Consider the following 108672-nt stretch of genomic DNA (forward strand, 5'->3'; position numbering starts at 1 on the left):
CCTCTCCATCAAAATGCCGCTCTGAATATCGACTTCGCTGTACGCACACAGAAGTCCAATGTGATTCTCAAGAGAGGTGGAAGGCTATGCTCTGGTAAAAGATTGTCTGTCGAACACTTGAGCCCGGTCTGGATAGAAAATTGCTGTAAACAGCAGAGTGGCAGGTTGTGCGAGGGACTCTGAGCCAGCCAGAACTCACAGTAGCTCCTCTCGCTAGCCGAATGCTGCACACACCCTGCAGGTGTGGTCCACACATCATAAACACTTTATTAATGTACAGCAGCGTGTTCCAGGAATAACCTCAAAAACCAAGAGTGGATGAAACCACGGGCGTTTCTCCAGATTCATACATAATTGCAGCTTCAGTATTTTTTGTCCTTTTTCTCTGGCAACGAAAATAATCTCTGACCAAGAAGACTCGGAGGAAATCATACTTGGAGATGCCATCGGTTTGCAGAAATCCCAGTGACCGCTCTTCGTCTCTATGCATCTTCTCACATTATACATCTCCACTTGCATGTAAACAGACTGAGTACTTTAATGACTGAGTTTATTTTTTAATTATCGAAGGTTAATGGAGTCTGTGAAGGACAGTCTAGCATCTAGGATGGCGTAAGTGTGACAGGTTGGCCAATACTATTCCCTATTATTTGCCTATCGCGAGATATGTTAATATCATCCTATAATCCCAGCAAGCATTTCTTTTCTCCACATAACGTCAGGATGAAAAAGTAGTTCCAAAACGAAAGATGAACTAAAGCCGTAGACGTTATTACAATGTCAGATCGAGTCACGTCTTCAATGTTACGTCACCTAGAAATCCTTGTTGTCTTTATTGATTAGAATAAAATGAACAATCATACAAAAAAAGTTTAAGGGTGGCTTCAACTCAGCTTCATCTAAAGCTTTTGAGTTCATTACTTATGCTACTGAGCTAACTGGTTTCATATGTGAATGTTAGCATTCCTGAGTTTATGAGGCTGGTATGTTGGACAGAAAGGGGATGATTATAAGAGTCTGACATGTAGAGTTCACTATACAACAAATGAAATTGAATTTAGGTGCAGAAAACCATAAATAGACTCTGGTAATACTGGTCTGTGTACGCTGGGAAGATGTTAGGTGGACGTATGCAACTGTGTACTAAACTTGTTAGCTGTTCAAAAAGACAAACACATTATATTCCATCTTAGAAATTATATTTGTATTTTTCACTTTTGTAAGAACTAAGCACTATTCTATGTGGAAACAACGTAACGTCTGTCCAGCTAAAGTTCAGGTTTTGGTGTCCTACTGCGACCAGTTTTGACCAAGGCAATGATGTCAGGGTTTGCTGGGCTATGCTTCCTGCAGTACTTGGATATAAAAACGAACATAATGGTTAAATAACGATGATAGGGTGGAAATGGTGAACAGTTCTTTGTCCAGGAGAGCTCTTTTGATATCATTGTTTGCAATACTCTCAGGACCTGTCTGATTAGTTAAATTGCTGATTAATGTGTAAATATTAAATAAAAAAATTGCCGGGAAGTTATCGCAAATACCCCAGTCTTTGAAAATGATAAAAGTATTTTCATTAACTCTAAGATTTTTTGTTCTCCTGACTAAATCACAGCTGGCATTGGCCTGAAGTATTGTCCAGGCTCTAATCTTGCTGCTGGACCAGAGAATGGGCAGAATGACATTACGTCTGTTCAGGAGAATGCAAATAGCTCGCCCTCAGAAAGGGATAAAAGCGTTATTTGTATTTGTTGGTTTTCCAAGAAGGTTTTCTTAGTTAGAGTTGTTCCAGTGACTCCAGGCTGAATTCAACAAATGCATTCATCAGTGTGTAAAAGAAGCAGCTTCATAGTGACAGTCAGTAAGACACAATTTAAAGCCAATTCGGTAAGATTTTCAAGCAAAACAGACTCTTGCTTTGCCATTAATGCGAGCGCAAGATTGTAATTTCCCTGAAGTATCTGTCATCACTCACTCTGCGGGAGTGCAGAGCTAAACTCAGATGTGACCTAATCTGATTAAGGTAAACAGCTCGTCCACTGATACCTACCTCGCTGTGAAGTTATCGGAGCAAAGCCTGAGTGATTTTGCTTAGCGAGACTGAGCCTGGCAGGCCTTGTGGCTCCCCTCCTCGGCTGCAAGTCCAGCCATTGCATTTCATTGCATCAGAAAAATAAATAAATAAATAAAAATGATAATGGCTGCCAAATGAAAAGTGTAATTTGAGTTTGGAAAGATGACTCTGGTTGCTTCGAAACATCTAGACTTGAATCAGAACATTTTGCTTCTTTGTCAGATTAGAAAAAAGAAAAACGTGATGCAAAACAGCCCGAACGTGCTCCAAGCAATGTTTATTTTCCAAATGTATGATATGCATGACTTCATCCACCATCCCCATTATGATTAAATCCTTCATCTCATTCAACATCCTCCATTATGCATAGAGCTCTAATCAGCACCTGACCAAATGTTTTTAAAAAATGGCGCTAATGAGTTACTACGTCTTTACTTGGAATGAAACCGATAGGACTCTGAAAATAGCCTGCCTGTGCTCTGAAATATTCAGTGTGTGTGCGTGCGTGTGTGAGTGTAATGATTTGTGGCTTCAGTGGAGCCCAAGCAAGCCGCAGAGTAACTTTCCTGGACAACAAGTGCTGTTTGCTGTCTGCTTTGACAGGGACTGAAGTGAAGGGCCGGGGGCACTGTTCAAGAAGCTCCCTGCTGATACTTTTTTATGTACGACAGCAGCCATTTGAGGAGCCACAGTGCACGTTTGTGTGTGTAAGTGTGTGTGGGTGTGTGTTAGGCCTTCTTTGGTTAGTGACTGACCCTGGATTTTATCCTGCCAGATTAACTGTCAGATTCCACATGTCATCTGGGTTTTACTGTTCAAGAAGAGCAGGGCAGGAAAGTGTGGGAAACAAGTGCAAAAAAGCGCTCTGAAGGAAAGAAGCAATATTTTAATTTTTTTTCCCAACTAATTTCCTGGATGATCTTACTCCTTCTCACTGGGTGATGAATGTGTACGTTTAGTGGTAGTTTTGATGGATTTGTTTTTGGTGGGTTTTAATTATGAAGCTACAGTAAGCTGCTGGGGAGGGGGGTAAACATTGGGAAATAAATCACAATTGATGGAGTCAATTTCACATTAAAGCAAAGCCCATTTTAACAGTGCAGGCTGGGAAAGCAGTGACTCAGAGTGGCTCGTGTATGTCAGTGTTGCTCAGTGGTAGGTGATGCAGGAAGGTGACCTTTTCTCCAACAGAGCACTGGGTGTAGCAGGAAGCTGTGGTCCCTCTGGCCTCCAGGCACCCTGCGGCTCACTTGGATGGGTGCTGGTGGCTGGCGGGGGAAATGTCAGAGCCCTGAGCTCCGCGGACGCTCGTGTACCTCCCCAGTGTGTGCACACAGATTCCACACAGAGTCTCGTTACACAACAAGATGTCAGCTCAAATGAAAATGGAAATATGCATCAGTTTAAAGAGACTGGCAAAAACCTCTTTCAAAGTTAATGAAAACTCCTGACTGATGAGGGGGATTTGACAGTCATGTCGTCGCCACATGGTGAAGCGCAGTCTTTCGTAAAAAAAAAACAACAACAACAAAAAAGAAAATGTGTTTTCGCACAGCCTGCATAATCTGCAGAGCAGCTGTTGAGCTGTTGTTTTCAGCCACTTTTTGTTTTTTAACTCAGCAGCAAGGGGACATTTCCCAGCAGCGTGAATAGCCAAGACACTTTCAGTTACATGAGGATACTTGTTTTATGGAGGATGTACAGAAGAGAGATAATAATGCAAACTTCTGTTTGTTGTTGTTGCTTCAGTGCTATTTTATTGCTCAGATGGATAAATGTGTGCAAACCTATCACTAGTGACTTTGATGTTGATAGGCGCATAAAGACACCGTCTTCTGACCTTGCACAGACAATCACATGTTTAAATTCATGTGCATGCAGTTTGCAAATACCACAACCTCCTCTGATCACTTGTTATTGGTGGTGTGCTGTTTTCAATGCATTTTACAGTGTCTGTGGCAGATACAGGGATGTTGAGAGTGCAGAGGGGGGGAGAAGTAGTAGAGTACCCGCCCCCAGTAGTAAACCCTGCTCACTCAGACCTAAAGAAATGGCACATGTGTTAAGTAATAAAATGCTGGTGGGATATTTCTGGCTAAAATAAATAAAGCTATGAGTGACATAAAGTTAGAGCGGACTCCCAGCATCAGACTGTATATTTGCAGGCTGAGCTGGGGGCTCTGGCTCTTAATGTTTCCCTGCTTCAAGCTGAACAATGGAGGTTTTCCGTCGATACTCTTGTCTTGCTGTTGCACTCCGGAGCTCAGTATCCTCTCTGCACCGAGGGCTGCAGATCTGGCAGATGGGCACTGAGTCAATCTAAACAAGCAGCGGGCTCTCCGGAATACATGGAAACCGAAAATTCACGCTTTTTTAAAAATTATTATTTTTGTGTGAAAAAAAAGAGTCATGTGTGACATTTCTGTGCGCCTTACCTTTATCTTGACTTGAAGAAATGCTCTCCTCCTCTTTCGGATTTGCAACCTGTGTTATTATGGACGTGTTGTCCATGGAAACGAGATGTTACGCACCTTCGGCTACACCGTTTTATTCCTTGGCAAACATTACCAGGCGCACTACAGTCCCCCTGGCTGTGCGCAGGCTTTGGAGCGTCCGCTGTTTGCAACGTTAAAATCCCATTTTTGCACTTCCCATACCCCGGTGCTTACGAGCGAGACAAAATATCAGCGAGAAGAAGAAGAAACAGGAAGAAACGGTCACGACGGCTGGTCCAAAATGTGAGGTGACAGTCCGATGTGCAGGAGACAAACAAAGCGTCAGTCCCGCATCGAAGCCGTTCGTGTCCGATGTGGCTGTTGCAGGCAGCATAGCCCCCGCCTTCTGCTGCCGCTACTGTACGCTCCAGCTTCTATCCACACACTACAATATCAACTGCGTGATACGGTTACAGTGTTTACCCAGAGATGGCGACCGTCGTCCTACCGGCCCTGCAGGCTGACTACAACAGCAACACGCCTGCAACATTTCTATTATCCTCGTCAGTCCATGCTGAAAAACCCTCTCAGTCCGTCCACCACCCACCGATTGTTGCTATCTTGTCATATCCCTGCAGCTCAGGGAGGGGAAAGAAAAACTTCAGACTGCATGCAGACTCGGGACACGTTTTACGACCTGCTTTGTAATTTTTTATCTTATTTATTTTTCATTACGTTTGCTATATATATATATATATATATATATATATACCCTTTACACTAATTTAAATAAATCATCTCACAGTTCAAGGAAATTAATTTAAGTGGAGTAATACTAAATAGCCCATACTAATTAAGTAAAACTTAAAATCTCACACTGTAAAAATGTGACTGTGTATAATTTACCTTAAGTTGTTTAAGAAAAATTAACAACAACAAAAAAACGCATTAATCCCCGAAATTTAAAGAAAGGAGGGGCGGGGTGATGATATGGCTGTAAACATTTCCAGAAAAAAAGGGGGAAAAAAGCTCTCTTTTTTTTATAGCTTTGGCAACTCAAAGCCTGCCTAAAAAAAGATAAATATTAGCCCGTTTGTTTTTTTTAAAACAATTTCTCATTACAAATAAACCTTTTACACAAAAATCGCCTTTTGCGAAGTGCTACAATCTTGAGCTACAGCATTAGATATGTTCAGATCGCAGTATGATGATCCCAAACCTACACCCGAGGTCATCTGGAATCCTGCAACAGATGGTGTGGCCCCTGCAGAGCCATGATCTCCACATCATGCAGTCAGTCTGGGATTACATGAAAAGACAAAAGAAACCCAGACAGCTTAAATCCACAGAAGAAATATGTCAAGTACTGCTGTATGTTTGAAACAACCTTCCTGAAAGATAGTTTAAAAAATTAACTCATATATACTTCAAAAACATTCACTTTCCACTTTTTATGTTCAAGCCTTTTCAAAAAACCATTGCATATAACACAGAGTAGAGCAAACGCTGAGATATCGCCATAGTTTGTCCCTAAATGGGGTTAAACTCCAAGTATCCCATAATAGCTTGACTCTGACATGCCCTGTCCCTTAAATGTATTTGTTTTTAAATGCATTCTCCAATCCCAAGAAGAGATGACCCTGATGGCTGAATGCTCGTTGTTGTTTTGAAACCAAGAGATCAGCCTATAAATTACACGTAAAATCAATGAATTGCTTCTTGTTTACATCATGTAGCTCACAACCATCCCGCATACACCTGCGCGTGCACTGCAGATTCTCCACATGCTGTTTCAGCCTCAGTGGACCACAGAATGACAACAGGGGAGATAAAGTGGTTTTCTGGTCCGTTGCCAACGATGACGTCTCTTAGTGTTCGTCCCTCTTCACCTTAGCTGTCACTTTAATGGAGCCGAAGCCCACAAAGCCCTAAATGACCCCACCTGAGACATGTGTATGATTGCGCGCGGACAGCAGGAGAACCGATGCTTCTGATAATTAGTATGTAATCTCCCCGCTGAAACGATGCTTTCACTGCAGGTCAGCGCCTCGGCTGTGATGTTTACAATAATGTATGTGTAACAGCAACACAACCACTTTGCACAATTGTCTGTCCCCACCTGACAGTCTGTCTCAGGTTTCTGCATCTGTCAAGACTGCATGGCTTCTTGAAATCTGAGGGGATGGAGCATGTCTGTAACCATGCTGGGGCACTTTGCATAGATAACTCATCAAAGGCAAATACAAATGTTGCAGTAAATATATCTGTGTAAGAACCTGTTAGAAACAGGCTATCATAATCATAACCACACTGGATGGATTACAAGTTCATCATGCTAACAGACTGTAATACAAGGGTGCCAAACATAAGGCCCAGGGGCCAGAACCAGCTCAGCACAGACTGTCCCACTGGATAGCTTCTTTTATTTACTACAGCAGCATTTCTTTATCATGTAGGAAAACTACATGTGAGGCACTGTTTACAATAACAGAGAGGGGAATTTCACTGGTTTGGCCCACTTGAGATCAAAGTGGGCTGTATGTGGCCCACAAAGAAGAATGAAGAAAACCAAACCAATGTCTTCATTAAAAATGGTAAAAATGCTTTGATGTTGTCTAAAATCACTTTGCATCCTTTCTGTTTGGAAAAAAAAAGATACTCAACTGTTTTTAATCATGTTCATAACTATCCATTCTTCTATAAACTTTTTAGTGTGCAGTTATACCTGTTAATAAGCTGCCAGAAAACACATTTGCTCGATGGTCAATTAGGGGCTTTTTCTGATGAATGAAAAGCCTCTAGACTAGAACACTGTCTTTGAGTCACCCCTATTTTCTTTATATGGGAAAGTGGGAAATAAGGGCATTGATTTACATGTGCGAAAGCAAAAACAGAGTTTGTATAAGCTTGAAAGTGAATATTCTGTGCATCCACCTTTATTCTTCAACACAGCCAGAACTCTCTTTGGCAAACTTTCTTGTCATTTCTTTAAGTAGTCTTCAGGAATAGTTCTCCAGGCTTTTTGAAGGACAGTCAAAGCTCTTCTTTGGATGTCGGCTGCCTTTTCTTCTGTTTCCTTTCAGGATGATCCCACATTGTTTCAATAATGTTAAGGTCCGGGCTCTGTGGAGGCCAATCTATGACTGATAGTGTTGCATTTTGTATTTTTCTGTCCAGGTATGCTTTTACTGCATTGTCAGTCTGTTTGTGTCATTGTCGTGCTGAAAAATGAAGCCTAATCATAATCTAAAGGCACTTTTCCGTGTTCATAATTTCAGTTTTGAGAATATCCACAACACCACTGTCTGAAATATAGTCATAAACCATGACAGAGCCTCCACCGTCTTACAGATGCCTGTAAACTGTAGCGTCTCACCTTTTTCCTGAATTCCTCTGTGCATGCTGACGATGATTTGAACCAAAATTTTCAAATTAGGATTCAAGACTCCATCAGACGTGTTGTCATTGATTTTCAGTCCAGTTTACACTGGTTCAGCTCTTGAATTAGGTGCCTTTTGTATGTTTGGATGACTAACAGTTCAGTACAAAGTTTATGATTATCTGTTAAAATTCTGTAGAGTTGGTGGAGAACAAATTAGAGTGAAAAAAGTATATTTAGGACTTTGGTTTGGCCAAACAGAAACTTTACAGAAAATACAAGTCCCAGTTAAGCTTCAGTTAACTTATGCTTGAACTACTCAGATGTTACCATATTAAATTAAAAAGTAATAATATTGCAGTGTTTTGCTCATAGCTTGTAATCGCTGCCCCCAAGGTTCTCAAATGTAATTATTTCCAATTTCAGCAATGATGCTATGAGGGAAACGACACTGATTACTGAGTGAAGTTACTCTAATTAATGGCGTTCAACATCCCATGATATCAGTTCATAAACATAAATATATACAGGAAAAATTATAGGAACATGTATTTCCAAAGCAGATCAGTTCACGGGTGTAGCACTGCTTAGCATCTCATATCACATGAAACACTACAAATAAAACCACAACGATTAACTGTTACACTTGCTCGACTCATGCAATTATATACAGTTCTTCATCTGCAGGTAATCAGAGAGCTGTATCACATAAATATAATGTTCAGCACATAAATATTACACGTAAGTACCTCCTTGTTAATCTTCTGCATGTTCTATTAAAAAGAAATCAGTTTACTGTGGCCCTGAAGCAGCAGCCAAAGAAAGTCAGTCCAGAATAAATAGTGCATAAAGAACTTTAAAGCTTATTCAGGGCCACAGATTAGGCTCTGCAATAACAGCTGCAAGACACAAGTACTTGGAGAGTGGAGCGTGCCAGCAGGATAAAGATATATGCATGACTGACCAATACTACGGTGAAATATGAGAACAAACACTGGTGGAGTCACTTTTTGATCATGGACATCAAACGCTGTTAGCCTCTGACATTTCTCCGTCTGAGGCGGGGGGAAATGGCACCGCTATCCAGCACCAGATTTCTGTTGATGAATAATTAAAATAAATATCTTCTTGATATTAACTTTGATAGGACACAGATGATCTTTTTCAATGCCTTCAAATGCGCTGTCAGACTGCGGGGTGCTTGAATGTTTTATGAGTGTGGGTGTAGTTCAGTAAGGAGCTGGTATCACTGAATAATCTCTCTCGCTCTGCATGAGTCTCTCTGTGTCTGCACGTTCTTGAGCCGTTCAGGTTGCTCTTAAACCTGTATATACCTTTCAGCATTGTATAAACAGTGGCACAGTGAAGCGTGTAAAGGGACACACAGTAGCCTGAATCCTGCAATGTAAGGCAGCACATTTGTATTAAAGCTGCAACTGGACCAAAGACACTTTTGTATAAACTGGGACACTCAGAGTTGCAGGTGCTTTATACAGAAAATGTACAAGTCCAATTGCAAAAATATGGGACCCTATCTAAAATGTATGGCATAGACAAACAGAATTCAGTGATGTGCAAATCTCATAACATCAAATGTTTCAACTCAGACATTTTCCTGTTCCATGAAAAAAATATTAGATCATTTTGAATTCGATCATAGCAACATGTCTTAAAAAAGTTTAGACAAGGCCCCAAATCAATATATATATATGAATCGATAGTTCACCGTGCTATCCATACATGCAGGTTAAACCTCTATCATACAAGAAAAAGCCATGTGTGAACATGATCTTTCTCTCTCTCATTTAAAATGGTCTAAGGGAAGGAGGAATGGGACTATTCAGCTTGTTATCGGCTCTCAGTTTAAAAGCCTTCATCTCTGATGGTATGTGGGTACATAAGTGCCTATGGAGCTGGCAGATTGCACATCTGGAACTGCACCATCAATGCTGAGGTTTTAGAGCAATATTTGCTCCCATCCAGGCAACATTTTTCAGGGAAAGCCTTACATGTTTCAGCAAGAAATGTTAAACCACATACATGTTAAACAGCTAACTTCATATAGAAGAGTCCAGGTGCTGGACCTTTTAACAACTGAAAACATCACGAAACAAAAAATACAACAAAAAAGACCCGGGACTCCCCAAAGTCCAGCAGCTGGTTTGTTCAGTTCCCAAACATTTAGGATGCTACACAACAGTAAACATAACTCTGTTCCTTCCGTTTCCTGTGTTCTATGGTACCATTAATAATATATGTTTTTGTAAGATTTGTAAATCATTGCATTTTGTTTTTATTTACATTTTAAACAGCATCCCTGCTTTTTTGGTCATTGGTAATTGATATATAAATTATATATGCATATTCAGGTCTGGGCTCATATTAGATGAGAACTATAAGAAATTTCTTGTGTCCACATGTCAGGTGATGTTGCTTTATATCATCTGCAGAACGCACCGTAAAAATTTCAAAAATCAGCCAATATTTCCCACATATTTCATTTACATACAGTTTGTCTGTGAAGGTTCTCAGTCATCCAGGTCATCGTAGTCTATGGAGCTTGGAAAGAAAAACATTTGGACTTCTTTAAGTTGCTTGAAGACGTTTCACCTCTCATCCAAGAAGCTGAAGAAGAACTGAAGAAGTTGATGAGATGGATACTTCTCAGATGAGAGGTGAAACAAACTTAAAGAAGTCCACATGCTTTTCTTTCCAAGCTCCTTAGACTATATGTACAGTTAGGTCCATAATTTGTTGGACAAAGACACAAAGTTTGTAGTTTTGCCCCTGCACAGCACCACGGTGGATTTTAAATCAAACTATCAAGATGTGATCAAAGTGCAGACTTTCAGTTTTAATTAAAACAACAGCACTGCATTAACTGTTTAGGAATTGCATACATATTTATAGACAGTCCCCCCATTTTTAGACTAAAAAGTAATAAGCAGTAATAAGCAGTTTCATGACCAGGTGTGGCCCGTTCCTTTGTTATTTATGACAGATGAAGCAGAAGTGGTACCTGAAGTTGTCTCATTATATTTATTGATTTCACTGTAATTTTAATTATTTCCATTTTCTCACACCGATGGCCGAAACCCGTTAATCACATAGTACATGAAACTTTTCATGGCTTTTCGTGAATTTCATTTATGCTAAATTTTATGAGTTTTCAGCCTGTTCAGTCCCTCAAAGTGTATTTACAAAAGAGGAGAAGTCCTTAAGATATAAGAGACCTCAGTGTCCTGGAGATTTATTTTACCTGGGAGTAACCAGAGATTTTATGGGAAGACTTTGGTGTCACCGATCTGTAGTATGACTACTACAGAACTATAAAATGTAAGACTTCTACCCCAGTTTAGGGCCTTGGCTCTCTGAAGAAAAAGGAGGCATGAAGCTGACTTCCCTGGCTACTCTTGAATTTGGGTATTCTCACGTCTAGTTGGAAAGAAAAGGTCGCACAGATCACGCTTTGGACTGTATTGGCTCATTAGTTTACCTTTGCTGCCACCTAGTGGAATAGATATAAACTTGTGATAGACTGAACATAATCTTGAGAGAATATGCAACAAAAAGAATATTCTGTATATCTTATTTTGTAACTAATCTAATGAAATATTCCTTTATGGATTAAGTGTTATCACGGTTTTTCGGCATTAGGACTATTTGTTATGTTATTTTCATTCTAATATGTCATCTTTGGCCACTTGATCCTATACTTTGAATGTAACTGCAATATCCAAGCAGTAGCCGACTGTTTTAATAGTTTTACATACTGAAGACCATTGTTATTCCAGGAACCGATTCTACCGGCTTTAAATGGCTTTGAATATTTATTTGTAAAAAGACTGAATATTTTGCATATCACAGAGGGGAAAGCATGTAAAAAGTTAAATTTACATAGCCACATAGCCCAGCATGAAAACCTAAACTCCTATCTGTTTACAGTAAAGCAAGAAGCAGATGAAGCATGCAGGTTTAAAAAAAAAAAGAAGTAGGATCTGCACTGAAAAGACCTTGACAAGTCATCCAGTATCAATCAAATGCCAGTAACTTTTCTTATTGATGAGTGAGTGCTAAATGATGGAAACCCTGCAGGTCACATCTTGTCATTCCTCTGCAGAATAAGGGCACATTTTAGTGAGAATGAGATGATGAGATTTGAGCCCCAAGGGACACATGAAGTGTCTGGCATTTGTCTTATTGGAAGAGTGATCTGCTCCTCACCCTTGCAAAAAAAAAAAAAAAAAAAAAGCCAATTGTGCAAAAGACATCAAAAAAATCTTGTAAAAATATGGATTCACACAGATCTAAAAGAAGAAGAAGAAGAAGAAGAAAAAGAAAGAGGGATCTGAGGTCTGATAAGTTTGTTTTTCCTTCTTTTCTTGTGAGAAGAGTGGAAGATAGAAAGAGGGTCTTCATGGGCACAACTCCACAGTATCCACAGAGAGACACAAGGTTACTTCTGAATGACTGTAATGATTTAATCCTGGCCCATACCCTACAATAAACAGACTGAAATCGGCTAATAGCAGTTTTAGTTATTCTTTTCTCTCGGAAAATGTCATTATTTTTGTCAATAACTGAAATAAATGCTTGTAGATCTGTATGAGCTGATAATAGATTTGTTGATGAATGCCGGCCCATAGACAAATAAATTCACATTTACTGAATACAGTGGATATTTTTCTCCTTTTTTTGCTTCCTCGTAGGGGGCTTGTCTGATTGCTGGGGTCTGTAATGTTGTATGGTCTTTAGCTTGGAATAGAAAGTGTCTCGCGGGAACTGTTGTTGTGATTTGGCGCCAAATAAATAAAACTGGAGTGAATTGAATTGAATTTTGTGCACACATATTAATTAGCTAGATCAAAAGGGCAACGGATATAACTGGGTGATGGAACAGTAATCCAGAATATATACTTTAGAATTAAGTTGTTATCTTAGCTGACAAAAAATATCGATCTAAACTAATTTTTATTTCAGTTTATTTTATTCATTTTTAAAATTTTATTTATAATGTTTTTATTTATTTATTTATTACCCCTCAGCATGTGTGACGAATCTGCCGAGAGTGTACAATGGGCACACAGCGTACGTGTGGCGTAGAGAAAGTGCTTCCCGGCGGCGGAAGCAGTGTTTACTTGCTCTCAGAGATTTCATCATTCTCTTTCTCGCATTACTCCGGTCCATGCTTCTTCGCGGCACAGCATCAGCACTGCTGAGGACCACCACTGAGATTTTCCGCTCCTGCCCGGTGTCCACGGTCCGGTTTGTTCGGCAGTCGCTTCGCTACCCGCGTAAAAACCGGCCGTTTTCAACGTCGGTGTGCTTGTGTAAGAAGAAGAAAACAAGCCTGTGGCTGCAGCTGGCGGAAGGACAAACCATGGACGGCAACATTGAAGAGATTCTCGCCCCTTTGAGGCTTGCAGTGAAAGAACAGGTAATTGGGACTTATCGCCTTATCTTTATCGTTATAGATAAAGAGTGTTTGTTCTCAGTGTGATTAAATATATTTTAGTACCGCCCACTCTGTCACATTAGCCTTCTCGCTCGTAAGGCTAGCCGGCTAACACGACCCGGCTGCTCGCTGTCAATGAATCAGTTGCTTTCTAGCTAGCTGCTAACGTTAACTGTCAGTTATGTCTGCGCTCTCTGCCACGTTTCATTGAGCTGCTGCTGTTGCAGCTGCTTTTGCATACACTTGTGGAAAGGGCGTGGTTATGATTGGAAGCCAAATTTGTACTGCTAATAAAACAAAAAACAAAACAAAAAACCTACACAACACTGATCCTTCAGCATATTTTTTGTAAGCATGCCCATACTCGTGTAGTATGGTTTTGTTGGTTTATCTGTGTCTGAAGCCAGCTCACTCTCTGTTTAGGGGGACCTGGTTCGCCAAATGAAACAGGATGGAGCTCCAGATGTGGATATTACTAAAGCTGTAGCAGAACTAAAGGCGAGGAAGAGGACTCTGGAGGCCAAGGTAAGCAAATCAAGTCCACTTGAGCTCATGGTACTCTGGAGTAGTTAAACTTTAGATATATGATATGCTCTTCAAGTGCTTATACATCCCCAGACAGCCAGACCACTCTGAAAATACGATGCTTTTCATTAAAGCTGAGAAGTGTATCATCAGTCCACCTGGCTGGGATGCTGTGAAAACTATATCAAAATGACAAAGAATGATCAAATCTGGGTTTTTGAGATCACTCTGAGTATTTTTAAGCTTTTTTTCACAATCTCCTGTATAAGACGATCAGATACTGAGCTATAAAAGATCTTAACATGCCTCACAAAATGATACCTGATTCAGACCTGACGGGTAAACGAAAGCAAGTAAGAGGGTCCTGGAAGCAAAGCTATTATTATGGTTTTGTATTTTCTAATTATTTTTTTATTTTATTTTGACTTTTTGTTTTTAATTCAGTTTAGTGTCAGTTTGTTTCCAGAGTAGATTTGTGATTCAGTGTCGTTATTGTTTGGAAGTGTTTAATGTATTTTAGTGTAATATGTGGATGGCGTATGTCAGTGCCAAAATTGAGGAAAATCATCACAGATTTGACAATAATAACACACAACCCTCTGAAAGCATTTTCATCTAGTTTTAGTTAACTCTAATATCCATGCCAGGAAGGCTCTGTGTTTTAAGGCCAAGAACAGACTTTAATGCTCAGATGTTGTTGTGATTTTAATCTTGGCACTTTGTATAAAAATTGCAGGAGTTGGCACTGCAACCCAAAGATGACATCGTCGACAGAACCAAGATGGAGGATACCCTCAAGAGGCGATTCTTTTACGACCAGGCCTTCGCTATCTATGGAGGTAAGACCTGGATAGCCAGCAGTGGAAATTAAGCTTTCGGTTAGTGCTTAAGCCAGCGTATGATGGCGTCTTTAAGCGTTCTGTTACCATGCAGTAATGCTCCTCAGGTGTGAGCGGCCTGTATGACTTCGGCCCTGTGGGCTGCGCCCTGAAGAACAACATCCTGCAGGCGTGGAGGCAGCACTTCATCCAGGAGGAGCAGATACTGGAGATCGACTGCACCATGCTGACCCCCGAGTCCGTCCTCAAGTAGGTGCACTGAACCTGTTGTAGTCGTGGTCTCAACATTTGTATTAGGCTTTAATAGGCTGTTTATTTATATTTAATAAAGGGTCATTCAGAAACTGCTAAAAAAAAAAAAAGGCGCCTAGTGGTTCCTAGAGTCAGCTCCAAAGTGCTGAACTGTGGGTTTTTGTTAACGGGCGCACATTGATTTCTGCGATTTTATGCATGGAAGCTGCCACTAATAGCAGCTTTCCATAGCCCGGTTGCAGATACACTGTTGAATGTACGAGTTTCTTTGGGATGCATTTTAAATCCTTGGCATTAATACACTTATTACGTTATTTCTTCCACCAGGACTTCAGGACATGTGGACAAATTTGCAGACTACATGGTGAAAGATGTCAAGAATGGCGAATGCTTCAGGGCTGACCACCTCCTCAAAGGTGAGCATGGTTTGCTTCTAGTTTTCCAGCACCGTGTAAACTAAAGGTGGATCTGTATTCTTAATGGGACTCTGCAGACAGGAGGGGCAACTGCTGCTCGTCACCTATTCTGAGTATTGCTGTTGTGCCTGAGGGGGGGATGGAAGTGGCTGGACCAGCAGAAATCACGCAGGGCTTACAAAGTAATACAGCCGCTAGAATCCGAGACACTGGAACTGTACCAAGAGCTTGTGATGGACTGAGGACGTGTCCCAAAAGGCTTTTTATTTTCCCAGATAACACAAAAGTGTGTAATATTTATTAACAGCGGTACTTCAAATTGCATGAGGAACAAAAACAAAACAAGCATGTTTTCGTGAAGCTTTTTAGTTTGCAGCACATTTTCACATATGGTCAGTTTTTTGTATTTCACGTACTGTTTGTTATCGTTATTGCAGCTTACAAAAACCTCGCAACTGTCATGAGTACATATCCCATGAATGAATTTGCTGCCATTTTAACAGATTATACATTAGGAGATGACATAAATAGTGTGTGCAACCAATGTGGAGGACATATAAGGCCTCCTCTGGGTCTGTGGGGTGTGATTGGTTCAGGGGTTGTTGGGTGCCATAGCCCCGCGGTCTCCTACCAGGTGGAATTAGACTTCACTTGTTGTGCTTCTTTTAATGCACAGTGTTAGCTGAGCACACACGCATTCACTCATACTTTTTATAATGACTATATTTACGTTGAGCACTGTTGTAGGACTCGCTGTAGGTGCTGGGGGCAGGCTGGGATGTTGGTGGGAAGTCACAAAAAACAACAAAAACACCACTGTCTGGTTTTTCTGTGTGTTACAGCCCACCTTCAGAAGCTGATGTCTGATAAGAAGTGCACAGCAGAGAAGAAGGCTGAGATGGAGAGCGTCATCACCCAGGTCTGTGTTAATTGAGACAAAATGAGTCATGTTGAAAAACCTTTGTTTCTGACGTGGCTGTAAATCACTGATTTTGCATTTTTTGGGCTTACCGGTTTCCAGTTGGACAACTACACCCAAGAAGAGCTGTCTGACCTTTTCGTAAAATACAGCGTCAAGTCCCCTACCACAGGAAACGAGCTCACACCTCCCATCTCCTTCAACCTGATGTTTCAGACGTCCATTGGACCAGGGGGGAATATGGCAGGGTAAAATGACTCCTCAGCACTGTGCAGAAACGTTTCCTCACATTTGTGTCATTAATTTTGATTTTTAATCAATCTGCATTTGCAGCTATCTGAGGCCTGAAACAGCTCAGGGAATATTCCTCAACTTCAAGCGTCTTTTGGAATTCAACCAGGGAAAACTGCCATTCGCTGCTGCTCAGATAGGAAACTCCTTCAGGAACGAAATCTCTCCTCGCTCTGGACTCATTCGTGTCAGGTGAGGAGGGGGTGTGTCCTCTGGTTCAAATAATATTTTGTTTTTAAGCTGAGAGAGAAAACGGGAATGTGACTGTGTGATATATATTTTTGTGCAGAGAGTTCACCATGGCTGAGATTGAGCACTTTGTGGACCCGAATGAAAAGGATCATCCCAAATTCCCCAACGTAGCTGACCTGGACATCATGTTATACTCCTCCAAGGCTCAGACCAGCGGCCAGTCTGCACAGATCATGAAGCTGGGAGACGCTGTAGAGCAGGTGGCCATAACACTGGAACACCAATGATGATGTCAAATCCAAAATAGTCAGTTTAAGATGAAAAGCAACAAAAAATGTATCTTGTCTCACTTAGGGAGTGATCAACAACTCCGTCCTGGGATATTTCATCGGGAGGATCTACCTCTACCTTACTAAAGTTGGTATTGCCAAAGACAAGCTGCGTTTCCGACAGCACATGGACAACGAGATGGCTCACTACGCCTGTGACTGCTGGGATGCCGAAGCCAAAACCTCCTACGTACGTCCCACTGCAGCGTTTCCTCACAGCTTTATCAGCTTCTTTGTATGCTGATGCTCAAAGTAATGTTTGTCCCCTGCAGGGCTGGATCGAGATCATAGGCTGCGCTGACCGGTCCTGTTACGATCTGCAGTGCCACGCACGGGCCACCAAGGTCCCTCTGGTTGCTGAAAAGCCTCTAAAAGAACCCATATCCTTAAATCAAAGTAGAAACACAACTTCAGAGAAAGTCCCAAAACACGAAAGAGCCTTTTGATGTTGGTGATCGGTGTTTCTCCTTAACTTCTCCACACAAAACTGTAAATGTCGTCCAGTTTGAGCCCAATAAAGGAGCCATTGGGAAGGCCTATAAAAAGGATGCAAAGATAGTCATGGAGTACCTCTCTGTGTGTGACGAGTGCTTCATTACAGACCAGGAAAAGCTGCTCAGTGAGAGTGGGTGAGTGCTGTGGCTAATCATCATACTGATGGTTGTTTCAAGTACATTTTCAGGAAAGAGTTAGTTTTTCAAATTTGTGCTCCTCAGAGAGTTCACCATCGAGACAGAAGGCAAAGCGTTCAAACTCACAAAGGACATGGTCAGCGTGAAGCGATTCCAGAAGACTCTGCACGGTGAGTTTCACTCAAGAGAAACGTGAGGGGAAATGATACCGGAGCAAGTGGTTTTATAATGTCTCTGTCATCCACAGTCGAGGAAGTTGTTCCCAATGTGATCGAGCCCTCGTTTGGCATCGGTAGGATCATGTACACCATCTTTGAGCACACATTCCAGGTCAGAGAAGGCGACGAACAAAGAACGGTAAGTCTGACAACATCGATGTTTCTGCCCTTACAAAATGACACCATGTTCAGTGCTGCTGCACTCATCCTCTTCATCTATTTCTTTATGATTAGATTTTGATCTGGAACATTGAATCCTTGTGATTGATTTATGTGTATTTTACTAACAAGTTAAAGAGTAGCACTTAATTTCATTTGCCTGATTTTGTTATATTGTTGTAGCTCCTTACAGAGTTGAGTATTTTTGCATGCTTTGTTTTATTTTTGCTGGTTTTCTTTAATGATGCGTCTTCATTTTCACTGCAGTACTTTAGCTTCCCTGCTACTGTCGCTCCTTACAAGTGCTCCGTCCTGCCTCTGAGTCAAAACCAAGAGTTCATGCCTTTTGTGAGGGAATTATGTAAGTGATTCCAAAATCAAACATCCTATTTCAGTCAAAGAAGAAAAATGGCACTTTCTCCAACTGCTTTTTTCTTTTCTCCTTAGCGGAGGCGCTGACCAGAAACGGCGTATCTCACAAGGTGGACGACTCTTCAGGATCCATCGGGAGGCGCTACGCCAGGACGGATGAGATCGGAGTGGCGTTTGGAATCACCATTGACTTTGACAGTGTGAACAAAACGCCTCACACAGCCACTCTGAGAGACCGTGACTCTATGAGGCAAATCAGGGCCGAGGTACTGCTTCACTTCACTCCATTTTTACATGTGTTAGGGCTGCGTAGGTAAACTCTAGGGCGGTGCTTTTGTCACAGCACAGAAAAACATAAAAAACTGAGCAACCATGGTAGTGATTTTCATAACCTTTCAGCTCATTCATTCATTTTGTGTGGTTTGGTATGAAAAATGGTCTCCAACACATAGGCTGTACAGTAGAATTGGTGTTTAATGTATTCCATTTATATAGCGCCTTGCTGTTCATCCATGGGATAGTTGCAGGAAGTTGATTGTAAGTGATGACATCCAACAATGATGGCGACCGATAAAGAGAAAGCTCTCTGTGTGAGTCTGTGACAGCTGTGCAGCAGGATTTTTCATTAACAGTATGGCGTTAAACCTCCCACCTAAACCTTTCTGTTCAGCCACGTATTTTAAAATTTACCGTAAGCTTTTATGTCTGTTACTTTAAAAAAAGAATCAGATCAAATGATTCTATAAGTGACGACCAAAGAGAAATACATTTAAGGCCCAATGAGTTTCATCCTTTGCTTGTGCTTCACCTCTCCACAATTCATGAAATTCAGCTTGGTGCTGTTTGATTGTCATGTTGAAACAAATGAAGGGATAAACAAGCAAACAAAAACACTGAAAATGTGCCTCGACAGAAGAATAACAGAGTGGAAAGATGCGGGGACATGCATGGCTGCAACGAGGCTGAGCTTCTTAGTGTGGCAGCAGATGATGTATTTCAGTCTGTTTCACTCACATTTCATGGAACAGAGATTCCTCTTTTACTCATCAGTACAGCTGCATGCATAAACTGTGCAACAACAACAAAATCAATTGTGTTTTTAGGCTTTAAGTCCATTTTCTCTGGTTTACACTTGTGTTGGGCTCAGAGTGATGCCAAGACACGAGCCATACATATCTTTGGACTTGATTGATAATTCTTTCGACAGTAAAATTACCTGCAACATGACTTAACCCTACTCCAAGTGCATTTCACCTCGAGTTCCACACACACCATATAACACCATTAAGTAAAAACGCTCCTCTTTTTCTCTCCTCACAGGTCGGCGAGCTGCCCGTGATCGTTCGGGATTTGGCCAGCGGCACATTGACCTGGGCGGAAGTGGAGAGCAAGTACCCCATCTTCGAAGGACAGGAGACCAGCAAGAAGGACACGAGCGAAGAGTAGAGTTCTCCTGTCTGCCAGCCACTTCATAATAAATCCACAGACTCGTTGCTTATGCACCGCCGCGACGATTGCCGCGACTGGATTGTGACGAGCTGTAGTGGCGCACAGAGCCCTCTTTGTGATCCACACCACTGCAATCACTAAATTGTCATGTATTTATCATATCTTAACAGTTGTGGTAAAGCTTGCACAGGACTGTTGTTTCATTGACGAGCAGCATTTCATCCATGCACGACCATGCCAATACGATGTTAAAAGGGAGAAATGTAATCAGGGTGTTTTCAGTGGAAGGAAGCGTCCACCATTCCAGTTTCAGGCAGATCTGATTGAGATATTTAACAGTTTCAATAAAAAGAGTCGGCACTTACAGGACACGGACAAACAGCTGTGATATTTTCTTCTTGTTTTTGAGCCACTGCTGCTCAGCGATTGCTTTTAATCTCAAAAATGTCTTCTTAAGCTTACGGTAATTCAGGAGTTTTTAAGATGACCTCCAAAACTAAAATCTTAATGCTCGGAAATTAAAACCATGTTTTGAATGTTTGCTTTTTTCCCCTCCAGTGGAAAAAATGTGGACTAAAAATGTCCAACGCATCAGTTTTATTAGTTTGAACATAAACGGTGTATCAGAGCCAACATGAATGAAACAAGTAAATCCAGTATGATTTAAAAACAGAATAGTCAGCGAAATTGTTTTTAGCACGTGACAAGTTGATGTGTTTAACGCAGCGTACCGATTCATGTTTCATGTGTATGACAGATATTCTGCTTCCTACCATGATTATATTGTTTTTGTTAAAAGTGGGATTCTTTTATTTTTTTCCTCATAGCTCAACATCATATCTGAGAATTCAAAGCAAAGCAGCAGCCGGCACAGTGGCGTTGTGATTAGCAGGCCTAACAGTAAGTAGGTCCTGGGTTCAAATTCACTGGTTCCCTGGGATCTTTCTGTATGAGTACTCCGGTTTACTTCCAAAGATGCACTTAGAGTTGATTTTTAACCTATTCTAAATTGTTTGGGCGTACCCTGCCTTCTGCCCTGTGACAACTGGGATATGCTCCAGTGTTCCCTCCACCCCCATGATGCTTGGAGAATTGGAAGAAGATGGGTGGAAAATAAAGGACTGATAGTATTATTTTTCACCATTAGCTGGCACCACTGATTCACTGTTACTTCCACTACTAGCTCATTTTTATTTAATTTTTTTCTATTAAGGGTCTGTTAAATTCTCAAAGGTGGGTAAAGGTAAACAGGTTTTTGCGATCCTACATGCACAATAAGGCACCACTGTTAAGGTGAAGTTACAAAGGCTTTAAAGTGTGGGCTCTTCCTTTATTACTGCATTTATTTACTACATTTATTACTTAGAAAAAGCAAGGCCTAATGCACAAACATCCTAAATGGATATTTGTTTAGCTGGTTAGTCAGATTACTTTGCCTCTTTATTCCAAAAACTAATAATTCTGCCACATGTACAGATCAAGAGTTTGGAGCCTTTTTCACCTCAGTTAACCATGAGACTGTGCCTTCTACCAAAGCTTCTTTCAGCTGCTTCCTCGTTCACAAAGGGGGTCATCACAGTGCACTGACTGTCAGACTTGATCTGACATGTTCACACCAGATGTTACTTTGCTACTAAATAATTGTTAAGGATAAAGCGTCTCAGAGACACAGAGAGTGAGCAGGATGAGATTTCTGACTTCCAGGCATCACTGATGTTCCGTTATACTTGTTTAGGACAAATTTTCCAAAACACTTTCTTGCAGAGTTAAGCACACTGGCTTCAAGTTCACTGTGTACAATAATCAAATAGTTTCACGTTGTGCATTTATGCCCCATGCTATTTATTTATTAAATGTGTCATGTCAAATGAAAACATCTTTTAGTGTTGTAGTCAGAGCTCATACTTGGATGGAGGAACAAAAGAGCCACATCATGTTATTTCTATCCTGGGGCCATTGTTCTGCACAGTGTATGTATTACTAGGCTGTTAATGCTAATGACTAAACAATACTGTTGACAGAAAGTCAGGACCAGTGTGGTTTCGTTTTCAACCTGGAATGGAGAATTAATTTGAGCTTCCTGGATGATGCAACACAACAACCTCGTTGCCAGAGTCGGATTATAAAAGAGAAGAAAACATTTCCCTCTCTGTGTCTCAGACTGAAGGAAGCTTGAAGCAGACTTTAACAAGAGCAACCTGTTGAGTGTCAGCATGGAAGAATTACTGGCTCCTTTTAGGCAGGCTGTGCGGGAACAGGTAGGTTTTCCAGATTTCTTTTCTCAAACAAACAACAGCAGCTCTTCAACAAGCGTTATTCTTGTTACTTTTTAATCATAGTTGGTTTCGCTAAATAGATCATGATCATTTCAAGTATCTGCCATTTCTGTTTTCACATGTATCAGAGCATTGCTTAGCCCAGGGGTCTGCAACCTTTAACACCCAAAGAGCCATTTGGACCTGGTTTCCACGCAAAAGAAAACACTGGGAGCCGCAAATACTGTTTGACATCTAAAATGAAGATAACACTGTATATATTGTTTTTTACCTTTGTGCTTTGTGTGAACAACTAAGGTGTGTTTATGAAATCCTTTAAGTGCTAATGAGAAAATTACATTTTATTTATGTAATTAACACATTTTGAACTCTTAAAGAAATATAACAAAAGGAAAGACACCCAGCTGAACGAAAATGATCCATGTAGCAAACAAAAACCGTTGTGAGCCGCCGCCCTTATATCGCCTTTGGGCTTTTGGAGCGTTGACCTGGCTTTTAAAAAATAATTGGAAAAAAAGCACTATGCTGCTAAAAAATGAAAAATAGATATTTGCAATATTCTGCCTAAATGTGTATTTTACCTGGTCAATGTGTGTGGCGGGGCGTGGTCTGCATCACCGCTGCAGGGGAGACGGACGCACCTGAGCTGCACCCGCAGTCACGCCTCGCGGTCTGTGCTCTCTATGCTGTTGTGTTGGTGTGTGTTGGTGTGTGAGCTGAAAAGCAACCGTGTGTGAAAAGTGGTCAATAAAGAGATGCTGAAAAGCGTGTTCATACAAACATCGTCGGGTGTTGGCCGTGATGTGTTTACAATGGGACTTCTGCTCCTGAACTTCTGCAAATCAGGGCTGTACGAAGTCACTTTCATCTTTATGCAGGACTGTAAGCTGTCATCTGTGAGGCGTGAGCGGTGTTTCTTTTTAACATAGTTCACGGTGGAGAATAGTTGCTTACATAATGTGGATCCGAAGATCCATAATTGGCCTACCTGGGGTTGAAAGTCTCGATAAATGCACCGCGTTTCCGCGGGTGTGACGCTTATTTTGAGCGATGAAAAAAATAATGGAATATAATTTAATTTTTATATTTCAATATCACAATAATCTTCCAATTTAGAACTACAAGTTAAAAAAAGATCTAACATAAATAAAATATACTTCAGCTAAATACTTCTAATTTATTTTCCCAAACCTCGCGGAGCCGCACTATAAGGACTAAAGAGCCGCAGGTTGCCGACCCCTGGCTCAGCCTTTGTTACTGAAACTGAAAAACCACTTAATTCGAGTGTGGAGAGGAGGTAAAGTGTAGTTCTGTTCTGCAGGGTGACTTGGTCCGTGAGTTAAGGGAGAAAGGTGCTCCGGAGCAGGAGGTGAGCAAAGCTGCTGCAGAGCTGAAATCACGGAAAAAGACTCTTGAAGCAAAGGTGAGAGTCTCACAGCTCCTGATTGGCCTTTGCACTGATTCTGCTTTCAGTTTGACATGTTTTTCCTCGCGTGCCTCTCTGCTAACTTTTATGACCCCCACTCTGATTAAGAAATAGTGCCTCACACCATCATTTCCCATTACAGGAACTGGCTCTGCAGCCCAAAGAGGACACAGTGGATCGAGTGAAGATGGAAGATACATTGAAGAGGAGGTTCTTCTATGATCAGGCATTTGCCATATATGGAGGTAAGGTAGCAGAAAGGAAGGATAACAGAAGCTGATACAGGAAAAGCTGAAAAACCAAGAAAACACTTGTGGAAATGCTTCATTTTTAAATCAATATTTATTTTATTTAAAAAAAACTACTTGTCCCTCAGGTGTGAGCGGCCTGTACGACTTCGGGCCTGTGGGCTGTGCTCTGAAGAACAACATCCTGCAGGTGTGGAGGCAGCACTTCATCCAGGAGGAGCAGATCCTGGAGATCGACTGCACCATGCTGACCCCCGAGCCCGTCCTCAAGTAGGTAAGCACAAATTCAAGTTTGGCTTCTAATAGATTTGTCCTATAACCAGCTCCCCATTTGTTTCAGGACTTCTGGGCATGTGGATAAATTTGCTGACTACATGGTGAAAGATGCCAAGACAGGCGAATGCTACCGGGCAGATCATCTTCTCAAAGGTGGCTTTAAACTTTCTGACAAGGTGTCAGATTTCATGACATGGACAGAAAATGACAGAAAACTAAAGGAACTATGAGAAATACAGAGTAGCATCATAATCTTGCTGATGTTAGACATATTTTGGTGATATTTATTTCCCTGCAGAGCGAGTTCTGAACAGGTTTTTACCTGCCTTGCTGTTTAGTATCTCCTCTGAGGAATTGATTTCGAGCTGCACAGATAACTGATAAGTTTTTTCTTCCACCTGACATCGGTCAAGCAGCTCAACAGACCTTTTAAAAAAGAAAGAAAATGAGAATAATTATTTAACATTTAAACAGAGTGTGTAATAAATACCTATTTTAACCTTGTACTCTTAGTTAAAGGGATATTTCGAGCGATTTTGCACATGAAGATAGTTTTGTGTTGTCTATGGGTTTATTTGTGTGACATTTAACCTTTTTATATTGTACATTTTATATAAAGGACTTATTGACTGGCTGGTTTTCTTAGATCTCATTATTGGCTAAAACCAAACAGACAAACACATCAATGAAACAATAATCTAAAAATGTGCGTGTTAATCCTTGCATCTATCTTCTTTTTCGTTTTATTCCTCACAGCTCACTTAAAGAAACTGATGTGTGAGGAGAAGTGCTCAGCGGGGCAGGTGAATGAATTGGAGGATGTCATCACACAGGTGTGTGCCTCGCAAACACACATGCACCGGTGTGTTGGTGAAGAAATAATCCTGTGATGCATTTGTGGTCCCTCTGTTTCAGATGGATAACTACGCTCAGCAGGAGCTGGCCGATCTATTTGTGAAATACAACGTCAAGTCTCCTGCCACAGGAAATGACCTCACACCTCCTGTCTCCTTCAACCTCATGTTTCAGACGTCCATCGGGCCTGGAGGGAACATGCCTGGGTACTCATATCTGCACTTGCAACATTCCTTTCAAGGTTTATTATTTTGCTGTGTTGAAATTGTGCACGTTGGTATTTCTGCAGCTACCTGCGACCTGAAACAGCTCAGGGAATGTTCCTCAACTTCAAACGTCTGTTGGAGTTCAACCAGGGAAAGCTTCCCTTTGCTGCTGCTCAGATCGGAAACTCCTTCAGGAATGAAATATCTCCTCGCTCTGGACTCATTCGTGTTAGGTAATGCTTAGAATGAATTATTGCTGCCTTCCAAAAGGGATGTTGGGTGAAATATCAGCATTTCCTGCTTGCAGGGAGTTCACCATGGCTGAGATCGAGCACTTTGTGGACCCAAATGAGAAGGTCCACCCTAAATTCTCCAATGTGGCTGACCTGGAGATCATGCTGTTCTCCTCCCAGGCTCAGACAAGCGGACAGTCAGCACAAATGATGAGGCTGGGAGATGCTGTGGAGCAGGTAGGTGTCGTTTTACTGACATACCTTAGAGCACCAAAACTATAGCATAGATGAAAGATGAATGGTTAGAAGCAAGTTTGGTATTTAATTCAGTATTTGACGCACATCTTTACATTCACTGTCTCTCTGCTGCAGGGAGTCATCAACAACTCTGTGCTGGGCTACTTCATTGGAAGAATCTACCTGTATCTGATCAAAGTGGGACTATCCAAAGACAAAGTGCGCTTCCGTCAGCACATGGAAAACGAGATGGCTCATTACGCATGTGACTGCTGGGATGCTGAGTCCAAAACCTCCTATGTAAATATTTTTTCTTTCCACTAACAGACTTATAAAACCATTTAAAGCATTATAAAGACAGCGTCCAGTTTTATATTTTAGTTGCACCTTTGTGTTTTTTCTTCTTCAGGGTTGGATTGAAATTGTGGGCTGTGCGGATCGCTCCTGTTACGACCTTTCGTGTCACTCCAGAGCTACCAAAGTCCCTCTGGTGGCAGAAAAGATGCTAAAAGAGCCCATATCCTTCTGTGGTCCCAGTCCAACAACCTGACTATAATTACACTAAATGTGTCAGGTCAGACCTATAGCCTATTAATAAAATATTTTAAATATCCAACTTTATTTATTTACAATATAGGTTTTTGCCTTTGAACAATTTTCCTTCGTTTCAATTCAATTTTATTTAAAGAGCACCAATTCACACCAACAGCTTTATATTAAAAGGTAAAGACCCTACAGTTGGTAACCGTGGGAAGGAAAAACTCCCCTTTTATCAGCAGGAAACCTCCAGTACAACCAGCTCAAGCAGGGGGAGTCATTACTGCGACTGCGTGGGGGTGAGGAGGAGTGTTAGATTTCATGCTAAAATCACTCAGGCTGTGGATACAGGTTTGAAAAATGAAGCCTCTGTCTTCAACCTGCATTCTTTGTATTGGCCAGCAGGGGGCTCATGGTTACAAAAAGAGGCAATATAGTTTGAGAAAAGAACCCTACTACACTTTTATGATCTCAGTAAACACTTTTTTTTATGAGTTTATGATCTGAGTAGCCAGTTTTAAGCCCTGTTTGATATAGATGTAGTGTTTATATTGTAAATTAAAGTCCTATTTAGAGTAAAATAGACCTAAACCATGTATAGGATGTGGAGTGTTTCTCAGCCGGGTCTTCTTTCAAACACACAAGATGGCGATGGCCAAAATGCTTAAGCCAAGGCTTCACCAACCAGTGGCTGATGTCTCAGTGGCTTTATCCATCCTTTCTTCATTGTTATGTTTTTTTCCCCAAGTTTTATGCCTTAATTAGTTCATACAAAACAGTAAATGTCATCCAGTTTGAGCCCAACAAAAGTGCCATTGGAATGGCCTACAAAAAGGATGCCAAGCTGGCTCTGGAGTACCTGGCTGTCTGTGATGATTGCTACATCAGCGATCAGGAAAAGCTTCTCAGTGAAACAGGGTAATTAATGACGTTCATGCTCTTAACAACCATAAAGTTCATTTATGAAGCATTTTGTGACTTGATGTTGTGTTTCTGTCTGTAGGGAGTTCAGCTTTGAGACAGACGGCAAAACCTTCAAACTCACTAAAGACATGGTCAGTGTGAAGAGGTTCCAGAAAACCCTGCATGGTAAGAGGTGGCATCAATCCTGTTTTTTAATGCCAGAGTAGGCAAGTTATTGTGGAAGGGTGGCAAAAACAACAACAACAAAAAAAACCAACAACTCTCAAATGTCTCTGTTTTTCCCTGTCACAGTGGAGGAGATTATTCCCAATGTAATTGAACCCTCTTTTGGGATCGGCAGAATCATGTACTCGATCTACGAGCACTCATTCCACATCCGGGAGGGGGATGAACAGAGGACGGTAAGAATACTCCACAACAAGAAAACAGATCTGAGTAACAGTTACGTGTTTGTTTTGATTTAAGGTGCTTTATTCTGTGGTCAGTATTTCAGCTTTCCTACCATTGTGGCTCCATACAAATGCTCCATCCTGCCTTTGAGCCAGAACCAGAACTTTGTGCCATTCATCCACCAGTTAGGTGAGTATAGTCTTTCCATTTCAGTAGAGTGTTGGCTGTTACAGTTAAATACTCAAATGCTCTTTTCAATAGTATTTGGTGAATACTATTGAATACTAGAGCCAGGATATAGTTAGCTTAGCTTGGTTTAGCTTTAGTCTGACATTGTCTGCAGCCTGGCCAAATTAAATAGAGGATTTTCTTATTTCCCTTAGTTGATCACTGGGAACAGAGATACACCCCATCATGAATCATGGGGTGTATCTCTGTTCCCAGTGCTTTCTCCAGTAACTAGTTTAACTAATTGTTTTCTGTTTGGTTCTCATGCATTGTTTATGCACAGATCTCTGAATGTCCTGCCACACCAGTTCAATCAGGTTGAGGTGTGGACTTTGACTGGTCCATTGCAACACCTTTATTCTTTACCTTTTGAGCCATTCTGTTATAGATTTGCTGCTGGTTTGGGATCATCGTCCAGTTTCAGCAGAGCTTTAGTTGTCAGACAGATGTCCTCATATTTGATTTTCAGTGACTGCAAGGTGTCCGAGTTCGTTAGCTAAAAACAAGCCAAAATCATCACCCCTCTACCACCGTGCATGACAGTTGCTATGAGGTGCACACGCTGACATGCTGTGTTTTGTTTTCACCAAACATAGCATATGTTTGTCCTGGCAAACCTTCCAAACTAGTCATACTTGTTTAGTCTGTATTGTTATGAAGTTTAACATTTAACATGCTAAGGCTTGCAGAGTCTCAGCTATAGCTCCAGCGGCATTTGCAATTCCTGTGCATGTTGCACGGTCTGACCTTGGGCTGAATTTGCTGGGAATTGTGTTATTACACACCTGAGTGCTCCAGACCAACAAACTGCCAAAGCATCTGCTTTTACATTCTCTTTTTCAGATTACTGAGTGACTTTGCCAGGGTTATAAGTCATGGTAGGGCTTGGAATACTGAGTATACATGTAGTATTACTTAGCAAGTTTTAGAGGTTGGCAATAGTCTCTTCCTATTTATAGTCTTAATGTTACACCCAGCTAATAGCTATATATTCATACTTAAGCAAATGTAATGGTTTTGTCATCATCTTCCTCCTTGTAGCTGAGGCTATGACCAGAAACGGTGTGTCTTACAAAGTAGACGACTCTTCAGGGTCCATCGGGAGGCGCTACGCGCGGTCAGATGAGATCGGAGTGGCTTTTGGAATCACCATCGACTTTGACACAGTGAACAAGACGCCTCACACGGCCACTCTGAGAGACCGTGACTCGATGAGGCAAATCAGGGCCGAGGTAAACCAGTTAACTGTTTTGATTTTTGAAAGTGCCATATCTGTTTTTTTTCATTGGTTTTTTGGATACTAATTTACTAAAATATATCACAGATCACAGAGTTGCCAGACATTATACAACATCTGGCTAGTGACACCTTGAAGTGGGCTGAAGTGGAGAGCAAGTACCCCATCTTTGAAGGACAGGAGTCCAGCAAGAAGGAGTAACCATCCATCCACCCATTCATTTCACGAAGTGGGACACACTCTGTACAGGTCCCCAAAACCTATCTCCAATTGGAGATAACATTTGGAGAACAGTGTTGCTCAAGCAAATCACCAACTGACATGTTGAACTGTTCCTATGAAGGAGGAGAACGGTTTAATAATCTATAATTTTCTACATTGTCACGTTTGATTGTCAAATAAACAACAAAATATTTGTCCTACAGTTCGTTTCATTTGCCGCTTAAATGACAAACTGTATTGTATTTTGAGATATTGTCACTAGTTGGCACTGCGTGTTGTTTTATATCTCCCAGTGAGCTGTTGTTAGAATCTGAGACACGGAGCTTCAGGCTGCTCAAATTTGCAGGAGGCTTAGACCATCCCAAAACAGACCTGGCAACATGTAGAATGGAAAATTTTTTTACAGATAAAATATCTGGGTCTTTTTTCTTTTGACAGTAAAAATAGTTCCTCAAATCTTCAAAGTATGTTATGTTAAGCAGTGTGACGCAATGCAGACATGAGTACATGTAACTATGTAAATATAATGAGGGCTTCAACTTCAGACTTTTCAGTATTAAATGTGAAAATATCGACATATGGCTTGAGTGAGTTTTGCTAACTATTTGCTGCTTATTAGCAAATATAGGCGACCTGAATACATGTCCAATGTTGTGTGGCTCATAGTCTATTATACTGTTTTAGCAGTCCTCCCGTTCCGCCCCCCCTGTGTCAGTGGACAAAGTACAAATACACCATGTCACCTTTAACGGGTGGCAGCTCCCTCTCAGGGAGTCAGAGGGACCTGCAGCTTGACCTGCACTCTGTGGAAGCACAGCAGATGCAAAACTTTACCTTTCCTTCCATGTTCTTTTTTTATGTGACATTTTAAAGTGCCTTTGAAACAATCTGAATTTTCTTTAACAACTACTTTGGGCTTACTGCGATCAAGGTCAGTATCACAACAGGTGGTGTGGAGGACAAACTGAAGTGCATGACCGTGTGGCATTTCAACAGCATGCATCTCATTCAGACACCATGAAGAGAAAGCAGGAAGGGGTTTTACTGTAGTTCATTGTTGCTTCATTTAGCTGAGTTTGATTTTTCTCTTATAGCAACACGTAGCTGTTTCATTGTGTGCAAGCCTAAGCTGCAATTCATCAGAGAGAAATCGTTTAGTTAAAAATAGCAGCAGCTGCACTTTAAATTCTAATCGGTCAGTTTACCCTCCACCTTTTTATGAGAAATGAGAAATGTGTCAAACAAGTCAAAGAAACAATATTCTTAAATAATTGAAGCTTAAAATCAGGCATTATACAGCAAGGTTTTTGGAACAGAATATATTAAATAAGGAGGAGAAAGCAGGTTCTTATTGTACCAAAGAAGAGGCATCAGAATCCACAAAGCAAAAGATAAATAGTGAAAAGAACCACTCTTTGGCACAATAGGAGGGCATGCTTATAGTGAATTATGCAGTTTATTATGCAGATGCAAATCAAATCAAATCAAATATGATCTTGTAAGATACGTTTAACCGTCAAATATTAAACTATCCGACCAGGCCTACTAATACAGTTCATTTAGGTTTAACTGATTTTTTGCTATAGCTGACTCTGACTGTTCCTTAGTTGCTAGTTTCTAGTCTTACTAAAGCAAATTCTGGTACCTATTAGAGTCAAAATACTACTACTAATAATATTAACAATAATAAAAATAATAATGATACAATATGTTTTAGGGCAGGCCTCCCATGTAACAGAAAAGTCATGACTCCTATGGTATTTCAGTGTCTCTCAGTTCCTCTGTCAGCTCCACCCCTCTCAACATGGCGACTATGAAAAGTGTGATTAATTAATGCCAGTAAAACCAGCATGTCATGTGACTTAATTCTTCCCATGTTATCACTGGACTATTAGAAACTCTGATACAACAGCATCGTGACCAATCATGTCATGAAGTCATTCGTAGATCTCAGGGTGCAATCAGCCACTGCTGCTATACACAGCTTACCTTGTTAGCCAGCTAGCTAGCTTGTGAGCATAGAGAAATCCTTGAGTAAATCATCGGTTAAGTCAAAAACTGCAATCCTATAAGTGGTTCCTGGTCCCAAAAAGCTTAAGAATTGCTCAATTTAAACTACCTAAGTGTAAATAAACCAGAAAAAACAACATACCATTTTAAAAGTACTATTTAAAATCTGATGTGTTAGTAAGAGTGATCTAATAGCAACACTGATGGTTTTTTACTCTGAGGTGTTAAAAAATAAAAAATCCTACTGCTCTGCTTTCCTTTGAATAACGGATGTGGAAACTTCGTTGACAGCTGGACTAATAATCTTTAAAATTAGCAGTTATTAATCCATTTGATAAATGTACAAAGATAAGTACAATAAAAATGTGGAAAGTCCTCTGTGATAGTCACAGGTTAAGAGGAAGCAAATGGCTTTTGTTACTTTCCATCTCTGATAATGTGTCACAGAAAGTTCACGGATGACAGTTACCTAAATTTAGAATCAGCGATGGATTAGAGGTCTATTTTAGTTGGGTTATGCAAAATAATGTAATAAATGCCCTCATACAAATACTGCAGTAGGACTGTGACACTTTTTGTGAGGCTCAGTTTATTTTTAGGATTACAGCTGTTCATGAAGAATAATGTGCCACCCTTCCTGTAGTACAGCAGTGACTGGGATCCAAAGGATCCCCAAAATAAAAGATAACATCAGGGGAAAGGGGATGAACCTCTGGCATATGTGTCTTACTGTAGGCAGGATAACTCAGGAATGCTATTTGGCACCGCCTGTTTTAGGTGTGACAGACAGATTAAAGTACTCTGACTTCTCTGTGGTTTATATTCAGGAGCCTCCGGAGCTCCGTGCTGTCCTGACTGCATCGCCATGGGGCTCAAAGCTGCTCTTCCCAAGTATGAGATTTATTTCTACAACACTGTTTTGTGTCTGGCCATGTTCTGGGCCACTAGCTGGATCTTTGAGGTGTCCAGTTGTGAGTATGAGTTAACACACTGACACACATGCACACAGAAAAAGAGCATCCGAATATTAAGCCTACTGTATTTGGTCATTTATAATGAAAACTGTCCTAACTGGTGGTGCAGGTGGATTCAAACTTAGGACTCTGAGTTAAAAGTTCACAGGTTTATTTACAACAATGAAATACCAGGAATTGTATCTGAAAGCTTTAACACAACGAGGTCTGATGTCAGGTTAACAGGTAAGTCCACAGCTTAATTTTTCCCACAGGAATGTCTTTAAACAAATTTTGCAAATTTCTCTCAAGAGTTTCTGCACAGAAGCATCCAAAATGCTACTAACTGTGTAGGGAAGCTGTCCATCAATGACCCAGATGGTTGGAGGGGGGTTGGAAGGGGGTACAACAGACTGGACTAAGTGGGTTTCGACTGGAATATGTGCAACGTTCCACATGCTGTCAATTCTCATATTCTGGGGTAGCTTAAGACAGACACACACAGAGTTAATCAGAACCTCAACTTCAAAAGGACCAGTGTAGTGTTAGAGTTGGGTGAGTACTCTTCCCAGGTAAACTGGAAAGTCCAGGTGGACCTGTCGGTCGATGCCACACGCCAGAGATCTGCATCTAGCTCCTGGTTAGTTCCCTCTGCTTGCTTGTTGGTCACATGTGTTTCTTGAATGATGTTTGAGCCAGAGGTGACCAACAACTAAACGTGTACAGAATATGATGAACCAGCACAGGACTAGGTGACAGAAAACTACTAAGAAGACCATTTTGTTTAAAGGATATCTATTTATATTTATAGCATAGAAATACCTATGAAGTACTAGTTAATCATATATTAATTCCGTGACTCTATCCTAGACTATCTATACTTTATAAACAAATTATCTTGCAAATTAAATCATAAAAAGGACTAAAACAAAGCTTGACTAAATTATTTTCCTCTTTTTCCTGATCAGCATACATTAGATTCCTCGAATGCAAAGTTCATCTGAGACTGTAGCACAGTCACGTACAGACAATACACTGTGAAGTATACATATGGGGGAAGTGTCACAGTGTAAGGTTGAGGAGTCTGAGCTATGTAGACCACGCTGAGGAGAACAGGTGTCGGTATTAATACCACCGAGCACAAGAAGAAAATAGTCCCTCTGTTTGGCCTACATTTGTTTCACTGTCAATCTAGCAAAGGTTTGTCATTTGCACTCAAGGGCAAGAAAAGAAAACACGGTGCACAGAAACACTTGGCTTCTGTACCAAACTATAAAATGTTGTATTCCCCCCCCAATTGTCCCATTGTTAGCCAGTGCAAACAGAAAGACTTTCAAAACCAGCGTGAAGCCAGGATGGTACTACTTTGGGAGGAAAATGGTAAGAAAATGAATGCAGCTCATTTGTCATCATTTGTTTGCAGAAGTGTTCTCATATTTCTAATATTGTTGTGCTCGCTGGTCTACAGGAAACTGCAGATTTCGAGTGGCTGATGTGGTTTTCCACCTTTAGAGACCACATCATATTTGCGCTCTCTGGTCATGTGCTGTTTGCCAAGATCTGCTCCATGCTGGCTCCACAGGTGCTTCTCCTGACAGATTGATGGATTGTTTTCATTGAGCTTCTGTAGGCGGATTAATGTAGTATAGGACAGATCCAATATTTACTGCTAGTGTTAATAATCTGAGTGAAGCACTGAACTGCAATGAACCCAAGTTTATTTCTCACCATTATCTGGCAACCTCAAAATCTTCTTTGTCACAGCTGAGCTTTTATTTGTTTTTTTGTTTTTTTTAGCTGCTCTTTTCCCAGGGTGGTATGATCTAACACCATACATCTTTAATGACCTTAAAAACAAGAACTGGGTGCACAAGAGCTCATTTAAATCGTCTGATTTCCTTGCATGAACCTGCCTTTTAAGTGTGGTCTAAAAAATTTTCAGCAGGGTTGAGGTCAACCCCTTGGGAAGGCCAGTCCAGAAGCTTAATGTTAGCCTGCTTTAGCCATTATAAAACACAGTTGCTTCTAAGTTTTAACCGTTTGGTTGTTGAGGTGAAGGTTAAAAACTTGGAGGTTGTCCTCAGTCTTCATTGTTCCGTCCACTTTGTGCAATGTATCAGTACCAGTGGCACCAAAACATCCCCAGAGCATGATGCTGCCACCACCATGCTTGACACTTGGGACATTGTTCTTCGGTTTGAAAGCCTCAACTTTACTCGTCCTAACATACCTCTTGTATATGTGTTATAATTGCTCAATCTTTTTCTTATTTGAGCATAAAAACTATTCTCCATGAGCTATTTGGCTTGTCCATGTGGGCTGCTGTAAATTTCAGTTGAGCTAGAGGATGTTGATTTTGGAGCAAGTTTATATCTCTTGGGTTCATCAAGTTAAAAACCACTGTAGAACCTTCAAAGATTTAAGTGACCCTGTATGTATCATTCACTCATTAAAGATGATATTCATGCCCATGATGAATGTATGAAAACTTTTAAACCACAAGGGTGACACCATTTTTCTGTCCCACAGTATCGGTCCTTGGTATATATGGTGTATGGCCTGCTTGCTGTGTGGACCAGCATGGGCTGGACCTATGTCACCCTCATCCTCTCCCACTGTATCCTGCTCTACAGCATCTCTTTAGTGAAAATCCGCTGGCTTTGCTTCGTCACTGGTCTTTGTACGCTGGCTACATTCAAGTGTGAACCCTTCATTTCCTGGCAGGTAAGCTGCTGGCACCCAAACACCTCAGTGTATTGTCTATACATTTCTCATGGTCGATTCCCCATGTCTTCTCTAAACAGGCAGGTTTTGTGGAAGGGGACTTTGAGTTGCGTCCTGTTTTCTTCTATGGAGGATGTGGGTTTACAATCATGCGTTGTATGAGTTTTGCTCTGGAGAACTGTGAAAGAAAAGATGGCAACTACAACATCTTGGAGCTGCTCAAGTACAACTTCTACCTCCCTTTCTTCTATTTCGGGCCTATCATGACTTTTGATAAATTTTATGTTCAAGTAAGTTTAATTTGATTCTTTACAGGTTACAAAATTATTAAGTATGACGATCGTGTGACCTAAAATTGATGGTTTCTTTTACTTTTCTTTACTGCTCATGAAGATATTTAGAACACACAATGTAAAGTTTACATGCATTTATGTCGCCATCAGTAAAAAAAATCTGACGTTTAAAATATCCCTAAATAACAGGGCCTGTTGTCTGCAGAGGCTGAAAGTTTCTGGCTTTCTCCGTAGTTGTGATGTGTGTTTGCTGCCCTCTGCAGGTCAACAGGTGTGACCTTACCAGGAAAGAGCGGGAGATGTGGAATATCAACCTGCACGGTGTGATCCACCTTATCGTCATCATTGTAGTGGACATCCTTTTCCACTTCATGTACATCCTCACCATCCCCACTGACTTGAAGCTGATGAAGCACCTGTCTGACTGGGCTCTAGGTCTGTGCCACTTCACGAAAATTCCCGTTTTAATATTTTTAAACCCAACGGCATGCAAAAAAAAAAGCACAAATGAAGACTGAACATTAACATATAATTAAAAGCTTTGACTTTATGCAAACAAACATTAACATGAAAAATTTCCAGTTTTAATTTCAATTATTTGAGATGAAAGGAAACTTGCAGCAGAACTGATGTCACTGCATTGTTTCCAGTGGGGCTGGCTTACTTTAACCTGGTGTATGACTGGGTGAAAGCAGCTGTGATGTTTGGAGTCATCAACACGGTATCCAGACTGGATCACCTTGACCCTCCTAAACCACCAAAATGCATCACCATGCTCTATGTGTTTGCTGAAACGTGAGTGAGGCTTGAACACAAGTGAGTGGTTCCAGGCGTACATGTGGTATAATTCTATAGTACTAAAGCTGATTTTGTTTTGTAGTCACTTCGACAGAGGGATCAACGATTGGCTGTGCAAGTGAGTGTCTCCAAAAGGCCACCAATATTAAAGTCATGTTAATCATTTGAAAAGCAAAGGTTCTGATGAAGCCCTAATCCACAGGTATGTGTATAATTACCTGGGTGGAAAGCACGAGAACATGGTGGAGGAGCTTGTGGCTACACTGTGCACCTTCGGCATCACCATCCTCTGGTTGGGACCCTGTCAGGTGGTCCTGGTCTGGGCTTTCCTGAACTGTTTTGGTCTCAACTTTGAGCTGTGGACAGGCAAATTCTTCTCCGTGGAGCCATTTAGCTCTTTTGAGGTTGGTCAGATGAGTTTGTTTGTACACATCAATAAGCAGTTTATAAAGGATAAGGGATTTAACGTGCATGTTGTATATAAATATGATTTGCAGATGGCAATGTCAGAAGCGATGTCTCGGCGCATCAGAGCCATCTTCAACACTTTTAACTTCTGGAGCATTGTGTTGTACAACATTCTGGCCTTGAACAGTTTGGACTTTGCAAAGTTGGTTGCCAAACGGCTGCTTCTAAAAGGTGATTTTGGTTGTTAATTATGAGGCAACTTTGCCATTTCTTACCAGCTTATTAACAAGGAATTACCTTCCCAGGCTTCCCCATAACCACCATCATCGTCATGTTTGTGACCTACTGTCTGATTCAAGTGATCAAGGAGCAAGAGAGGAGACAGGCACTCATAGACGATCCCGATCCACTCCCACCGGCACCGCCTCCAAACGCTGCCACCAGTCCTACCACCTCTGCAACTGCACCCACTGCTGCTCAGCCAGTCGCAGATCCCAGCAAAGAAAAAGCAGAGTAGATATTTAATTTTTAACGAATGGTTACAATGATGAAAATTGTGAGTTCTGTCCAAATGCTAACAGTATTATGAGTTTGAATGGATGCAGACAAGCTCGCTGTAAATAAAATTTTAAGTATTTTTACCTAAGGGAGAATTTAAAACTTAATGAAAAAAAATTACAGTAAATGAATATTTACTGTAACATATTGTGAAGTTCACCTGTATACTAACCAGGACTAACAATAAAACTACATTGTCGGGACTGTGATTGGTCTAGAGCAAAAGTAAAGATTAGTGAAAACATTTGTACTTTGTGTGTTTATGCAGGTTTTTGTTCTCTCCGATGAAACTGCTTGCGCTTTTTACACTACATGAGTCAGTGTTGAGTCTTGTCATAGTACCGTGAGCCATTTCTGTTGCATTACAAAACACTTTGAATACTGTTGGGAGGGAGTGCTACAGACACCTGTGGTGAATCACTGCTCTGACCAGAACAAGGCAATAAAATGGATTTAATAACATCAAACGGCGGAGGTTCCCTTTTTTTGTTAGGGTAAATTTACCAGGTAATTTTGGCAAATCACTAAGAAAAAAAATATGTGTGACATTTAACTGTGTTTTCATGATTACCTGAAATGTTTTTAATATTTTTGTGTTAAACTGATGCAATTAAACATGAGTGTTTGAGCCTCTACAGCTTTTGAGACATTAGCTGTCCCATGTTTTTTGACACGAGCAGTGTTCAGGGTAAAATGGTTCAGCTGATCAGTGAAAATGTCCCACTGTACTCAGCCAAAGCCCCTCTCATCCTTTCCTCTACCCACTAGTTGTATTTTTAAAACACTTTTGATGTCTGTCACATTTATCACTTCTATATCAACATGTTTCTTTCATCCTTTTTTCAGGTAGTGTAATGTGAAAATGGAATGTAAGACATAGAATAAGAAATATATCAAAATATTTTTAAAATGGGGAACTTTAAAAATATCTAAAAAACTCAACTCAGAGGGTGGCCCACTTTACCTGAAATGAATCACCCATTTTATCTAATACATGAGGGTAAATTGGGCTGGTAATTAAAAATGTTTTTTCATACAAATTTGCTTAATTTAGAAAATTATCTGCATTTTTCTGGCAGAGGACAGCACAACATGGATTATGAATCAAAATGTCTAGATGTTCATTTGGTTCTTATTCACCTTATTATTGAAGAGTAAGTTTTAACAAGTCAGGTCACTCACCATGGAGTTTTCTGTGGCAAAATGAACCATCATCCTTGCAATCTCAGACGAATCACATCAAATGCTAAATGTTAAGTACTGTTTACTTTTAAAGACAGCTTTTAAAGAGCTAAGACAGTCAAACCTTAAATGGCCCATTTTACCTGGGTTATTACATGCCTTTCTTTTTCAATGAAAGTGTTTTGGTTCTGTTCAAATAAAATAAATTGCTTCTTAACAACACTTAAACTAATTCAGCTCTTTAGAAAACAATAATTTTCATAGTGGTAGTGGCAGCCTATCAGATCACCAATAAACTGAGAACTGTTAGCTTAGCAAAAAGACTGGTCTAAAAGAGCAGCTGAACAAATATATTGCTAAATCCTTATTTATAACTGTCTCTTTGAAATGAACAAGAACACTATGTTAAACATTCTGTGTATTAAAATAAATCTATTAGTCATTTCAGAGTTTCCTCTGTTTTCCACAGAGTCATCGTCACATGTATGTAATGCTACAAAATGCTAAGATGACCCCCTCAGAGAAGCCTACTAAACCATGTACTCCAGGGTCTGCCATGACTCATGCTGGACACAGTTCCCATTAAGCAGTGTGTCAGCTGTCTGGGAGTGGGTCGGTGTGGACTTCGAGGTGGGACAAGGGGAAGCATGGATATTACATTTCAAGTTCCAGAATAAAGCCCATTGCTCTACACCAAGCACCCAGTCTATAAATAAACCTCCAGTTGGAGTTCAGTTGAAGGGTCAGGACAGCTGAGGAAGTGGGCTGTCTCTGGTGTGTCTGAATACTCTTTTAAATCCTCTTTCCAGGCTAGAAACTAGAACAGCTTAGTTATAGAGGAGATACATTTTGTTTGATTTCTTTAGCCCCTGAAAGGCTCTTCATACTTCTTCTGCCAGGAACGATGGCTCTGCCTATAAACCCAGCGGATGAGCCCAGATTGTACCAGCAGACTCTACTCCAGGATGGCCTCTATGACCTGCTGGAGAATGATAAGCTGGTCGACTGTGTGCTGAAGATCAAAGACAAAGAGTTTCCCTGCCACCGGCTCGTTCTGTGTGCCTGCAGCTCATACTTCCGCTCCATCTTTCTTTCTGACCTGGACGAGAGCAAAAAGAGGGAAATTATCCTGGAGGATGTGGAGCCAGGTGTCATGGGGCTCATCGTGAAGTATCTGTACACCTCCAAGATCAATGTGACAGAGCAGAATGTCCAGGATATCTTTGCTGTCGCTAATATGTACCAGATCCCTTCAATTTTCACTGTATGTGTGTCTTTCTTACAAAAGCGCCTAAGCCTCAGCAACTGTCTGGCTATCTTCAGGCTCGGCTTGATGCTGGACTGTCCCAGATTGGCCATCTCTGCTCGAAACTATGCCTGCGAGCGCTTTCAGCTCATCTCCAGAGATGAAGAATTCCTCCAGCTGCTTCCCAGTGAGCTGGCAGCCATTTTATCAAATGACAATCTAAACGTAGAGACAGAAGAGGAGGTATTTGAAGCTTTGATGAACTGGGTGTCCCGGAACAAAGAGACCAGAGAGAAAGAGCTGCCGAATTTGTTGGACTGCATTCGTTTGCGTCTTGTCAATGAGGACTATCTGAGAGAAAAAGTGGAGAAACACAAACTTATCTCCTCTAACCCCGAGTTGCAGCAGAAACTCCAGCTGGTTAAGGATGCCCACGCTGGGAAAATGCCAGAAGTTAAAAAAAGAAAAAGCAAGGAGGAGGAGGATGGTGGAGCAGGGAATGATGGAGAGAGTGAAGATAAAGATGATGAAGAGGGCCTTCTCCCAAGCATCCTGAATGATAATCTTCGATTTGGGATGTTTGTCAGAGACTTGATCCTGATGGTTAATGATGCTGGCGCTGTGGCCTACGACCCAACGGGGAACGACTGCTTTCTGGCATCACTTTCCACACAGATTCCCAAAAACCACGCCAGCCTGGTGACCAAGGAGAACCAGATCTTTGTGGCCGGAGGATTATTCTTTGATGAACAGAACAAGGATGATCCACTGTGCTCATACTTCCTGCAGGTAGGAGAACGTCAAGACAAAGTTTGTAGAAAGAAAAGAGAAGATGAAAAACTTCCAATTACATGTGGTACACATACAAATATAGTTCAGTGCAAATATTTTTCTACACTGTAGTTCTGTACACTGTAAACATTTACAAATGTTTGACTCCTGTGACCACAGTACGACCCGGTCAGTGCCGACTGGCTCGGCATGCCTCCCCTGCCTTCTCCCCGTTTTCTGTTTGGAATGGGCGAGGCTGAGAACTCCATCTTTGTTTTGGGAGGAAAGGAGCTGAAGGAGCAGGAGCACATGCTGGATTCAGTCTTGGTATACGACAGACAGTGAGTACAGCCTTGAGTTCATGTATGAAATTTTAGGGAAAAAGCACTCAGTTTGTCATCCTTAATAATTAACTACATAATGTGTTTTGTCATTCACAGATCCTTTAAATGGGGCGAATCAGAGCCGATTCCATACCCAGTTTACGGCCATACAACATTATCTCATAATGACACTGTATACGTGATTGGAGGAAAGGGAGACAACAAGTGAGTACATGCTTCAAGCAAAATATTAATGTTCATATTAAAAGTGTGACCCTAAAAGGCTTCAGGATTTAAAGGAGGGTTTTCTTTATCTCAGAGGTCACTATTGTGAGTCTTTGTCCCTTTTGTAAAAAGGAGCTGTCTAAAGAAGATGTGTGCCTACGACGCCAAGCGTTTTGAATGGAAGGAGCTCGCGCCCATGAAGCACGCACGCTCCTTATGTGGAGCCACCGTTCATGAAAACAAAATATACGTGGCAGGAGGCGTCACTGACAACGGCCTGACAGACACTATGGAGGTGTATGATATCGCTACCAACAAGTGAGTTTCCTATATTTATATTTCTTTTCTTTTACTTTATTTTTTAGTTTAGTTTGTTTCTAATTATCTGTTGTAAAGCACACAGTCAGTGTAAAGTTACAACACATCATAATAAATGTAATAAAACTGTGGCTAAATGGTTTATCTAACTGAACATTTTTCTGTGTGTGTGTTAACGCGGTGCAGGTGGTCCGACTTTGTGCCGTTTCCTCAGGAACGTAGCTCCCTGAATCTCGTGTCGTTGGCTGGTTCCCTCTACGCCGTTGGAGGTTTTGCCATGATGCCTTTAGAGGACAGCGAAGAGGTTCTTCCTAAAGAGATGAACGACATCTGGAGGTAGATCGTAACAGACTTAAAAAAAAAAAAAAGTTATTTCAACTGTTAAATTGTCTTTGCACAACTGTAATCTTAATTATATTTAGTATTTACTCAATTGTGTTAGTATTTAAAATGTTACTCAGTGAACCCAACATAAGATGCCACCGTCCTGCTTCAGTTCATAGTGGATATTTAATTACTTAAATTTAAACGCAAATGAGGGAGATAGGAGCCCTGGGAAAAACAATGACGACTGTCTCTTAACCTCCTCAGGTATAATGAGATGGAGAAGAAGTGGAATGGGATCCTGAAAGAAATCAAGTACGCCTCAGGGGCTTCAGTTTTGGGGGTGCGACTGAATACCTTGCGTCTCACCAAGATGTAAAACCCCCTCCAGTCCCCGTTTATGAACATGAACCTGTTTAGTTCACAGTTGTTGTACCAGAGTCCAAAGAACGGTTCAGGGCCACAGACATCAATGTTCAGCTCAATGTGTTCATTGTTCTCTTCCGTTTTATTTTACGCATTAGATTTTTTGTTGTAGCTTTTCTAATTATAACAAATTAACACTGTGGATTTGTTTTTTTGTTTCTTTTTGATCTATAATAATTTTATATATGTCTTTCTACAAGTTTAAATCTGATTCAGACTAAAACTACAGAGTCAGTAACCTAAAGACACCTGTTGCACTGTGTGGAATAAATCAAAATATTAAAGTGTCTAAATCCGAGTGGAAAATATAAGCATTTCCCAACAGATGGCAGCAAAGTTGCCAAAAAAAAGCACTACTGTAATATAAAAAACAAAACACAAAGACACATCTGAATTTGCAATAATATATCTATACTGTTTAATATTGAAATGATTTCATTACGCTCTGTTGTGTTACAGACAGTAAACACTAGTCAATAATACAATAAAAGACAGAAAATACAGTCTAATGTTATTAGCACCTCTAGACACTACTGTCCTTGTACTGTTTTTAGTATTTTATCATAGCTGAACGTGACGACTACTGCCTACACATGGGCTTTGTACACCAGAGTTAACTAAGTTGTAGTGTTAACATTATAGAGAGTCAGCAAATAACAGTACACATTATGGTTTCTTTAACACCGCTGCAGTATGAGTAAGGGAAATGCAATGTGATGCGAATGTGAATAATACAGCTTTGAATAGACTATGGCATTGATGCTTATGGTTACCATCACATGTAGCTTCACTCAAAAACAGGGGAAAGCCACCATAAAACATATGTTAAAAAAAACAACAACAACAACTAAACTTTCTCATGCAAAAATTACACTTGTTTCCCACTTTTAGTTCATATGGAGCCCTCAAACTGCCAAAAGGTAGCAAAAGATTCATTTTAACCTGAATTGAGGAATATCACACACACACACACACACACACACACACACACACACACACACACACACACACACACACACACACACACACACACACACACAAAACATTCAGTAAAACAAACACAAAGTTATTTAATTCAGTCAGGTATTCTGTGGTTTTCTCATTTTACTATTGCAGTTACTATTTGCCAAATCACGTGCTCGTTTTTCTTCATTCAGGCTTTTTGACCTACTGATGTTTCATTTTCCTCACCATGTGTTAAATTCTCCTAATGCATACATAATAAATATGGATGAGTATTTGTTAATGGCAGTGACTAATTTGAAATTCATGTAATACTTGTGGAGTAACTTAGAGCGCTTTGTGGCTAGCTTAGCTGAAAACAGTGCCCACAAGGATTGTTGGCTAGCTAGGCAGCTATCATGAATCTATGCCAGCCAGCATTACATACAGTAGTGTTAATCAATCTATTCTTTTGCCAACAGGTATTCAAAAACAAAGTTTCTTAGTAATAGTCAATCTACAGTTTGCCATTTGACATCACAACAGACTGCAAAAGACTATTTTTGTGCTAGCATTTAGACTGTTATGTTAGCTTTTCAAAGTTTAACCAAATTGAAGTTTTATAAAAAGCTTTAGATCTTGTCATTTTTTCCCACAATAGATGAATCCTTTGTCTATAAATGTAATCAAATTTGACACAATTTCTTGTTCACAATTAGTGGAAATGTGTGCGGCATTAGTGAAAACCAGGAGGTAATTAGCTTCATCTCAATCAAAAAATTTAAGAACCCAACCAAATATAGACTGTTGGGACAGAAGTACTGGGCAACCTACACATTACACCTTGTGTGTGGTCAATTACTTTTGTCCATATTCGAGTGGTTTCGAACAAGTGAAACCTCTTAAAATCTCATTTGTATTGCACTAACAATGCTACTTTTTGGTATCATTAGATTTGTCAGTTTTGGGGCTCCATGTGTTTACCCAAACACTAACAGATTTAACAGAAAAAAAATCAACTCTTTACTCAAGAACAAAAAGAAATACAATACTTTCTCTCCAATATCCATCATGAGTTTCAGTTTCTAAAATAAGACAGCAATATTTCCAACACTTTTCTTGAAGGTGAAGGCCACAGAATAAAATTCTTTTGGATACACACTTCATCATTAGCAGCTTTCAAAAGAAAAAAAAGAGAGAGAGAGAGACCTAACTTAGTAATCCCATGAGCACTCTCCGAAGTGCCACTCTCACAGTTTGCTATGTGGCAACCTTGGGTGCACTGCAGAATGCACAGTCACCGTGGTGTCTAGGCACCCACTTAATCACTGACAAACCTTCATTTAAGGACAAGGACAGGTCCACCTTTGCCTAATCTAATACAAGCCTTTGGCTGCTAGCCTTAGTAAATTAGAATTTGGCTAATCAAAATACATAGAGTCAACCTGCCTGGAATACAGGACTCCTGCACACTGTGCAACATTTCCCTTTTCATGTCTAACAATCGTAGCTTTACTGCCGTTTCACTGTAAAACACTTAAAAAAAATAATAAAACAGCCTGTTTAATTCATTTTTCACAATTTAGGTAATATCTGGGATAATAAATGTCCATATCTGATACATTTCCTCTTTACAACTCATTGAAGTCTTGTTCTGATGTCACAGATGGCCTTTATCTTTGCAGCTGGATTGAAGGAAGACTAGTTCACAAAAACAAACAAAGGAGGATTAACAAGTCAATTTAGAGTTTTATACCCAAATTCCTCTGGTTACTGTGTCCTCCACTTTATACTATATTTGATACAATGTGCAAGTGTTATAAAAGAAATATATTCTTAGCACAAATACACTATTTTGAGCTTTAAATATCATCAAATCATTTCAAATATGAGCAGTATGATGAATTTTGATTTCCTATCCTATGCATGCTTGGAAGCCTTTATTTACAGCCGGTTTCTTGGTCTGATTCCACACAGGTACACTTTTGATGTCCCTTTTCTCTTTAAATTTCACTTCAGAGGACTGAACATTGCCAAGGACACATTTAGTCAATAACTGCATTTTGATAATTTCCCATTTTAAGGCAAGGAAGTATTTTAAGGAAAGGAAGGATCAAGGAAACTGCTACTATATCTGTATCTCCACTAGATTGAAGGATAAAGTGCACTAAAAGTTTTTCTCGTAATTGAATTTGGCAACTCCGTCCTTCCCTTATGTTTTCTCATGCAATGAAAAAGAATAGTCACATATTAAGTCCCTTCAACAGAGGCAAAGTGGAAACACCTAAGAGTAATTTCTCTTGATAATGGAAGTGAGCAAACCAGTCAGAAACCGCCTGCACTGATTGCACCCTCAAGGAAGAGTCACGGATACTTGTTAAACAGTGGGACAGTATTAAAGAGACTGACCAGAATGCAGAAACACCAGCGGATTGACGCATAACACAGAGTCATCCTCGGTGTGCCACATGCCACACCACAAGCAAGTAAAGTTATTCAGGGAAACAAAACTAAGGTGCAACTTACTAACCACAAACTCAGACCAACACTGAACAAAAAACCCTTAAAAAAAACCTAAAAGGAATTTAATGCTGGAATTTACTTCAATTTATACATGTCTGCTACCCATTTTCACCTTGTATCTGGAAACACAAAACAAAAGTGCATAAATCAGTAGTATAAACTACTATACTTCCTCCTTTACTGTCAGCTACTGTCACTATCCATAACGCAAAAACATTCAAATCCCTCCATATGTAAGGCAAACACACAACCTGTAACCACGGTATCTCAATGTTGTCTCTTGGGCTAGTGCTTCTTAAAACAGGGAAGTGGGAAAAATCTCAATTTTGAGCTTTTACATGCTTCTTCGATGATAACGAGACACATACTATGAACATTAATGTACATCTAAGGGTTGGAGTGCAGTTTACCGAGTTGCCACAAGAGAGCAACAGCACTAAACAATCAGCCTACCAGATTAAATCTTAACTGGCATGTTTCATATATGTCTATATGTCTTATTATGTCTTTAGATTCTTCTGCACATTAATCGAGGAGTTTTATTCACTGTATGGTCACGAATGACAATAAAGTTTCATTTGACTTTGACAGTGTTGGCCATTACCTCCTCACAGTGCTCCAAATGTCTCATTTTTAGCTCACTTCCAATCCTGGAGTTCACTGTAATCACAGCCAGAATATTGTTCAGTTACATTAAGTTCAAGAACTCTACACTTTTAAATCATTTAAAGGGCAGTCTCAAACAGGACTCTGTACAAAAGCAGCAAACCAAAATACAAAACAGGTATCGGACACATGAAGAAAAACACAAAGTGTACCATTATTAAATTACGTCTGACGTGGCCCTAACGGTTTAACCGTGGAAATTGAAGAAATACATAGGGGGTGAGCTTAGACATAAGACTACATGAAGGTGCTTTTTTTTTTTTTAAATATAAAACAGCTTATTACATTTACAAAAGCATGTCCACAAATTCCAACTTTCCGTAGTACCAGCCAGGACACATTTTGGGGCACATTCAACTGACTCTCCGAATGTAAACATGAGGAATAAATCACAAGGAAGAAGCACATCTTAACAATATTTACAGGTTAATGCCATACTACAGTTAGGCTATAAGTAGATAAAGTGAGCGGGAGCAGAATGATAGTGCGTATTCAGAGACCGATACGAATGCAAAATCGACTGAAGTGTCAAACAAGAGTTCTTATTTTAATTTTCAAATAGGAGTTACATGAAGTGATTGGCACCACTCTTAAATTGATTTGATATAAAACCGAGGATAGTGACACTCTCCCAGTCAGGAAAACCAAAAACTAGCCTGCTAACTTAACCTTTGGGGAAAACTGACAGTATTTTGACGCTTCCAGCACATCTAGGTGACGGCTTCCTAAAGGTTGACTAAATGATAAAAGACAAAGGTTCCGAAACTGCATTTTGGCATATGCTTTCTTTCTTGGGAATTGATGACTACTGGAAGAAAACCAGAATGATTCTGGTACCGAAAGCCTCGTCACTTGCCTACAGATTCTGCATTTTCTGTGCAAATACTTTAACGAGCCACTTCTTTAGTTACACCCTGCTAGTTGTTGTTGGACCCCATTTGCCTTCAGAACCGCCTTAGATCTTCATGGCACAGATTCAACGTTGACATGACAGCATCACACAGTTGCTGGAGATTTGTTCGCTCTACATCCATGATATGAGTCTCTTGTTGCACCACACCCCAAACGTGTTCTATTGGACCTCTGTTAAGATATGGTGACTGTGGATTTGACTACAGTAAACTCAATGTCACGTTAAAGAAACCAGTCTGAGATCATTCGAACCAGCATGTTATTCTGCTGGAAGCAATGGACATGCTTAGGAGCAATACTCAGGTAGGGTGTGGTGTTTAAATAATGCTCAGTTCCTACTAAGGAGCCTAAAGTGTGCCAAGAAAATATCCACCATCCCATTACATCACCAGCACCAAAGGTAGAATGGATCCATGCTTTCATGTTCCTTATCCCTAATTCTTCCCTGCTATCCAAATGGCAAAGGTGAGCCCGTGTATCCAGTTTCCTGTTCTTAGCTGACAGGAGTGCCGCCCAGTGTGGTCTTCTGCTGCTAATATGTTAAAGATGCTCTTCTGCACAACTTGTTAGGAGCAAGTGCTTATTTGAGTGCTATCTGCTTGAATTGCTGCTCACTTGATATTTTCATGTTATAGTCTTTTTCAGACTGAAATACTATGACCAGTCCGTCTGAATCCAACAACCATACCATGTTCAAAGTCACTCAAATCAGCTTTGTGATGCTCAGTTTGAACTTGAGCATGTTGTCTTGACCATGTCTACATGCCATGTGACGGGCTGATTAGCTCTTTGCATGAATGACCAATTTACGGGTGTAGCTAATGAAGTGGTCGGTGAAATTCGACGCAAAAATCACAAGTAAAATATCTTAAATTTGTACAAAAAAAATTACAATTTCTGGTCACTATGGTGTGCAGGTTAAGAAATAGTCAAGATATTTGAGTGGTACCAATTTTCTTGTTCAGCTCTCAACAAGAACGCAAATAAAGATAATTGCAACCTATTCCTTTAAGCAGTTTATACTCGGATCATAATTTTTTTTTTCCAGATCTACTATGGTTATGACACACAATAGCCAAAAGTGTACACAGAGCCAAAGCCTTTTTTCAGGGGTATTACGCTGTGCTTCCCCAGTTTTAATTAGCTGCTACACGTTACTGTTTTAACAAAAATAAATCACTCTGTTATAATATAATTCAACACTAAGGGCTCCTTTTAGTGGCCACATCTGATGTGCCAAAAATGTATCTCTGCCAGTACTCTTTAAGAATTTTAATTGTTAGATTATAATTTAGTATTTATCACTTCACAACACGGATTACATCAGATTGCAATGAAATGTGGCCATTTGATTCGGCTACGTAAGCACGTTTTTTGTGAACATTGCTCTCCCTACACTCATCTAACACACAGACAGTGTTTAGTTGGGAAAATAAGCAGTAAATAACAATAGCAGTAACACTCAATTTCATCCTACACGTATATTGTAGGTCAGAGTACATCAGGTTTTACTAACAAGTCACAGAAAAGTGCCATAACATCTCATAGCCAGATCTCGCAGGAGACGATGCACGCCTGCTTAATGTAAGCCAAAAAAAAGCAAAAAACAAAAAAAAGATTAGAGTCGACAAATTACTCCATCTCCTGACTCGGGAAAGCTCGCATGTTGATTAGCTAAACGTTGATCTGACGATTGTTATCTCAAGTCTCTGCCTCACATCTCAAACACGCACACACACCATCACGAACGCCACACGCTGCATTGCACGGCCGACTTCTCCTTAAGTCCTTAGAAAAAAATGAAAAGAAATGACGTAACGTGCCACGAATTACACACTATTCACAATAATAAAAACGAAGACGGTTAGGAGTACACTTTAAATATCACTGGAGTTAAATGTAAGGTGCAGGATCGATTATAAATGCTGAATTACATTACTTAACTATAGCAGGTGAGCTAACAGGATTTGGTTATTGGCAACGCCATATACATGTATACGCTCAAAGACAAATCAGCATTTGGTTATTGCTGGGTCTGACCAGAACCGCTCGCTACATCTTGGCCGAGAACAAAAAATAAATCATTTCTTCTCGTTACCACGTGGTTCTCCCTCTACTCATGATCCCAGTATGAGTGGAGATTTAGGAAGCGCTTCCTACCATTTCGTAAAAGATGCTACAATCAATACATTGTGCAAGGCTCAGGAGAGAGGCGAGTTGTCAGAAAAAAAATCCCAAATGAAAGCAGGACACATCTGTGAAATTTATGAGTCGAAAAGTAACGGTGAAACGTCCTACTGGACTCTGAGGTTATCTATTGTATTCAATAGAGTAAAAAATTATTATTTATTACTATGTGTGTGTGTTCTTTGTTCTTTTTTTTCTCCTTTTTTTTTCTTTTTTTGACGAGGCCTCCATGTAGCATTTTTTTCTGTTCTTCTCCTCTGTGTAAATGTCACTGAGGCGCATCACTCTCCCTCTGCAGGAGTCCTCTTAAAAGCTCAAAGAAAAACAATAAAACAAAAAGTAACAAAGTGCTTTCAATGCTACAGAGATTTGTTAGTTGTTGGAGTTCATCCTACCAGCAGAAAACAGTGGAGGCGGCGGGGGTAAATGCGGGGTAGGAGGCAGCCCCCCCATGGAGTGCAGCAGGGGGAGGGACAGCTGGGTGCTGTGGAGGGGGTGGGGGCTAGAGGCAGCAGCGGGTGTAGTCACGGACGTGGCAGGGAGTGCCGTGCCCAGCTGGGCCTGACCGGAAGAGTCCGCAGCGGGTGGCGCCAAGGGCCGGTCGAGGCCCAGGGGGTCACCATTGCCGTCGGGAACCATGGGGTTGGTGACGCGGAAGCACTTCTCCCTGTGGGCCTTCAGCATGTTTGAGAAGCGGAAACGCTGGCCGCACACCTCACACGGGTATGGCTTTTCTCCGGTGTGGGTGCGGCGGTGGCGCTTCATGTTGGGCCGGCTCGTGAAGCTCTTCCCACAGATTTCACAGATGTACGGCTTTTCTCCTGCAAAACGGGAGACACAAAAGACGCCTGCTCGATACGTTTTCAACATGCATCGTTAAGTTTAATGCCACAGAATCAGTGTTTTTATATTCGCCATACATCAAATGATTCTGACGTGGAGGGCGGCTGGTTGCAGTAACTCTGCAGTTCTCCTCTGACCTTTTCAGTATCTTTCAGAACAGAGTTTTGATTTGTGGCCTGTGACTTGACTGTTTTAATTCACTCTGAATGCTCTCCACCAGAATCTCTTCCAGCTGTGGCAGGCAGCTGTTTCCAGTAAAAGAACTCTAACAGTCCAATTGGTGTTACCTGCACGGCAACAAACGGATAAAAGATAAAAACAATCAAGCAGCTAAAGAGTCACGTGTTTCTTTCAGCAGTTTTGTTAAAGAGCAAAGCTGAGTTAAATCAAAAGAATACACGGAGGCCACAAAAACTCCAACATGAACGATAATAGTGCTTCACATCTGCTGGGTGTGCAAATAAGCTTTGCAAAGACACAAAGGTGTCAGTGTTTGCAGCTCTGCAATATTTTCTTTTTTAAATGCTCCTTTAAAATAAATGTTGCTCTGCCCTGAAGCAACATGAACACAACCAAAAGAAAGGGACTCACCAGTGTGTGTTTTCATGTGTTCATCGAAGTACTGTTTCATGTTGAAGTCCTTTCCGCACCACTGGCACATGAACTGCTTGTGTCCGATGTGGATGCTCATATGGGAGCGGAGCTGGTATTTGTACTGGAAGCGCTCGCTGCAGTTCTGAAAAGGCGCACAGGAAACAGTTTTACGCAAAGTCGTTTTACAGCTGGTTGTCAAAGATGGACTCGACAGGTTGTACTTCAGTCATTGTGGAGAAAAAGCAGAAGTCGTGTATGGTGTTTTCAACAAAGCACACTGGGACTGACTTGAGCAAGGCTGTAAAATGTACTACTAAATCAAAACTGCCCTTTTTTTTACCTTCCTGTGAACCTATTAGACATGGCGCTCAGTTTTCATTCATAAAAAAAGTGGATATTTTTTAAAAATAGGCTTTCTTGCAAAGGGTTAAACAAGTAGATTTTAATACCACTCTCATGCCTGTATGGTGAACCTTAGACATAATCAGCAGCCAGCTGGGACCTCTATCATCAAGGACTGATCTAATCGAGTAGCATTTTCCCCATTTTCTGTCTTTATGCTCAGCCAACCTAAACTAATTTATGATGTCACTATAAGCACCCAGCGAAACGCTTCAGTATTGAATAACTACCTGCTGGTGGTCTTTTGTCACAGTCTTGTTTAAAAAAAAAAACCTCCCAAATTGAACTTGAACAGACATTCTTTCACTGAAATAATTTCATCTATACTTCTCATTTCTTAAGAGAGGCTTTGACTAGATCTATGTGGGTTTTTTTTTAAACGATCAGTGTTTTTTAATCGAGACCGGCACATCTGGACATCTGACTCTGGTTTACTTGATCTCAACCTGTGAATTTCTCAGATTTAAATGACACTCCCAGCGCCAATAATTTTAAATATCTTTAAATCTACCTCATCACTCAAGTAAAGTGGAGAGCTGCAGTGTATAAAAGGAGCTCAAACCTCACACTTGAAGGGTTTCTCTCCTGAGTGCTGTAGAGAGTGAACCTTCAGGGACATGCTGCGCTTGAATGATTTCCCACACGTTTCACAGGTGAATGGCATGTCCTTCGTATGGGCTACACAAAGGCACAAACACAGAGCATGCTTAGTTTGTGTGATTCAATACTGAGCCACTCATGACTGAAATTAAACTAAGCATTTAAGGAACAACACTGAGGTTATTTTTCACTAAATAAATGCTGAGGGCAAAGGGTCCATTTCATCTTTTTCTTCCATCTTAAGTCTGAATATGACTATCCAATCTCTCCCATACTAGAAAGTGGCTAATTAGGACCATATTATTAATAGTCCTTCGATAATAGGAACTCCTTAAATTGCAGTAGCATAGAGTGAGGTAAGCCCATCTGGGAAGTAAGATGCTTATCTCTCCAGAAAATGGAAAAGGAAAGCAACACCCAAAACAAATCCTGCCAAACAATCAGTAGGATGTGGAAAAAGGAAGCCTAAAGAAACACACGGGAACAAAGTGATCAACCAGGATAGTTGATTTTACTGTCACTCACCGACCATGTGCTTCCTGACATGGGCCATCGTGTAAAACTTCTTCTCACAGATCTCGCAGGAGAACTTCTTCTCGGCGTAGCCATGGACGATCTTGTTGTGCTCGTGCAACGACCACAGCTTCTTGAAGGCTTTGCCACAGGTCACACACTTGAAGAAACAAGAGAGCGAGCATGGAATGATTACTGGGGATGAGATATTAAACAGATTGTGATCTGGAACAGTCTTTACAAATACAATCCAGGTGTGTGTGTGTTTATACAGACACTTGAGCATGCACTGTAGCAAAAAAGCAATTAGAGTCACTAGATTAAAGAAGCAAATGATCTTCAAAACCACAGCAGGAGTCCAGCTGCTCGGTGCCGAGGGGTAATAGTGGAGGTAGTGAGACATATCAGAACTGATTATTACTGACTGCCATTTGACTGAGTTACTGACTCCAACTGGTTTTAGTGATTGCAATTATGCATATATTAATTAGAAACAAAATAACAATTATGCATTAAAAAAACATTTTATTTTATTTTCTATAAAACAACTTCCTAAAATAAAACTGATGTCAGAACAGGTAGCACTGCTAGGACTTAAAGGAACAGTTCTGGTGTGTAGTGAGGGCTGTCTTACAAAAAAGACTGACAAAAATCAGGTATAATAACCACAAACAAAATTCCTGTTTAGTTTAACTGATTCAAACAACACATAGGTTTGGCTTCACACCTTTAGCTAAACCTTAATTTATCAAAAATAGTGTTTTTTAGGGTTTTGTTTTTTTACCCATGTAGTGTTTGCAAAACATATAACTTGACAACTGTAGCTAGCACTGCCAGGAAGTAACAAGTTTTAAGGTTAGTTATTGGTGTTACATCCTGCTTTATTTACGTGTTTAGTTTTCCAAGCTCCAATCTGATGGGCAAGCACCTTTGCTAGCTTGTTGGCTGAGCTTATATGGGTTCCTTCCTTGTTTATGTGTCCTTCCCTGCCTTTTTCTCAGTCCACTCTGCAGCACCTTTGAGGTCACTTGTACCACTTTTTCATTGTGGCGGGGCGTGGCCTGCGGTGCCATGCAGAGGAGGCGGACGCACCTGCACGGCGTCCGCAATCACGCCCCGCCGAATTAAATATTGTACTGGGTCCTGTGGTTGGGTTGTTGTGATAGTGTTGAGCGGGCAGCGGGAGAGCTGCATCTCTGTGAGTATTGTGGACAGCAACCGTCAAAGCTTTAATAAAAAGCATCAAAATGCCACTGGGTCTGCCGTGTATGTTTGCATTGGTGCCGAAACCCAGGAGGCGGCATGGCGGGTACTGACCAGAGCCAGGGAAGGGAAGAGCTGGCCGAGATGGTGGCCGAAATAGCGGCCACCCAGCGGAAGCAGGCGGCGGAGGTGCGTCGCCAGCAGGAAGAGCTGCAGGACCAGTCCAAGCGCCACCAGGAAAGGATTGGGGAGCTGGCGGCGCTGCTCTGGGCCTGGGCGCCACCCCCACAGGTGTGTCCCAAGGACAGTGAAGCGGTGGAGGAGCCGCGTGAGGCACCTCAGCAGCCGGAGGTGGTGGACGAGTCACGCGGGGGTCCGAGCCTGCCGGAAGAGGAGGAACAGCCGGGTAAAGGGCTGCTCCTGCCGGGAGCGGTGGAGGAGCCGTTCCAATCGGAGGCGGAGGACGAGGCGGGCGAGGGTCTACACCTGCCGGAGGAAGAGGAGCCGCTCCACCCAGAGGTGGACGAGGGGCAAAAGGGGCTGTGCCTGCTGGAGGCGGAGGAGCTGCGCGAGGGGCTGCTCGAGCCGGAAGCAGCAGCAGGAGCAGCAGCAGCAGGAGCAGCAGCAGCGGCAGAGGAGGAGCTGCGCGAGGGGCTGCTCGAGCCGGGAGAGACAGCAGCGGAGGCGGCGCCCGAGGAGCTGCTCCAGCCGGGAGAGGCAGCGGCGGAGGCGGCGCCCGAGGAGCTGCTCCAGCCGGGAGAGGCAGCGCCGGAGGCGCAGCGAGGGGAGCCGCTCCAGCCGGCAGCGGCAGAGGTGCAGCGTGAGCTGCTCCCACCGGGAGGGGCGGAGAAGCCGCGGGATAAGTCGGTGGTGCCTGTGCTAAGGGAGTCCACGCCACCGAAGCCAGAGGTTAGCGGGGTGAGCAGAGCGGCCTCACCTCCACCAGAGGCTGGTGCCTGCCGGACATCTGCCCAGCCGCCTGCGAGCTGGGACGCACGACCGTACCGACCGCGCCGCGTCCACCTGCCACGCGGCCGACCTCCGGACCAGCTTCGCCGACGCTGCTGGGTTCGTGGGCGGCCACCTGAACTCACAACTCCCCGTCGCTTGGCCAGGGCCCGGGGGCGTCGACGGTCCGGGCTGATCCCCTCTCCCGCTCGCGGTGGGGGGAGTACGTTTGGCCGGATGGTTCCCCGGCCTCAGTCGGGCGATGGGGGTATGTGGCGGGGCGTGGCCTGCGGTGCCGTGCAGAGGAGGCGGACGCACCTGCACGGTGTCCGCAATCACGCCCCGCCGAATTAAATATTGTACTGGGTCCTGTGGTTGGGTTGTTGTGATAGTGTTGAGCGGGCAGCGGGAGAGCTGCATCTCTGTGAGTATTGTGGACAGCAACCGTCAAAGCTTTAATAAAAAGCATCAAAATGCCACTGGGTCTGCCGTGTATGTTTGCATTGGTGCCGAAACCCAGGAGGCGGCATGGCGGGTACTGACCAGAGCCAGGGAAGGGAAGAGCTGGCCGAGATGGTGGCCGAAATAGCGGCCACCCAGCGGAAGCAGGCGGCGGAGGTGCGTCGCCAGCAGGAAGAGCTGCAGGACCAGTCCAAGCGCCACCAGGAAAGGATTGGGGAGCTGGCGGCGCTGCTCTGGGCCTGGGCGCCACCCCCACAGGTGTGTCCCGAGGACAGTGAAGCGGTGGAGGAGCCGCGTGAGGCACCTCAGCAGCCGGAAGTGGCAGACGAGGCGCGCGGGGATCTGCGCCTGCCGGAGAAGGGGGAACAGCCGGGTGAAGGGCTGCTCCTGCCGGGAGCGGTGGATGAGCTGCTCCAACCGGAGACGGCAGACGAGGCGCACAAGGGTCTGCGCCGGCTGGGGGAGGAGGAGCTGCGCGAGGGGCTGCTCGAGCCGGAAGCAGGAGCAGCAGCAGCAGCGGAGCTGTGCGAGGGGCTGCTCGAGCCGGGAGTGGCGGCGGGGGGAGTAGCAGTGATGGAGGAGTCGCGCGATGGGCTGCTCCGGCGGGGAGCGACGGCGGTGACGGAGGGGCCGCGCAAGGAGCTGGAGGTCCCCGTGCCAAGGGAGCCTGCTCAAGTGGAACGGGCGACCGAGGCGTGCGCCACGCTTGAGATCGCCGTGCTCGCCAGACCGGCCTCACCACCACCACAGGCCAGTACACGCCACACCTCTGCCCAGCCACCTGTGAGCTGGGGCTCACTACTGTGCCGGCCACGCCGGGTGCACCTGCCACGCGTCCGACCTCCGAACCAGCTTGGCCTGCGCCGCTGGATTCGCGGGCGGCCACCTGAACTCGCACCTCCCCGTCGCTTGGCCGGGGCCTGGGGGCGCCAGCTGTCCGGGCTGATTCCCTCTCCCGGTGGGGGAGTAGGTTCGACCGGATGGCTCCCCGGCCTCAATCGGGCGATGGGGGTATGTAGTGGGGCGTGGTCTGCGGTGCCGTGCAGGGAGGGCGGACGCACCTGCATGGCATCCTTAATCACGCCCGCCTAGTTAAAAACACGGGGACTCAGGGGTTTGGGTGTGTTGTGGTGTGACGTGAATTAAATAAAGATGGCTCTGAACGTTGCTCCGTGGTCCCGCCATGCCTTATTCACGCCACATTCATCCTATTGACTTATCTTTTCAATTAACTTTAATGTATTTGAGCTAGACCTAGCATAATAATGGGGGCTTGTCCGGGATCGGACATCTGGACTGCCCAAAACAATTCTCATAGATCTATATTATGTTAGCTGAAAGACATAGTCCCCAAGCATATAAGTTATACAATGATTATGGTTTAATCGTACCTGGATGCTTTTCTCACAGTCAGTCTGTTGATGCAGCAGCAGCTCGCTCTCTAGCAGGAAGCGTTTTCCACAGTTATTGCAGATTTGCATGCGGTTGTGAGTGACGTTCATGTGTTTTTCTAGATACCAGCGATTGTTGAAGATGCGAGGACACTTTTTACATGGGTAATGTTGCTTCTCCTCCAGCCTCACTTTTTGGCCCAGGCCCTCCAGGTCCAACGCCCTCTTCCCACCCTGCCGCTGGTTGGCCAGCGTGGCCTCTGCAAGCGTCTGCCGCAGAGAGGCAGTGGTACCAGCCATAGCCAAGGCTCTGGTGCCCCGACGAGGTCGATCCATCATAGCTGGCTGCTCCAAGCCTGGAATGTTGAGGGTGTTTTCCTCTTCTTCTTCATCCTCCTCCTCATCTTCCTCTTCACTACTTTGCCCCAATATGTCACCCCTCTTCAAATCTTCCACATCCTCTTCTCCATCTGTATCATCGTTCTCCACTTCATTATCCTCATCGCCCTCTGAATCTTGCTGGTTGTTACGGCAGCGGCCAAACATGGTGGAAGTCTCTGTAGAAGTGGCCGATTTGCCCTCTGATCCCTTTGAGACGTTAAGAGTCTGGTTATTAAGGTTGACTTCGACGATGATCTGATCTCTGTTGAAGGAGGCGTGGCCATCTGCTGTCTTTGACTCCTCTCCATTTCCTTCCACTTTACACAAACTAGCCACACCTGTGCTGGCCCCGCTTCCCGAGCCTTCTTCCTTCTGGTAGTACTGCTTTGCCTGAGAAGCCGTCTTGCCTGTCTCTTCTACTCTGACAGAAAAAGGGCTGTTTCCTTCTCTCGTGTACACCCTGCCGAGCTCTGACTCCTGTTTGATCTCACGGTACATCTGGCTAGGGGGCATCGCTACAGAAGCCGGCTCACTGCTGGCATGCCCTTCTTGATTGGCCATATCTGTGCAGGTGGTTCTCAGCGAGTGGCTGCTGATAAGGTCGTGACAGGAGGCTGCGATGTCGCTCATCTGAAGCAGGGTAGCGGCGTTGAGCACGTCGCGAACAGTGCGGCTGCTCACCAGCAGTTTGGAGGTGTAAATGAAGTTAAGGATTTGCTGAAGGCCCTGAGAGGTCAGGGCATCCAGCGACAGGTCCACCCGCCGCAGCTGTTTGCTTTGGGCAAAAAGCGAGTGGAAGAAAGGGCTGTAAGCTGCCAGCACACCCTTGTGGGCCGGAAAGGTGCTGTGCTGACGCACAAGAACAATGTCAACGTCACACAGGTCAGGCTGGAAGAGGCGCTGCTCATTCAGCCTGTCCATCAAACAGGTAAAGTGCAGAGCCACATCCTCCACTAGAGAGAACTCAGCAGAGGGGAAGTCTGTTGTTTTCTCCACTATGAGCTGTAAGAGAAAGTGAAAGGAAGAAGTGAGACAGAAAAATGTGTCATAATCATTCAAAAGCCAATAAATATTATAGTAAAGAAGCTCTTTAAACTTCACCATCAAAACTACCACGACAGTGTCCCCTTCAGTTACTGTTCTGGAGCTTTTCATCATAATACATTACCTTAATCTGAGTGAGTCTGCTCAGTTAACATACAATTGTGGATTTAAGCCAAGAAGGACAAGTCCTTTAAGTGCCCAGGTTTCCTTATGCAAATATGCTGAGTTGTGTTCACTAAGGTAACTTTAGAAAGGCTGCTGGATTGCTCAGTGGTGTGGAGAAACCCCGTGAGGCCTCTGTAACTTAGGCTGGCTCAATAGGGATTTGTGTTTTCATAAAACCTCCTTTGAAAGACGGTTTCTCCTTTTAGAGGATCAATACGAGCATCTCCTCACCCGCAGAACTCAAAGTCAATCATTAATGGGATCGTTTAAAACTCAAGGTTGAGACAGTTTTTGAAATGTAGCTATAGGTCACTTCATCAGTTCATTGGGTGTATTTTCTTATTGAGTTGTAAAAACATATACAAACACAGAGGGCAAATGATCTGAGCAGATAAATGCTCTTGTATTTGGTACTGGTAGATGTTTTAAATGTAGATAAACCATAATAAATGGACGTTTTTGGCCAAATGATCTCTCTCAAAATAAGAAGAAATGTAACAAGAGCTACAATTATGCTGAAATAAACTTTTATGTTTTTACTGTGACGTATGGCACAAATTCACCCGCCGCATCTAAGAAGCAAGACACAAGTCAGTGAAAAATCAAAAGGTGTAACACTCAGCGCTCTGTGCAAGGTCCTCAACTTCCCAAGGTGGGTTTATTTTAGCACAGGAAGGGCAGGGTTTCGATCCAGACGGGATGTGAGTGGGGACAGAACAGCAAACACCGCGCACACACTCTAACACACACGGATATGTGATGTGCATCCATGCAAAGACAGCAGAAATGCGTGCGCACACACAGCCGAACACAACAAACACAAACATAGTGTCTGGCCTCTTCTGCAAGGACTGACTGCTCTGTGCATTGGTATTCAATGCCATTTCCCCCCTATTAGCCGGCTCTCTCAGCACACCCACTCACAACACTGTCCCAGAGGAATGACGAATTATGCACACGACAAAACACGTCCGGAGAAATAATTAGGGAAACCATGCTGAATAAATACTAACTAACCCTCCAAACAATTAATGGAAATTATAATTCAGGGCACCTTTTGAAGGTAGAATAGGATAAGTATTGATACAAGCCTTGTTTTGGTTAACACACTGCCAGAGACGATACAGCAGCAAGCCCCAATTACACTTCTACACCTCTCATTTTTGAGTATTTTCAGCTGCATGTGCAGAGCGAAACATGTAACAAAGAAAAGAAGGAAATACATTTTATTCATAATGCATTTCATTGTCAGACAATAACAACTATGGTATTTAAGTAACAGACAGACTTTTAATGGGCATGAATCACACTTCATGTCTCCTACAATGTTTGTGCGTCTCCTTTATTGTAAAAGTACTTTGTTTTCCTTGCTTCACGACATATTTTATTCCTAAGATCATTGAAAATGACTTTTCATTGTGCAGCCTGAAAAATGGATTTGCATTGGGGCCTAACCTTGAAAATCTGCTCTGTTTGAAGAATTCAATTATGGAGTGTTAGATTTATTCATAGTTTTGAGCTGCTAAATTGGACTCTGAGCTAGAGGAGAGGAGATCGGGTTATCTCTCTCCATGCAAGGCTACAGACATCGCCCAAGGGCAAAACGCAGCAGCCTTAATCAGATCAAGTATAAGTTGCAGACTGGAAGTTATGTTCCTATGGTGATAACGATCGGCTTCTTCTTCTGGGATTCAAACAGGACAATGTGGTCAAAGATTAAATTCTAGAAGAGGAGCACCAATACATTCAAATACATCCACGACTGAAAATAAAAGAACCAACAGCATCTTTTAATTTAAAGATTGCGTTTATTCTCTATAACTATATTTTGAATTATAAGGCAGAACATACCGTTTTCCACATTGACTCACAAAAAGTGAGCGTACGACCGCTTAGGTTTGTTACCTAGGATGTGAACTTGCTTTAAAATGTTGAATGAGATATTATGGACTAATGTGTGGATTTTATTTATACTTACACTCATCTGGCTAAAAATGTGGCCGTCAGTATAGCAGAAGACCAAGCTACTCTTTTAAGGTCTGTGGTCCATCTTTAAGTAGCCTCCAAATGTACATTTAAGGTTTGATTGTACTGCCAGTGCAATAAAAAACACACAATGCAACATGATCAGGCATGGATTGACCTCCCCAGAGCTCTGATCTCAACATTATTGAAGCAGTGTAGGATCATTTTGACAGGAATCAGGAGAAAAGGCAGCCAACAGAAGAAGAAGAGCTTAGAAAGCTGTCAGTAAAAATCTGAGTTCATTCCTGGAACTCCTTAAAGAAATGACAACAAAGATTCCCTAACAGAGTTCAGGCTGTGTTGAAGAATAAAGGCGGTCTGACCAAATGTTGATTCACCATCTCTGTTTTCTTTAAGCACTGAGCCGCTCTACGTTTACAACACCTCCTTAACTTCCTATCATACTTCTATTAGTAATAAAAGGAAACCTTAACAGCAGTAATTATGGCAGCAGGTCAGCCCAGGTGGGAGGTAACAAAGCACCATGGAGATTTGTTTCACCGCTTTCATAACCGTTAATCCCAAAACAAAACACTAGAAAGTCAAAAAGAGATCCTAGCCAACTCAAGGAGTTGGTATAATTTACCTAGCTAGCTACTAGTGATAAAGTCTTTCATCTGTAGTAACTGGTTGTGCATAACTTCATCATTCTGCAGGTGGATGTCTACATGTTTTATTAAAAGTTCCTAGATGACAGAGAGGTTTAAATCAGCGAACAAATCCATTATTTTCATCTTGACAGATGCTTTTAAATTATTTAATCTATCTGCCAATAGCTGTAGTTACGACACGGCTGCCGTGGATGTCACACCGTGTGTCAAAAACAAAGTTATCTGTCACATTTCAACACACTGTATCCAAACAAATTCACTGAGTGCTTTGAATTGAAAGACTCATCTGACTCCCCTGATCCCTGTCTGCCATTAGCTCCCTCGCTCACCCCCCTTTTCTCTCCGTCTCACTCCTTTCCTTGGAAATGTCAGCGAGAGAGCTTGTTTGCTGTCATTAGAGAGAGAGCCACCTTTAACCAGCCTCTCAGTCAGATGTCTCCCAATACATTATTCATATGTGGCCTGACCTGCGAAAAACACACCGCCAGGGGGATTTACTGACGCGCCCAACACGAGGCGTCATTTAAACCGGCTTCAATCAAAGCTCTGCGCACCCTTTACACGCAGCTTATTTCATCTTCTGCCAAACACAACAATCTGAGAGGATCCTTTTGCACTGTAGAGGTCTTTGCACAGGGGTGGACTTTTCATGTTCCCCGGGGGCCACATGAGAAACTGGCACTGTTGTGGAGGGCCGCATCAATAAGCTTATAAAGATAGTATTAATAATGAGTTTAGCTCATTGATGCACACCTCCACAACATTCCTAGTTTCTCATGTGGCCCCTTGGAAAAATTATTATCCCACCCATGGCTTAGCAGGTCTGTCTTTTGCAAGGTTGCTCTCAGGGCTGATGCATTTTAGCCCCATAGAAGCAATAAAGCATGTTTTTTGTTGTTGGCATAGGTTAATAAGGTAACACTCCATCCACTGAAGACTTACTTGGGATATTTAACTCAACCACAGCTGTACTGTTATTGTACACCTATTATTTCACAGTACTTCCCATTTAAAGATTACACTAATTGACCTGATGGAGGATTTAGAATGACTGTAAATGTCAAAATCTGAAAGGCAACAGATTATACAAATCCACAGCCAGCTACTGTTTAATGGTCATAATGGGATGCTGTATTAAAGAAAACATAATTCACCCAGGTATGTGTGCATGTGTCAAACTGCCAGTAGCAATGCTTTAATAGAAACTGGTGGTTTTAAACGTCTTTATTATTAATTTTATTTTGATAAAGAGGTGATGGAATAGGAACTGGGTCACGTTGGACCAAAAGGTGCCTGCATCTTTCATGAGAGCATTGTTTTAAAAACCAATTATTGTTGTCAAATTAGTGTTGCTTTAATTATTTATCTTCATACAGAAGTCAAACTCTAAGGTGCAAGTCAAGCCCACAGTTAATATGTCAGTCAAAGTGATTAAAAAAAATCAGAAGTGTTGAATCCTCACCCGGCTCAGCCACGTCAGAGCCAAAGGTCTGCTCTTGGCAGCGCCTCGGCAGCTGGACCTGAGCCAGACAGAGCTGAGCGTGAGGATGAAACCCTTCTTTCTAATCTGACTTTCTCTGGTGAGAATGCTCCTTCTCTCCCACACCTTTTCACGGATAGTCTGGGTGGATTTACTGCTCTATAAAGTCTCGATCACTGCGCGGTCTGACTACAGGCTGCGACTGCTCCGTGACCTCTGCAGAGCTGCCATTTTAAAGGTTCCCCAGTCCGATTCAGGCAACGCAGATGATGTTTATCTGTTAAAAACGATCGCGAGGCCACTAGCAGGGGGAGCGCATGCATGTCTTAATCCGTATCCACAGTAAAACTCAGTGTTGTTCACCCCTTTTAACATTTTTGGTTTTGCTTGCTGACCGGTGAGCCATTAGCAGGGGCCAATGTCAGAGCATAGCACCGAGTCACGGATGCATCAATAGTGCGAGGGAGGGCAGGTTGTATTCAGGCAGGAGGGAGTCCCAGGGGGAAAACACTGCAGGGGGTTAAAGCTTTCTCTCAGTCTGCCCACAGACTGCTTCGACTGAACTCAGTGTCCTCTTACATCAGCTTCTTCATCGTTTCAAAAGGGACTAGTCTGGCTAGAGCAAAAATGACCACTACTGTGTATCTGTTATTGTACTATCTTACTGAATACCTGTTTCACCAGTTAAATCACAACCATGTCTGAGCGCTGTGGCTCACATTAGTAATAAGCATGTAAAGCTAGCTTTGCAAAATTACATACAATTCAATACATGTAGTCTCTGGACTCTTTATTAGGTACACCTTACTGGTACTGGTTTGGGCCGATCAATCACCAATTTTAGTGAAACCCTTGCAAATTCTAGTTTCCCGTTCTCAGCTGACAGGAGTGCTCCAGTGTGCTGCAGCTTCAAGGTTGTGTGTTCAGAGATGCTCTTCTGTGTACCTTGTTTGTAACAAGCGGTTATTTGAGTTACTGTTGCCTCCCTATCAGCTCGAAGGAGTCTCCTCTGACCTCTGTCTCAACAAGGCGTTTTCTCCAAGAGAGCCGCCGCTCCCAGAATGTTTCCTAATTTTTGGAATTTTTCTGTCCAAACTTCTTAGTTTAAAGCTCATGTTGTCCATGTCTGCATGCCTAAATATGCTGGGCTGCTGCCATGTGATTGGCTGATTAGATATTAGCAGTTAGCTGTGCCTCACTGGATATTTTGTCTTTTTTAGGCAATTCTCTGCAAACAATAGAGATGGCCGTGTGGGAAAATCCCAGCCAATTAGCAGTTTCTGAAATACTCAGACCAACAACAGCTGTGTCACATTCAGAGTCACTTTAATCACCTTTCCTCCTGATTCTCATGCTCAGTTTGAACGTCAGCAGGTCGTCCTGACCATGTCTGCACGCCTAAAGACACAAGGATGCTGCCATGTCCCTGGCAGATTAGATATTTGTGTTTACAAGGAGCTGAAGTGGCTGGTGACTGTATTAGCAAAGGATATTATTGAGCATTTATTTTCAATGGGAATATTACTGTTGCCTTAGACAATCTATTTGTAGATGGTCATTACTTTTTGTCAGTGTTTCAGACACGAATTGGAAGAAAAGAGATCAACAGAAAATTGATCAACAGCAAAGAAATAATAACTGACTGTTTGAGAATTTTCACAGCATAAAAAAGGGAAAAACTTGATGTTCCAGCATTTTAAATGTGATGATACTACATCATCTCATGTGCAGCTGGATGCTGGATCGCAATTTTTTGTGCAATTTGTCTCTTTTTAAGAACCATAATTGACACAATACATGATTACTTGCGGTTTTTGTCCCAGTACAGAAGGGATCTACAAATAAGTGCATGCTAAACTCTCCATATGCACGGTGAAGTCTCTCCATTTGTACATGAGCATCAGGGATGCAGGAGATCTGCCAGCCATCCGCGTGCATGACGACAGCAATCCCATGAGCTCATTCCCGGCTCCTTTGTCGCCCACTAGGACGATAGACGGCTGTGGGGTCTGACATGCCACTTCCACCCGCAGAGCACATCAACCTGCACTAAAAAGCACACTCAGCAGCCCTCTTCACAGCCAGGCTTCCTGCTGAGGGGTCCGGCGCACGACTCGACGTGACTGACACCCAGAGGAAGGAGAGTGGGCACAGTGTCAGGGCAGATCTCACTCACTGGCACGGAGATGGCAGGAGAGCAGTGCCCACCCCCTACACTCTTATCCCTGAGTCATCGTCAGTTGGGAGCATAGCATGACAGGCCTGATTATAAAGTCCCCACAGACGGATCACCCACTTTTTAGCAGCAAGTTCAGTCTCCCAGTAACGTCAGACGCTTGTACGTGGCGGGAAAATAATCAGCTCACGAGTAAACAAAACCAAACAGAACGGGACAAGGGCATGTCATTTCTGGCAGAGTCCAATCAGACAGCCATTAAAAAGTCATCAGGGTAATGACTGACACTGTGTCCTCTGTGTGCTCACCAGACCGGTCCCTGCTGCTGACGCCAAACAACAGGTTTAGTCCCAGAGATGCTGATCAGGAGAGGTGAATTCTGACTCTCTGGGCGAATATCCTGGCAGGGCTTAATCCTCTGGTGAAATCTGCTTGTGATACGTGGAAAGTACGGACAGAAAGTTGCCGCAAAACTGTCAGCTTGTGGATAGATTATTGAATAGGTCTACCAACACAAACTGTATAAAAAAGATGGAAGTAGCCACTGTATCACCCATTCATTTATGAGTTCCTGTTTCTGCACAAGCCTGGGGTCGATAAAACCGAGAGAAACCGCTCGCTCGTACAGTTGCTTTTTATTTATAAGTTGCCCCACCCTATAGCAAACCCTGCTTTATTGTCTTATGACTGCCACCAAGAACCACGATTTAACAAAAAAAATATCGCATTGTAATCAATAAGACTTAAAACAAGCAAGTGAGCCAATTTACTGGGAGACTTTTTAATGTGGATGTGTACCAACTTAGGTGAGAGTAATTTTCCCAGAGATTTCAATACAACGCTTATGTTTGTAATCAGATTTTTACAATCAAGTTAGCGCCTTTAACTCTATCAATCAGGAAACTCTGTGAAGTTACACATTTTGCTGTTACTCTGAAGCAGAAGGCAGAAGACTTTAGCAGTCCAATAGTTCGACATGACCACAATGATTTCACATCTTTTGTGAAGTTATCCTTTGCTAGAAGGCATTCAAAGCTGGAGAATCTGGCGCCAATTTGTTCATGTTTGCACTACACTGGTAGCTCACTGGTGCTGCCACTACCTGATTTTGAGTGTACCTGCATCTGCGCCTTCTGCTTCCAGCCAACAAGGAAATCCTAGTTGGCTGGAAGCTTTCCTGGAAGCTTTACTTGTTAGCAAGGATAATAAGCTCTGCCAATCAGGAAGCTCTGATTGGCAGAGCTTATTAACTCAAAAGTTTGAGATACCCAACTTGAAACTTCGAGTTATTGATTGCGCTTTCCTTATTTTGTCTCAGTGGCAGAAAACAAGCTTCAACAGAGAATGCCCCCTACTGACCACGAGAAAGAATTCAGGTTTACGGCATTTTAGTATTAGCTTTTTTTTTCAGACCCCAAGGCGCAGTCCACCGTTAGGCCCCCTAAGACCTGAAGTTGTGGACCTTATCTGAAGCCAAAAACTTTAAAGCTGTGTCTTTTTGTTAATAAATACACTTCAAACAACAACAAAGGGGCACAGAACAACTACTGATGCAAAATAACCATATGGGAAGCCAAATGATTAAAATGATCACCCAACAAAATAGCTGCAAACCACCAATGAATCACAAAGACGCACAAAAATGAATGTTATTCTCTGGTGTACGGCTCTTTGAGAGTGGTTTGGGCCTTTTACATGTCTGTGCCGTGGGCCTGCTGTCTTGCAATTCATCCTTGTGTCGAGTAGAAGATATCACGTCTGTCTGCAGTCTGCACTCCCTCCTCTGCTCTCTAAATCCAATCAGCACAGCGACCTGCCGCTGACCTTGAGACAGAAGAATATACAGTAGCGGATGCATGAGCACATCCAACCATGAGCCCGCAACTCTGCATGCATTCCTTCATTGTAAACATGCATTTGCTCCTACCTCAGTAAACAGGAAGTAAAGAAATTTGGCATAGGTGACGACACTGCAGAAATAAAGGTGAGGCTCGACTATAACCGGACTCCCGCTATCCCTTCATCAGACGTGTTGCTCTTGCACAAATGAGCCAGACTGATAATAGCACAAGTGACAAGGTCTTGCGTTTAACAAGCCCTGTGGTGATCGTTACAGTACTATGATAAAAAAATGCAAATAAAAATCAGTGTTCAATGACTAAAGGGGAAGCCACAGCAGCGGGTAGCTCATTGCTAAGGTCACACATACGGCACGGTCACATGCACAGCCACATTAAAGTGGAGTTTAATACTCTCCAGGCAGGCGCTGTTTATCGGATAATAATGGTATTAAGGCTGACAGTTACACCTTGTGATAGTAGACTAAGGGATTATGTATATAATGCAGAAAACTAGTTGTGAGTGTAGGCAGATTGGGAAAAAGTCTAAATCAGCCATCATAAACAATCAAACAGCTGTGTGGTCAGAAATATCAGAATATTAAAAACTACTCTCGGTACACAATATATAAAACAAAAACAAAAAATAATCTTTAGACAACATACTAATTAAGATGCAATGCAAACTTTTTTTTAAAGCTTTTTATGATACCTGCGCATGGAAACTACAGAAAATGTCAAATCTAAGGAAAGACTGGTAATGTTAGTAATCCACCTATAAGCTATTTTCCAACCACATTTAAAGAACAATAGAAGATGATGGTGTTAAATTGCGATTTTACAAACTGAAAGCCAAAAACGATTCCAACCATTCCACCAAACTGCAGGGCAATCCTTAAAAAATACAAATATAATTGTCCTCCAATGAAAACTCTGACAGTTAATGGTAACACTACAACTATGAACCACAGGCTGCTTATGAAACCTGGTTATGGAAGGGCCTTAAGAGAACTTACTGGAAACTAAAAATAGCTACAACTTTTCTAACTTAAGTAAAGCTTTCAAAAGAAGAAGAACAAACCACTATGCTACTGACTCACTGTGCAGCTAAAACAGAATAAGTGCAAAAGTATCTGCCCACATCTGTCCAGACTAGACGGGCAATAACACAAGAGTTTTATATATATAGTCCAGCAGGGGTGTAGGGTCTGGACAGAAGACTTGCTTGCCAGTGAATATCTGATTATATATGATTTGTTGGTATGGAGAAATTAAACAGTGTATTTGGTAATTAGACTCTGATGATCCATCATGGCAGAACCAAATTTCCAGAGTAATAACAAGAGTAATGATGTCAGCATTGAGGTATTGATGTAAAGAACAGAAGCTTAAAACCCAGGAAAGCAGGAAGATGAGTGATTACAGATCTCCTTATTGAACCTATGTATAAGCTTATTTTTTTCTATGGTTTATAAGGATCATAAATTAAGACATGCTTATTTTTTTGGAAGTGTTGCTTCTTGCTTTGATATGCAAGGCTGTACTGGCACTGATGGTTGGTGTTTCAAGGTAAGAAGCATCTGTGAACGTTGAACGAGAAGAGCTCCAATCAAAAACTCCTCATTTGCATACAGCTGGTAAAGGTCACACATGAACAGTTTAACTATTGACAGAACCACAGCCAAAGTGTCTAGAAATCCTTTCAGTTTAGTTCTAGGGTGAGCTTCCCTAAGAGCAGGCACTCCGCTGAGATGACTGACACATACTGCAGATTGCTCATTGAGGTGAATTAGAAGACCAGAGAAGCAGCTAACAACTTAAATGAACCACTGGAGGTAGTTAACACTGTTTGTAAATATGTCATGAGAAAATCACCGAACAGGCACGCTGTCCGTGGCAGGACACCACAGAGAAAGCTGCAGCTCTTTCCTAAACTCTGCTGAGAAAATGTTTTGAGGGCTAATGAAACGAGCTGTTCGTGAAGAACATCCAGCGCCGGATACAGCTTAATTACAAACATGAACACAGTCCCAGAGTGAACTACGATGGAGGGAGCATAGAGGTTTTCAGGGCTGCCAAGTCTATCAAGGTATCTTGCATAATAATATCAGGGTGGCTGCCTGCCCACTGAAGCTCAACAGAAGATGGATGAGGCGCACGAGTTAATATACCAAATTAAAAATCTACCTTTTGGAGAGGCCCAGTCAGAGCCAAGACTTTAACCTAATAGAGATGCTGTGGAATGACCCCAGGAGAGTTATTCACACCAGACATCCAAATAACACGTCTGAGCTGAGGCAGATGAATGGCTCAACATTCACCTGAACTGTGTGGTAGGTCTCATCAGCAGATCCTGCAGTGATTTGAGGTTATTAGAATATTCATCCATGGGTGGAGGAGTCAAACTAAATATCCGGGGATTGGACCGGCAGGGCCTACGCCGTTGGCTCGCCCACTTTTGTTTCCTTCACTTAAGAAATATTGCAAAAAAAAACAAACCTTTTCTGTCATTCAGTCATCTGGAACTTATACCTACTCCTGCATCCCTTCACTGACTTCCAGTGAAATTCAAAATCCACTTTAAAATCCTGTTACTAAAGATAAAGCTCTACATAGACAGGCCTTTAAGACCTTATCATTACAGACAGTCTCTCAGATCTAACCAGGGTCTCCTGACTTCCCCTCGCTCTGATTTTAAAACCACATGATCGTTCTCCTGAGGTTGTTGCGACCAACCTGTGGAACAGCCTTCCTCAGCCAGCTCCTCGGCTTACCTTTTATTAAATATTTGCTTGCATCTGTGCATGTTGTAATTCAGTTTAGTTTTTAGTTTAGTCTTTATTAGTCTCAGCGTTAGTTTTAGTCTTTTAATTGTTTTTGCATGTGTCTCAGCCACAGGTATTACAAGAAAAACTTGTTGAAAGCAGATGAATCACAGTCTTGGAGACTTCCAGTCTCAATAAACATGTTCATCAATGCCTCAACAGGCAAGCTGTAACAAAACTAAATGTATTTTTCTCTATATTTTAAATAATTAGTTTAGATAGTTTTACAAGTTCACAAAATCATTTCAGTTTTTATTCAAAAACCTGGTTTTAATTTTAGTTTATTTTAGGTTTTTCACATCTAGTTGTAGTTTTTCGTTTAGTTTTAGTTCACTTTAATAACCGTGGGTCTGACGAGGATGCCTTCTTGGTGAGGTGTGCTGGGCATGTTTTAGTATGAGAAAGGCGCCCAGGGGTAGGCCGGAGGGATTAAATTTTTCGGCAGGCCAAGGAACGCTTTGGTATTCCCCGGATGAGCTGGAGGAGGGAGAGGACTGGGCTTCTCTGCTTAGGCTGTTGCCCCCGTGACATGGCCCTGCATAAGCAACAGAAAGTGGATGGATGGATTATCCAGTGGTTCACTTACTTGTCATTAAAGACACAAATGATTGTATTTTTACATTTCTGGCTTTAGGATAATGTCTTCTGTCAAACTGATGCGGGAACAGCAGATCTTCTGTTGGAAAAGTCCAAGTGCAAAGCTCAGTAATTAGAATCACTGTTAGTTGCAGGCACGAAGCCTCAAATCCAAAGAGGAAAAAGTCAAATGAACTCTATACAACTTTCATCAACAACCTGAAAGCTAAATGAGGTTTCAGGTAAAATGTACAGCGAGACGATTCCAGATATAGGATGAGGTAAATTCCAAATTACTTTACAGTTTGCTGCTGGTTATTCAGTTTCTCTTTCCACCACTTTAGCTAATTATTTTATTCCCTTTAGCCTATTAAAACATTTAACTTTCTTAACCACAGCATTCACTGCTGGCTGCAATTAATAAAGACAATATTATCAGCATTAACGCTGCTCTAATCCTAGACATCCAATCTCCCCTTCACACTGTTGCCCCCCCCAACCCTCCCTCCCTCATCCTAATCTAGCAGTTTGGACTTGCCCCAGCTTTGCCCTGGTGGATCTCCACCAGCTTCCTTGATTGGATTTAAATACATTTCCATCTATATGTTAATGCAACCACAGGTGACAAGCCAATCTACAACTGATATGCGTTTACCCGAGCATGAAATTGGGGAGCACAAACAAAAATAAGGATGAGAACACGGCATGAGCAGCATCTTGGCGACGTACAGTACATTAAAATTTGACAGCGTGAGCGGGATTGCCTCGGCCGCACGATTTGCAAAGTCCTTTTAGCGTCCAGTCCTTTGAGAACTGGTCGATGACGGGTTTTATCGGTTTGGGGGAGGCTGGAGACAGTGCTTGCATTGCCCAATCAGAAGCGACGCTGAAAGAAGACATCAACCGCCGGTGGCTTGGAACTGAGATGACGAGCGGTTGGGATAATCAAAGGAGCTGGGTGAAAGGGGGGGGAGGTGGGGTGATGAGGTTAGAGTGTCCGCACTGAAGCTCTGCCAGGAAGTTTGTGTCTGGGCCAATGAGCTGGGAGAGGAAGCGCTGAGTCAGGAACCCCGGCCAAGAGAGGGGCCTGTGGTGCTGGCATCTCCTCCTCGCACACACGTTACAATGGTTCGCACACCACCGCCCCACTGGAGTCATAACATGTGCACGACACGGGTGCACATGCGTGTATACACGCAGGGATGTGACGCCAAATACCCGTGGCACCAAATAACCCCAAAAAACTGCAGAGATATTTTAATTTCTAAAAAAGAAAAAAAGAAAATCAGGTCCGAAGAGACTAAATTTAAATTTGTCCATGTGAATGATACACTGGCTGAAAGATGCACCTTTGAAGTGATCTATTAGAGACAACAGATAACTCTGATGTGCAGCAGAGAGCAGGTGCAGACATACCCGAGGGTTATTACACAGGCTGAGACTGATATCTTCATTATCCCTTTCATAGCATGACACAAAAAGAGAGGAGGCAAACACAAGCCTCTAAAGAGCTCCTTATCACAGGAATCTCTCTGCTGTGGCAAAATGCGCGTGCGTGCGTGTGCGTGTGTGTGTGTTCGCATTGGGCGTTGATGTGTTTGATGAGAAGGTCAGAGAGGACAGAGAAGGAGGGGGGAAAAAAGGTAGAGTAGGAGCATCAGCTTTCTATAGCTGCAACCAATAAGTGGACAGCAGGGAAATAATGAATGCAATCTTAAAGGAACACCAGCAGCAGTACAGTTAACGCATTTTGCAAATGTACACATTTGCTTTGTGAGATAAGAAAACATACGCTTGTTTTTATATAAAGCTACATCTAGCATGAAGTTAGTTCAGGGTCTCAAACATGGATTTGTGAGGCCACCGGTGAGAACAATGGTGCGATTCCCTGATGATGCCGGTAAAAGTTCATACTTTTGGCCCAGCTTCAGCTCACCATCTCATGGCTCATACTTTAATCAAGTTCTATCTTTTTCTAGATGCATTTATGCATCAAATTGTTCCTTTAAGGCTTAATCCTGAATAAGTAAATATTATATTAAGGCGGCACAAGGTTTTTAATTTAACTTGACCTTTTTCGTTTCAAATCAGTTCTGTGCATTATTTTCATTATTTATACTACTCTTAATACAGATAAGCAGCTAAAACGGATAATGATGTCATTCCCATTCAAAATCCAAACATTAATCTATGTCTATGACACATTTTTATGACTGCTAGATCAAGGATCCCTTCTTCTCTGCTTGGCAAGTGTCTGAAAACAGCACAAAAACTCATCTGCACTAAAGCTTCTCCTAAGTCTCTCTCGCTGACCTGAATTTTGCTAAAAGCTATAAGAACACTTTAGAAGCCCGCTCCGTTTTAAACTCTCTTAATATCTTTAAATGCCTGACAATGAAAGGCTAATAGAAATCCTCATATCGAGCATTAGGAAAATAAAAAGCTGTCTGGCTTCTTTGATAATGGAGTTCAATGTCTTTTTCTTTTTTTTTAATGCCATAGTGTTAAATTAGAGTAACTTTCCCCCCTTGGATACAAAGACAACAATACTGGGTGGCACTGCTGAGAATGAATAAATCCACGTCTTTATTTGAAAACGTAAAAAAATAAAACAACAACCTGAGTGTACTTCAAGCAAGCTGGTGCCACTTGAACCAACGAGAACAAAGGAAACCTTACATAAGCCCAGTGAGTTTGACCTTGCTGTCTGCACAGCCTTGTCCACTGTTCTTAATCTCAGGGGCATAAATTAGCAGCACCTACAGCATGCTCCGAGTTTCCAAGAGAGCGGAGAAGTCCGCGGGAGTTTGTTGCTGGGTCTCGGGGAATGACTGCACTTGTCACAAAGACTAAAGACAGCTCTCTCACTCAGCACCCAGAGACAGTGAAGCCTCAAAGTCAAGGGTGGGCAAGAATGCCCTGAATAGGCAGTTACGTAAAAACTCACAGCACCCTGGGAGGATAGAGAAGGAGCTGCTTAGGACCTCACAATGCTGACTGAGGCCAAACTGTATCACGGGGCCAGAAACGTACAGTATAAGTGTCTTTAGTGTGTGCGAAACTAAGGCAGATTTACATTTTCACAATAAATGAAGACAAAAAAGCCAAATAAAGTCTTTTCATTTGAATAGGAGGATCTCCATGCAAACGCCCTCTTCAGTGCAAAGTATATGGGGAAAAAAAAAAAGACTCCAGCCATTCATTTTCAACAGTAAACCTGTCGGGGTGGAGCTGAAGTCTAACTAGGCTGAGATGGGAAGAGAGCAAGAGTGCACGCTGGACACGCAAATTAACAATCAGCAGCTAGTCTGACATGCACACCTTTGAACTGTGGGAGAAAAAGAAGCAGAACCAAACTAAACTCAGCGCAGGCACAAGGAGAGCACGCAAGCTGCACTCAGAAGCATCGCAGCCAAGCCAAACGAGCAGGATAGTACCCAGAAGCCTCTTGCTGTGAGGTGACAGCACTAACCACTGCACCTCAACAGGTTAAAGATCACTTTGCGGTAGCTTTGCACCTCTTGCGCCCATTCATATTTGTATTTTGCATCTTTTTTTTAGGATGTTTTATGTCCCTCTGTGGTTGATTTCTGTCTCTTTTTTTCCCCTTTCAACTAATCTTTGTGGTCACTTTCAATCTTTTTATTTATTACTGTGTCTCTGTACTAATTTTGAAAGTCCCTGTTGATTGTTTCCATCTGTCGTGTGTCACCTTACACATTTTGTCCCATAGGTGTAGCTTTTGTTATTGTCGTTTTCACTTTTTGCCCCTTCCACTGAGTTATTTTTCTATTTCTGGTCATCTGAACGACTTTATAATAATGTTAAGAGACACTTGCATAGTGAGGATCTGGTGCATGGGCCCCATGATACCGTGGGCACCTGTTGTCTTTGCTGCTAAACCCTTTGTGTAATCCAGCCATTCGGTATTGATTAAAATCAACATAAGCCCAGATTAACCCACCTTGGATATATCAACAATCTAATTTATGAAATAATCACCAAAACAATTAAAAGATTCACTCTGTCTGATCTCTGGTGCATTGCATTCGCCATGCACACTGTGCACTTGACCTCAGTTTATTCTTCTGCACTTGCAAAGAAAAAAAACGAGAAAAAAATAAAATAAATAAGTAGAACATAAATACAACATCAATCAGACCTCCCTCACCCTCTTTGCTCCCACCAGAAGCCACCCAGCGAGCACCAGGGCTAACCCCGCTGACCTGACCCAGATATTAACCCAAGCCTCCAGATGTGAACGCGTACTGGGATTACTCCACCGCTGCATCAAGCTCCACATGCTTTCCTAATGAGGCATCCTAAAATGACCCTGGAGACAGAGCGGACTGTCTGCCTCTGTACTGTCGGCCTCTATTCCCACAACTCAGCCTCTCCGTCACAATCACCCTCCGATCTGCTAACGCGTGGAGGAAAACACAACTTATCCACGCTGACAAGAGGACGAGGAGAGCATTAGTCAGTACAAATACGAATTAGTCGTCTCCCTAAAGCGACTGACCTCATGCAGCAGCCTAGAAAACTCGTCACAAGCCAATAAAATATTGCACATTTTCTGCTTCAGCTGGACTTTGTTTGCGTTATTTATTTATTTATAACCAGGCAGCTTCTTCTATCAGATCTCACTGGTGATGTTTTCCATCTCCACCTCTTTTCACCTCTACTTGAGTGTCAGCCGCAATCAAAATAAAGTTATGGAGACGAGAAGAGCGGCATCTCTCATGAAAGCCTCGCTAACTTGTCCTGCACCGGCTGTCTGGCTCGCTTGGAGAAGGAAGGGAAAGGTGGCACTTTCACTCGCACCAGTCACGACCTGAGTGCTTTGCAGAAGCGTCCGATATGAAGGAATTTAACTCCTTCTCCGCATCAATGTGGCTATTGTAGCCATCGCATTCTTTCAGAGGGGGTCTGCTTCGATCCACCCCCCACACCGCCACCACCAGCCCCCTCAACTTGTGCCATGTCGGCAAGTTACAAACTTCACCGCAAACGATACAAAGCACGAAACACGCGTGTGACAGCCAGCTGTAGGGGATCGCGACGACGCGCAAGTGTGGCAAGTTTGATCGGCCTGCTAAGTAGCTCAAATTTGCAAGAGATCAAGAAGGGACAGAGAGAGAGGGAGAGGGAAAAAAATAAACAAAAATGCAGCTCTGCTCTGTAGCCTACCATTTTGATCCAGCGTTTCGAGGCTCAAAGGAGTCCCAGAATAACTCCTTTCGCACCAGTTTCCCCCTCGCCATGAAAATGACCGTTGGATTGTCACATTTCTCCAGTTTTTTTTTTGTTTTTTTGCCTTATCCTGAATCTTTTTTCCCCCCCGTGCTGCTGTAGCATTCAGACAGACAAAAATGCAGAGGCTGCTTTTGCAGAAGGAATTGGTGATTGGAGCTCAGGGATCATATGGGCTTTTTTGTCAGACGTTTTTAAAGGGACACGGTACTGTTTAACGCTGGAGTTGCGAGACAGGCGCTTCTCTCTCTCTCTCTCCTCCTTTTGTACTGCACGTGAGCGTTTTAAAGCTAGGAGGAGGAATACAGACGCAGGCGTAGATGGCGCAAAGCCCCGGGTGCGCTTTCTCTCACTGTGCGCTCCTGTAACGGTGTGACGTCAGGGCGGGCAGACAGATGCGGAGGTCAGCGAGTTCACCGGTTTCCCATATTACAGAAGTCATCCTAACTTCATTTGGCGCCACACATGTGCGCTATCGTAACTTTCTTTTTTTTGAGTGCGTGCTAAGAGCGCAGAAATATGGTTATGTTATGCACATTGTGCAAAATGGTAACTAAGAGATAATCCACAAAATGTGCAAAATTTCAAGTAAAAATCCGCACTGCAATTCCCTCTTTACATAAGGGCCCCATTACCTGCTACTGGGGGCCAAGAATGGCTTTGAAACACTTAACGGAACCACATCGCCCATCTTTTATATACAAGAAGAACCCAGTGGTCTGCTCCCTTCAAAGGAAATAAACAGTCTCTCATTTTCATGCTAGTTTCAATTCCATCCAGGCACGACTGTGGACCTGCACAAGGCTGGAATGGGCTCCAAACCCTCACTCTGGAGCTCCATGCAAGATCTTTCATGAGAAAGGTGGCGGATCGGACCAAAATGGACCAGACTGATTCTTATATAGCACTTTTCTAATCTCCCAGAGTACTCAAAGCGCTGTATACAACATGGATAAACTCAAGTGCAAACTAACCAACATTCACACTCCGATGAACACATCAGAGGCTAACTTGGGATTAGTATCCTTGCCCAAGGATATTTGACTAGAGAAGCCAAGGATCAAACCACCAACCTTCCAAGCAGTAGCTGATCTGCTTTACCACCTGAGCCACAGCCACCCACAAGCTCCTCCTGTGGTCCCAAGAACACCATTAGTAACAGACTATATATTGAAATCCTGCAGCTCCCCTTGCTCAAGAAGCCCCATCTGAAGTTTGCCAGTAAACATCTAAATGAATAAGAGAAGGTTTAGGAGAAAACGTTATGGTCAGATGAAACCAAAATTGAGCTCTTTGGCACAAACTCAACCTGATGTTTGGAGGAGGAGAAATGTTGAGTATGATCCAAAGAACACTATCCACACAGTCCAGCACGGAGGTGGAAACATGCTTTGGGCTGTGTTTTTGCTAAGGGTACAGGGCGACTTTACCACACTGAGTGGTCAGAAAGGAGTGACTAAACACATTTTCTTATACAAGACAAGATTTCACCTTTCATGTTTTGTCCAACAAAAGTTGTATTTTCTCATGTTCGACTCACTGGAACTTCCTGACATCCCTGGAGTCCTGGGCTGAGGCTAGGTTTCCTCTGGTAAATCATGCTTGTCTCGAGGCCCCCTGTGAGATTCCTGCACCACAGCACCTCCTTTGAATATCCTGTCTGTAGAATCATAGCAAGGTGGGAAGAATTACAACATGGAGAAAGTCCCATACCTGTATTAATTCATGTTCAGGAGGCATAAACAAACACATTATGCTGTTTAGGTTGCTCAGGTAAACCAGGAATTCAACGTTTTAGACAAACCAAGAGAAAAGAACAAGCGATATAGCTTAATATATTATTTTCCTTTTGTTCTTTAACGCCTTTTAATCTGGGAGATGTCTTAGCTTTTCTATAACATTGAAAAATGACCGTTTTTTATGTAAAGGCAAAGGCAACAGTGACTCAAATAACCCCTCATCGCAACCAAAGTATGCAGAAGAGCATCTCTGAAAATACACTGAACCTTGAAGCAGCAGAGGACCACGCCCAGCACCACTCAAAGAACAGGAAACTGAAGCTACAGTTGACACAGACTCACCAAAATTGGACAAGATTGATTTTATTTTATTTTTTAAATGATTGAGTCAGAATTTGTCATAAACAACATGGATCCATCCTGCATCATAATAACAGTTCAAGCTACTGGTGGTGGTGCTGTGATGTGTGATGGATATTTTTTTGGCACACTTTGAGCTCATTAGTACCAACCGACTGTACATAGTTTAAACGCCACATCCTTCCCTTTATGACCATAGTGTAGCTACATTCTCCAGGCTGTTTTGAGCACAATCTTGAACATGACAGTGGGTTCACTGTACTCAAATGACCTCCACAGTCTCAATCCAATAGAGCACCTTTGGGATGTGGTGAAACGGGAGATTCATCCCGGATGTGCAGCCGACAACTGTGTGATGATGTCATGTCAATATGGACAAATCTCTGAGGAATGTTTACAGGAATTTAGCAGTCCTAAAGGCAAACTGTAGCACTACCTAATACAGTGGTTATTGAGCATAACATGTAGCTCATGGACAGTTCTTAGAACAAGTAACACATGATTGGAATCATTGCTCTATTTGTAATGAAAGAAAACTGGAATCCACATCATCCGTTTGACTGAATATGGCACAGTTAGCACTTCATGGTGGGGCTTACTGTTTTGTTCTCTTAAGCACACATAGTTAAACACACTACAGATATAAACTGAAGGTAGATGGCACCATTGCTGAGGTACAAATAATTCAGAGATCCTGAGAAAGCAAAGAAAAACACAAAATACCAGACCAGAGTTCAAGATGTGTTGGTATTTATTAAATGTAAACATTTAGAACTGAATAAACCTACATCTGTGGTACCATACTTTGAGTTTAGTTTGAACATTCATGATACAATAAAATAAAAGCACTGAAAAAAAAAAAGTTATAAAAACAAATTATTCCATTCAGTGATGACTTTAGGAAAACTTTCAAAGCTTAATGCAAAACCTCAAAAACACATCAAGACTGAGACGATTGGACTCTTAAACTGTAACAACTTCAGTGTATAAAAGAAGTAGAAAACACAATCCATGAATATAAAATTATTTAATTATTTAGAGCATATTTGTCATAATATTAGTATTAAGTATAGAGTATATTTCACTTTCAAACTTTCTGTTTGATGGACTGTGTTGGCAGATTTTCAGCCACTTGTTGTGACAGCCCCAAAAAGGAGGCCTTTGTATCAGCTTGTAAAGTGGTTTATAAATTTACATTCATTTCCTCAGTAATTATAATGCCAGCTTGTGCCAGGTGGACATACACAACCATGTTAAACTGACCATAAGACTGGATTTAATTCTTCCTCTTAGAGCTTTAGGAGCTGATCTTTGAATATATGACATTGTCCAGACTTTGTGGTTCTGATCCTTTTCATCGGGTGTAAACCAGCAGGCTGCCTTAAGGCGCAGCTCAGCTGTACCGACTGCTGCGACTGTGGCTCCTGCGCCTAGAAGAACTGCGACTGGACGAGCCATACGACCTGCAGACAAAAGAAAACGTTTCACCTTTGAGGCACTGCAGAGGTGTTTACAATGCACAGACGTGTGGAGAACATTTAGTGGGGTGTTTTGGCTTCTTTTATCTTAAATACACCAAAACACATGTGAAAAAACAAGGATTTTCAACAGGACAGAAAGATTTGAGAGGGCGAAAAGGTTGAAGTGAGACCGGCCACATCGTTAGTGTCTGTCAGAGTTCACCTGGGAACTCAGTCTTACCGCGATCGGCGGTCTGAGCTCCTGTAGCTGTCACTTCGCCTGCGCCCTCGTCTCCTGCTCACACTCCGACTCCGACTGGAATAGCTGTCATAGGAGTCTGACCTGCATTAACATCCAGCCAGGTGACAACACAGATATTATTTTGGGAATAGCAACAGAATGACACCGAATTCAGTCATGACATGTAGAGCTTTAAGACCCATTTCTGACATGGTTACAAATACAGCTCAAAAGTAATTATCAGGGCTTCATAAGCTTAACTTTAACTATTTTTAAGCAGCAAAAAGTGGGTTACTTATCATTTTAAAAGGACATGCAGTCCAACAATAATAGATATGAGCAAACAAGAACAACATCACTGAGAATTTAAATATTTTAATAGTTGTAATCGGTGAAAAACAAGCTCAACAATGGTAAACAGATCACTGTATAAGGGAACACAATGTGTCAGGGAATCGGCTGTTAGAATGTACTGTTAGAAAGAGGGGATTGGTGAGTTTCATGTGGTTTCTGATACGTAACAACAGCTGTGGCTCCAGATGTGCTTGCAAAAGTACTGGACTAGTTTGACTATCGTATGGATGCCGTGTGTTAACATTGAGCACTTGTGGATATTTTCAATTTTGTGTGTAAAATTTTATATTAAGCCATTTACTTCAAGATTTTATGTCCATTACTATAAAATATAATATATTTTTAATTCTGATGATTCTCTTTGACACACTGTATTTTAAAAGGTGACATTTAGTGCCAACAGCAGACTTTTCAGTATTAATTTTACTACCCTGTAAAATATGGCTGTTCGATATAACGATATAGATCGGATGACGATATAAAAACGTCTATCGTTTCAGTTTACGCTATCGTTTGTTTCGTGGTGTCGCAAAATAAACTGTTTACAGCAATATTTTTTCATCGTTTTGATGGTCACTGTAGTGGCTATATTAATTTCTTAAAGTTCTCTCTTTCTCTTATATTTAATATAACCACACGACGAACGGACAAGCGCCTGTTTTTATGCGTTGTCGTTAGCAACAACAACAACGGTAACAGCATCGCGTGTCCGCTTGTTTATTTTCCACATAAACCTTTCACAATAAAGCTCAAGATCCTGTTGAGACTTTTCAAAATAAACTGAATCACGTGAAATAGTATGTAGAGTATTTAGGGATGAGAAGCAAAAAAGAGCCGCCAGGTGCTAAAAAATAAACCTTAGACTCAAACGTTAGAACAGGCTTTTCCCCGCAGCACGCCGTGTAATAAATACTCACAAAGAAACGGCGGCCGTTACAACTTATGTCTAAAATGTATCGTTTCATGCATCGGTTAAAACACTCGACTCCAGGTACACGACGCCCAGCTGGAAACACTTCACGCAAGTCGAGCTGCCCGAGATTCACAGAATTTACAGAAGATTTTGTGATTTTTATCGTTATCGGGACGATAGATGTCTTATATCGGGATATGAGATTTTGGTCATATCGCACAGCCCTACTGTAAAACCTTTCAAGCCCTGTTTAAAGACCTTCAGCTCAAAGTTTTGTGTCCATCTTAAGACATATGGATCCTGTTTTTGGTCTAAAGTCCGATCATTACAACAATCCCATCAATCTGACTGTACCGAGTTTTGTTTTTCCAGTTTCAAGCATTCATCTTCTGTGGTGCCACATTAAATGTTATTGAAAATACTGATGGATCTGCACATGCTTTTAGGTTTTGAAATATCTATACTATTTATCAAAAGTCTAAACGTTTCTTTGTCTGACCAACAGTCCTGCTGGTAAACCTGCTGCTTAATAAGACAAAGCAGAAAATATTCACAACCTCAGCGATATTTGGCCAAAATTATGAGGGCTGTAAAAAAATCAACTGATCTCTTACAAACTTATACGTGTTCTCAGTTACAATTATATTGCCATTTTTTAAGCTCAACATACTTCATTGCGTTTCTATGAACAATTCCACATTTCTAAATGTGACTTAAGTGTCCTCACACACCTGGATCTTCTCCGGCGAATATATGAGCGGCTTCTGGAATGACTTCTATTGTACGTCCGGCTGACGGGAACAACAGAAAACACCAAAAATCAGAGGTTTAACTTCAACATCATAGATTAGTAACTGTTAAAACATTGTGGGCACATTTATAAAGACATTTTTGAGTTTTCTTCTTAGGAATCAACACAGAAATCTAAAATGCCAACTACAGAATATTCCCTATCAGATCTTGCACTTGTCCCATGAGTGTTTCATAGTGTACCTGTGACTCCTGTAACTGCGGTACGTGGTGCTGCGAGAGCGAGATCGTCCTCTCCCACGTCTCCTCCAACTCCGGCTACGGCTCCTAAAACAGCAACGATGCTGTAACTTACATCTCACTCACATTCAGGGATGGAAATTGAAAAGAATTTAGCGATTCCATTATCAGCATCACTTATCCATTCGATTCTCTTATCAATTGTTATTGGGTTCTCACTGGCTCAGTTTTGAGAGTCAATGCCATTGTTAAACAGCAGTAAAGAAATTACATTCATCTAAATGAAATGCATGCTGTGGGTCAAATGTTTGTGCGTGTTGAGATTTCCCCTCTTTGTTGTGATCAGTGTTAGAGTCGTTACTCAAAAAGTCAATTGTTACACACAACACTTTTCTTAAAAGTCATGCAGCACGTTACTTAATTACTACTGGGACAAGTAATTTGTTATACTATGCTGTTTGCAAAGAACTGAAGTTGTGTTAGCATAATGCGGTTGTTTCTGTCCTGGATGCAGTTTTCCACTTTACCATTGATCTCGTACATAACCACGCTCTAGACTAAGTTGGTATTTTCCTCTGTCACGTGAATTAAAGTCAGCTGATTGTAGCGTGAGTGCAAGATTGATCGATAAGCAGCCAGACTAATAGTCCCAAGGAATTGGACTACTGGGAATCGGTTTTCTACAAAAAACGGTCCTTGATTACCATTCCTACTCACATCAAACAATTTATTAAGATTCAAAAGGTGGCGTCTGTAAATCATCGCAGTGCTTTATTCTCACTTACCTGGAGGAGGAGCTGGAGCTGCGGGATCTGCTCCTGGACCTGCTGTAGGAGTGGGACCACCCCCGGGAGCGTGACCGGTGACTGGAAACAGAGCGGGACTTTCTAGACAAGGACCTGGACGTCTTTGGAGACCGTGTGCGTGACGTTCCCTTTGCATTTCCCACAGAGGGGGATCTCTCTTCACTGGAGCTCTCCTGGTTTCTCGGCCTCTGGTTGAGCCGCGCGGTCTTACGGACCTCATCGAACAGAGATCCCGGTCGGACCCGGCTTTTGCTTTTTATCTCCATTCTCACTCCCTGCATGTTGCCGGTCTGGTTCTCTTGAGCCTGGACATTTTTCACAGTGACAGGGGGAGCATTCACAGTCTGTACAGCTGACGTTCCTTTCAGTGGCCTCCATTTTAAATTGATTACAGTGGCAGCAGGCTTGCCAGCGGTTCCTTTGTCTTGCGATCCGCCAGCTGTTGTTGTGGAACTAACGGCAAACTGTTCTTTGCTATGAGATAAAGCAGTGTCATTGTTTTCCATCTCAGAAGAGTTTGAGGTAGATTTTAGGGTTATTTTAGGAACGCTGTTGTGAGGATGACATGAGACTGAAGGTTCAACAATTTCAGCATCATGCTCTGGAGTACAAATGTCCATGTCATCTAATGTCTCCGGCTCCTGGACACTTGGCCAGTGAGAATCGCTGGCGCTATTCCTGTTGGATGACTCTAGATGAGGTTCAGTGTGTTTTGCATTTTTGTTGATACTTTCTTTTGTCCTCTGTTGCCCCCTTTCTTCTTCTTTAGTAGGATTACAGCTTGCAGTTTGGTCCTTTGCATTGAGGTTATTAACATCAGCACTTTTTTTAACAACTCTTCCAGGACTATGTCTTTCCCTTTTGGATTCGTCTTCTTCTTCCTCCTCTTCAAACTCTAAAGGTGGTTGCCAGTGAAAAGTCTCTTTCAGCTTCTGATGTTTTCGCTTAGTTTTCTTGGCCTTGTCCTTACTGTGGTGGGAACTGCCTTTATTCTCACTTCTCCTCTTATGTTTATGCTTACGTTTAGCTTTCTTCTTGCTCTTGTGCTTCTCTGGCTCTGCCGCTTTCTCTGGGCTTTCCTCTGACTGACCAGAAGCTGCCGGAGCATTCCCTCCATCAGATGTTTTTCTGGAAATCTCATAATCCGATTCTGAACTAGCTTCCCCTTCCTCTTTCTCAGAAATAGCTAATGTCCTGGCTGTTAAATTTTCAGAGTCACTTTCTGAATTCCATCCAGAGATCGAAGATAACTTCTTTTCCAGAGACTCGGCATACTGAGCCACCCTTATCTGCATTTTCAATGGGATAGCGCTGTTGCTCTGGCTCACCTTATCACTGTCACTGTCCCATTCAGACTTGTTATTAAAAGTCTCTGCTGGCACTGAACTGCAATGCTTCGTCTCCAGATCCTCTGAGCTTCCCTTGTCTTTTATTTGCTCCACAGAGCCAATGACACCAGGGCTGCGCTCACTGTCTGTCCTGTTCTCCGATCCTGAGTGACCATCTTGACTAAGGCTTACTGAAATTAACTTATCCAAATTCTTTACTCTGCTCAGAGAACTGTAGTACTCCTTCCACTCCTTGTCTAGTGACTCCTTCTTTGCGTTACTTGTTTTTGGGGACTTTTCAGACTCTGATCTGCTGTAGGACGATGACCTGCTCTTGTGCCGATGAGTGGACCTGGACCTGGACCTACTGTAACTCCGACTCCGTGAGCGACTATAAGAACGGCTGTAAGATCTACTCTTGGATGACCTGCTGCGTGAGCGCCGTGAAGGTTTTGGTGCTGTGTTGTCTTCAGAGTCACCTGGCAGAGACTTTGGCGTAGCTGAAGTCTGAGCTTTATCTGCTGCGCTATCGACTGCTTGCCCAGTGGAGGAAATGTTGCTGGGAGCTACTTTAGCTTTAATTTCCTGAATATGGATGTAGGAGGGTTTCCATGGTTTCTGACCCGGTTTCCAGCGAGAGGGAGGTGGACTGTCGCTCAATGGGATCACAGGGACACTTTCAGGAGCCGGGACAGCTGGCAGTCTGGGGACAGGTGCGACTTTGCTCTCTTGAAGCTTCTCACTCACAGGGATCATGGTGGCTGGTTTGCTTGTTTTTTTCTTTCTCGGAGATCTGGAAAAACTCCTTTTTCTGGGTGGCGTCAAAGATCTGGATCTGTACCTTGATTTAGACCGGGAGTGAGAATGGGACCAAGACCTAGATCTAGAGAAAGATCGCCCTCTAGATCCAGACCGGCTTCTAGATCTTGAGTAAGACAGGGACCTTCCTTGAGATCTGGATCGACTGGATGTGTATGACTTAGAGTAGGATCGGGAATCTCCGTATGACCCCGAGGATCGGCGTCTCCTTCTGTTTGAAGAGTGGTGTTGACTCGAAGAAGAACGAGTTAGCGAATGAGATTTTCTGCACCCTTTCTCTGAAGACACAGACCTTTCTCCATCTGACTGGTTTTGATGTTTGCTCTTGGAACTCTTCTTCTTGTTATGTTTCCGCTTTTTGGCCTTTTTCTTGTGTTTAGATTTCTTCTTCGCCTTCTTCTGTTGGCAGCGCTGGCTGGACCTCTCCGAGCTGTGGTCTGAGGAGTGCTCTGCAGACTGGGACCACGCAGAGTCGCTTCTGTTGTCCCATCTGCTTGAGGAATGGTCATTCAATCTGTTAAGCCAAAAGACGCATGAAAGCAAATAGAAGGAAAACTAGTGTTTAAAGTTAGGAAGGAAAACACTTGGTCATACTTGTCTCCTTTGCTCCACCGCTCGATGCTTGGGGGTTGATAAATTTTGGTTCTCTTCATTTCTTCTTTCCAGTGCGGTGGAGTTTCACTGCTTCCACGCTCCTCTACAGATGCAGAGCGTGATTTAGACCTCGTAGGAGTGTGATACCGCTGCGAAAGACAAAAAAAGTAAAAACTGTGCATTTGCAAACAATTCATTAAAACTAATTCTGCATAAGAGTTAGACTAGATAAACACGTTTTACAAAATTCACTCCTGTGACTCAAAAAGAAATCCAAAAATTTGAATATTTACATATACATTATGTTAGCAATCTCTGATCTTAGTTGAGGTGAGCTTACTATCGTTCCTCTGCCTCTGATCTTCCGTCCAGACTTGGACACAGCTGGTTTCGGGTCAGCTGGAAGAGTTGCTTCTTCTTTTTCAACTCTGAAAATTAATTTGAAATTGAAATCAAATTGCAGCACTTGCTGTGTTTACTTAGATTAGTGTTTTGGTTGCTCATTAATAAAAAAAAAAGTATATACATGAAGCACAACTTTGAACTGACATATCTGCTTTATCTTCCTGAGATGGCATGTCCCGTCGCAGCAGGAAGCGGTTTTCTGGCACAGGTGGTATTTCCTCTGGCCGAACAACGGGCTTCTCTCTCTTCCCACCCAGCTCCCTCTCTTCTTCCACCTCGTTCTCTCCCTCTCGTAGCTCTCTTCCCACAGGGCTGTGACAGCAGTTATATTTTTATTAAGAAAACAACAAAAAGCTCCTACAGATGTCAGTACTGAAGTCTATACAGTCAATTGGTGAAAACTGACAACACACAAGATATGTGTAAGTATTTATTAAAAAACTTTATAATGTGATCATAAACAAGAACTTACATAATAAAATAAATAAAAATCACCTTTGCTTGGAAGGCAGACTATCTGCATCTTTGTCCTTCCTTGACAGTCTCCTTTTCTTTTTAGGCCGTTTACTTTTCGAATGTCTCTTTTGCTTGTAACGCCTGTGCTTTTCATCAAGTTCACTTTCAGACTCCACTGAGGAGAACTGGGAGAACGAGTCATGGGAGCTCAGGGACGAGTCAGCAGAATGGGAAGTTCTTTTCCGCTTGCCTTCTAGCACTGCAGGAAGAAATACAACAGAACGTGTGGAAATAAATTAAAATGTGCTAATTCTGAAGAATACTTGACTCGTATAGTTAGTAAAAGAAGAGGGAAAGCTCAGACGCCAGGAGTCATTTTCATGATGGTACAAGTACAAGAAAAGCTTTGTCTGTTCTTTCCTGGTATGTTCAAGGCAATGAAAGCAGCCCTGGCAGAGTCAGGTGGGCTGAAGCCAACTGAACTCCACAGAGATCACCTCGCTGATCCTCATTAAACAGAAGATCCAGTTACACGCCCCGTGTTAATGCCAGTGGCGGGGGGAGACGCTGGCATCCAAACGCCAACAAAATGAACATGAGCATGAAATATGTAACTTTCACTACAGATATTCTATTAAAGCTTTTGTATTATAACAAAACTTACAGTCACACTACACTGGCTGAGTGGCAACACATCTAATCTAAACAAACCCAAAGATTTCATACAGTGGGTCTAAGGGTATTGTCTAATAGTATCTTCTAAAAGATCAAAGAAAAAATTTGGATACAATTCTCCAAAAACTACAGTACCCAGGATGCATGGGACCGTTTCATCAGATTTACTTATCAAAAATAAATGAATAAATACAACAAAGCTAATCCTTCCAATTAAGAAGGTTACTGAACGTACCATCGTTTGCAGACTTGGTGATCAGCTGACCACAGTCGATCACTCTCACGTCAGCGTACGGTCTGCTGGCAGAATCAGTCTTCAGCCCCTCAATCTTCTTTATCACTTCAAATCCGGAGATGACCAGACCAAAGACGACGTGGACTCTGCATAGACGCAAGACAGACTTGAAACTAAAAGCAACATTAAATGTACTATTATGTTAGTTTTAAGCCCTGGAGAGCATTTAGGTTTTGCCTCAATCAACTTCCTATGACAGAATATCCTACATTAGCACAGTACATTGAGCTAAAGTTTGAAAACTACCAAAAGGGTTCTAATCTATTAAAATCCCACTCACACAGGCCTGCTTAACAGCTAGCAACTGCGAGTGGTTGCTGGAGGTTGCTTCCTGATGCTCGGTAAAATTGTCCGTTTACGTTGTTTGCACAGCGTCTTCCATGCAAACTACGAGTGACCGAGGCAATCTGCTAAAGACCAAAGGAACCACCAGGAGGGTTTTTGGTGAACCAACCTATTTGCAACCCATTTCACTTAGTGACAGCCAGCAAATATTCAGCAACCGGTCAAGGAATACACATCTTTCCTAAGCAACAGGTGCTTGCTGAGTGATTGCCAGCCTGTGTGACTAACGCCAAACATGCTATAATCAGTTTAGTAACATAGAAACCTAACAATAGTTGTTGGGATGTTGGGATTCTTTTTCCCCAAAAAGTTTCATATCAATACACTGAAAGTCTCATTTTCAGATTTCTATATAGAATTAGAATGTGAAATAATAATATCAGATGTACCTACCCATCAAGATGAGGCGCCATCTTAGTTGTGCTGATTATGGATAATCCAGCAGTAAGTGAGGTGGGGAGTCAACCAAAGGTGGAAGCCGGGCCATGAAAGTGGGGAAAAAAGAGAAAAGAATAACAATAAACAAATACCTCGATCAAAGCGGGGATGCTACTGTACCACAGGGAAAATCTCAAAAGGAATTGTGCAACAAACCTTTCTTTAATGACATCTGATTGCAACTCAATTAGGAAAACACTCAACAGCAGAGTGTGGTAAATTACATTATCATTTTTTCTGTTATAAAAATCAATTTGCACAAAGACTACATATCTACATTTCCTCCTTCGAGAATTTGTAATCATGGAGGAAAATGTCAATCGTATGTTCAGAACCTGCTTTTGTGACAACGGAAGCCAAAATAACATTTTGAGTCACCTCAAGCCATTTGTGAAATATTTAAGCAAGTCCAACAATTGCAAAGACAAACTACTCAATGATAAATACAGTCAGGAGAGAGAGAAACACAGCCTTTGAGACACATTACCTTGGAAGAGCAGGATGCTAGAGTTTCTGTAAATTTTACACAAAAACGGCAAGAGAAAAAATGTAACAATTGTAGGTGAAAAAGAATGAATCCAATGTTTCTCTGCACTTTGAAACTAACTGCACACAGAAGAAGGGACTGCTGATGGTCACACTTAATGACAAATTCTACTCTAAAATCTCAAAACAGGAAAAAAAAAGGGATAGAAAGCAAAAACTAATAAGAAACTTTCTTAAGAATGACAATAAAATAATGGTGGTTGGGGGGTAAGTTCTTAAAAGCAATGTTTTAATTTAAAAGTTACTCACATAAAAAACTGTGAGCCGTTGGTGTCTTTCCCACGATTGGCCATCGACAGCAGGAAGGCTCTGTCGTGTTTGAGAGTGAAGTTCTCATCTGTCGGGGGCAGATGCAGAGGATTCAAGTGTTAATAAAAATAATCATTTAAAAAAAACAAAACAAAAAGGTTTATTAATTCATTAAAGCTTTTCGCTGTCTCACCAACCTATCCTTCCATAAAGTCAGCTCTAACAAAAGGTTTCTGTTGGGCCAAATATTACTGCAGTCTGTTTATAAAGTACCAAACCAGTAATGACTTTCAACAACTTGCACTTTTCAGATGAAAAGGTACCACACTGGTTTCTGTTCACATCATAGCTACAAGCAGATCTGCTTGCTGATGTGTGCAATATATTACGTGCATTTCTCAAAGTCAACCTTACATCACAGTCTTCAAGGCAGAGCTGCATTCTGATATATTCGAGGGTTAATCCGCTGTAGGAGTTCCAGAAAACACACTCAGTCGAATTTATAAAAGGAACCATTAGCTTTTGCTTGCACAGCTACCAGGAATGAACTTTGCAAGTTGTGTTTAGAAGTCTGGTTTACATATTGCTCTGGAGTTCACCCTTGGGTTTAGCAGGGTGACATAAGCTTTGTTTCTAAAAGCTTTAAAAAGTTAGAGAAAAATGTCCAAACCACTGATTTAGGAGATTCTCAACGAGGGTCTGGTCCATCTCAAAAGTAAGCACCATCACTGACAGTGCTTACTTTGAGGGCCCTGCTTAGAAAAAGCAGTTACGGCTGTAACAGTAACATAAGGCGGTGCGACGCTGTTGGATCACTTCAAGTTTCAAGGGGTTTTTCAAAGCTGGAGATTAATGAGTGCTTTGCAAAAACAAAATAGTCCCCGTAATGTACAGTTTTAACAAAGAGATGATATACAATATAAAAGTTAAAAGTGGAATATCTTCTTACTGATGAGCAAAACCACCCGTCTGGTTCTGGCTCCATGTCCTGCTAGTTCCACCTATTTAACATAAAAACCCTAATCTGAGCGGGGGGGGGGGGACCTTTCAGTACAAATGTGAATCTGTGACGCTGCGAGCATTTGCACTGCTTTCACTGACTGAGGAAGGTGGTGGGGACGATGTTGGCATGGTGTTACGGAGCTGTGTACATCTCTTACCTTTTCATTTTGCAAAAGACCACTCTATAAATAAGAGAATATGTTGAAAATTTTAGGCAGGAAGATTGTAGCTTTCAGTAAAGAGAATGCCTACTCTCCATCTTGATTTGATAAAGCCTACTGCTGTTACTACATAGAAGAACTACACAATGGAAAAGTGAAGGTCAGCGCAGTCAAACATAGAACAATTCGCACACAAAACCCATTAACCATCTATGCAACTTTATATGCATGCTTTGTTTTTTTAGTATAGATATGCATCACTATTATTAGATTATTAGATAACTTGATATTCCAAATACCTTCAAAGTAGCCTCCATATATGGATTCCCCTCCTCTTCCATTTCCTGCAAAGATTAATAAAGTCAAATAAATTCACAGCAGCTTCTTTATATTGCAGCAGTGTAATTGTGTGTAGCCGCTGAAAAAGATGCTGCCTCATCAGCAAAGGCAGCAGTGATTCATGTTTATTGGGCTCATTTTTGAAGTGGCTGCCATGTTCAGGAAACTGTAGTCTCCTGGATTCCTGCCATGAACACCCACAACAAAGCCGCAGAGCATGTTTACGGTATGTTGGCACTTTGATGAGATTAACAGCTTTGATCAGTTTTTACCCATTTTAATTTGGCCTCTAATTAATGTTATTATTGAAAAACATTTCCCACCTGGAGAGCATTTAATCCATCTTTAAAACAACCCAAATGAGAGGTTTTTTCGCCCCGCTCACATAAGCTGTGTTACGCTCTGTTGGCTTTCATTAGATTTTGGACTGAAACGAACAAACTAGCAAATTAGAAAAAGGTGGAGCACTGTGAACACGTTCTTAGGTAAACGGGGGATTATAACATTACCTTCAGTAAAGTCGCCTCCCTGAATCATAAAGTTTTTTACAACTCGGTGAAACGTGGAGCCTTTGTAGCACAGCTTTTTCCTTGTGACTTTCCCAGTTCCCCTTTCACCTGCAATGACATTCATGTTAACTGAGCTCTCACCAAAAAACAAAAACACTCAACCTGCTAATACACAAAGTGCTTCTGTGTTTACTAGATGGTTTTAAGAAACAAAAGGCTTTTAATATTGCCACAAAGGAATGAAAACCACATTTGGGTGGTGGCTTTCAGTAAGCTATATGCCTTTGGTCTGGCATCCTGCTGGTACTCCCTTGGAGGACTGCCAAATTCATTAATAAATCTTCCACTGGACCAATACTAACCGGGGACACAATACTGGCCCAAAGCTATTACCCTCCAGAGTCCCCTTACTCCTGGGGTGAAATGACGTGAAGGCAGGATTTAATTAGATGTGGTGATGTGTTGAAGGTGGCTTTCAGCAGAAAGAGGCTGTGTGTCCTATTGAAAAGCTAAGCTAAGGGTTTAGTATTTTACTTCTTTGGCTTCGGCACTGTTCCAGGGGTTTGGTTTCCTTTGGAGTGAGCTGATCCAATTCTAAAAGGACACATTAGAAACTTTGAGAAAGTCAGCAAACTGCACCAGCTGAATGCGGGTGTGTATTACTGCTTCACTGGTGTGCTGTCTGTGCATGTGTTGGTTCAGGAACAGACTAACGAGCCTTTTCCCATGTCTGCCTTTGCTGCCATCGCATTCCCGTTGGCCAGGTAGGGTGAAAAATGAGACGGGGGGATTGCTCGGCTATGTGTCTGCAGATTTATGACTTTCTCTAGGCAAACCACTGCCTCTACAGTACACTACACTGCTCTGTGTGATGAAATATCTAGAAAACAGAGCAGCCACAACATAAGTCATAAAATGGTGTATGTTTTTTATTACGTTATTGTCATTTTATTTCACTTATTTAATAACGTTGTCATTGCTATTGTATTGCAGTGCTTGGATAAACCTTGTTAAGTTGCACTTCTGTAAGGCCAAACAGATGAGGTTGACAACATCTGTGATGCAGCACATCACAGGACGTTATCTCTCAAAATTATGTCAGAAATTTTATTTTATTGAACAGTTTCTGACGCTTAAACTTCAGCAAACTTCTCGACTGTGAGAGAAAACCTCTTCTCTAAAGCTGTGACTCGATCAGTCAGCGAGTGAAATTTGCCCCTTTAACACTTTATTTATGGTCATTTGTACAAGCAGACGAGCCTTTGGAAAGAGGTTTAAACCACTGCAAATATGTTTCTGTAAATTCCTTCAAAGTTCAACAGGAAGTTAAGCACCCCCCAAAAAATCCATCACAGATGAAAAGATACAGCGTGAAAACTACAGACTGGTGTGGTGCAGTAAATGAATTTTGTTGTTTTTAACTTTGTTTTCCCCTCACTTCAGCTTTTAGTTAGTCGCTTTGCACGCTGATGTTATCACTGTCACAGAACCACTTCTGTTTACGCTCACTGTTAAAGCGCAGGTAGTGTGTGCAGTATTCTCCTGAAGGTTAGGTGTCGCCACGTCAGTGCTGATAAAGGAAAGAAGTCAAAACTGGAAGCAAAGACATTGCCGTGTGTGTTTATTCAAGAAAGTCTAATCTTTTCAAACTGCTGTAGCTTCCCTCCATGTGTAGTGTGTCAAACTATGAGCTTGTGTATGGATATATCATTAAAATGGCAATTAAAAACTGACTATCATACACTTCATACGTGTCTTCAACTCAGTGTTGCAGAAACAAAACTAAATGAAACTAAAACACTGTGCAATCTGCCATGAATGGCAATGGCAATAGTGCCATCACTCTTCTCTGCAGCTTCGGAGTACCCCAGAGATTTTTGACACTGCCCCTATCTGACAACGGACAATCTGTGCAGGTGGCTCAACGGACTACCAACGAGTGCTGACGCACTACTACCGCTGGACAATAATTCCCACATCAGCGATCCTGCCGACTCTTCAGTCTTTAGCCTGTGGTGATAATGCTGTGCAGACTTTGATCGATAAACAGCCTTTTGTCAACAAAGTGGATTATTTATCTGGTGGATTATTTATTTGGCGATTTAAAAACCTGCTACAATTCACTATTTACCTGCATCGTTATGAAACCACTGGGGACAATTTGACATTTGATAAAAATGAATTTAAACAAATACACAGAAAAGAAAGCTACATAAATGAAATGTGTTTTTCCATGTTAATCAAGTAGTTTTGAAATTTTAGAGTTAAAGTAGTGAAAATCTTGCACTTTAGTCTGGGTTTTGCCATGTTGAATCACATTTTTAAGCAGAATTATTCAAATATGCGATTAACGAAATGCTGTAAGGTCATGACATTTGACTGGAAGATATCTCTGAATGAGGATTACTCACCAGTGCACAAACAGAGGAAGTTTTTGCTGGTCTTGGGACAAATATCCGAAAAAAGCTGAAAGACTATACGCCCAACTACAAGACACATAAGGGGGAAAGAAGAGTCACTAAAAGTATCATCTTTAAACAAAGTCAAAATAAATCACATATAAACAACAACATGTAAACAACCGGAAACAATCTTTAATAGTTCACAGCTACATTTTCTATTACAAGCTACAAGTTTCTATTACAGAAACCTCTCTGTAGCTAATGGCAAGTCTGATACTATGTGAGGGACAGCTGTGGAAGAAGGGCATCAGCTACATCTTTCAGGATAAAGTCACTAAAACAGTCTGGTCAATATTTCCATTCTGAGCAGCTATCAGGGGTTATATAGAAATATAACCTCTCAGCACAGATACAGCTGACGCTAAACCAGTCTATCAAGTTTATTCACCACTGAGTGAGCCACTTTCATTTTGTAAATGAATATCAATGAAAAGCTTGAACACCAAAAACAAAATCTATACATAACATTAATTTAAAAATCCTTTTTTTACATATCAGTTCAAAGTATGGAAGTTAAGGTAGGCTCTAACTAACTATTCTCTCCACCTGTAAACTGATAAGGATTTCCCTTACTTGGCTCCCGGTTGAGCTCCACATCAAAGTAACACTGAGGGCGGTCTTTCACCCCCATTGCGATCAAAGTCCAGATGACCTAAAATGCAAAAACAAAAGAAGCTAAGCATAAAAAAAAAACAAAAAACAATGCTTCCCCCCCCCCCTTTTTTATACGTATGTTTAAGCCAACAGAGACACAGCACATTGGAAAGAGGCTGTATACAACGGAGAGACTAAATGACAGCAAAGGAGGAAGAAACAGAAAGGGGAGGAGAGAGCAATGGTAGGGGAGAGACAGAGAGAGAAGTCTGTGGGGACATACAGAGGCTATGCAAATCCGAGCAGAGCGCACCACAGACTCCTTACTGTATATTTATTGCTCTGTGACAAACACTGAAATGTCACCACTCTGGCTGAGCCTGCTTTGTAACATTAACAATAACCTGGAAGTGTATTTACAGCTTTTAGTTTGAGCATGTTTGATTTATATATGGACAAGCACCCAGCAGACAATTAAAGCAAGCACCATCAATAGATCCCAATGTTTACCTTCATCATGTGACAATAAATATATAAATAAATATAAATAAATATATAAAAAATTATATATATATATATATATATATATATATTTATTTATTTATATATACACACATATATATATATATATATATATATATATACATACATATATATATATATATATATATATATATATATATATATATATATATATATATATATATATATATATATATATATATATATATATATATATATATATATATATACACACACATATATACATATATATACACATATACATATATATACACACACACACATTAAAAAGAAATCTCAAAACCATGCACCAACTTGTTGAAGAGCTTTACTGCTGAGCCATGAGTTGGAAAACCACAATGTTTTTAGTCTGAGCAATGCAGTTTTAATGACAGCTACAGTACAAGGAAATGTTTGGTCTATCTGGAATTTGTGTGGGTGAGCAGACTGAACTGCCAAAGAGCTTTACGAGTAATGAAAGTGCAACACAGTACGGAAGAGGGGGGAAAAAAGAAAAAAAAAGAAATCACAACAACTTCTCAGCAATGTGCATTCATCAAATTCTCTTCTTTTCATGTCCATGGTATGTGCTCAATATTTCTTTTCTTTTTTTAACTGTGCAGAGATGTGAGTGAACATGAGCTGCAGTGTTTTGTGTTATTAGCTATAGTTTAACTTTAGCTTTCCCCCAGAACACAAGAAGAGAAGTGAGCTTGGTGTTAAGTTGGAGTGTTTTCTGGCATTACTGCACAGGAGGAAGTATATCAAGGTGTCAAGATGATAATACTGAATCTATACATAGCCGCCTAAGAGGCCTGTCTTTTCAGATAAGCAGAGCTGCATTGCATTTACAGCAGAACTCGTGTCATATTACTAGCCTTGACTATGTTTGGTTAACGAGGAATGGCATCTGCATGAACAGTTAGATCGTGGCTGCTACGAATAGAAAACAATAACCAACTTCTGGAGAAGTCCCTCCTCCACTGAGCTCTTTAGATATTTACCTTGCATGTCATGCAGACTACAGTAACCACTAAAGCGCACTCCCCCCCCCCCCCCCCCCAAAACAAAACTAAACAAAACAAAAAACAAAACACAAAACCTTAAAACAATGCTGTAAACCCAGAAACCGAGAATGTCCTTTTGCATTTCTTGTACAACGTTAGCAGCCAGCACGGCACACCTTGTAGCTCGGGTTTATCTGAAAACGACCTAAGGTTACTGAGGGTTTAAGCCATGCTGCGAGTATTAAAACGGTGTGAAATCTCCCCAGGCTACAACGAGAACACTGTTCACACAAATGTTAGGCGCTTTTCCAAAGCGGCGGAGCTAACAGCTAGGAGCTGGCTAAAGTTAGCTAAGCAGCTTACGTAAAAAAAATCACTCGTTTGCAGAGACTGTTAGCATTTATTTCAACGCTGAAAATCCTACCAAAGGTTATTAAAAGCTTTGATCTATGTAACTTACCTCTGTACAGTAGCTAGCCAAGAATCAGCTAGTCACTGACGGTCGCCACTTAGCATTTGAGTTCCCTTTTTTGAGTGACGAGTGCTGGTTAGAAAGCCGACTGGTGGGTGGGCAGTTTAGTAGTTTTGTCCCTTTCGGCTTGCCGTAGAAGATTTGTTGTGGTTTTGTTGTATCAGGAAGCACATTTGAAGTTAGCTCGCTGGACTAATTTTGATTTAAGGTCTTACTTCGCTATTATAAGTCGTTATTAAGGACGGCTCTCTTTATCGATCATTGATTGCTTTTGCATCGCGAAGCTGGGGCGGGTTTCCTGCCTGCTTATGGCGTGTTTTTGTTTGTGATAAGATGCATTAGTCAGCTCAACTACAATAGCTTAGGGACAAGGTGCAGCATGAAACCCATGATAATGAGGTAAGCTGCAACGAGATGTTGTCACGAGTGTTTAAATTGTCTTAGCTCAAAGATTTCTAAGTGGTGTTTAACTACAGAGACTACAGAGATTTTAAACCTACGCAGTTTCCCTGTTCAGTTACCATCTATTCACACCAACTAAACCTAATGCAGTCTGAAATGCAGTGTTTAGTTTTTTTCGGAAAGTTATTTATTTAGTTAGTTAATGTAAGGAGAATTAATGAAAACAATATCACAGTTCACGTAGACAAATATCGTTACCAATGGTGATGGACAAATTGACAGGTGAGGTCAGACAGGAGTCTCGCTGGTATATGATGTTTGCAGACAACGTTGGGATTTGTACTTAGAGGAAAGAGCAAGTGGGAGAGAACCTGAAAAGGTGCAGGTATTGTCCGGAGAAAAGAGGAATGAAAGTTAGTAAACTAAGAGGGAGAGGAAAGGTAATGAATGTCGATGGGCTACATACCTGGATTCAACCATCCAAAACAAGGCAGGTAGGGTGGGAGTGTTACGAATGTCAGGGGCGATTAGTGGCAGAAGGATACCAGCAAGAGTGAAAGGGAAGTTTTACTAGATGGTTTGCAAGTTAGACCTCCTTTCATTTATGGTTTGGAGACGGTGGCACTGACAAAAAAACAAACAAAAAAACAGGAGGCACAGCTGGAGGTGCCAGAGGTGAGAATGTTAAGATTTTATTTAGGTTTAGGTTTATTTTGTTTAGGTTTAGAGCTAGAGAGTTAGAGAGGCAAGGCTGAAATGCTTTGGATATGTGGAAAGCAGGAGTAGTGGATGGATACAGAGCTGCCAGGCAGTAGGAAAAGAGGAAGACCATAGAGGAGCTTTGTTGATGTATAGTGAAAGAGGACATGCGGAGAGTTGGTGTGCCAGAGGACAATTCTGAGGATAGGGTCCGATGGGGGCAGAAGCAGCTGAAAGAAGAAGAAGAAGAAATATTGTGACCAAAATATTCTACATGAAGTATTTTATTATAATAGAATAATAACACACAATTTGATAAGAAAGGAAAATGTAGTGTAAAAAATATAGAATACTAAATTTGAGTGTAAGACTAACAGCTCAGTTTATTTTATGTGTTATTAGCATGATACTAGCTGTATTTATTTATACTACTGACAGTTTATATAACAGCTATCATCAGCACTATATCCCCAACTTAAATGTGCTATTCCAATCAATATGATAACAGTAATCTGATCTTGCTTTGTGCTCTGCGTAGGCAGTGTGTGCTTCATGGACCGAGTGGATAATGTCTGTGATCCTGTTTGCCTTTGTGGTTCGGGTCAGGGATGGACTCCCCCTGTCAGCCTCCACAGACTTTGAACACAACCGAGAGCTCCAGCAGAGGAAGCAGCAGATTAAGACCATCAGCAAGGCGCTGGCCCGCTTCCCCGACAGAGGGACCATTAAGGGCCAGGAGCTCAATATATAGTAAGCACGCAACAAACGAAAAGCAGCAGCAGCAGCACACAGATTCATAAGAACCTGTCTAACTGCAAAAATGCACAACACACAGCCTTAAAGCAAATCGGCACGTATTTGGTTTTGTGGTACGGTCGACATACGCAGTGTTGTCCATGTGAACAGAGGGGCATCCACGTCACGCTGCTTCAGGCTGTTTGTTTACTAAACACCTTTTCTCCTCTCACCTGTTCAGCTTCGTCTCTTCAGAGGGTGTATCCTACATGACTGTGTGTCACTGCAGCCTCCCTGTTGCTAAAGCCTTCTGCTTCCTGGAAGATCTGCGCTGGGAGTTCACAGCATGCTTCAAAAGCACTGTTGTTGCCTTGGCAGCCAGGCCATATCCATTTTTGGAATTTGGTGAGGGGAGCGAAATTGCCTCATATAGATTTGATAGTGTCTTTTGGGATTGCAAAAGTTTTTTCTTTCTTTTGCTTTAAATTTAAGATGTGTTAACACACAATTAAATAAATTAAATCTTTGAATTTACCTCTGAATCTTGCTGCCAACTGACAGACAGCATTATTCAGAAGCTGAAGCAGCAGTACAACCACAGTGGTGGCCCGGCCCTAGAGGTGACTTTGGCAGAAGTCCAGGAGGAGCTGAGGATCCATCCACCTCAAGTAATAAACCTGGATGAGGTGGAGCTAACCAATGGCACTGCAAATGGGCACATGGAGCAGGGTCCTGGATCTGGTAAGGCTAAAAGCACTTGAAACAGAGCACTCTGCTTCCTGCCTTTGACAGCCAGTATGAATTCTTTGTAATGCAGGAATGAGGATATTTTCTTGCTTCTCATTGTGTTTTCTTGTTTTGAAGTGTTTATATTGTCGCTTTCTTGTGTTTAACAGGTCAAAATCAAAGACTGGAACCAGTGACGGCCCCGGGCATCCTCTCTCTCATCCTCAATATCATGTGTGCGTCTTTGAATGTTATCCGTGGGGTTCACCTCATGGAGTACACGTTCCAGGTACAATTAGTGCTGGCATCTGATTACTGTCATTTCAAATATTATTAATGGTGCTGTTTATTTGGGGAGTCTAAATGATGTGAAAAACAATCATAAGTTGTAACTTTCTCTCTTGCATAGCAAACCAGTTTGTTTGTTTGTTTGTTTAAGTCGGGATATTTGGAAATAGGCTTGCGTAAGCTAATTTTAATTACAGATAAGGTAAGCTGGCTGAACTGACCGCTGTGCATTAGCATTTTACGGTGAAAGCTGAGTTGTTATCATGAGGTGTGCACAAATTGGGTGAATTAATCAGAAATAAACGCAGCAAGCCGACTGAGACCGGAAAACAAATCAACTTTTTTAAAAGTTTATGTATTATTTTTGTTTTCGCAGGATGATTATGAAAGTATTTGGAATGTTGTGGCATTTCTCCTGGCATTTGCTTGCTGTGTTTTTCAGGTAAATAGTAGTTCACATAGTAGCTTGACTCTTGATTGCAAACAGAAATATGCTGCCGTCCATCTTTCTCTGACGCTTCTCCGTGTGAATCGCTCCGTAGTGCCACCTCTACCTTTTCCACTCATCTGTGAAGAAACTGAAGTGCTTCACTCTGTTAAGTGTGATCGTCCTATGCAACTTGCACCTGCTCGGCTTGAGAAACGCGTGGCAGCTCCTCTTCCACGTTTCCGTTGCCTCCTTGTCTACCGTGCTCATCCTGACTCGCAAAGTCCAAGACAGAACCAGCGACTGTGGCGTCTGAGGAGCGCAGGACAGCGAAATTTGTTGCACCGCTGCAGTTTTCAGTGCAGGCGAGAAAGAGCGAGGACGTAATCGGCTCGGTTAACCTCAAACCAGGAAAAAATGCATATGAAGAACAACACTGATGAATCCCAGTCAAGCCCAACTTTTGGGAAAAGTTTTGAAAGAAGATGGAAGAGCTTTTTTTCAGTCAAAGTTTTTCCCGTTATGTTGGTGGGTTTATAATTGAATGCATTTGTTCTCACACCCAGCTCAGTATTTCTGTTGTCACAGAGCACTGATTAGCTTTTCATAATCATTTTACACTCAGTGACATCAAGTTAAAATTGATTTCAGTTGTACTTTTCCCAGAAAATAAGATAGTCCGTCCTGCGCTGGTAGGCGTATGATAACTAAATTATTTAATGTAGCTTAACTGAATTACTCTATAGCCTAAAAAGGAAAAAAAAAAAATCAAATGTGTAAATATAAAGCTATGGTTGCTCTACTTCTTTCTGTGTGGCAGTGCAAATATGGTTGATGGGTTTGGTTTATTTTGTTATATATTTTATAGCCAGTGCTCAGCTTCTCGTTGCAAAGGTTCACATTTAAGGGCTTCGTTATTTAGCAACTTCACAGTCTGTTCTGAAAGGGAATGTGTTAATCATATGTTCAGCTGTGGTTTGATTTTGAGGTTTGTTTGTTTTTTTAACAACGACTCATTTTAGACCCCTCGTTAGAAGAAAGTTGTTTCACCTCATCTCCAAAATAAGCTTGCTGTTGATCTCTAAATTGTGATGATATCAATATGCTTGTTTTATTAAGCTATTGCTAAGGTCGGCCTTAGCTGTTCTTCCTGAGGCCTGTACTATGAAGAAAGTTCAACATACCAGGGTGTCTTTATGCTACCTGTTCACTTTTGCTAACGCTGGCATTCAGCAGTCACGTGAAGCTAATTATTGACTCCCTGAAGTTAACCCAGGGTCTCCTTTGGACCTTCAATTGAAAGGGGTGGTGTTGGCAGTATCTGACCAATCACAAACGTGGACAACTACTGGCAGTATAGCAGCTGATTTTACAAAGGAAGATAAAATAATACAATGGGGGAAACATGAAAAGGTTAAACACATAAAAGAGACTGAAAGCAACACACCCACTGCAGACAAAGGAGCAAGATGAGTGTCTGCCAAATCCAGCTTCATAGTACGGGCCTTGGGAGTCTGGTATGCATTCACAAAGATGCAAAAAGAAGAAGCAAGCCCTTCTTATAAAGGTATTATTAAAATTCATAGACAAGAACATGAAAGGTTTTTTTTTTTTAACTACCTATAACAGGATATTAAACAGCATATTTTGTATTGAATGTACGCATTTCCAACAATAAGTAATCCTTCTTCTCCAGTGTAATTCCTATTTCATGTTTCCACATATGAGAAAGTATGTGAACGTGTAAAAGCACTGATTATATTGCAGTTTGTTAGAAAAACTGCACTATTTATGGAGACAGTTATGGAAATTATCCTTTGAATATGTTCCTGTTTTCTGTTTACCTGTTGGTTTGTTTCAAAAGCCTCTATTTCCTAGGGAGTGGAGTAGATCCAATATTTGTTTCTCACATTGATGTAAACATAGAAATCTAGATAAATACCACTGCTGTGCTGCTGAAGAAGTAGACTAAGAATAATTTTACTGTCAGTTTTTGTTTTTCTTACGCACTCCGTTTTTAATGGCTAAAAGTTGCACTCAATATCAGAGGAAGTAGATCGTTAGTTTTATAGAGTTAGTTAAACATGTAGCATCAGGAATTATGTAAAATCCATCCTTTCTTTTTTAATGTTTGATCCCTTGTTCGAGGACTTTTAAAGGCTGCATTTCTTACATCAATCCGAAGGTCTTTAACTTTATTGCACTGTTAGAGAGGGACAAAAAAGCTCATTAGTTTTATTGTAATGTAGCTTCAGTTTACACATGTGTGCCCTTTAGTAATGCTAGACTTTACTTTTTTCTTAAAAAGGTTGTTTTATCCTGAACTCCTGGCATTTGCTTGATGAAAAGCCTTTAGATTCACTGAAGTTCACTGGGGCTGCGAGGTTTCAAGTAGATTAGGGAATAGTGAACTGTTCAAACAACATAATTTTGTTTTTAATTGTTATGCTACTGATTAATTGAGTCCAACTGTTATATTGGCGCGGCGGGTATGTTCGCTGTTGATATCGGCATCTATGTATAACCATCCTAAATAAAAATTAAAAAGTAAAGGAGAGATGGAGAACACGCCCTTCATCCATGGTATGAATGTTGGTGTAGTGTGTGAACCAGAGGACCCTCTGCAACATCTCTGTGGGCAGCATTAGTGTGAACGCCACAAACACAACCAGCTGATCTGAGTAGAGTCTGGCTGAGCATAAACGAGTAATCTGCAACTTGTTGTGACAATAAAGCAAGATTATTTTTAAAGTACGCTGTCATGATATCTCAGTAAGGACTCATAAAGAAATTACAGATAACAAATGTTCGGGAACTTTATGTTTTGTGAAGCCAGAAGAAAAAATATTGTTCGGTATTGGTTTTAAAAATCCTATGCCTGTCAGCCGCTACTGGATATTTTGTGCGTAGGATTTTGGTGATGCTAATATTTTTGATATGTAGGAGGTTTTACTGATTCAGCATTTTCCAGTAGAGAAACTGTATTTAAATACACTGCTGACCAAATGATTTGTAACAAAATGTTTTTAAGATGTTGAACCAAACCATTTGGAGCATTTTTTTTTTCCTCTTGAAATGAAAACGAAGGATAAAGTTTGTTTTTAGAAGAAAACATACAGTACAAATGCAGCCTGTAACTGAAATGTGACAGTTTTCAAGTTTGCAGGTTAGAAAACCCTTTATGTTCGCGAGACCAGCCTGAGTCTCTAATCCTTGGACGGTTTCTCTTTTAAAATGAAGAACAGTTATTTGTATAAATTGTGGGTTTACTGTTTTGTGACTCTATTTATAATGATTGAAAATGATGGAACTGTGTCATTTATTGTAACTGCCAAAAACGCTTTTGATTACAGGGCATTTTCCCCATCTGGTAAAACTGACATTTCATTAATAAATAGTGTCTTTTTTTCCATTTCCTTATTTTTGCTTTGTGAGTTCATGGCAGGAAAACCTGCAGCAGTGATTGAACAGTACCAACATGAAAAATGTTAATTACTTTGACTAATGGGCCCATTTAACTTTTATATATGTCTATATGCAGAATTTTAAATCTGAAATTGCATGCAAAACAAATCAAAAAAGATTTTGGCCAAGTAACCAAATTAGAAATAATATGCCAATAATATGCCACAGCACACCTGAAACACTGACCACACTGAGTGTACTTTCCAAATATTACACCAGATGGAGCTCTTACAGTGTCAAAGAGACTTGCAGTCACTGACAGAAACAAATGAAACTCAAAAATGTTTTGAAGCTTTTAAACACATGGAGAATATTGTGGAACAGCCCTGTGACACTAGATAATATAGTAAATATAGTTTTATTTATGTATTTAACATCAAAGATAGAATAAAGCCTGTTGGGAAGGGAGAAAATGTGCATAAAACTACTAGTGTTGCAACAGGTTACACAACACACTTGATAGAGAAGCTTTAAAGTTATGACATTAACCCTTGTATGGTGTTCGGGTCTGTGAGACCCGTTTTCAGTTTTTCTCAAAAGAAAAATTAAACAATTAATTATTTTTTCAACCTGAAATTCATTGGCTTTGGCTTATTTTCTGTGAAGAACATAAATCTGAACTAATTTTCAATGACCTCATACTGTACCTCCCCCCACGCATTTACATTACATACAAGGTGTTCGGGTCCACTGGACCCAGGTCTAATAAAAGTGTTGAAAGTGCAGGTCCTGTGTTCCCACACTCTGTCTTCCTCCTTTCTGGTGCTGCTGATAGTGTTTTCTTCCCCTCCTGCTCCGCACAAAGTTGCAACATTGTTGAAAATTCAACTATCAACACCGTCTGCTCTTACATTCCCACACATTTTACCCTCTTTCTTGAGGGATCCAAATTTTATTTTCTCATACCCTGTCCCACCTGCAAATTAGGGGCATAATACTATAAATAAGACTTTGCCAGTGTGGTTCCTTATCACAACTGATCAAGATGGCAAAAGATTATCTGCTGCGAGGGCCATCCAATTGATTTTGGAAGAGGGGCTTCGGATGATGATGTTGACAAAGAGGTTTCAGAATATTTCACATTTCTGAAAATTCAGTCTGACAGTGACTTTGAAGAAGAGGATGAGGTTGAGCATCATTTAGTAACAAAACGAAGACGAGCACCCCATCTGCTGCCAGCTCCAGGACCAGAACAAGCCCACCAGACAGCAAGTGAAGAAATATGGATGTCAATAACTGGTGAAATTGAATGGTCTTCTTGCCCAAGAAATGAGCCACCCTGCAGAGCTGTTACTGTGATAAGCCAGGGCCAACATGGCTGACAGTTACTCATGTGCAGGACATCAAGTTTCATTTGAGCTTTTCATCCCAGATTCCATCCAGAAAATTATTCTGGATTGCAGTAATCTAGAAGGAAGGTGTGTTTTTGGAGAGAGGTGGAAGGAGATGGACCAAATTCAATTCAAAGGCCTACTTTGGGGTTCTTATCCTTGCAGGAGTTTTCAGGTCCAAAGGGGAATCCACAGAATCCCTGTGGGATGCAGAAACCGGCAAGAACCTTTCCGTTCATCAGTGTCTCTGGAAAACTTCCACAAAATTTCCAGGATTATCCGTTATGATAACCGAGACGACAGACCAGCTCGACGGCAGTGAGACAAGCTAGCTGCCATCAGGACAGTGTGGGATAAGTGTGTGCACCACCTCCCCCTGTTTTACAAACCTGGGCCTAATGTCACCATTGATGAGCAGCTGATCCCATTTAGTTGTGAAACATATTGCTTCACGTGTAAATGTGTTCCACTCACTCCACTTGATTATAACTGATTTATTTTTTTATAACATTTTATAAAAAAACAAAAACAAAAAAAAACGAGAAGCACATTAATTCATAAATGTGATCTAACAAAGGTAAAGGGAAAAAATTAACCATGTTTGCTGTTCATATGGCTTGTAATTGGGATGAAGTAAACATCTGTTGAGTAATTTAACATAAAATTGTTTGATAGTGTTAATTTGGAAAGCCAAAACTCTAGCGGGTCCACCAGACCCATGAACACTGGCTGAGTAACAAAAATATGAACACCACACAAGGGTTAAACATGGAGTAAATAAAGTCCACATATATCCTTACCAACCACTTTATGATATTGTTGTTCATTCAAATATCTAATCAGCCAATCACATTGCAGCAAATGAGTGCATTTAGTATTGGAGATGATCTGCTGAAGTTCCAACTGAGAGTCAGAATAGAGAAGAAAGGTGATTTATATGAGTTTGAATGTGGGATGGTTGTTGGGGTCAGACGGGCTGGTCTGGTTATTTCAGAAACTGCTGATTTACTGGGATTTTCCCACATTACCATCTCTAGGGTTTACAGAAAATGGTCTGAAAATATCCAGTGAGCAACAGTTATCTGTTGATGCCAGAGGTCAGAGGAGAATGACCAAGTTGATAGGAAGGCAGCACTAGCTCAAATAACCGATCATTACAGCCAAGATATGCACATATTACTTTAAACCTTGAAGAAGAAGCAGAAGATGACATTGGGTGTCACTCCTGTCAGCAAAGAACAGGAAACGGAGGATACCGTTCACACGAGGTCACCAAAATTGGACAACAGAAGACTGGAAAAACTTCTGATGAGTTTTGATCTCTGCTGTGATAGTTGGATGGTACAGTCTAAATTTGGCGTGCCCCCAACATGAAAGCACGGATCCATCCTGCCTTGTATAAACTGTTCAGGCTGATGGTGGTGTACTGGTGTAGGATGTTTTTCTTGGCACACTTTGGCCCTTCAGTACAATATGAGCATCATTTAAACACCGCAGCATAAATAAGTATCCTTCCTCACCATGTCCATCCCTTTATGACTGCGGTGTACCCATCTTGTAATGCTTGCTTCCAGCAGGATAACACAACATGTCATAAAACTCAAATAATCTCAGACTGGTTACTTGAACATGACATGACTGAATCCACTATACTCAAATGGCCTCCACAATCACCACATCTCAATCCAAAAGAGCACCTTTGGGTTTGGGTGTTTTGTGTCACGGATGGATGCGCAGCCAACAAATCTGCAGAAACTGGGATGCTATTATGTCAGCATGGACTAAACCTATGTGATGAATGTTTCCAATGACGTGTTAGTGAGGAATAAAGGCCATTCAGAATGCAGAAGGATCTCCAGCCTGACCTTATGAATGTGTCGATTCAGATTAGCTGGTGCTGACTCGAACAAACAATATGCTTTTTATGCCATAAAAGAAGCCTTAGAAGATTAGGGTGTAAACGCACTGTATAGGATGTTTATATTAAATCCTCAGAGTCTTTGTTTCTAATGAATATTTTAGAATATTACAAAAAAATCAGGCTTCTTTGACTAAATGTAAATTGATTTTTAAAAAGAAGCTGTTTACAGTAAATTGCTGTGTCTGGGAAAATTAAGCATTCCACATTAGGGTCAGTGTTCAGAGTCATTGATGTGCTTTTCAGGGGTTTAAATCTTTATGCAGCTGAAGGTACAGGACCAGCCTTGAGAGTAATGAGAAAAGCTGTCAGTCTTTTATTAAATAAAAATAAAGTGTCTTGTATCTGTTCTTCTCTTGTTGTTGGTGTCTGAATCTTAACATTTGGTCCAGAACATATTCAGCCTTTGATGCCAGGCTCTGCAGAGATGGGAATGATGCTAAAGTAGTTTCATTGAAATGTGCATTGGTCTTTAAAGATCTTTAGCCTAAAACTATATCAAGTGTCTATTTAATATCTGAGAGTTGAACCCATAAAAGTATCCTACAACTCTGACAGATTGTCTCTGTTTCCACTAATTCAAAAGCACTGACATATTTGTGTTATCTCTGTAAAGCACAGTCTTTTAAGTGTTTATCAGTGTTCTCGCATCAAATAAAGAAAGAAATATTTGAAGTTGCAACCTAGAAAGGAGCTCACATATAATCCTGCAGTGCCACATTGCATCTAAATTAAACAATGAGTGTCAGATGTTATCCTCATTAGCAGAGATTAACCCCTTTTATCCTAATTGGCGGGGGCTACTGCTGTCGAGAAGCTCTCTTTCCCCTAACAAATAGACGTAACAGCTGGGTGGTCTTGTTGAAGTGTTTATGGCTCACATTTCTTTTGCACTTCTCCTCCTACATGTTTACAGAACAGCAGCACTGTTTGCCTTATCCGCTTTGGGTGATAAACAAGTTTACAGAGTAAAAAAGGCAAGCTGTGGTTTGAAGAAGGTACTGCTGCTGCACGGTGTATGTTTGCATATCCCAGGAGCACTTGTTTACAGGGTACTTAAAAATCCTTATTGTTATATAAATGGAATTACATTTTAAAAATCTGAATGTTAATTGGTTTAACACATGTGTTGAGAGAGTGCATGTAAAATGTGAGCCACAAGTGGAGCGTTCCAAATAAGTTGGAACAACCATGGCTTGTGAAACCTTTGCACAGGTACCTAAAGCGCAGAAGTATTCACTAAAAACATTCCTTCTGATGTGTGTGCTAGTTCCATTATTAGGTTAGTTTTTTGGATAAAAGACAGGTAAGTTTGGGGGTGTTAGTGGTTTGATCGACAATAGACTCGTTTCAGTTTATTCAGTAGGCTACCATATTTTTGGGATTATAAGGCACACTTATCGACAGTGCGCCTTATGCACGAATTCTGGTTGTGCTTACTGACCTCGAACCGATTTTATGTGGTACACGGTGCTCAAAAATCTGTCAAAAAATGTTTTAGTACGACTTTGGTAAGCTACGGAGCCGCACCGCTCGATGGATTGTTGTAGCATTATGGCCACTGTAGTCAGGAGCCTCACGGAGTAATCTGGGTCCAAAACTCTGTCCTCTTCAGGTCCCAAAGTCAAACGAGCACTGCGGCATCACTGAGAGTTACAAACTGTCTAAATTATTTTGTCTTTAATAAAATGATCAGCGTTGCTGCTTTACCAGGTGTAACAATTAAGTTTAACATCCAGGCATCCATGAAAACAGAATTTATTAAATTTAACGGAGTTAGAAGTTAGCAGAAAGTTAGCTCGCTAGTTTCCACCTAAACATGATATAGCATGTTCTGACTGAGAGATTTCTGAAAATAAAACCTACAGCTCTGCTATCACTTCCAATATAAATGAAGACAGAAAACTGCACAGCAGTGACTTTTATAGGGTTACTGAAGTTGGACTAGCTGGTATATAATGATGTGCTATGTGATCACTAGAGACACAGGTACGTTAGCATAACATTAGCACAGTGAAGCTGAAGGATGAACGCTAACTTTTTTTCACTCTATAAAAGTTAACATGAGGATTCCCGATGGTTAGGGACAAATGCAATCACATGGCAGGATGCTGTAAACGGACCAAACTTCAGTCAGGAGAACAACTGAGATAATCCATCCACAATATGAGGTTAGTCATTAATATACTGCAACAATATGGGAATAGAGCAGCTGCGAGAGAATTCAACATTAATGAATCAATGTTACGGGAGTGGAGGAAGCAAGAAGAATGAGTTGAGTTGTTTGACTTATCTGACTGCTTTGTTTTGCTTAATGCGCCTTATAATCCAGTGTGCCTTATGTATGAAAACAGACCCGTTCATCGACAGTGCACCTTATTATCTGAAAAATACGGTAAGTAAATATTAAACTAATGTTTTCTATTCTTTATTTGCATGTCTAGTGTTTGGTAGGTTTCCCACTTGTCCTGTTTCCCACATACAGTGGGGAAAATAAGTACAAAACATATAAACATTTTTTCAGTAAATGTATCTCTAAGGAAGCTATTGAGTTGTTTTTTTCACCAGATGTTGGTAACAAGAGTAATCCACACATGCAAAGAAATCAAAACAAATAATTCTATAAATTAAGTTATGTGCGATAAAGTGGAGTGATACAGTGAATTAGTATTGAACATGTGAAGAAAAGCATGTGCAAAAGGGCAATTCAAGAAACCAGCTGAAATCTTTCTATGTTTAGAAAGCAATCCTGCCCTCTATCAGTGCAAATTAATAACTGCCTTTTTCTATGTCATCAATTAGGTTCACCAGCTTCTGCTGAAAATTTCATGTCAGTAGCTCCATTAGAAATATATATACACCAAGAAAAATGTTTTTTCCCCACTGTGTGAAAGATGGGTATATCAGAAGCTATCTCTTGGCCTCATTTAGGCTCCATTGCAAATGACAGGGGTAATCATGCTACGTGCTTTTCTGTATTTTGACTGTCCTATGCCTTCAGTAGTAGGCCTGCCCTTTGTTTTCTCCTGCAGGTTCTAATTAGCAGCTCTCCCATCTAATAAAGGAAATGACTTCACCTGATTGGGAGCATATGCAAGCTGATTTCCTTCAGAAATGTGTCTCTCTCTTCCTGGAACACTTGTTTTTTATTTGCTTTGGCTTGACTGTGTTGTAGTTATTCCAAGTTTAAGCCACATGTAGCTTTAGATTCGTTTTTGTCACGGCTGCCGAGGCGAGCCGTGTGGTATTGAAGGGAGAAAGGACCCAAAACGCAGGCAGTAGATGATAATGCTGGTGATGTTTTATTTACACAGTGGTGAGAAGGCAAAACAGGCAAGAGGGAAGACAAAACTAAAGATCTAAACTGGAAAAGCTAAATGACAAACCCAAGAGGGTACCAGAATGGGGTGAGAGGCAGCGCGCCACAGACGAGGGACAGGACACCGTGGACCACAGAGTAACACAGACAAACCGGCAACAGGCAGGAGAACACACAGGGCTTAAATACACACACCAGTAATCAGGGGATGAGAGACAGGAGGGCAACACAGCTGGGAGGAATCAGAGCTGACGGGACAGGGGAAACGTAAACTGAACACACTCACATCAGACTGAGGCCTTCATAATAAAACAGGAAACTCAGACACGGGGAACCAAACAAGACACAGAACTAAACAGACAGATTCACAAACAGACGGGGTGACACCATAGACAGACAGAGACACAGACGCAGACTCAGAGGCAGACCGAATATACCACATAGAACTCAAACAATAATAATCATCAATCTAATAAACTAGAAAATGATAATAAACTAAAAGCGCTGGGTCACCGACCCAGGACCATGACAGTTTTCTTTTGTTCACCATTTTTGAATTATGATCAATACATTTTTGCTCTGTAACTCTACTTTTGTTGTTACATCCTAAATAAGCCAGGCATAACAAATGGGGGCTTGTCCAGGATTCAAACCATAATCGCATATACTGAACAAGTATAAGTAAAGGGCAATAGATACAAGTTTGAAAACCCAAAATTCAAATAAATAATAGAAGATTAGTAAAAACGCATAACTTTTCAGGACAATGTGGATACAGTGTTGAAGTAAGCTGTCTCAGTATTGTGAAGGTAATGTATATACACTCAACAAAAATATAAACGCAACACCTTTGTTACTGCTCCCATTCCCCATGGGATGGACGTAGAGACCTAAAATTCATTCCAGATACACAATATAACCATCCCTCCCA

The 108672-nt window shown here is 41.6% G+C and overlaps 8 protein-coding genes across 17 annotated transcripts in view; 5 read left to right on the forward strand and 3 right to left on the reverse strand.

Annotated features, from left to right (window-relative positions):
• ctdspla (CTD (carboxy-terminal domain, RNA polymerase II, polypeptide A) small phosphatase-like a) overlaps positions 1 to 5188 on the reverse strand; it is a 35341-nt gene extending 30153 nt beyond the window's left edge. The window contains exon 1 of one of the 2 annotated variants that reach the window (XM_082546617.1): positions 4510 to 5188. In XM_082546617.1, coding sequence (XP_082402743.1) covers positions 4510 to 4585 — 76 coding nt within the window. In that variant the 5' untranslated portion in view covers positions 4586 to 5188. The remainder of the gene's footprint in view (positions 1 to 4509) is intronic. The other variant, XM_082546618.1, reaches the window with a different exon arrangement.
• A 7805-nt stretch (positions 5189 to 12993) lies between these two features.
• On the forward strand, positions 12994 to 20315 carry LOC309713698 (glycine--tRNA ligase-like). The gene is made up of 17 exons (XM_082545504.1): positions 12994 to 13325; positions 13767 to 13868; positions 14605 to 14707; positions 14815 to 14956; positions 15287 to 15375; positions 16218 to 16294; positions 16397 to 16542; positions 16628 to 16777; positions 16875 to 17037; positions 17132 to 17296; positions 17379 to 17486; positions 17590 to 17735; positions 17823 to 17908; positions 17986 to 18095; positions 18383 to 18476; positions 18563 to 18753; positions 19808 to 20315. Exons 1-17 carry the CDS (start codon positions 13074 to 13076, stop codon positions 19931 to 19933), a joined length of 2250 nt encoding a protein of 749 aa, XP_082401630.1. The 5' UTR covers positions 12994 to 13073; the 3' UTR covers positions 19934 to 20315.
• Positions 20316 to 21833: 1518 nt separating this feature from the next.
• LOC309713699 (glycine--tRNA ligase-like) lies at positions 21834 to 29806 on the forward strand. Its single transcript, XM_082545505.1, has 17 exons — positions 21834 to 22194; positions 23534 to 23635; positions 23781 to 23883; positions 24015 to 24156; positions 24227 to 24315; positions 24919 to 24995; positions 25078 to 25223; positions 25307 to 25456; positions 25531 to 25693; positions 25829 to 25993; positions 26103 to 26220; positions 27010 to 27148; positions 27234 to 27319; positions 27446 to 27555; positions 27640 to 27733; positions 28814 to 29004; positions 29097 to 29806. Exons 1-17 carry the CDS (start codon positions 22150 to 22152, stop codon positions 29208 to 29210), a joined length of 2034 nt encoding a protein of 677 aa, XP_082401631.1. The 5' UTR covers positions 21834 to 22149; the 3' UTR covers positions 29211 to 29806.
• A 187-nt stretch (positions 29807 to 29993) lies between these two features.
• hhatlb (hedgehog acyltransferase like, b) lies at positions 29994 to 37442 on the forward strand. The gene is made up of 12 exons (XM_082545622.1): positions 29994 to 30162; positions 32069 to 32212; positions 33507 to 33574; positions 33663 to 33776; positions 34724 to 34918; positions 34999 to 35208; positions 35475 to 35646; positions 35862 to 36006; positions 36092 to 36127; positions 36212 to 36413; positions 36507 to 36648; positions 36723 to 37442. The coding sequence occupies exons 2-12, from the start codon at positions 32107 to 32109 to the stop codon at positions 36932 to 36934; spliced, it is 1602 nt and encodes a 533-aa protein (XP_082401748.1). The 5' UTR covers positions 29994 to 30162; positions 32069 to 32106; the 3' UTR covers positions 36935 to 37442.
• A 1265-nt stretch (positions 37443 to 38707) lies between these two features.
• klhl40b (kelch-like family member 40b) lies at positions 38708 to 42806 on the forward strand. The gene is made up of 6 exons (XM_082545562.1): positions 38708 to 40192; positions 40355 to 40515; positions 40615 to 40722; positions 40855 to 41040; positions 41227 to 41376; positions 41632 to 42806. Exons 1-6 carry the CDS (start codon positions 39062 to 39064, stop codon positions 41741 to 41743), a joined length of 1848 nt encoding a protein of 615 aa, XP_082401688.1. The 5' UTR covers positions 38708 to 39061; the 3' UTR covers positions 41744 to 42806.
• On the reverse strand, positions 42185 to 74616 carry zbtb47b (zinc finger and BTB domain containing 47b). The gene is made up of 6 exons (XM_082545561.1): positions 74288 to 74616; positions 55977 to 57359; positions 51985 to 52132; positions 51422 to 51537; positions 50455 to 50599; positions 42185 to 49841 (listed from the first exon to the last, which is right to left on the reverse strand). The coding sequence occupies exons 1-6, from the start codon at positions 74288 to 74290 to the stop codon at positions 49393 to 49395; spliced, it is 2244 nt and encodes a 747-aa protein (XP_082401687.1). The 5' UTR covers positions 74291 to 74616; the 3' UTR covers positions 42185 to 49392.
• Positions 74617 to 77181: 2565 nt separating this feature from the next.
• On the reverse strand, positions 77182 to 94540 carry nktr (natural killer cell triggering receptor). 4 transcript variants are annotated; one of them, XM_082545744.1, is made up of 17 exons: positions 94420 to 94540; positions 92410 to 92488; positions 91786 to 91860; positions 89375 to 89482; positions 88826 to 88870; positions 87364 to 87451; positions 86524 to 86553; positions 85726 to 85871; positions 84855 to 85074; positions 84504 to 84671; positions 84295 to 84382; positions 83955 to 84103; positions 81193 to 83850; positions 80411 to 80494; positions 80149 to 80208; positions 78151 to 78252; positions 77182 to 77912 (listed from the first exon to the last, which is right to left on the reverse strand). In XM_082545744.1, the coding sequence occupies exons 2-17, from the start codon at positions 92465 to 92467 to the stop codon at positions 77843 to 77845; spliced, it is 4149 nt and encodes a 1382-aa protein (XP_082401870.1). In that variant the 5' UTR covers positions 92468 to 92488; positions 94420 to 94540; the 3' UTR covers positions 77182 to 77842. The 4 variants fall into 4 exon arrangements, with proteins under 4 accessions (XP_082401870.1, XP_082401869.1, XP_082401871.1 ...); XM_082545743.1 differs by having other exon boundaries at positions 81193 to 83874; XM_082545745.1 differs by lacking the exons at positions 89375 to 89482; positions 91786 to 91860; positions 92410 to 92488; positions 94420 to 94540 and adding an exon at positions 88524 to 88547 and having other exon boundaries at positions 81193 to 83874.
• Positions 93453 to 101643, forward strand: sec22c (SEC22 homolog C, vesicle trafficking protein). 6 transcript variants are annotated; one of them, XM_082545747.1, is made up of 7 exons: positions 93453 to 93535; positions 96071 to 96282; positions 96509 to 96672; positions 96829 to 97008; positions 97164 to 97282; positions 97658 to 97723; positions 97824 to 101643. In XM_082545747.1, the coding sequence occupies exons 1-7, from the start codon at positions 93527 to 93529 to the stop codon at positions 98022 to 98024; spliced, it is 951 nt and encodes a 316-aa protein (XP_082401873.1). In that variant the 5' UTR covers positions 93453 to 93526; the 3' UTR covers positions 98025 to 101643. The 6 variants fall into 6 exon arrangements, with proteins under 6 accessions (XP_082401873.1, XP_082401876.1, XP_082401874.1 ...); XM_082545750.1 differs by lacking the exon at positions 93453 to 93535 and adding an exon at positions 93748 to 94388; XM_082545748.1 differs by lacking the exon at positions 93453 to 93535 and adding an exon at positions 94676 to 94830.
• The last annotated feature ends 7029 nt before the right edge of the window (positions 101644 to 108672 follow it).

The sequence above is a fragment of the Aulonocara stuartgranti genome (assembly GCF_965226115.1).
Source record: "Aulonocara stuartgranti genome assembly, chromosome: 9".
NCBI classification, from domain to species: Eukaryota; Metazoa; Chordata; class Actinopteri; order Cichliformes; family Cichlidae; genus Aulonocara; species Aulonocara stuartgranti.

Excerpts from the sequence above, each read along its gene's own strand:
- LOC309713698 (XM_082545504.1), top strand. The coding sequence starts at position 13,074 with ATGCTTCTTCGCGGCACAGCATCAGCACTGCTGAGGACCACCACTGAG. Across the intron at positions 14,708-14,814 it reads GGCCTTCGCTATCTATGGAG|GTGTGAGCGGCCTGTATGAC; the intron begins GTAAGACCTGGA and ends AATGCTCCTCAG. Across the intron at positions 15,376-16,217 it reads GGCTGACCACCTCCTCAAAG|CCCACCTTCAGAAGCTGATG; the intron begins GTGAGCATGGTT and ends TGTGTGTTACAG.
- zbtb47b (XM_082545561.1), bottom strand. Across the intron at positions 52,133-55,976 it reads ACTGTGAGAAAAGCATCCAG|TGTGTGACCTGTGGCAAAGC; the intron begins GTACGATTAAAC and ends TGTTTCTTCAAG. Across the intron at positions 49,842-50,454 it reads ACACATGAAAACACACACTG|GAGAAAAGCCGTACATCTGT; the intron begins GTGAGTCCCTTT and ends CCCGTTTTGCAG.
- sec22c (XM_082545747.1), top strand. Across the intron at positions 96,673-96,828 it reads ATATCCATTTTTGGAATTTG|ACAGCATTATTCAGAAGCTG; the intron begins GTGAGGGGAGCG and ends GCCAACTGACAG. Across the intron at positions 97,724-97,823 it reads TTGCTTGCTGTGTTTTTCAG|TGCCACCTCTACCTTTTCCA; the intron begins GTAAATAGTAGT and ends ATCGCTCCGTAG.
- klhl40b (XM_082545562.1), top strand. The coding sequence starts at position 39,062 with ATGGCTCTGCCTATAAACCCAGCGGATGAGCCCAGATTGTACCAGCAG. Across the intron at positions 40,723-40,854 it reads GGAGGAAAGGGAGACAACAA|GAGCTGTCTAAAGAAGATGT; the intron begins GTGAGTACATGC and ends TTTTGTAAAAAG. Across the intron at positions 41,377-41,631 it reads GAGATGAACGACATCTGGAG|GTATAATGAGATGGAGAAGA; the intron begins GTAGATCGTAAC and ends TAACCTCCTCAG.
- hhatlb (XM_082545622.1), top strand. The coding sequence starts at position 32,107 with ATGGGGCTCAAAGCTGCTCTTCCCAAGTATGAGATTTATTTCTACAAC. Across the intron at positions 32,213-33,506 it reads GATCTTTGAGGTGTCCAGTT|CCAGTGCAAACAGAAAGACT; the intron begins GTGAGTATGAGT and ends TCCCATTGTTAG. Across the intron at positions 33,777-34,723 it reads GCTCCATGCTGGCTCCACAG|TATCGGTCCTTGGTATATAT; the intron begins GTGCTTCTCCTG and ends TCTGTCCCACAG.
- nktr (XM_082545743.1), bottom strand. The coding sequence starts at position 92,467 with ATGGGGGTGAAAGACCGCCCTCAGTGTTACTTTGATGTGGAGCTCAAC. Across the intron at positions 83,875-83,954 it reads CGGTGGAGCAAAGGAGACAA|ATTGAATGACCATTCCTCAA; the intron begins GTATGACCAAGT and ends TTGGCTTAACAG. Across the intron at positions 78,253-80,148 it reads ATTCGCCGGAGAAGATCCAG|GTCAGACTCCTATGACAGCT; the intron begins GTGTGTGAGGAC and ends ATGTTAATGCAG.
- LOC309713699 (XM_082545505.1), top strand. The coding sequence starts at position 22,150 with ATGGAAGAATTACTGGCTCCTTTTAGGCAGGCTGTGCGGGAACAG. Across the intron at positions 24,157-24,226 it reads ACCCCCGAGCCCGTCCTCAA|GACTTCTGGGCATGTGGATA; the intron begins GTAGGTAAGCAC and ends CATTTGTTTCAG. Across the intron at positions 27,734-28,813 it reads GCCATTCATCCACCAGTTAG|CTGAGGCTATGACCAGAAAC; the intron begins GTGAGTATAGTC and ends TCCTCCTTGTAG.